The following is a 144,179-nucleotide window of genomic DNA, read 5'->3' as shown; positions in this document are numbered from 1 at the left end:
CAGAGGACTGATATGAAAGCATGTGGTAGTTCGAGTTTATAATTTTGTAACACATAATTAAGACTGCTCATTTTTGATTGTATAAATTGGAAAGATATTGTAGCTAAGAGAATAAAGCTCTGTGAATCACTACAATCTACATTAATTTAAAAACTCCTTTTCTGAAACAGTAATAAAAGAAGGATAAAAGTTTGGCTGTTATTAAATTTGGTGAGGGGAAAGAATTGAAAAGACTATTCCAAAGATAATTGTAACAATGATAAAACTTTAGCTATATCTATCCTGAAATATGAATTCCTTATTAACAAAAATATATTAGTAATTTTTCCTTATATCAAACCAAGTAGTTTTTTGTTATTTTGGTGATCGCACAATCAACCAGATGCATTTTTATCCACCTATCAAGATCTTCCCAAGGTTTTGGGATAGACAGATCTTGCTATTTAATAATAATAAATATATTATATTTATGGGCTTGGATTCAGAGTTTCAGACTGCTGGAAACGTAACAATTCAAGTAACCGAAACCTAAGGATTTTTATTTCTTAGTAATTAATTTTTAAGGTAGGATCTAAAAATACAAAAGTTTCTATGCAGGGTGGGGTATTTTTTGTAAAATCAGGGTGTTCAGGTTGGATAAATTCAATTTTAAAGAAGTCCTTTAGGTATTTTTCTAGGGCTTCAATCACAATTGTATTTTTGCTCGAGAACTTAGACCTCTAAAAGTACAGGAAAGATAAGAGAATAAATATCAGCGGAATATGGAATTTGAAGGATAAAATAGAGAAAGCATGTTTGGTAGCACCATCTATTCTATACAACTTTTGGAAATCAAATTTGGGGTTAGATATTTTTGTCAGTTTACATGGACATTGGAATTAAGTAGGGGTTGGTTTGGTACTGAAGAATACAGTGCTGTCAAAACATAACAGGAAGTCCTCGACTTACAACCACAATTGAGTTCAAAATTTATGTTGCTGAATGAGAAATTTGTTAAGTGAGTTTTGCCCCATTTTACTTTTCTGCCACAATTGTTAAGTGAATCATTGCCATTGTTAATAGCACTGTTGTTCAATGAATCTGGTTACCCCCTGGACTTTGCTTGTTAGAAGGTTGAAAAGGGGGATCACATGATCCTGGGACACAATAGCTGTCATAAATGTGAGTCAATTGTCAAGTATATGAATGTAAATTACATGACATGAGGATGTTGTAATAATAATAAGTCATAAGTCTAAAAAATGGTCATAAGTGACTTTTTTCATTGCCGTTATAATTCAAGTGTTCACTAAGTGTTCTACCCAAGATTCAGGGAACCGGTAGATGCGGCAGCGCAAAGCTCCATCTACCCACCCGGATGTTGCCATTTTTTTAACCCCATACGCAAAGCACATGCACAGAGGGTGAAAAAGTGGATGCCTTCAAAGCACACACTTCCTAACCGGTAGGGAAGGGCAATAGATTTCACCACTAGTTTGTATGGTTAAATTATTTAGCTCGTATAGTGCTTGCTCCCATTTTTACTAAACAGAGTGATACCATATGACCCGTACCTTTCTTTTTGTCTTCTATAGGAACAGGTATGCTTGAAGTTCAGATTTTGCTTATCCACAATGCATAATTGGTCAAGAGAAGCCAACCATGGTGGGATGGGGGAGGGTAAGGAGGAATGTAGCTTTCTGTTGCTTTTTCCAGTAAAAAGTATTCGTATTTTAGTATTTAGTTTAGTATTCTCTTCACCTTCCTTGCACCCTCTGTGCAAGGAAGCTTCCAGGATTTCTTTTGCAAATGAAATTTAGTTTCATTCATAAACATAAGCAATCTTAACAAAAGTTGAAGTTGCATGCCATTTCATATGAAAGGAAAAAGCATCTCCAAAAATGTTTGGCTTGGTATACTTCAGAACATAATTGGGTCAGTGAATGGGAGAACAAGACAGAACCAACTGTGCTGTCGTTCATGTGTCTGGAAAATAAAACTTGAAGAGGAGCAGCCAGAAATTTGAAAAAAAAAATGGAATTTTGAAAAACAATGTTGAGTTGGTCTTGTTTGGCTCATTAGCTATTTTAATTATTTGGCTTCAAAATGGAAATACAGTGATACCTCATCTTACAAACGCCTCATCCTACAAACTTTTCGAGATACAAACCCAGGGTTTAAGATTTTTTTGCCTCTTCTTACAAACTATTGTCACCTTACAAACCCACCGCCACCGCTGGGATGCCCCGCCTCCAGACTTCTGTTGCCAGCGAAGCACCCATTTTTGCGCTGCTAGGATTTCCCTGAGGCTCCCCTCCATGGGAAACACCATCTCCGGACTTCCGTGTTTTTGTGATGCTGCAGGGGAATCCCAGCAGGGGTATCCCAGCAGTGCAAAAACGGGCGCTTCGCTGGCAACAGAAGTCCAGAGGTGGGGTTTCCCAGCGAGGGGAGCCTCAGTGAAATCGTAGAATCGCAAAAACACAGAGGTCTGGAGGTGGGGTTTCGAGGACTTCGGTGTTTTTGCGATGCTGCGATTTCACTGATGCTCCCTTCGCTGGGAAACCCCACCTCTGGACTTCCGTTGCCAGCGAAGTGCTCATTTTTCCGATGCTGGGATTCCCCTGCTGGAATTCCCCTGCAGCATTGCAAAAACACAGAAGTCCGAGGTGGGGTTTCCCATGGAGGGGAGCCTCAGGGGAATCCCAGCAGCCCAAAAACGGGTGCTTCGGCTGGCAAAAGGGGTGAATTTTGGGCTTGCACGCATTAATCACTTTTCCATTGATTCCTATGGGAAACATTGTTTCGTCTTACAAACTTTTCACCTTAAGAACCTCATCCCGGAACCAATTAAGTTTGTAAGACAAGGTATCACTGTACTGTAGCATTGGAAATAAATCTCACCATATCCAAGATGTAAATCTAGAAGCAAAACATTTTAAGTATGTAGCATATTTAAGAAAACTTGCTTTATCTTTATCGTTCTTGTGACATCCTTTGCATTGTACATGGGAGGAAGTTGCAAAAAAAAACCCAACAACCCTGATCCAGTTCTGAATAAGAGGCAAGAGTGAGTAGGAGCAGGAAGTAGCTGAAGATAGGTTAAGTAAAACTATTCCTACAATGATCTGTTCAGTTTGGATGTTGCAATTGGGGGAGGATTCAATAGAACACTTATAAATATCTACAGGCAGCATCTGTGATAGAATCCCTATGGCCATTAATTAATAGTTTAAAAACAAGCAGATACTATCCCACATTGTTTACATAATAAAAGTTGAGGAATTGATAGCCTTATAACCGGAACAGAATGCCAAGGAATTACTCAGTTTGGTTTAGTACATCACAGTTGTTCTTGCATGTCAACATTTCTCTCCATATAGATATTAACTCAAACATGTAAGTAGTGACTTCCCCTAAAAAACTTTAACTGGCTCACCTAATCTTCACTATACTTGCTCTCTATGGTTTCAGGTGACTTCTATACGGCAAGAATATGAAACCAAATTGAAAGGTCTAATGCCAGCGTCTTTGCGACAAGAACTTGAAGACACAATTCTCTCACTAAAATCTCAGGTAAAGACTTTATGTTCCATTTGTCAGAATAGTACAGTAGCATGTAATTTAGGATTTGCTAGTTCAAAGAGCTGACAAAAATATCCATAGCATGTTGGTCTAAGAGCAATGGAGAGGGGCGGCATACAAATCTAAATAATAAATAAATAAATGGAGTTTGACAATTAATAGCTCATCATCTCTGCTTCTGTTTTTTTTTTCCTCCCTCAGCTAGTTCCAACCTTCATTCACAAGAGTTGTATTTTTTCTCTGCACCAATATAAAGCGATGTTTAGCCTTTTTGATCTCTTAAGTGATGAGTGTTCTAGCATTTGATATTTAAACATAAACATTTTTTTTTTAAAAAAAATATAGTTTTTGCATAATCTTCTTTTATTTTTCAAGCATGCATGATTTCTGTAAAAAGACATTGGTGCATTAGGGACAATAATTTACCACTGCTTACTATTGTCTGTGCACGCAGCAATGGTGGGATTCAGACCTGAGAAAGAGTGAGGTCCCAAACTGGGGTTTGTGAAGTTACATTTTTTAGTCTCTTGTTGAACAAGCAAACATTCCAATACCATGATTCTTCTTGAAGTCCTCTTCAAGCAAGAACGTTTAGGAGCCACTTGTTACTTAGAATAATTTTGCTACCCTGACATTCCTTTAATACCAAAGGTTTTTAGAACAAGATCAAGTGGATGAATGGGTATTTGTTAAACCAATTCACACTTTATAAGGTAATCATCAATAAAAGTTGTCTTTTGCAGTAGAGATATATTTAGTAAAATAATAGCATGACAAAAAACTATAAGAACCAGTCATCTGTAGCTTCCTGTAATTACTAAGACATTGATAGGAACCCAGCTAAAATCAAAGACTAGAAAACCTTCGATAATTACATTTTTCCAATTCATATAGTCGCAAAAAGGATTGTTGTTATTTCATTTTTCATCTGACAATGGCGCACATGGATTTGTCACTTGTAACACTATTTCTAAAGGATTTGCCATGGCAAATGAGTACCATGTTCCCTCTTGATAATGGCAAGTGTGTTATTGGTATTGTCAATACTACCACTGATTTTGGGAAGGAATTCCTGCAGGTACTCAGATTCATCCAGTGTTGCCATTACAAATAATAAAAGGGAAGAATGAATTATCTAGGAAACTGGTTAATAATATGTGTGATTTATGACTGGCATGCAAGCTTACCATTGTTAACAACTGTAAAATCACAAGCTTCCAGTGAAGTGAATTTGAGGTTGAAATTTGATTTCAGTCTTCAAAGCTTCTGCTAGCATACATAACATTTCAAAGGAGTAAAAGTAACTCCAGACTTTTAAAAACGGAGTACTCATATAGAAAGCATAGCTCGCAGCTGCCTGTGCAATGAACTACAATATCCAGCTACAGGCTGTTCTCTTAACAGCTTCTGAAGCACAGGTGTCTTCTTTGAAAATTGTTGAAATTCCTGTTTCAAAAACGTCAGCCAGAAAGAACAGTGGAATCTTGCACCTGTCAGGGCTGTGAATTGTTCTAGAGGAATGAGAGGGCTTGGTTAGGTAAAAACACCAACAGAGCAGCAGTAACAAGGAACAAATAGGAAACATTCACTTCTCAAACAAAGCTTTGCTTATATTTAAAATATGCTGGCTGCCTCCAGCTCCTCAATTTTGAGGCTTTTCACTGTGTTCTTTGTCTTCTATCCCAGCACTTTGCTAACGAACTTTTATAGCATGCTTCTAACTTTATTTTCCCAACAGAGTTTTGGACCACCTTTCAAAAGTAGAATCTTATGTCTGTGTTTCACAAAGGCATGTGCAATTGATTGATGTTGCTGCTTAAATTGCAGCAACTCAGTATTCTTATGCCAGTGTTCAGTTTTGAAATCTTCACATTTTTTATAAACAAAATTTAGGGATTGCATTCCCCCCCCCCCAAAAAAAATGTGGAATACCACATGAACATAGAATAGAACATGGATGGTATTCTCAGAAGATGAAAATGCACTTGATCCCAATTTAGGCTATTTGACATTGAGACATCAATCCCTAGATTATCAGGCCATAAACAGGGCTTAAGCAATATATCGGAGGAACCGCAAACACATATATTCATAAGTCTGCTATATATTAGAAGCTCTTCAGTCACAACAGCTGTGTTTTCTAGGTAAACTTTTTACGAAAAAGAGCATCAATTCTGCAAGATGAACTGAGCACATATCGCACCAGAAGGTAAGCTAGTATCTTCTACTCTGATCCTTAGCTTGCTTTTAGTAAGCACAGCTTCTTCAAAAAGTTGTGCATCTATGATTTTGCAGTTTAGTAGGTCTCAAACAGCTGGCGGGTACAAGTCTGATCTAGGCCTTGCTTTAGCACAGCTGAGACATTGGCTCAATTTATGGTTACAGGGCTATGAAGTGTCGCCATCTTTTGAGATAAAGCTCAATGATACAATTTATAATCTTCAAGATTGTATCTTTAAAGCTCAAGATCTTTACCCTCCTTGGCTTTTTTTAGATTGTTCTCCTGTTATGCAAAAATATGTACAAATGTTGCAATAATAGCCCAAAGGTGCTTTGTACTCTTTGAAAAGAATGACTCAAACAGTGGTTATGTCACTTCAAAGTGATGTCACTGCTTTCTTTTTGTTTTTGCAAATTAAGAAGAATCTTGACTTCTGCAACATTTCTGTAGGGTTATAAGATATGTAAATATCACTTAATTAAACTGATAGAAGGCAAGACTCTAATTTAAAGCTAGATAATGTCTACTGAGTAGGCCTTTCCAGAGACATTTGCCACACTTCAATTGTGTTGTAAGATCTGTGTATAAAACTCTGGTCCAGTTTAAACTTGAATATTTTATGCGCAAACCATTGTAGCTTATAGCCCTAGGATTTCCTGTTAGTCTCTCATCTAAGTACTACTGGTAAGAGTTTTGATCAGGATCAGTCGATGTTACATAAGTACTGCCATCTGCTCTGATGAAACTTCAGATCTTAACTCCATAATCTGCTTTCTGGTCTTCAGTTGTTTTCTTCCTGGTAACCATAGTTTCCCAATTGAAACCATAATTGAAAATTGTTCTGAATTAATCCAAGAAGTCTTTCATTTTAGTACTTAATATCTGTGTAGTGGGGAATTGTTTCCAAGAAGTGAGAAAGAATTTAAAAGATGTTAGGATAGTCTGTTGTGCAAAATAAATGGATAATTGATGAGAATATTTTATTCTTTAGGTAATTACTGAAGGTGACGGTGTGATTCAAGTGTCAAATGGATTTCTTTCAGCAGGTTTGAAGATTTGGATCTTTTGAATTAATCTGGGATATCAGTGATTGTTCTATAAAATTAGATTGTGTAATTAAGGAATAAAAGTACATCCCTTATTCATTACAGTATTTTAAGTTACTACACATTTAAATCATTTTATCATAAAAAAGATTCTATGTTTTTGATATATTTACTACATATACATTAATTTACCTATGAAAAACATAATTTTGTTTGCTTACATTGCTTTTGTCCCTTGTTTCATAATGCAATTTTTTTAAATACATGCTAAAATCAAGTCCTTATTATATTATATTGTCCAAAACATGTTAAAACCTATATGGTATTGCTTCATGTTCATATGTTACATTATTAAAATATTTTTGTACATTTTTGTTTCAATATTATTTCTGTTTTCAACATCTTATTTACCATAAAGGGTATCTGCCGCAAAGTATAAACGTTTACAAAATTCTTTTGTTGTGGCTTGTATGGCAGGATACACCTTTTAAGTTTGATGATTATGCACATTGTTTTGGCTGCTCAGTTTGAATATGTGTACTAAGAATATATATATTTTATTCTGGAATGGGTCACTTCTCAATAATGTGGTATAGCATGACAGCTAATGCTGTTTCACAGTGGACAATGAGTTCTTTCTCCTGATCTCCCTCTTTAGTATATAATTATATGGTTTGTTTCCTTATGCCATTCCCATTTAGTGGACTTTTGCTATTTCCAATGTCATGCATAGTCATTAATTACCTGGTGTGATTAGGAAATAGCAAGCCCCTCCAAAAAAGTTTAATATTTTCATTACAAGGGACTAGTTGCATGATTGCATATTTCCACGATGGCTTCTGAAACCATTGAGAGAAAAGGTCAAATTTACTCAATTTTAAAATCCAATGCTTAGATGAGTGATAAAAGAAAATATTATATTAAATAACAGCCTGTTTCTGAGTATATGATGTTGACTCTAAGGAGGAATTTATTTAGCCCTCTAACATATATAGATGTGATAATTAGGTAGACCTTTTTGTCTCTCACTACAGGAATAGCTCTGTGTACAAATATTAAATTATCGAATATTAAAATATTGATTGCCAGGTATTTTGGCAAGAAGATTTGAAGGATAGTTCTTCTGGGGAAAAAAGTAATTATAATATTTTAGTGCATTTGGCATTCTTATATGTTCAGAGTACTTCACACGCCTTGTCTAGTTGTCTTTCTTACGATCCTATAAAGTGAATGACATATTATTATCTCCTGTTTTGCAGAAGGGGGATAAAGAAAAACTTGCCTAAGGTCATGTCATTTGTTAATGGCAGAAGAGGGTTTCACATCAGGAACTCCCTGATTTATTAATTATAGTTATAGAATTATTAATATTCTTACTTATTAAGACTGTCTGTGGCATGTGCTAATTTCAGAAAGTACAGTGGAAGTTACTGAGTTTCTCTTGTTATTTCCAACTATTCCCACTGCAGAATCGAATGAGCATATAGATAGTCTTCCACTTACGACCACAACTGAGCCCAAAATTTCTGTTGTTGAGCAAGACAATTGTTAAGTAAGCTTTGCCCCCTTTTACGATCTTTCTTGCCATAGTTGTTAAGTGAATCCCTGCAGTTGTTAAGTTAGTAATATGATTGTTAAGTGAATCTGACTTCTTCATTGGCCTTGTGTGTTAGAAAGTTGCAAAAGATGATCACATGACCCCAGGATACTTTAACTACAGTTGCCAAACGTCTGAATTTTGATCACATGACCATGGGGCAGCTGTAACAATCATAAGCAGAAGTGGGCTGCTGCCGTTCCCACTGCAAAACTGATAGTTAAGATCCTGCGCAGTTTGGCAAACCGGCACATCCCACCACTGGCTGGCCCCGCTGCTGCCCATTTTTGAACCTATTTCGAGGGCTATTTTCAGGTTGGTTCTGGTGTTGTTTTCAAGGCGTTTTTTTGAAAAACAGCCTGAAAATATCCCCCCCAAAAAGGCCAAAAATCAACCTGAAAAATGGGAGGGAGGGGGGCCAGCCAATGGTGGGATTAGCCCCAACTAGCTGAATGCTACTTCTGCCTTTGAGGCAGGAGGCCAAGCTGATTGTGATGAATGAGGTTACCCACCCAGTCAAATGATCAACCTTCCCAGCCAGAGAACTGGTCGTTAAGTTATTCAAGTTCCGCCATTGGTGATACATGTGGAAAGCAGTCATAAGTCACTTTTCAGTGCCATTGTATCTTCAAACAGTCACTAAATGAACTGTTGTAAAATGAGGACTGCCTGTACCTATAATGTAGGATCAAGGATTCACATTTCATGCACTCCGACACATGAAGGAAAGCTCTACTAAGAACAAGACCCCATACTAAGAATTCTAAGCAGTTTGAGCAACTAATGTCTATTAAATTAAAGGCTGAAATGCAATTTAGGCATCCATGACTATAAATCAAGGATCCAATTTGCAGCCCTGGACAGCTAATAATGTGGCCCCACAATATCGTAAACTTTTAACATTCATTATTTAGTTTTATATTATAAAGCTATGTTATATATTTTTATATTTGGCCCAAGATAATTCCTCTTCACTCAGTGTGGCCCAAGCAAGCCAAAAATTTTGGTACCCATACAATATAAATGATAATGATCTATTCTGTACTGCTTTATAGAAAATGTGTTCCTTTGATTCACTATAGTATATCTTGCCTTTTAATATTTCTAACGTTGAATTAAGGGTGAACATGCCTCAATGCAGATGCAGGATGACATTTTATAGCATACCGTTTAGAGGGTAGTGAGGGCGAACCTATGACACCTGTGCCACAGGTGGCACGTGGTGCCATATCAGAGGGCACGTGAGACGGTGCCTTATGTCAGGTCCAGCATGTGTGTGTGTGTGCCAGCCAGCTGATTTTCGGCCTTGGGGAAGGCAGCTTCTCTGAAGCCCCAGAATGCGAAAAACTGCCCAATGGCAAATCAGACATTCAAAAAACTGGCTTCCGGTTTGCCTATTGTGCTGTTTTTTGTATTCCGGAGGCTACAGGGAAGCTTCTGGTTTGTCCGTTTAGCCAGTTTTTCACCATCCCAGGCTTCAGTGGGGCCTGTGCACATGCGCAGGAACATGGAGATTGTGCACAGGCATAGGGGCGCGGAGGTGTGTGTGTGCACATGCAGGGGGGAGGGAATGGGTATGGCACATGCACCGCCATCACTGGTTTAGAGTTTACCATTTAGAGATTTTTGAAGAATTATTTCTTCGGCCTCAGGAAGCTTGTGGGCTAAAGATATAAACTGAAGCTGCAGTGTAGCCATTTTGAAGACCAAGGTCATCAGATGCAGGAGATCATCAGTTTGGGTCTCCACAGCCCCATAAAAGACCTAAGTCCAGCACCCCTTGAAGTCCATTGACTTTTATCTAGCACCCATTTGTCTTGTAGTTCAGATTCCTGTGTGTTAGCATGAAATAAATTTGTAGAACTTGTAGAACTCTATCCTGACTTCTGAAATCAGCAGAGATTAAAAAAATCTAAGGATGAGCTGAGCAAACCAAACTTTCTACTCAATATTTAAATGAGAAGCTAGGGTAATTGTTCAGGGCTTAAGTAAAAAGAAAGGCAGGGACATTCCCAAGGCCATCAAATGTGCTAAAATGCCTCAAAACACCAGTCAAAACCACATAAACTGGTAGCCTGTGGATTAATACATTTAATTTGTGCCATCCTCAATCTGCCACAATCATGTATGCCTACCTCTGCTTCAAGGCACCACTTCTTAATTCATGCAAACATATGCACACTTTTCTAATTGGGTATCACAAATTTAATCCCATCATTGTCATACTCCTAATAATAGGTCAGATCCTTCATTACATTCTGGCTGTTGAAGTGTTTCAATAATAGATTATTTAGTTCTGAATAATTTTTATTTCCTGAAAAAGTAATTGCTACAGTGATATCATCTATACTTTTTGTGAGTTTCTGTATTATTTTCATGTTTGTGGTTTTGTGTTGTTGAGTTGTGTGCATGTGTATATATGTGTGTGTTGAAATACCCCACCTCTTTTTATATTGTATATTGATGGCTTAATTATAAGATGGGGGGTTATTTTTTTTGCCTCCAGCAAAAGTGATGGGCTGTTTTTATTAGTTGTCCAACTCTCTTAAAAAAACAACTTTATTAGTTCACGCTGTGTTCAGACTTGCCCTTGGTAAATAAGGTTCTAACACTGACAGAAAGAAAATACTTGTGATTGCTTTAATAACTAGGAAAGGTTACACTAAAAATATAGGGCACCCTTGATGCTAAGTAGTTCTAACACATCATACAGAAAGAGTATGGATTCTTTTTTTAAATACTGCTTTGCCTTTTGAAATCTCAATATGCCAAAGGCACCGGCATCAGATCTGGTTTTGAAAGGGGAGGGGAAAAGGCACTAAGAACACCAAGCAGTAGGTGAAAAGATTTTGGAACACAAGGTCATTTTAATTCATACTTTTCTCTTTTAAAAAGTCTCAGCTTTGATATTTTTGCTGAGAAAAAATAATTCCTGCTTAAATTGTGTCATTAAAGACAAGTTGCCTCTTTCAAAGCACATTATCAAAGAATGCTGAAATTGCAAGATACTGAAACAAAAATGTATCATTGGTTTTAACTACAGTAACCAAACACTTTCTTGAAATCCTTTGTGCTTGTGTTTTTTTCTATTGACTCTTTTTAACTACAGTATTTTAAAAACAAGCTGTGTCCTATTTACATCTCACAGCTCAAAAGCCATTTAAATTGCAAGGTTGTTTTATTTCCAGCATTGTTCATTTAATCTTGTAAGAGAGAGGGTCTTTTGACTCTATTTTTTGACTATTTTTAAAGCATAATCTTTACAGCAAAGATTTACAAACATGAGAAAAACAGGACTGGTTAATTTATCCAAGTGCTATTTCCAGCAGATCTCTTTAATGACCTTTGGCAATAATTACTTATGAAATTAAATTGGACATCCAACATCCACTTTTAGACATTTATCAATGTTTTATAATCTTTTCATTTTTTTTCTCTGAATGTGTAACCAAAAAAAAATCTCAGAATAGAAGCATAAGTTATTTAAAGTTGTATGTCTTCCATAGTGCTTTGATCTTGAATACTTTTTTATTTTGTCATGCCATCTTTCGTGATAACTATTCAGTTCTCTAAGCACATTACTTATTGTAAATATAGATACATTTTTTGCACATTTCCTTAAGTGTCCCATTCAGAATAGATGTTATAGAGGCTATGTACATTGATAGCAAAGTGGCATTTCTTTGTGTGTCTATGGAGATTCTCAATCATCCAATTCATTATTATTATTATTATTATTATTATTATTATTATTATTAATTAGATTTGTATGCTGCCCCTCTCCGAAGACTCATGGTTGTCTCAGATGTGCATTTTCCAAAAGGCAACTAGACTTTCTCAGTTTTTTCCTTTAAAAACATTTTGTGCCTCATCCAAGAATATTCTTCTGAAAAAGCTTCTTGGATGAGAAGCAAAAGGTTTTCAAATTGGAAAAAGCACTTTTGGGACATTCCTTTGTTTCTGTGATGACACTGTTCTGAACTGGATTAAAGTAATATGAAGTAATCCCTAATATTATAGTAAAAATGTCCAACCCATGCTTCTCTAGGACATTTCCACATTGAGGATGTGCAGGTGTATGAAACCTCTGATTAGAGGGGGTGGAATTTTGGGGGAAGAATAGAATGAAGGAAAAGAGGCCAATGTGGGCAAGCGCCCAAAGTTGCTTTTTAAAATATATAAACTTAATAAAAAATATGTATGCATATGTAGGTGCCTGAGTGTCTCCCATCATAATTCAGTCCTTTCATGTCCCACTTACTGATTTGTATCATATTACTTTGTAATAAAATGCTTTATAAAACTGTATTTGTGAGTGCTATCTTGTAATCTTGCTGGCAATGGAAAATGGAAAATCGAGAAATGATATAAAGTGAAAGAAGAGTTATGTACAAAATGTTTAAAGAATTGGGGGGGGGGGAATGGTTTCCCATCAGCAATATTGTCCTAAGTTACAAATTGCGGGTGTTCAAGTGATGAGGTTTGTATTTTTTTTAATTGGTTGATTTTCAACCAACTAATCTTGAAATTAAAACTTAAAGGAATAAATGATAAAGATTGTGAGTGAAAAGAAAACAAAATAGTATGCTTGTTGTGTCTATAAAACTAAGAGAAAGGGCAAGGTTATAATAGATCTGATAAGAACATGCACTGAAATAAGATATATGTTTAATTATGAATGAAAAAGCTAAAATGGCATTGAAAAAGTATGAATTAGAGTCTATCTATTGTGGATGCCTAAGGAAATGGATGTCTATAAACCTGTGATAGCTGGAAGTTTACACTCCAGTTAATGGTGATAATGGAAGAACCAAAGATTTTGGTGGAAAATTATGAATGAATGCAATCCAGGACAAAAGAACAAAACAATTGTACTCAGAAAGAAAAAAACGTGATTGTAGTTTACAGAAAAGTAACATTTAATTTCATATCATGCAGAAGTTGTGTCAGTTTGTGTTTGTTTAGAGATTCATTGACACATAAAAAATTAATCAGGGTGCCTAAATTATTGCAAAAGATGCAAAAATCACCATTTATAACAATATATTCCGACCCTCTTTATTATACAAAGAGAAAAGGGGGAATGTCAAGAAGCAAGGTGTTAAATGTAGTTGGAATTTAAGAAGTATGTTGTGGGAAAGCAAAAACATGTTAAGAACAAGTGGAGCTAAAATTCAGGCTGAATACCAAAATGGGTGACCAGTATGAAATAATAAGTTCAAGAATAAGTTGAGGTGGTTTGGTCATATAATGAGGTCACATAGTGAGAATAAATAAGGATCAAATCACACATTGTAACAGCCGCATGGCCACATGATCAAATTTTGGACTCTTGGCAACTGGCCTATATTTACAGTGTCCTGGGGATGTGATCTCCTTTTGTGATCTGAAAAGCAAAGTCAATGGAGAAGCCAGATTGACTTAACAACCGGGTAACTAATTTAGCAATTGCAGTGATTTACTTAACAAGTATGGCAATAGTAACTGTCTTGTTGAGCAGTGGAAATAAGATATAACTTTTATTGCCTTCTTTTTTCTGTGAACACATTGGCATACATTAAAAATGAAATTCTGATGTGCGCTCCGAAAAGAAAAGAAATATATACCCATACATAGACATGCACACACATAAACGTATGTTACACAGACACACAGAGAAAGACACACACAGAGAGAGGGAAACACACACACTCTAATCACAGTCCATTCTGAAATACATGGGGGAAAACAATCTTGAGAGTTAACAAGGTTAATATTATATGGTACAAAGTTGTTAATACTATATGGTAAAAAGAAAATTTGAGCTTGTGGTCATAAGTCAAGGACTACCTGTAAAGAATAAGTCAAGAAAAATGGGTGGGATGATGAGGTATTTAAAGAGAAGATTAGAATTTTAGAGAATAAATTTGATGAAGAATAGGAGGAGATTGAGAAATATGGTATTGATATAAATTAAATTTAACTATATTGTTTTTGTCCTCCCATGCCTTAATTTCTTAGTCTTACTATTTCATATTCCTTTTCTATGTTTTGCATAACATTGCTTACCATGTTATAGCGTGATTAGTACACATAAATTTACATTCAGCCTTCCCTCTCATAATAGTGTTCTTGATCAATATATAGCTGTCCCATGAGGGCAATTAAATCTTCTGGGATTCCCATTTTTCTACACACATTCCATAGGGTGACACTATCAACACACAATGGAAGGCTGTTCTATAATCAATAAAGGTGATATTGGTTCATTTTTGGTATTCATGGACTTTCTCAATTATCCAATGTTCATCAGCAGTAACGTGTTGTGTCCCTCGGCCTTTCTTAAAGCCATTTGAATATGTGGCATCATCATTTCCATACAGGACTCTAATATGCATTGAATGATCCTAAGTATTGTTTCACTGGCATATACACTAAGAATATTGTGTGATGGTTAGCGTGCTCTATTGAGTCTTCTTTTCAGTACTGGCACATGGATTGACTTCTTTCAATCTTTTAGCCAGTATACCATTCTTGTCTGTTGACTAGGCTTTATTAGAGCCTTTATTGATTTGTCTATTGCTTGTCATATTTCTATAGATATGCCACAAATTCCTGTAGCTTTTCGACTTGGTAATGACTAGAATGCCTATTTACCGTATTTTTCAGAGTATAAGACGCACTAGAATATAAGACGCACCTCAATTTGGGGGAAGGAAAATAGGGAAAAGAATCTGCTTACCAGATATTCATCTGGTTAGTGTCCTTAGCCAGCACATTATTTTATCCCCTAGCTAGGGCTTTAAAAAAACTTTATTCGGAGAGAGTAACAATGAAAGAGCTTGCAAGCCAGCAAGAGCTGGGAACATCATTAGCACCTGGAAAGAACCATTCAGAGCAAGGAGAGCAATGGAAAAAACCCTGCAAAGACTTAGGGCTTGGAAAACATTCTTCGCAGAGAATAACAATGAAAGAGTTTGCAAGGTAAGAGCTGAGAAGATCGTTAGCAGCTAATTAGGGTTGAAAAAATACTGCTACAACCAGAGTATAGGACGCACCAAAATTATCAGCCTCTTTTAGGTGCATCTTATACTCCAAAAAATACAGTAACTTCATTTTCTAGCACTAGAGTATCTTGCAAATAGGGAATATTTTCTAAAGTGCAGTATCTTGGATGTTGCTTTGATCTTCTTTGAGTCAGTCACTATGTGGTCCATTGGACCAATACTAATTTGATGATGGAACCTCTGTTCCAACTTTAGCTTTATTATTAACTTTTTCATGAACATCCTGGTTTTACTTTATATAATATTGAATTATTTGTTCAAGGTCTTCTCAACAACTTTCCCTGCAGCACAGTTTAAAAGGATTCTTTTTTCTTCATTCAGCTACATGTGTTTAACAGGAAAAAGTACAAATCTGATAATATGTCCCTTTATTGTCATTGCAAGATTTCTACACTTTTCATATTTTGTCAAAGTCTATCATCCTGTTTCTCCTAAGTAGCAGACCTCTGTTTTTATGCCACTACTTAGACTTTCTCTTAATTCATTTGCGTTGGGTTGGCCGTGCTTGCTTTAAAAATGATGGAGTCACCTATGTGTGAGTTGAACAGATAGGAACATTTGTTTTATAAATAATTAAATAGCTGGTGAGGATGTTTTGCTTTGCTTTGCTTTTCAACTATCTTTCAAACTCTTTTTCACCTTCTGCAAGAACATTTCTATTGTATTTCTCCCTTGCTTTCAGCCATCAAAGTGATAACATCATCATATCAAAGCTTGTTGATTTTTCTCCCATCAATTTTAATTCTAATTTCTATTTCTGTGAGTCTAGCATTTCTCACAATATATTCTATATATAAGGAACATAAGTAAACAACTTGGTATGTTCCTTTTGCAATTTGGCATTATCTATATTCTGCTCAAACTGTAGCTTGCTGGTCATTCTTCAATATATAGGCAGGCTGGGAGTTACTATACCCACCTGGATCTGCTTCCAGATAACTTATTCTCACAGGAAGCATCTTTCTGGTAGAAATTGGGAACTCCTATCTCTATAAAAGTTAAATTTGCATATCTCCTAGAGCAGTGTTTTTCAACCAGTGTGCCATGGCACACTACTGTGCCATGAGACATGGTCAGGTGTGCCATGGAGAAATTAAACATGGTTCCCCAAACTAGGGCCCGCGTGCCAGATACAGCCCGTGGAGGCCATTTATCCGGCCTGCCACCAGCCGCCTCCATCCGAACAGAAACATTCACCTAAAAATCTCTCCAGCTATCAACAACAGGAAGAGTGGAGGCACAGGGAACGCTCACTGACCAATCACCTTCTAGGATTCATCCTTTCATCCACACCTAGGAAGGCCCGCTCGGGCTGCCGTGCACTTGTCATTGAGTGGCCGCGGCAAGTAGTTGAAGCTGCTACTCCTCCCCATGGTCCCGATTTCTAATCCTGATCAGGACTGGAGGTAAAAGTTGCCACCACTAGATGAAGCCTCCGGCGTCAGCTGGTTAAGTCTATCCTGATGGTGTATATAATATGTACTGTGTTAGAGTGTCATTTTGTGTCATTTTGGTTGGTGGTGTGCCCCACGATTTTGTAAATGTAAAAACGTGCCATGGCTCAAAAAAGGTTGAAAATCACTGTCCTAGAGTTTCATATCATGCAAAAAGGTACAGGATCTATACAACTATCCATTTTACCGTATCTCTTACTGGATTTGATTTAGCCCAATGATTTGTAGTCATACTATGCATATTTAATTTGGCATAGCAGCAGTAACTTTGAACATTTTGTTTCTGATGGTGGAATTCTAACGCTAGTTTCTGATCTCACAGCTCCTAGTTGTGAGTATGAATTATGGTACATTGTTTACCATGTCTGCTAGAAATATTTCCCTCCCTCTAAGTGTAGAAAATAAATACGGTAAATCTTTATAAATATATATTGAGTTGATTCATGAAGTCAATCAATTAAAATATTTAGTGATGGAGATGGAGGTTTAATCACATTTCTCAAATGTCATCTTAATTAAACGAGGAACCATAACACACTCTCTCTCTTCTTAATGAACAGAAAATTCATACGGTGTTTGGATGATTATATTCATTGACATGCCAAAAAAAAATTCATACATGAAATTAGAAAATGAAATACAAAATACATCTCATAGGAAATAGTCCCATGCCCTTTCAGAATTTGTGGAAGAAGGGGAGATTTTGAGGATGTCATGATTCATTTATTTTATTTATTTATTTTATTTATTATTTAGATTTGTATGCCGCCCCTCTCCAAGGACTCATGCAATTCAAAAGACTGGATATATTCAAAATACATTCAAGACAAGCCTGCAACAACCTACATATTCTGAACAGACTTATTGTAGTTAATATTTATGCTTTATAATAATCAGGGATGGATCGTGATGCAACACTTGAAAAAGAAGTTCTACTTCTGTCTGTAATGATTGCCACCCTGGGTGTAGATGGTTTCCAGGAGATGCAGGCTGGCTTGCGTTCCCCCCTGAGGCTCATGCAAGGTGAGCATCCAGAGGTTAGCAGGTGAGGTGTTGAGGAGCTATTGATATGCAAAGACTGCTTGTTTATTCATGTTCCTGCTCCCAAAGAGTTCACACCTCTGAAGGGTGGATATTAAAATTAATTATTGTATGCCATCCTAGAGTAGCTTCGTGAGATGGGCAGCTATATAATTTTGATTAATAAATAAATAAAAGCCAACATCCTAGCTCCTTTTGCATTAGTGTTGTGCTTTATAAAGGAGTCAAGACCTTTCTCTTTAGGCAGGTTTTTCAGTTTTAATTTGTGGGTGACTTTTAATTGCTAACTCATATTGAACTTTCAAACTGCCTGGGTGGAAAAGAAAGGTGTCAATCAAATAAATTCTCAGTGCCAATTGCCGTCAGCCCAAGGTGTTCACTGTTCTGAGAGAAAACTCAGAACAGGGGATTAAGGGTTATTTGTTTTATGTGCTACTCCTTCTGAAGACCATTAGGAAACCAGATGCTGCTTACATCTTGATGAACATTACCTTCCTATCAGTCAGAACAGGTATGATTCTTGGCATCATTCAAGGAGCTAGTTATTTAAAAAATGCTTTTTGTTGCATAAGTGCCTACATTGTGAGGTGTTTTTTTTTCTGTAGACCAATCTCTTCTGAGACTTAGAATACATAAAAAGCATTTTTCTGCAGATACAGCAGAATGGAAATAGTATGGAAATCATTGCTTCTCTCTTTGCAAATATTCAGCTTAAAAATGCTTGTTCCAGGGATTTTTTTCTTCCCGATTGTTCATTTCGTTTACATTTCTGTCAGTCCTTAATATGATGGGTTTTTTTTAATCTGTTACATTTGCACTCTTTGGGTTGGATTTATTCTGTTGTTCCTCTTTTGTTAATGATGTTGTTTATTGATAGTATCCATCCAAGACCTTCTATAGACGGGACAAACAAAACAGAACATTTAAATATAAATAAAATCATTTGGATTTGAATGTGGTCTTTGTGTGGAATTGTGTGGAACCTTTGAATGTGGAATCAATGAGTTTGTCCTGCTTTATAAATGTACTAAGAAATGTTCTAACAAATATTGAGTTGGCAGAGGATAAGTAACATTAATTAAGATTTCATGTTCATCACTAGAATGCGTTATTTTTAATATAGTGATTTTATTAAAAGTAGAATTGCAACAGTAAAAACTAATACAAACTAAAAAAATTAAAAAATAAAATGCAGAAAAGAGCTAGAAAAATGTAAACAAATAAGAAAGAAAAACAAAATTATGTGTTTACCCAATGTCACTTATATTTAAAACTTCATTTATTAAGGATTGAAGGAAGCTCACCTAGTGCTTTCAGATTCATTGGTTTTCGTTGGTGGACGATTGTTGTGAATGATTGAATTGAATGAATGGGAATGAGTGCATATGGGGTTTTTATGATTTTATAAATAATTCTTTTGAACAATAATTAGATTTTTTTATACATAAAAAGTAGTTAACAAGCTTTTCTGAAAGTGATAGAACATTTATTTATTTTATTTTTATTTATTTGTTTTGTCCAATACACAATAATACACAATGAGGGTTATAGAGAATATAATCAGGTAGAATGTATTAAAGGGAGAATAGAGGAGAAAATAAAGGAGCAAAATATAACTATGAGAGAATAGCAGAAAATTCTTTCAAAGGCACAAGCTAGCATGGTTGGCTCAGGAATTCTGGGAGTTGAAGTCCACGTGTCATAGAAGAACCAACTTTGCCAACCCCTGGTCTAGAGTTTTGGGAGACAAGTGAAAAGCCATGTTGCTAAAACCACAATTTGTGCCTTTGAAAGAATCCTAGATTTGTGTGCTATCCACGGTTGACCTCACCAAGTTCCTAAGAGGTCAGTAAGGGGCGTACATAAGTGCACCAGAGTGCCTACCGTCCCCTGTCCTATAGTCTCTCCCATATCTCATATATCTTCTCTTCTATCCCTATATCTTTTTCTGCTTTTCTCTCATAGTTATATTTTACTCCTTTATTTTCTCCTCTATTCTGCCTTTAATACCCCTGGTCTAGACCTATGGGAGACTGCTGTCTTGTGGTCTTCTTGGGAAGAGCAGCTGTCTGGAGTACTTGTAGGTGATTTCAAGTCCTCTTAATCCAGAAAGGAATTATGAAGAGCCCGTTTACTTGCCAACAGGGTTTTCTCTATAACAGTGATGGCGAACCTATGGCACGGGTGCCACAGGTGGCACGTGGAGCCATATCTACTGGCATGGGAGCCATTGTCCTACCTCAGCTCCAACGTGCATGTATGTGCCAGCCAGCTGATTTTTGGCTCACACAGAGGCTCTGGGAGGGCATTTTTGGCTTCCAGAGAGCCTCCGGGGTGGAGGGCATTTTTACCTTCCTTCAGCTCCAGGGAAGCCTTTGGAGCCTGGGCAGGATGAAACATGAGCATACTGGGCCCACCACAAGTTGGGAAACAGGCTGTTTCTAGCCTCCAGAGGGCCTCCAGAGGAGGGAAGCTGTTTTCGCCCTCCCCAGGCATTGGATTATGGGTGTGGGCACTCACACATGTGCGATAGTGTACGTCCATCCTCTTTCAGCACCTGAGGGAAAAACAATTCACCATCACTGCTCTATAACATTCCCTCTTTCAATGTTTCCCCACAACCATCATCTTGTGTGATAGATTTGAGTAGGAAATGATTGGTTACCCAGTGACCTTCCTTGACTGATGGTATATTTGAACTTGAGTTCCCCAATATTAATTCAGTACCTTGAGGCAGTGTTTCCCAACCTTGGCAACTTGAAGATATCTGGACTTCAACTCCCAGAATTCCCCAGCCAGCAAATGCTGGCTGGGGAATTCTGGGAGTTGAAGTCCAGATATCTTCAAGTTGCCAAGGTTGGGAAACATTGCCTTAAGGTACTCATTATGTGTACTATTTTCTTGTGTGTTTTATTTTTGCATTTATTTGTGGTATACTTGAAAACAAATTGTCCTGTGCACTCTTGGTTTTGAAGAAGCCATTTAAAATAGAATGAGTTGAAGTTTAATCAAGATGAGATCTTTAGTCAAAGGGGCAGCATGGCGAAGCTTCAAGTTTATGAAGTTGCCTGGATAATCTCTCCAACAGTGCACAGGGATAATAATGCTTTGGGCTGAAGTACTTTCTAAGAACTTCCAATTATTTTTAATAGGGTGTCTTTTTAATGTGTTGTTTTAGCATTATCCTCAAATGAGAATTGTCCCAAATATCTGGTGAAGTCAGACAAGATGCACAAATGCTGAAATGATAATGCCCTTCAGAGATTTTAACATGCAACAACATTCTTGTTATTTTTGCTAAAGAAGATTAACATGACTACTCCTTTAGAAATTGTTCCAGTTAATGTGGAGGAGAAGTTACTTTGGGAAAAAAGCTTGTAATCCTATCGATCAGAATTCATGCTGCTTTGAAATAGGAGGGCACTCTCACCCACCACTCATCTCCACAAAAATTGTATTGTTTCATAAAAGGAGCTTGTAGATTGACTATTTGTCAGAATACAAAGACTAGATTATAAATTAATTAAACCTCTCAAATCTTTTAAAAATCATACTATTCAATTCAAACAGTTCTTTTAGCCTTTTCATAACTAAACCTCAACTGCAGTGTAAATACAAAAAATAAGGCTTTGACCAATTATTATTTTTGTTATTTTAAGAACCATTTACGGAACTTCACATAACAGTTTTTCCAGTAAATTAATGTACTAGTGCAGGATTGTCAAACTCACGGCCCGTGGGCCAGATGGGTCATATGCTGGCCACACCCATGCCAGATTAGTGAAGAGGGAAAGAGTCCCAATACATCACATGATGACCCAGGTTTAATACCCCTGTACTAGGGGATGGCACCTATGAAAACCAAAACAATAATCTACAGATGCTGCAGCTTCTGAATTTCAAATTGTTATGTGCCATGACGATCACCTTTGCTTTTATTTTGTTTGTTTGTTTGTTTGTTTGTTTGTTTGTTAGACTTCTATGCCGCCCTTCTCGAAGCAACTCAGGGCGGTGTAAAACATAATGAAAACAATATGTATAAAAAAATATAATTATTGTTAAAAAGAATTATTTATAAAATCATAAAAACCCCATATGCACTCATTCCTATTCATTCAATTCAATCATTCACAACATCGTCCAGAAACAATCTCATTTCTCATGGCTCCCATGCCCGCCAGCAGAGGTAGGACTTCAGAGCTTTACCAAAGACCAGGAGGAACAAAGCGGTATGTATCTCTGGAAGGAGTTCGTTCCAGAGGGCCAGGCCACCAAAGAGAAAGCTCTTTCCCTAGACCCCACCAGCCGACATTGTCTGGCTGACGGGACCTGGAGAAGTCCAACTCTGTGGGACCTAACGAGTTGCTGGGGTGCATGAGGCAGGAGACGGAGATGTGAAAATCCAACAGGTGGAAAATAGTGTCATTTAAAAAAAGAAATGGCCAGATGATACATTCTGTGAACTTGGTTGCCAAGCCTACGACTAGTTCCGCTTTCAGCCTCCTACTTCATGCCAATTGGACAGTCAACACCTGAAAGTCTCTTTGAAGCACCCTCCCACCCACATTCCATTTTTCATATTAATGTAAATTCTCAAAAGGTTCAATGTTGACATGTCATTAAGGTTGAACCTCATTAAATGCAGAGTAACTGGTAATGAAGTATCTTGGAACGCCATATTGACATAGAAACATAGAACACTGATGACAGAAAAAGACCTCATGGTCCATCTAGTCTGTCCATATACTATTTTTTGTATTTTATCTTAGGATGGATCTATGTTTATCCCAGGCATGTTTAAATTCAGTTACTGTGGATTTACCAACCATGTCTGCTGGAAGTTTGTTCCAAGGATCTACCACTCTCAGTAAAATAATATTTTCTCATGTTGCTTTTGAACTTTTCCCCAACTTGTTCTTGTGTTCACTTTCCTATTAAAAACACTTCCCTTCTGAACCTTATTTAACCCTTTGACATATATAAATGTTTCGATCATGTCCCCCCTTTTCCTTCTGTCCTCCAGACTATACAGATTGAGGATGACATTCATCACTGGACTTGCCCCACTCGACTAGAGTAGCTAAGAGTGATATAACAATGATTGGCTTCAACTAGTATTTGCCAGCACCTTCTCTTCTTTCCTTAAACCAGGTGTTTAAAGCAAAGCCAAAAGAAAGACAATGTCTTTTCTTTTCTGTTTATTGAAAAACACAAGGACAACATAACCTGTAAACCAGTCATCAATCTTTAGAATGCATTGCCAGATTACAAAATAAAGTAACATTAAAGCTCTCTTTTTAAAATGCCATTTGCTGTTTATTAATTCACACAGCAATAAGAGAAACATGAATGGGTTTTAGACTTAAGGATAATTTTCAGATTCAAAGAGGAACTCCAAACAAAAGAACAAAGTACTGATCCTTTCAAAATGGAGATAGAACATCAGAAAAAAAATAGTTTTGAGATTAATTGGGGAAAGTTTTGTCCAAAATAAAATGAAAGCAGTAAGTTTATGGATATTTATTGCAGAGGAGTCTACCTAGCTCCACTTCCTTCTTGTATTATGGGAGATGTTTCTTCTACCTTAGGGAGTGCTTGACATTCATTTCCTTCCCTCAGGGCAAACTACTACACCCTGGAAAGATTCAAGGAACAAAAACATCTCTTGGACTCTACCCTTGCTACCTGACCTTAGGGAGTGATACTCACCATACTAGAGAGAGAGAGAAGACCAAGTTCTTTGTGTACTACTGCCCCAACTGAAGTCTCCAAAACCTACACAGCTGGAGACTCCCATTACGACATATCTGATTTCAAGGCCATCCTGATTTCCTTAGCACTGTTGGAGTCAGACAAAGAGAAGTGAATCAAACAACACCTCACAACATCAAAGAGTTCCTTGTAATTAAAATTTTGCTTTCATCATTCCACCCTAAAATTCCTTGAGAAATCTATCCAACTAGGCTAGTGGTGCCTTCATTTCCACCAGTGAGTTTCCAGGACTAATTCAATTGTCTCACAATTATTATTTGTAAGACTTTCAACACAACTCTAAAGAACATGTTTTGCTACATGAGTTTCAATGCTGGCTGTAATTCTCTAGTGGGCCCTACTCAGTTGATCCTCTCTAAACAAAGGCAGGTGGAAACCCAAGTGTTAAAATGACACACTGCTTTGGAAATATTTTTGGAGAGGCTGGAGTTCTCCATTTCGTGGCAGGTAAAATGTTATTGCTTAATATTTTATCATGCTTTGTGAACTCATGCACCTACCCAATGTATTCATGATGTTCATAATACCAGCCATCCTGTCAAGTCCTGAGCATGTTTTGTTGTGTACTGGGGATTGTTGTAAAGGAATCATATATACCTATGGATCTTTTCCTTACTTAAGACCCCCCAGAATCTTGAAACTTACAGTGTTGCTTTCTTTTCTTTTTTAATATTTTTGTTGGGAATGCATAGCCCTCTCTACATAGATTAGACAACTGCCACTCAGTATAGTCTAAGACCCTTAGCAACATTAAGCCTGGAGGACTTCAACTCCCAGAATTCCACAGCCAGCAAACCTGGGAGTTGGAGTCTGCCAGGCTTAACATTGTCAAAGTTTGAAATCCCTGGTCTAAGAAGTTATATTGCCACATTGCAATGCTCATTGTCCAGGTTGAGCTGGCGGAGGAATTCTGGGAGTTGAAGTCCACAAATCTTAAAGTTGCCAAGCTTGGACACCCCTGCTCTAATGGCTTTTTTCCTTAGCAATGTGTCTCCCTGGATGTTCAGCTTTTTAACGGAGAGACGAAAAATCCATTGATGCAATTTATTCATGGAGAAATTTTAAAAAAACCATACAAATAAGCTGGTGACACAATCTAACTGATATTGATCTCCTAAGATCTAAGCAAAATTGGACCTGATTCATACTTGCATGGGAGACTACCAGGAAATCCCAGGATTGTAGGCCAGAAGAGAAATTTGGTCAGAAATCAGAAGGAAAACATTTCTTTTTTATGGCCCAGAAAATAATAATAATAATAATAATAATAATAATAATAATAATTATTATTATTATTATTATTATTATTATTATTATTATTATTATTATTAATTAGATTTGTATGCCGCCCCTCTCCGTAGACTCATGGACTGCCCTGCACAGTCTCTAGGTACCAAGCTTTCCAAGTCAGTCTTTATTGTTAAATTTTCCTTTATCTAAAAGCTCATTAAGAAACACAATAAACTGACCCCTCGCTTTCTGCTACTGTCATTAGGCTAGCTGACAGAACTTTATTTTTCAACAGTTTCTTTTAATAAAACTTTTTAATATGTTTGTGAGTGACATAGGGGAAGGTTTGGTAGGGAAGGTTTGCCTATTTGCTGATGACTCTAAAGTGTGCAATAGGGTTGATATTCCTGGAGGCGTCTGTAATATGGTAAATGATTTAGCTTTACTAGATAAATGGTCAAAGCAATGGAAACTGCAGTTTAATGTTTCCAAATGTAAAATAATGCACTTGGGGAAAAGGAATCCACAATCTGAGTATTGTATTGGCAGTTCTGTGTTAGCAAATACTTCAGAAGAAAAGGATTTAGGGGTAGTGATTCCTGACAGTCTCAAAATGGGCGAACAGTGCAGTCAGGCGGTAGGGAAAGCAAGTAGGATGCTTGGCTGCATAGCTAGAGGTATAACAAGCAGGAAGAGGGAGGTTATGATCCCGCTATATAGAATGCTGGTGAGACCACATTTGGAATACTGTGTTCAGTTCTAGAGACCTCGCCTACAAAAAGATATTGACAAAATTGAACGGGTCCAAAGATGGGCTACAAGAATGGTGGGAGGTCTTAAGCATAAAACATATCAGGAAAGACTTAATGAACTCAATCTGTATAGTCTGGAGGACAGAAGGAAAAGGGGGGATATGATCGAAACGTTTAAATATATTAAAGGGTTAAATAAGGTCCAGGAGGGAAGTGTTTTTAATAGGAAAGTGAACACAAGAACAAGGGGACACAATCTGAAGTTAGTTGGGGGGGAAATCAAAAGCAATATGAGAAAATATTATTTTACTGAAAGAGTAGTAGATCCTTGGAACAAACTTCCAGCAGACGTGGTAGATAAATCCACAGTAACTGAATTTAAACATGCCTGGGATAAACATATATCCATCCTAAGATAAAATACAGAAAATAGTATAAGGGCAGACTAGATGGACCATAAGGTCTTTTTCTGCCGTCAGACATCTATGTTTCTATGTTTCTAAAACTAAAGTGTAGAAAGCCATGAGATAATTTTAAAAAGATCCTAATATACAACCAGAACGTGCCCTTTGGCTTTTCTGCAATGGTCCTCTTTCTTGTACTCTACCTCCCTATCTTGATTAGCGCCTAACATGCTAAAGCTATTTATATCTCAGCAGGATTGCAGATTTCACAATCCACAGCCAATACTTCTGATCGGTTTTCTCCACCTCTTACCTTTCAGCCTGGCCTGGTTCACAGCTCCCAGAATTCTGACTGAGAAACCTAGAATTATCAAACCCATCTGAAAGGTAGCAGGTTGTGAAGCCAGGTTAGTCTCCTGATCCTTCTTGCTACTCTTACTCAAAAGCAGGGATGTTCAACTTTGACAATTCTTAAGACATGTTTGTTTGTTTATTTGTTTGTTTGACAGACTCAGGGCAGCACACAACAATAAAACCAAATACAAAATTTGAAACCCCAATATAACAAAAAACATTCATCCATCTATCATTCATACTGGCCAGAGCAGTGTGTTGTCACTCAACGGCTTCAGGCCTACCAGCATAGCCATGTTTGTAAAGTCTTTCGAAAGGCCAGGGTGGGGGTGGTGCGAATCTCTGGGGGGAGTTGATTCCAGAGGACCAGAGCTGCTACAGAGAAGGCCCTTCCCCGCAGTCCCACCAGTCGGCATTGCTTGGCTAACTGGGCCCGGAGAAGGACAACTCTGTGTGAGATAATCAGTCGCTGGGACATGTGAGGCAGAAGACAGTCCCATAAATAATCTGTGGACTTCAATTCTTGGAATTGTTGTGGAATTCTTAAATTTGAAGTCCACAGGTCTTAATGTTGCCCAAGTTAGACACTCTTACCCTAAAGCAGTGATGGCGAACCTTTTTTCCCTCAGCTGCCAAAAGTGTGTGTGCACGAATTCAATGCCTGGGGAGGGGGAAAATTGCCTCCCCTGCCCCGCGGAGGGCCTCTGAAGGCCAGAAACAGCCCATTTATCAACTTCTGGTGGGCCCAGTAGGCCCGTTTTTCACCCTTCCTAGTCTCCAAGAGGCTTCCCTGGAGCCCGGGGAGGGCAAAAAGGCCCTCCCCCACCCAGGGCCCCTCCAGAAGCCAAAAATGCCTTCCCAGAGCCTCCAGGAGAGCCGAAAATCAGCTGGCCAGTTCACACATGCATGCTGGAGCTGAGCTAGGGCAACGGCTTGCATGCCAGTAGATATGGCTCCAAGTGCCACCTCTGACACCCGTGCCATAGGTTTACCATCACTGCCCTAAAGGCTGGAAAGAAGAGTAGATTTGGACCCATCCTGGCAAGTAGAAAGGAGCACTTTCCTTTCTATCAGGGGCATTTAGTGATCTGCTTGCCAGTCTCTTGGTTCTCTGGTGATCTTCCAGATTCCCTCAAACATAATGTTTTTTTCAGGATACAGATAATTTATATATACTAGTAAGATGATAGGAGATGACTTATGAAGGGTTGGTTCCCTGCCCTCCTATATTTAATTCCAAAGGCTGCTGAACGCACGTTGGTGCTTCCAAGGCAGAATTTGGAAGCCTCATGCTTTTCCTTCAGATATGAGTAACTTCATTGGTCTCCATAGCCCTTGCCGCCTGGTGGGTGGGGAGAGGAGGGACTACTTTGTCCAGGGCCTTTTCAGTTTCCTCAGGCTGCATGAACCTGGGGTGTATCTTTGAAAGCATCCCACTGCCTCCCTCTTTCCCTCCCAAGTCTTTGTTAGCAAGCCGATTGGAGACTGGCCTGACTCAAGATCCAGGTGCCAACCAAGTTAAAGTCCCACCAGGAGGCAATTATTGCCTCTTAGTCTCTTCTTTTGTTCTCCTGGGGCCATGAATTCAGATTGAATTAAACACCCACTCGCCAATAGTTCCTGCTCATTTAAGGGCAGAAATCTCCACCCAGCAAGGAAAGCAGGAACAGTCCCTGCTTTCTCCGGAAACAGACTGGGAAGCTCTTCAAAATCCCCGCACCGAGTTCAGCCGTGCTGCATCAATTGTCCTAAGATGTTCCTCATGCTGTTGACGTTCTCCCTATTTACACCCAGGAATGGGAAAGGCTTGCAGGCACTCTCCCTGCCAAGGAACAGCGCTGGCATTTAAAAAAAAATAAATGTAATTGTTCACTCCCACAAGATATATGAGACTGGGAGGCGGGTAAGGAGGGAGAATTGAATCATCCTGGCGAATTAAAGTGGTCAAATTTCTTAATCATTTTTTAAAAAAAAGAATATAAAGGAAATTAATGTTTTATTTTCTAGGAAGGGAATCTGTGTGGTCTTGCACTACTCGATTCTCTGGCTCAAGCCCCAGACAACTGCAAACGTATTCATTGAGCTTGCTCCAGACAATGCTGGCAACGGGCCTCTGTCACAGTTTTCAGGGGCATTAGCAGCCATGCCGCTAAATTGATGTTTGGAAACTTGCAAGCTGGCTTGGAATTATTCAGAGGATGGGCACCCTGTTGCTCTTAAGCCGAGCGGATCTATAAGCCTCTGCAATGCAGGTGCAGTCTGCTAAGCCCACTTGGTTGCCCACAATTAAGAATCTGAGTCTGGGGATTGTCTGAAGCTGCTGGGCTGGGAAAACTACTCAGACAGCCTCGGTCTGGGCTGTCTCATACCCAGGAAGAACGGCAGCCCAGGAGGGAGGCAGCCGTTCATCAAGGGGCAACTTAGTCACGGCAGGCAGGGAACCAGCTACCTCCACCCACCCAATCGGAGGCTTTTTTTTCAAAAGTGTACAATCACTCAAGCATGTTTTGTTTTCATAGACATCATCATCAAGAAGTAACTTGATTTTTCTTTTAATTTTGTTTTTAAAAAATAATCTTTATTATTTACATTCGAAAAAATACACAAATACCAAAACACAAACAAGACAAAAACAAAAACAAAACACAACTTATACAGACATATATATATCATCATTCATTATTACAGTTATATATCAAGTCTTAAACACTCACCAATTTATACATTTGCCAACCTACCCGTTGACATTATTGCTACAGCTTTTTAAATTTTATTTTATCAACCGGCTAGTTTTACATTGCTATGTTATATCATTGTTACCTAAATCTTAATCTTTATTGATTTCAATCATATTGCCTAAATCATAAATTGCCAAAAGTTAATTGCTAGAGAACAATTTTATTTAGTATATCTAGTAAACGAAAGGAATAACAAGATTGCTTACTTTTTTTTTTCTTGTATACTTTCAAATTGTGAGAGATTTGACTGTATTATATTTAAGCTTTTAAATATATATATTTTTTTATTAACCCAATCATTCCACCTGCTCCAGGTTTGGTAGAATTCAGTATTGTCTCTTTCTTGTATTTCAAATGTCATCTTGTTCATCTGCAATTTCGTAAATTTTATTTTATTTTATTTACGAAGAAGTAACTCGTATTTACTGATATTAAAACACCACCCACTAGTAAATCAAGCAGCATTTTTACATCTCATCCTATCCAACATAGAAAGACTAGCTGATATCCAGTGCCATAATTACAGGCCCCATTAGTAAGGAAGCCCCGTAGCTGGTTCAGCCTTTGCCACCTATTTTTCACATTTGCTATAGGCAAAGGACAGATAGACATTCTAGACCTATGTCCCATCTCTAACTAACTATTGTACAATATGAGGAATATTGTCTTAAAGGCATTGCAAGTTCCTAATGACATACTAAAACCTTGTTTGATTTTAGTAGGTTTACTCTTATAGCAACAGTTGAATCCAGAATTAAATTTCACAGGGTGATAACAAGTAAGATTATAATTATATAACCACCCAAAGCCCTGTGTCTGTCTGTCTGTCTATCTGTCCGTCCGTCCGTCCACCCACCCACCCACCCACCCACCCACCCACCCACATATGTATCTGTCTGTCTGTCTGTCTGTCTGTCTGTCTGTCTGTCTGTCTGTCTATCTATCTATCTATCTATCTATCTATCTATCTATCTATCTATCTATCTATCTATCTATCTATCTATCTATCTTGCCTAGAAAGACATCCCATAGAGGATCCAATGGGTCTTAATTTTTATGACTTAATTTTATAAACTAATAATTGATTTGTCCATATCCATTTGTCCAATACATCTGTGTTTATAAAACTAATTATACAAGCATTCCATTTTTTAAAATTATTTACAACAACAACTTTGTCAGGATGTCTTACTATGAGAAAAATATGATTATTTTAAAAGGATTTCTTTTTAAAAAAATCCAATATCACAATTCACTTATAAACACTGTAGCATAGTCCCATTAGAAATATATGAACTGCACCTAAAAAGACTATCATAGAGCTAGAACATCAGATCATCACAATTGTAAAGAAAATGGAACAGTGCACTTGTACGAAAAGATCTTAAGGTTGAGTTTTATTAACTTGGGGGAAAGGGGAAATGCAGTTATATGGTAGAGCATATAAAAATATTTATAGTGTGATTAGGGGAGTGTTTTATTTCTCTGTCATAATATTAGAAGTAGGCCATGCAATGAATCTGAATTATGGGAGATTCGGGACAGATAAGAGAAACTAATTGTATATGCAAAGAATAATTGGAGCCATATAATATCATGATGGCCCTCAATGTAGACAAATTTAAGATGATAAGCAGCTGTATATTACATAGCGCTTATATATTGTTCCCTTTATCAGAATAATATATATACCCTCCACTTATCTATGGGGGGGGGATGTGTGAGAATGATGTGGCACTGAATGCTTGAGAGTTAATTTCTCATAGAGACAGCCGGTCATTGTGCAAGAAAACATTAGGCTTCAATCAAATTTTGCAGGCCTCTTCTTCTCTAGTTCCCTCTGAAAGTGTATTCAACTTTCAGCCTTCACATACAAGTTTGCATCTACAGCAAGAGAGTTGAAATACAGTGTTCCCTCGATTTTCGCAGGGGATGCGTTCCGAGGCCGCCAGCGAAAGTCAAATTTCCGCGAAGTAGAGACGCGGAAGTAAATACACCATTTGTGGCTATGGACAGTATCACAAGCCTTCCCTTAACACTTTAAACCCCTAAATTACCATTTCCCATTCCCTTAACAACTACTTACTCGCCATTATTACTGGTACGCACCATTGACTAGGACACTTAGTGATCCTGATATTTATAAACATAATTATTAACAATATGACATCATCGGGCAGAAAAAACTGTGGTATAGAAAAAACCCGCGAAGTATTTTTTAATTAACATTTTTTGAAAAACCGTGGTATAGGCTATTCTCGAAGTTCGGACCCGCGAAAATCGAGGGAACACTGTACTAACAACCTACTGCTAACCCATTGTACTTAGGATGGATCAGAAGTTGGTTCCTCCTCGTTCAGATCAGTTCGCTCCACCCACTGGTGATGTCATGATGATGTTATGGAACTGGTTTGGTCAATATTGGTCTGTGGGTGGTGTCAACGTTTGGGGGAGGAGGATTTTGTTTTTGGAATTTAAAAATAATAATAATTCTGAGCATGCAAAGAAGCTGAGTTTCTGGCAGTGTGCAGGTGTTGCCAACTTGCTTTTGGCTTTTTTTATTCTGGAGTTGTTGTTGTTTTGCATTTTTGGCACTGCGCTTGGACGCGCGTGCAAACCACTTGCACGCCAATGAGGGCATGAGAGGAAGCGAACCGGCCATGTGGCATGAGAGGAAGCGAACCGGCAGTGAGGGAGTTAGAACTCATCTCTCGGATGGCTCCCTAGCCTGGACATAGGCTTTGTCCAGAGCAGTTCAAACCCTGGTGGCATCTTCACCAAATTGCCAATGTTATACAAATAGCGACAAGATTATGAGACTTGATAATCAGAATCAGCCATACTGAACAAATGGATAGGTCGGATGTAGTTCATGTAGTGTGTTCTTCTACAAGATTATAATTAAGAGTGTTCGGAAACTTCAGCGGGCCCCAGGGGAAGAGCCTTCTATGTGGCAGCCCCGGCCCTCTGGAACCAACTCCCCCCGGAGATTAGAACTGCCCCCACCCTCCCTGTCTTTTATAAACTACTCAAGACTCACATATGCCGCCAGGCATGGAGGAGTTGAGACACCTTTCCCCCAGGCTTCTTTATACTCTGTTTTATGTTTGGTATGAATGTGCTGTTGGTTTTTTGTTTTGTTTTTAAATAATGATAGGATTTTATATGTTTTTTAATATTAGATTTGTTCCACTGCTATATTATTTTTATTACTGTTGTGAGCTGCCCCAAGTCTTCGGAGAGGGGTGGCATACAAATCTAATAAATAATAAATAATAATTATTATTATATAGCCACCCATTCTCTTTGAGAATATTTATGGACTTTAAATTCAAGGATAAATAAGCCAGCTACCCCAGGCTTAAGTAGGGTATCAAATGTACAACCCAGGGCTGCACATTCTCCTTAATGATGGCTGAACCTTCGGCTAGAGGGACTCTTTCTCCCTATCAATCAGCTTATTGACCAAATGTGATGGAGAGATTTCACTGAGAAAAATAATCCTTTTGTGCCTGCTGCTGAGCCCAGGAATGCCCAACTGCCCAGCTCAGCCACCCCCACCACTTAGTACTCCCTGCTCTTTCAAGGGAACTAGGAATTCCTTGCTACCTTGGAGCCTAGGGTCACAAGGACACTGCAGACAGGATTAGGGTGATTTTTTTTCCCTCCAGCACGCCAAGACTGGATGTTTGTCTGCATTTTTCTCTTGTCATCCCATCTCCGAGGAAGCTCCTTCCACTGCCATCTCCATCCCCCCAAACCTTCACTTTCTATGAAGGATGCAACCCACTGAGCTATTCACACCAATTAAATGAGAAAAGAGGGTTGATAAAGCATGTGCTGGAGGGGAGGGAGGGAGAAAGAGAGAGAGAGAGAGAGAGAAATAAAGAAGGAAAGAAAGAAAGAGGGAGGGAAGGGAAAGAAAGAAAAAAAGAAAGAAAGAGAGGGAAGAGAAAGAAAGAGAGAAAGAAAGAAAGAAGGGAAGGGAAAAGAAAAGAAAGAAGGGAAGGGAAGAGGAAAGAAAGAAAGAAGGAAGGAAAAGAAAGAAAGAAAGGGAAAGAAAAAAGAAAGAAAGAGGGAAGGGAAAGAAAGAAAGAAAAAGCGAGAGAGAGAAGGAAGGAAAGAAAGAAAGAAAGAGGGGAGGGAAAAGGAAAGAAAGAAAGAAAGAGGGAAGGGAAAAGAAAGAAAGAAAGAAAGAAGAAAGAAGAAAATTAGAGCAGAAGAGTTGATGTTTTGGCTGTTAAGCTGCTTTGGGGTTGTGAAAGGGGGAAAAGTAGGATTTTTTTCCTCTGCTGCCCATATGGATATAGGCACCCTTTTCTCTGATCCAAATAATTTCACAGCTGCAATCCCAGAGCTAATCCAATTTTCCCAAACAAGTATTTTACCTACTCCCCCCTCCCTTTCTCTGCCACCGCTGCCTTCAGATGCCTCTTGGGCTGCCTTTCCTCAACAATCCAGTGCATTTTTCCAATCTCAGTTACAAGAAGGTAGCATTTCCTCAGCTTCCAACCTTTGGTTTTGCTTTCCTGAACTACATGAATGGCCAAAGGCAGAGGATACCAGGAAGTGGCTTTGCCCAGATGAGTACTCGGAGTACTCAGATGAGTACCAGATGAGGAGAGGTAGAGACTCTCATAACTGACAGACAGGAACTTTGCCAATATAACTTGACCCTCAGTTGTAGTAACCAGCTGGAGTCCAAGCCTGGGAAATACACAATCAGTCAAGCAATGGGCACATTGAGAAAACGTTAATTTCATTGGAAAAAATGGAATCCAATGGAATTTTAAGCTTGTCTTTTTGGAGGCAGTAATTGAGGCAATTGAATAACTGTAAAATGAATAACTGTTAAAAGCAAACTAGCATTGGATGCCTGATTAAGACCAGATTCCTGGTGGGAAAGTAGAGGAACACTGACCTTCTGCTCTCTTTCCCCCCTTCCATAAGTCCTGATTTATACTGGGGGCAGATGTTGACAGGTGCAATATGGCCTTTGAGCTTAGGCCACATGTGGGACACTTGGTCCTACTTCCTGGTTTCAAGGGAACCTGCTCTTTCTACATTTCATCCATACTGTTTTTTATGAGATAATTGATTACTGAGTCCTTTGGGATTGGGCGGCATAGAAGTTGAATAATAATAATAATAATAATAATAACAATAACAACAACAACAATAATTTCACTTGGGGAAAAGGAATCCTCAATCTGAGTATTGTATTGGCAGTTCTGTGTTAGCAAATACTTCAGAAGAAAAGGATTTAGGGGTAGTGATTTCTGACAGTCTCAAAATGGGTGAACAGTGCAGTCAGGCGGTAGGGAAAGCAAGTAGGATGCTTGGCTGCATAGCTAGAGGTATAACAAGCAGGAAGAGGGAGATTATGATCCCGCTATATAGAGCGCTGGTGAGACCACATTTGGAATACTGTGTTCAGTTCTGGAGACCTCCTACAAAAAGATATTGACAAAATTGAACGGATGCAAAGACGGGCTACAAGAATGGTGGAAGGTCCTAAGCATAAAACGTATCAGGAAAGACTTAATGAACTCAATCTGTATAGTCTGGAGGACAGAAGGAAAAGGGGGGACATGATCGAAACATTTAAATATATTAAAGGGTTAAATAAGGTCCAGGAGGGAAGTGTTTTTAATAGGAAAGTGAACGCAAGAACAAGGGGACACAATCTGAAGTTAGTTGGGGGAAAGATCAAAAGCAACATGAGAAAATATTATTTTACTGAAAGAGTAGTAGATCCTTGGAACAAACTTCCAGCAGAAGTGGTAGATAAATCCACAGTAACTGAATTTAAACATGCCTGGGATAAACACATATCCATCCTAAGATAAAATACAGAAAATAGTATAAGGGCAGACTAGATGGACCAGGAGGTCTTTTTCTGCCGTCAGACTTCTATGTTTCTATGTTTCTATAATAATAGCAATAATAACTAATAACAACAACAACAACAAACAACAATAATATAATATAACACATAATATATTATATATTATATAACATAACATAACAACATAACAACATAACATAACATAACATAACATAACATAACATAACATAATACATTTACATTCAAGCAAGTGGGTCCTGTGATGGTAGAGAAGGAACTAATGCCCAACATACTTCCATCAAACAAGCATTCTTTGGCAAAAGTTTCTGTCCTGTTTCCAGACTACAAAAACATTTTTTGAAAAAAACCCCACCACTCTTGCTTATTAGGTGGCTAGTCTAGATTGTTTTATTGGGAACAAAACATAAGTAGTTGGCCCCTGCCTTTTTTCTGCCATCATTTGGCTTCTCCTTGGGGTTTCTGCTATCAAAGGAAGCCCAGGCAACTGATATAATATCACATCCCCCCACTTTATGTCTTATTTTTACTCTTCCTTTCCATGCAGCATTCCAAATAGCAAATGCTGGGTTTTGGAAGTAGATGAAACTGGAGGTTAGTAGTAGTGTTTTTAATTAAGCAAACAAATGTAAACATAGCAGGCGCACATTTATTTGTTTGTTTGTTTATAAAATTTATAGACTGTCCATTATACCACAAGGTAACTCTGGGCAGCTATCTTTTTGGCCTATCTTGGTGTGTCCTTCAAATACTAATGTCATATCGATGATCCGGGAGTATTACACTATAGCAATAGCACTTGGACTTATATATCGCTTCACAGTGCTTTACAGCCCCTTTAAGCGGTTTACAGAAAGTAAGCATATTGCCCCCAACAATTTGTCTACGGATAGGGATGGCATACAAATAAAAAATAAAATAAAATAAAATAATAAAATAAAATAAAATAAAATAAAATAAAATAAAATAAATAAAATAAAATAAAATAAAATAAAATAAAATAAAATAAATAAAATAAAACAAAACAAAACAAAACAAAATAAAATAAAATAATAAAAAATAAAATAAAATAAAATAAAATAAAATAAAATAAAATAAAATAAAATAAAATAATAAAAAAATAAAATAAAATAAATAAAATAAATAAAATAAATAAAATAAATAAAATAAATAAAATAAATAAAATAAATAAAATAAATAAAATAAATAAAATAAATAAAATAAATAAAATAAATAAAATAAATAAAATAAATAAAATAAATAAAATAAATAAAATAAATAAAATAAATAAAATAAATAAAATAAAATAAAACAAACAAATAAATAAATTTGGGCCCTTATATTACCCACCTCGAAAGGATGGAAGACTGAGTCAACCTTGCGCCTGGGGAGATTTGAACTGGTGAACTGCAGTCAGCAGATGCAGCTTGCAGTACTGTACTATAACCATTGCACCACCAAGGCTCATAACTGGTAGCAACTGTCTTATTGCTGATAAATGTTAACTTTGTAAATCACAGTAGGTAAAGGCAGCTTAATATCACTGTCACTACTGTCCACAACTGAGCCCTGATGATTGTGATTAAAGAGCTAATTTTGTTTTCTGTTTGGAACTGAATTCAGCATCCCGAGTGCAATATCAGCTTTGCTTTAAAAATTAAAATCAAACAAACAAGTTGCTAGACTTCAAGCTTGGGGCTGTGAAGCAATATTCAACCACATCCTGAAAGCATAGGAAGTGAAGAATTTCAGATAGGGTGATTTACCTAGTATTCCTCTCTAGGTAAAAACAAAAATGAAGCAAAGTGGGGGGGGTGTGTGTAAAACAGAAGCTTGCTTACAATATCTTCCTTCAAGAGAATGAGTAAAATTAAATTTTTATTATAAATGATAACAATTTATCAACAATTCAACAATTTATTGGGGTGAAAGGTGATAAGATCTCTGCAGTATGAGATCCAATCACAGTGATGGCATTTCAAGAATCATCTGGTAATTGCTGTAAAAGTTACTCTCCAGGTAAAGAAGGAAGATGCTATCCATTATGACACTTAAGATTCCACACCTTTATTTAATCATCATCTAATTTAAAGCAGGGAAAATTAGCGACACACTGTTTAATGTGGAAGCTATTCTATCTAGTACTGTTATGGTAGATAATGAAAGTGAAAATGGTCTTCTGATTATAACTTTGAGTGTAGTCTGTGCTTTTGGGGAATTTTTGGTAATAGACAGCTGCTATCATTTCAGTTTTATATTTTGGTTCTTTCTACTGTTTTAGGGATAGAGAACCTCTTCTAATATAGCTCTCAGCCATATTTTCCACTAGTTCATTGTGTGTGGCTGGACCATGTAATTAGTTTACACGTCAACATATTGGACCATGTAATTAGTTTACACGTCAACATATTGGACCATGTAATTAGTTTACATGTCAACATAGCCCTTCATGGCACCGGACCAGGATATCTGCGAGACCGCCTTCTGCCGCACGAATTCCAGCGGCTGGTTAGGTCCCACAGAGTTGGTCTTCTCCAAGTCCCATCGACTAAACAATGTCGTCTGGCGGGACCCAAGGGAAGAGCCTTCTCTGTGGCGGCTCCGACCCTTTGGAATCAGCTCCCTCCAGAGATTAGAACTGCCCCTACCCTCCTTGCCTTTCGTAAACTCCTTAAAACCCACCTCTGTCGTCAAGCGTGGGGGAACTGAGACCTCTCCCCCTGCCTATGTAGTTTTTGTGCATGATGTGACTGTATGTATGTTTTTTATACTGGGGTTCCTTGCTTTTAGATTTTTAAATGTACAATTGTTATTTTAGATTCTAATTATTAGATTTGTCATTATATATTGTTTTTATCACTGTTGTGAGCCGCCCCAAGTCTGCGGAGAGGGGAAGCATACAAATCAAATAAATAATAATAATAATAATAATTGTATAAACCAAGATTGACTCATTGGATAACCCAAGGTTCAGCTGACCTTTCTATGGCCCATAATGTATGTCCAGGCATATGCGGTTTTGAGTTGAACATGTGAAGGTCCCATCTTCTCTACTTCCTGACAACCCACATGTAGGCATCGACTAAGCAGACCCCTTCTCACAAGGGGAAAATTTTGTTGTGGGGAAAATAGGAGGAAGGACTAGGTATCTTTGCCACTTTGAGTTATTTAAAAAAGTTACAAAGGCAGAATTAAAATCTAATAAAAACAAATATAACCATATACATTTCCAGCCAGTTAATACAAAGGGCTAAGAATGATTGAATGACAGATGAATATAGGATCAATCCATCTTAGTATAGTGTTTTCTTTCTTACCTATAAACAAAGAATAGGAAATGAAGTATAAACTATACTATAGTATAGTTGTTGTTGTTTGTCTGGCTAAGCTGGGAAGGTGTTTTTTTAAAAAAAAGCCCAGCAGAAGGTCTGGACAAACCACAACTGCAATCCTACACACAGTCAAGTTTGACTTGAGAGCATCTGTATTTGATCTACTCTCAAAGAATAGATCATTCAGGTGGAACTGAGAGAAAACAGAGATTCTCCACTGGCTTTTGAAATGGGAGCTATTTGGTAGTGACCTTCACAGAGGTGTTAAAGGTGTACAGGGAGGGAGGAAAAGAAAGGAAAGAGGAGGAGAAAATGAGGTCCTAATATCACAGTGAGGTGCTAATCTCAGGCTCTTAAAGGAAAGGACAGATGTGGCTCCTGCTCTCTTATTAACATCATCCCAGATAATCCCTTTGGTCTTGAGCAAGTTTTCTTGCCCCTAAACCTAAACATATAGACTGGATTTTCCCTGAGAAGCTAAAATTATTCAGTGGGGATGAAAGCTGAGATTAGGAAAGACATGGAAGAGGAAAGAGGCAAAGTCCAAACTGGAGCTGAGAAGTAATAGCTAGCATGACTACCCACTCTTGGACTAACATCTGGGTACATAGGAAATTTAACTCTGGTGGTTGGATCTATTAGCAAAGTTTTTATTATTTTTCTCCACAATTCATCTATACATATACCTTAACTCTTAACAATGTACACATAGTTATACACTTCTATTTGATATATTTAAACCAATATCTTAATTCACACCCTCTTCTTGTTCTTCACCTGAGCTCCAGAAAAGGAGACAGTTGTCCAGTTGCAGAACCCATCAGCCTCAGATCTTCCTACTGAGTGTACCAATCCATTCCTGGAGTACCAGAATAAAAGTGAAAGAGTACAGCATTCTACCTCTGAGATGTTTTGGACTTCATCTCCCATAATCTCCAGATGTCCATGCTGACAAGGGCTTGCTTGCTTGATCTATTTATGCAATTGTTCTGCCATCTGAAATCTAGCAGACTCTGGGTTTGTTGGGAATCAAAGTCCAACATTTTCCCATGGCAATCAGTATTGAGGAAATATTGAAACCTGAATTTGAAATCCCCAAAGGTCTTCTACACCTTTGAGGTCTTTTCACACTTAACAGGACTGAATGTTGATTTCATCTCAGAGCTGCACTACAGTCTTGCCTTTATAGATACACAGAGATGGCAATTTGGCTTCCTAATGAATCCCCCTGAAACATCAAATTGAAAACGGCACATGGATGATTACATACCCTAAAAGTATATAACGGAAGGGCCTGACACCCAGGGTTCCAAAGGTGTTTGGTTGGGGTGAAGGATTGACAAAATAGACAGTTCTCTTAGTCTAACTCAAGGTGCATCAAACTCAATTGCGTCACATGACGTATTGTACTGTACCGCAACTTGCTTTTGAGGAGCCAGGATGGGCGTGGCTTGCCCATGACACACCTGGCCTGCAGACTGCCAGTTTGACACCCCTGTCTAACTTATTCCAACATTTTATCATAATGACCTTGCACCTGATCACTTGTTTAGAGAGAGGTGGCTTTGTTTTGTGAATATTGGATTAAGCTTTCCTGAGAAGAAAGCAAGAACTCCAAGGCTTTGTCAGGGAAATAATCAGTCATTCTAGGAGAAAAAAATGATCTTGTAGTGGCATTCTAACTCCATCAATACCAATGAACTTGGGAAGGGGGAAGACCTGGTTTGAGCTGGTCTTTCCCCTGTTCTTGGGAACCAGCTTAGACTTCTCCTGTGGCAGCCCGCCTTTGTGGCTCAGAGTTTGAAGAGAGATCTCCTGTGGCTTTTGCCCTCCACACCCAAAAGTCAGGTCTCTTAAGGAAGGTCCTTGAGAAGCAAGGTTTCATCGAGACTGCACAAGTCAGTTATGGTACCCTGAGTGTTCAAATTCAGTCCAGAGGACCATGCAGAAGCTTTGCTGAAAACCTTTTCAGTTTGTTTGTTTGTCTATTTATTTATTTATATTTGTATGCCGCCCAACTCCCTAGGGACTCAGGGCAGCTGAGTTTAACATATTTATTGAGTCATAAGATAAAATACAAAATGCAAAAGTAAATAGGAAAACAGTGAGGAGAAAGGGGAGGGGGGAAGAAAAGTGAGGAAGGATTAGGAAAAAGAAAAAGTAGTATTGACTTCCAACTCTCTCTATTGCAGTAAAACACGAGTGTCAATCTCACAATGCCACATTGCCATCACATGATGTCTCTTTCCCCCCCTTCGCTAAACCAGGGATGGGCATGGCCAGCGCATGACACATCTGGCCCATGTCACATGTTTGACAGCCCTGCAGTAAAATAAGTCATTAACATCAAATCACCACTTTCTGCTTTTTCATAATAATATAAACTAGCCACTTCTATATATCAGGCTAATTGGTAAAACCCAAAAGCAAATTTTCATTCTTTTCCACTTAAAACACAAAGTTCAGAAGTTGTCTCCATGTGGAAACAAAAGTACTTAATGTTCTTTTCTTTAATCAAAATAGTCAATTTTGCCATTTCAGCCAACTCCATCAGCTTCTGCTACTCTTCCTGGTCCATGGTAGGAATCAAAGTGTCCTCCCATTTGGGGGCCTACAATAGCCTTGCAGCTGTCAACATACATACTAACAAAGTTCCAATGTTTTCCTCCAAATCTTTTCCCATTAGGCCCAAAAGGAAAGTGCTGAAAACCTTTTCAATTGCATGTCCCTGCCATTTTAAAGAACCTACTTGCAAATAGAAAATGAAAGAAGAATCATTCTAAGTTAGGTTTTATTTTCCCACTGAAGAGAAAATATCTTTACAAGGCTGTATTGAGTTAGATTTCAGTAGTTTGAACAACTAACCTAGACCAGGGGTAGGCAAAGTTGGCTCTTCTATGAATTATGGACTTCAACTCCCAGAATTCCTGAGTCAATCATGCTAGTTTAGGAATTCTGGGAGTTGAAGTCCACATGTCATAGAAGAGCCAACTTTGCTTACTCCTGACCTAGGCCATTGTGGATGAACTGAATTCAACTCTGAAAATTTCCAGGCTACCCAGAATTTGATTTTAAGGCTACATAAACATTTTAAATAAATAAACAAATCATCCCAAACCAACATCCTAAACCAGCATGAATTTGAATTCAATCTGTGGGATTCTGGCTGGTGTGATTAGTCACAGTTCTGTGGCTTGCACCACACACTAATGAATTAAGGTTAATAACTAACAACGGCTGTGTTCCACAAAGACCTTAAATCAAAACCAAACAAGTCACCTTAGAGTAGGATTCACACTTAGTTCGAATGATTGAACTGACCTAGTTGTGACTTATCCAGCAAAGAATTGTTTTTTTAAAAAACCAACACCCCATTATTTTGTATCATGGTGAAACTAAATGCAGACCAGACAAACCACACTATAGGTTAAGATATTGTGTGCATTGAGCCATTATGGTCTGAAAACATGATATATGACATGTGCAAACCAGCCAATTATCATTTGTTTAGTAAACTATGATTACACAAACATAAGCTCTGTGAGGTATAAACCAAGTAAATGTCTAGTACCCTGTTATGTTTTCTAAAATAAATGTTAAGTAAAACTTAGCACTCTTTCAATTCATAGAGGCATAAATTGGCCTCCTCCTTTCTTTTCCTTCTCTTCTCTCCTCTCCTCACTGTGGATATGAATTAACTTGACATGTGAATACTACGTATGAGTGATGTGGGGATTTTTAATATTATTTCATTGATCATAGCAATAGCTTGCATTTTTCAACCAGGTTGTCCAGCTTGGATACATTCATGGAATACATGATTTTTTTTTTCAATCTGTCTTTCTGGAACAGTATCTAAGGGCCATCATCAGATATCTCGATTCAGGTCAGGATTGAACCCAACTGAGTTCATCCAACATAAGGTAGCTGGTTAGCAACTGAAGCCCATTTCAAAACTGGGATTGGGTCAGCATCCATTGCTATCTCTGAGGACAGCAAGCTAGGCTAGGGGTGGAGGACACACTATATGGGCCACAACTCTTTAATTCAACAACTTGGTTGCCGCTCCTCATTGCCCAGTAACTCAGCAAATCAGAGACAGATGTTTCATTCTGCCTGAAGGCAGGGCTGGCCTAAGGTCTTGAAAGATTACAAACAGTTCAAAGTATCACAGAGGAAATTGCATTAGGGAGACTAGATCTAAGCCACAACAATATGGAGACCCACTTGATGTCACTAGAAATCCAGAACATTTTTTTTGTCCATCTGGTGGCCCTGCCTGAACGATTTTGCAGAGTGTTGCAGTCCAGATGTGGTAGCCCTGCCTGAATAGTCTTCCCCATTCTCTCCTTTGATATTTCTTCATCCTCAGAAATGAATTGCTGAAGAGTAAAAGTAAGAGTAAAAGTGGAGAAAGGGGTAGTTTTTCTAGATTAATTAGCTTTGGGAATCAAGGCTGATGGTTTCAACCTTGCCCTTGGGGGGCAAAAAAAAAATCTCTGTACAAACCTGAAAGAGTTGCAATCTGTTGTTGCATCAGCTTCTTTTTCATAGATGAGAGAGGTGAATTTACCTCGCTTTCTCCTCTTAACAGTGTTATGGACCATGTCAGACATCAAAGCTCTGATTAAGGCAATTCTTTAATTGTATCTTTGTGCTTCATTACTTTTTTCATCTCCCTTTGATGAAGAACTGGTTCCTTTGTTGTCCTTCACCCAAATTATCAGCTTTGGCTTTTAATGCTGATTTGAAAATTCCTCCCCCCTCCTTTTATTTTAAAAAAATGAGATCATGTGCTGGGGAACAATTTATTTATATCCTTTTCCTTCCTTCCTTCCTTCCTTCCTTCCTTCCTTCCTTCCTTCCTTCCTTCCTTCCTTCCTTCCTTCCTTCCTTCCTTCCTTCCTTCCTCAAAGAAACCAGCCAGCTGGTGCTTAAATGGGAGTTCACACCTATTTTCTGTTGCTTTGCCTCTCCTATTCTTATGAAACCTCCATTGATTATTGCCCTTAAATTCCTCAGTCTGGTCATAGATAAAAGGATAACCACTTCAAAGGGAAGTGTTAAGAGTTTAACCCCCAGCTAAAAAAGAGTGGACAACAAGGTAATTGAAGGTAATAACTGATCAGAGGCCAGCTTTCAAAGACACATGTGAATCCAACATTCAGATGGCTCTAATTTTATTAACATTTGTAGCGGCTTCTTGATGCTTTTCAAACATGAAAGACTTCAAAGCGCCAGGAAGGTAAAACTCTGCAACAGACAGCCCGACACCCGGATGTGTGTTTCTGTTTGGTAACTGCTCAAAATCCCATTGCTGGTAGCATTTTATGGTAAAATAATCCCAGCAGATATTTTAAGAGATACTTGTGTGGGACTTCTTCCCTGGGCTGCAAAGTTTTTTCTGGGCCCATCATAGGTTAGTTTCTCAAAGTCAGCTGACCCCCAAACTGGCCAAACCTATTTTATCCAATATGTTACACAAACCCACCCTGTGGCCTTGGTTCGGTATGTTCTCTATATTCATTGAAAATTGGTTAACTTAATTCCATAAAGCATTGTTAAATTAAACAGAAAGAAATGCAGCCACAGAAAAAAATTGCAAATTGGGCTGGTTGGTTTTAGATCTGAATGGGACATTGAAAAAGAAAAAAAAATGAAAGGGAAAAAATGTATGTGGCAAATCATTTTTTCTGCTGCAAGAAACTATATGGGTCTTAAAAGTCGAATTTGACCTGAAGGCGTCCTTATCTTGACCTTAGTTGTGCACCGAGAATCTTCTCTCTAAAAAAACAAAAGGAGAATCTTTTCTCTAAGAAGAAGGACGAAGCATTCAGCCAATTCTCTCTGGAATCATATCAGGAGGCATGCCACAATCCTTAGATCCCCACTGGACATCCGGTACTCAAGACTCTTTCACTTCTATAGATGGTATTCACTTCCACTTCACTGGTTGATAGGATAGCACTCCTTGTTGTCACTCTCTCATCTGTAGAGGCTCCAAGCCCTGGAGCCTCAACAGACACAAAGGACAGCTTCCTTTTTTGTCCTAAGCCAAGTTTTATACCATTGTGGCTTATGGGAAAAATCACAGCTTAATTTGCACAACAAGCTAAACTGAAAATAGTGGTTTAGAAACCATAGCAGCAGGGTAATGTGTGCCAAGCCCAAAGCAAAGAGAAAGTCTTATGGCTCTAGATGTGCAGGTGAAAGGTAAAAGCCACCCATCTGTAGGTCCACTTATTTTTATTCTTTGTGCCAAAGGTTTCCACCTATGTGCCTGGTTCCATATTCATGCTAGATCACATTCATGGCACCTTTAACCACATAGCCAATGTGGGGATGAATTCAAGCAGTGGACTCGCTGTTGAGGTGATAAGCATTTGATGACATGATCATCGAGTAAAGGACAGAGACTACTAAACTAGGGTATCAGTCCACCTATGGCTTACAGCTGGCTTCTACCTCACTGCTTTACTGTTATAACCAAATCCACAAGACACTGAGAAATCACAGATATGGCCCCTGTACTGCCTCGAAGCAATGGCTATACTACAAATATTTGTGACTGGCAGATAAAACAACCTGCAGACAGCTAACTTTTAAGCAAAGCTGGATTGTGGACATCTGATTCTGGAAGACTCAAGCTAGCCTCCAGGTTTGATATTTGTCAGTCTCCCTACTCCAAAAATGTTTTTGAACATTTCTTTTAATGGAAAAAAAAACATGGGAGGTTGTTTTGCCCCAAAGCAGTGTCAGCTTCCCACATTTCCCCAAATGTCTGTGAGCCACACTTAGGCCATAGAAGTTTCCGTCTTCAAAGATAAAAAAACAAAACAAAATGAAGGACAATCCGAGGTTTGAAAGAGCGTCCACCTGCCCCCAAAGGAACGCAAGGATTTTCTGAGAGAGAGAAGAGAGAGAGAGAGAGAGAGAGAGAGAGAGAGAGAGAGAGAGAGAGAGAGAGAGAGAGAAGGATCTTTGTGCTTCCTTGCTTTACATTACAAAGGACATTCTAATCAATCAGCATTTGGTAACTTGTGGTTGTGTACCTTTACTTCAGCAGCCAAGTTGGGTGAGTGCAGGAAGGGGAGGAGGTCTAAAAAGCCAGGTGGGGAGTACAACTGTGTGTCCAAAGCCCCACCCTTCCATCACATAGTTGTGGTCACCACCTAGGCCAGGGGTAGGCAAAGTTGTGGCTCTTTTATGACTTGTGGACTTCAACTCCCAGAATTAATGAGCCAATCACGCTAGCTCAGGAATTCTGGGAGTTGAAGTACATGTCATAGAAGAGTCAACTTTGCCTACCACTGACTTAGATATTTTAGATCAGGAATGTTCAACCTTGGCAACTCTTAACACCTGTGGACTTCAATTTCCAAAATCCTGCTTGGAGTTGACTTTTGAGAGTTGAAATCCACAAGTCTTAAAGTTGCCAAGGTTGGGCACCCCTATTTTAGACTTTGCTGCAGTCACTCGTCAGCCAGGTGGTGGGGCCACCTATATAATCCCACTCCCCATATTCCAAATTGGAACCCCGCAGAAACGATGGAACAAGGAGCCCTCCTCTTGATTGCTGAAAACGGACAAGTCTGCTTTCACTTTTCGGACATCCTCCTGGGATTTCAGCAGAATCAGGAGCAGCCTTGCAAGTCCGCTTTCCTGCTGCGAAGCTCGTTTGCCTGGATTTTACGCTTGGTAATTCCAGCCATGGTTTGGTTTCTCTGAAATTTAAGACCCGGTCTGTGTTTATATCTCAGCCTTACATCCCGCATTCTTAGCCACAGGCTTTGAAGCAGAGGTGTTCAAAGCAAAACAACAGGCCTTCCTAACAATGAATCCTGTTCTGATTTGCTTATCTTATCGCTTGGTATTTATGAGAACAAATGCAGGGTATTTCACAACTTTATCAGAAATGTACATGCGCTCAAACATGACATTTCCTGGCATGACAAATCAACACCTCCATCTCTGGTCCAAAGGAACACCTTTAATTTCTGGTCCAAATGAACCGGCTTTGTCTGCAAGCCAGCAGCTGGAAGGTTGTCTTCTTCCATGTGTGATCACACACACACACATACACACACAATCAAAATGCCGGGGCCTAGTGTGGTGTGCAAATCCCCACCAGGATGTGTACAGTATGTGTCTGTGTGAGGCATGGGTATTTGTTTTTTTGCTTGGCTAGCTTTCCTTCTGCCTGCTATTAATTAAAGCCCCATTTGGATGGCAAATCTCTCCATTGTTATGCAAATGCCTCGCATGTCCCTCTCTCTAAAAAGCACTCACATAAATAGCCCAAGTTCTAGTTGTGGGAAGCGGAGGAGAAGTGGAATGGACTGACCTTTGCGGAAACAAGAGAGGTTTCTGCATTATTAGCCTGCAAACATTATGGATGGGGAGGGAGGAGATATTTGGAGAGCACGAAAGCTATTCTGTTTTCTGGACTACCTGCGTCCTTCACTTCCTGCTTTCTCCAGTCATAGATTTCGTGCTCCCGACCTGAATTCTCTGTGTTTTCTCGGAGGAAAAGCAACAGCTGGCCCTCCGAAGTTTCCTTAGCAAATATCCAGGGCAGAAATGAAGTTGCCCAATCTTGTCCGGCAGTTTTATATTGTCCAAATATTTCGTTTTGGGACGCCTCCAGCCCCATAATGCTGCTGTGTTCTTTATTGACTGGAATGTGCCTGTGGTCTGTCGAACTCCCATGTCATCTGCGTGCTTGGGTAATGAACAGACAATGGGACTTTATAAATCAGTGGAATTTCTGCTAATGTCTTAAACTGTGTTTAGAGTTATGAGCAATTACATTCACATTTTGGGGGTGTTTTTAATGAGGCTATTGTCAGCTACACAAAAGAGCTAGTTGGCAGTAAGATGACCTCAAGTCACAGCCTAGAATTAGACCCAAAGTTTTCCTTCCTTCCTTCCTTCCTTCCTTCCCTCCCTTCCCCCCTGCCTTCTTCTTCTTCCTCTTCCTCCTCTTCTTCCTCTTCCACTTCCTCCTCCTCCTCTTCTTCTTCTTCCTCTTCCTCCTCCTCCTCTCTCTCTCTTCTCTCTCCCTCTCCTTCTCCCTCTCTCTTGAAATTGCAAGGTCAAAACAGGGTTCCTATGTAAGTATATGGGAATTCTGGTGTTCTAAATTCTTCTCTGCTGGTCCTGTGTGTGATATGTAACATCCATATTGCCCCATAGCTGGCCCATCCAATCTGTAGTAAGAGCTATGGTCTGTATGGCAGTGACATAAGGACAGGGCCCTTGGTCTTCATTGTTATTGGATACCAAGACATCTGTTATGCATGGGCAGAATGAGGTGTCGTGCTGGATTCAGAGTGTTTTCTTTTTACTGTGTAAGGCAAATGCATGAGTAGCTCTCCTTAATGTTAGGGTTAGTGGCACCCTCATGCATGCACTCCTTTACCCCATCCACAGATCTCTTTTTAACCTTGTTTTGGGTAGCTTATCAAACTGCTTTGTACTTCTCCTTATTGTTATTAGCTGTTACATCTGAGCATCTTAAAGATACGTAAGGGATATAGAAGGACGATGGGGCTGATGTTCCCGTGGATGAGTATGGGGAAGATATTTGGGCTGATGTTGGTTCTCATGTAAAAGTGGGAAGATTCACAGTTCCTTTTTTTGGAGTCTCTTTTAAAAATACTACTGCTCTCTTCTAATCCCAATGTCAATCCCTGCAATCTATACAGGATACACTGAATCGTAAACATGGGTTGAAGAAAATATGATAAAATATAGATTAGCTAGTGGTTTGGTATCTCATGTAAACTCAGCACAAGAATTTACAGCAGTGAATAACTTGTAGAGCAACTTTTTCTCAGGCCTGTTTGGTGATCCAGTTGTGGTGTACGAAGGTCAGGGTTGGATTTACATCACCGAGAGAAGCTGCATTCAAACTTCCACCTTGCTGTGAAGATCATGGCGAACTTGACGATCCTATCAATTTGCTTTCAGTATAACAAACACCGAGCTTTGTTATTTTATTTTAAAGGATTATTATCTTGCTGTCCAGGCAAAAATCTTCTAGAGCAACTGACAAAGCTGAAAGATCTGAAATAAATCCAAGAAGCAAAATGCTAGCAGCAAGAAAATCATAAACCAGATTAAAAGTGTTGGTTTTGACCTATAAAGCCATTCATGGCATCGGACCAGAATATCTCAGGAACCGCCTTCTGCCGCACAAATCCCAGCGACCGATTAGGTCCCACAGAGTTGGCCTTCTCCAGGTCCCGTCGACTAAACAATGTTGTCTGGTGGGTCCCAGGGGAAGAGCCTTCTCTGTGGTAGCCCCGACCCTCTGGAACCAGCTCCCCCCTGAGATTAGAATTGCCCCCACCCTCCTTGCCTTTTATTATAAAAGTCTGTAGAGATTCTCAGTCATCCAGGTCATGTTTGTCCCAAAGGTGCTTTTTCAGGAGGCAACTGGATTTCCTTATTTTATCTTTGAAGATGTTTTGCTTCTCACTCAAGAAGCTTCTTCAGCTCTGACAGGATGGTGGAGAATGGAAGGAGTTATATTCCTTGCAGACAGCTAAAAGGATGCAAATGTCCAGCTTCTTGGATGAGAAGTGAAACGTCTTCAAAGGAAAAAATAAGGAAGTCCAGTTGCCTCCTGAAAATATTATGTTATTATAATTGTAATTCTAAAACTATACATACTGTTATCAAAAACAGCCCAACATACCCAGGATATTATCAGTACATGAAAGCATTATTGCTAAGATAAAATAACATTTCTAATTATAATGCAAATGGTTTAGGTTCGTGCAGGTCTAGTTAAAGTTTATATCTTGAAGCAAATGAGGAAGGGATGGATTGGATTGAATTGGATTGGATTGATTTGAAGTTTTGACTAGAATCTAGTAATGCAGTGAATCAAAGATACTATTCCATTGACATTTTGGAAGTAGGTTCCATGTAAAGCTACCATATAACGTATTCCATAAAAACAACTATATTGTTCTGATGAATTTTGCTGTGTTGTAAAACATTTGCTGTCTTTGTAAAACATTTCAGTGCGAAATTAGAAGCAGTACATTATTTTTCCCCAGTCTATGTAAGCCACCATCTGCTCCACTCTCCCCTCCCCTCACATTTTCTGGGAAAAGCAATCCAGAACACAAAGTGTTAATGCCTGCAAAGCCCTGAGTTTCCCCCCCTCTTTTTATTTCCTGTTAATCACATTATTGCTGCATTTAAAAAAGCAACAACAAAAACAACCTCCAAAAAATGAAACATGTTTCTTTCATTTATTTAATTTTAAGTTCTGAGTACACTAGCTGGAAACTATGCTTAATAGTTAAACTCAAAACATTTGTATTTCCTCTCTCTCTCTCATTCTCTCTCTCTCCCTCCCTCTCTCTCCTTCCCTCCCTCTCCCTCCCTTCTTCTCCCCTCCTCCCTCTCCCCCCCTTGATTTCCACCACCATCAGTTAGCTCATTTCATTCTTAGTCCAGGTTTTAAGACACATTATATTTTCATGTACACAAATGAGGAAAAGCTGGATTGCAAAGTCAAAAAGGATCAACTTGTTCCTTAGAAACATCTCGGCTATTCTGGTCCATCCATTTGACTCCCCCCCCCCCCATCATGCTCCTGTCCATGTACAAAGAAAGTTTTAATTCCAGGATTTCACTCTTTTTTTTATATATATCAAACTTTAAAATCCGCCTCGAGGCTGGATACCAAAACTTTTTTAGAAAAACAGGTCTCAACTCACTCCAGCCAGTTAAAGTCTTTGCCTTTAACGGGCTTCGAAATCTTTCTTGTTGCATCCACAGGACAAGTTTTTTTTCTTCTTTACTTCCTTTGAAAGTGTTATTCCTTTTTACTTGGGAGGATGTTGTTTCTCCCCTTCACTTGGTGATGGCCATTGAAGGGGGAAAAAGCTTATCAGAAAGGGAGATGAGAAACCAGTGGGTGTTACAGTGCTGGACAAATACCACAAGCAGTCACAAAAACCATCAGCCCACAATCCAACTGGGCGACTTGAAAAATGGAGGAAGCATCTCCTCCCATATCTACTGTCCTTGAATTGTAATTCTTAGCATCCATCCTGCTTGGTCTGGCTGAGCTGTAATTCATCGGCATTTGGAACTTCACAGATTTCCTGCCGTGGATGTACCTGGGGTTGGGGGCTTTTCTTCAGGTGCTTCCCCCATGTCAAAGGCAAGGGAGAAGAGGATCGTTCCCACCTTGGCCCTGTAGAGCCTCTCTTTAACAGGGAAGCTCCCCTGATTCCTACTGGAGTCCCCAGCAAAGACCAACTTCTTTTTCCGCTGCACTACTTTTTAAAAATACTTTTCGTGTTTATACACTGCTCAAAAAAATAAAGGAAACACTCAAATAACACATCCTAGATCTGAATGAATGAAATATTCTCATTGAATACTTTGTTCTGTACAAAGTTGAATGTGCTGACAACAAAATGAAATTGATTGTCACTCCCTGTTGCTTCCTAAGTGGATAGTTTGATTTCACAGAAGTTTGATTTAATTGGAGTTATATTCTGTTGATTAAGTGTTCCCTTTATTTCTTTGAGTAGTGTATTTTATTATTATGGCTTATTATTGGTGAACACTTTGGATTTAACAGGCTCAAACAAAGAAAACGTTGGCCTTGAGCAGAAAAACCCAAGAGCCTATTATGTCACAGCTTTTGCCTGATATATGCAGCTTGTCTTATATTGTTGCTGTTGTAATGGTTGTTGCACAGTTAACCATATGTTTAGACCAGATTTGGCATTTTTATCCACCTGTCATTCCCTTCCCAAGGATCTGGGATAGGTAGATGTTGTTGTTTGAAGGTGTCAAACGCATTGTCACAGGATGTTAGCTATTTCAAGTAAAGCTGCCTTTTGCAATTGACTGGTGATGGATTTTGTCAATGCCAATGGTGTACACGTGATGCTACAGATGTTTTGGGAGTGATCTAAGGAACCTCTTACTATTGCAGTCTACTATATCTTTGCATTCTTTTGCCAGCGTCATTCTACTTGTATTTGCATATCTTTGTATTTGTGATTTTCTCCAGTTCTTTCCCTTGTCTCCTGCTGTTTCTATGTAAGTCCATGAACACAGGATTTTTTGTCTTTCTTATCAACAATTGTGAAATCTGGGATGTTGTGTGACAGATACTTGTATGTTGGAATTCTACTGTCCCAGAGCATTTTCACTTCCTCCCTTTGGTTCCACCAATTTTTCCTTGTGGGCAAATGGTATTTCTTGCATATGTTCACACATGCCATTATTATGGTTGGTCACACAATCGGTCAGATGTTGAGACTGGATTTGGCATTTTCATCCACCTAGTGAGCCCTTCCCAAAGACCTGGGTTAAGCAGGTGTGGATGTTTCATGGCGTTAAAGGTATCATCACAAGCTTTTGTAATTGACTAATGTTATTATTATTCCAAATATATTAATCATATGTCATAACTAAGGTTGGTCAGTTTTCTTCATGTTTTTTCAGCCCTACCCAGAGGTTTGGGAATTGTAAAGATTGCATCTAATTAGAGATGAGCTGCCCAACTATGCTGTTGTTTGTTGTTGGGCTGATTTAAGTCTTTATTTGTCAGTGGCACCACTGTTGATGTTCTGCAATTTGTATTTGCAAATCTCAGTGTTTTGTAATTCCCCTCTCCCCAATTTCTTGTCTTCAACATTATTCTCTCTTAGAATGGCTTTATCAGTAAAGCGAATACAATTTTGTTCAACGTAATAGTTGGTATATTATTATTCAAGTATGCATCCATCTAAATTTGGAAAGCCTATAGGTTGTTGTTTTTTTGCTTTAGCATTTTTAGTAACTTTATCTGCAATTTCACATTTTAAAAAATCCTTACTGACTGCTAATATCTTTCTTTATTAAAAAGTTTTTTATTTATAATACATTTAAAAAACATAACATATACATAACAATATAACAATATAGCCGCCCCGAGTCTTCGGAGAGGGGCGGCATACAAATCTAAGTAATAAATAAATAAATAAAATAAACACAATACAAACGGATAACAAAAAGAAAAAAAGGTACATGACGGTGTATTCAATATATACATTGATTATTCCCCTTCCCCGCCATTAATTTTTCAATATCTGTTTAAGTTTGAATTGATTAGAAATTTTTCATCATACTTTCTAGCCTTTAATCTCTATCCAATCATTCATTCATTCATTCATTCATGTATTTATTTATTTATTTATTTATTTATTTATTTATTTATTTATTTATTTATTGATTGATTGATTGATTGATTGATTGATTTGGATTTGGATTTGGATTTGGATTTGGATTTGGATTTGGATTTGGATGCTGCCCCTCTCCAATGACTCAGGGCAGCAGGTTATTCCAGGTTTCAAAATAATCTCTATCCGATTTGTCCTTTAACTCTAGCTTCAGTTTGTCCATCTCTGCACATCTTAGAATTTTGAATAAGATTTCTTCTTCTGTAGGGGCATCTTTATTTTTCCATTTCTGGGCATATGCTATTCTTGCCGCAATTAAAATATGGAACATTAAATATATTTTATTTTTCTCATATTTGTCGATGGTTATTTCTAACAAAAATAATTCGATTTTCATCTCTTAGATCTCTTTTAGCCATTGTCTAATTTTTCCCAATAATCCTTTGTTTTGTAGCATTCCCACCACATATGATAATATGTTCCAATAGTCTTTTGGCATTTCTAACATGTTCCTGATACATTTTGATTCATTTTAGCCAATCTTACTGGGGAGATGTGCCACCTATAAAACAGTTTAGAACAGTTTTCTTTATAAGAGGTAGCCAGTGTTAATTTTCTGTTCCTATGCCATAAATCTTGCCAATTATCTAAAATAATGTTGAATCCGAAATCTCTACACCATTTTATCTTTGTCTCTTTGACTTTTCCTCCGATAATGCCTGTTCTAATAAATAGTGATATGTTTTTCTAATCATTTTTCTTCTGTTCCTGGAATTATTCTGCCCAGTTCTGTTGTTTCCATCTTTATACCTGGTTCCCTTTTATCCTTCATATCTTTTGTTTGCATTTGTAAATATGCCCAGCACTCTGACTTCCTACCTGCAAATACAGTATCTTTCTGATGTGATTATGTCCTTTTTGTAACCAATCTGCCTGATTTGGCTGCATCCAATTATCATGTGTATCAGATCATTGACTTTATCGTTATCACATCACAAATAGCATTTATTACTCAAATTGGTTTTTTTTTTCTATTCTGGCCTTTGTGGCATTAATGTGTAGTTCTTGTTCTACAGACTATTAATAGTCATCAGTTTTCTGGTTTGTCAATCAAGGTGATCAAAGTCCATCTGAGTCTGGTCAACTGCTCCTTTATCATATCAAATCATTAGTACTGCCTGTGAGTTGATGGCTTTGATTGTATTTCCAGCATTTAGGCTAGATGTTCAGATTTTCCTTAATGGCTCTCAGTGTTCTGTGTTTAGTTTTCTCTTTACTTGGTTGCGTAAAATAGCTGATGTTTCCCAAAATGTTTCCAATATTTGTAATCTTGCAAAAAGGCTATACCATTGATGGCGAACAATTTTTTTGTCAGGTGCCAAATGTGCATGCACTCACAATATCCCCCGTGTGCCCACACCCATAATTCAATGCCCCCCTGCACCCTACTTGCTGTGCATGTATACCCGATCCCCCCTGCCCTGTCTCTACATGCGCACACAACCTTCCCCCCACTCCCCAACTTCTGGTGGGCTCAGCAGGCCCATTGTTTGCCCTTCTCAGGCTCCAGAGGTCAAAAACACCTTCCCAGAGCCTCTGTAGGGCTGAAAATCAGCTGGCCGGCATGCACATACATGCTGGAGCTGAGCTAGGGCAATGGCCCATGTGCCAGTATGTATGGCGCCGCATGCCACTTGTGGTACACACGCCATAGGTTCACCATCACAGGGCTAGACCTTTGGTAGTTGTCTGATTTTTGTGTCGAATAGCTTTGTGTGAGTGATTTTTCTTTTCTTTATTTTATTGCACATTTAAAAAGTCTTAATTGCCCTTGAGCGTTCACTACTAAACATTTGAATAGCACTTAGCTGTTTGGTTTTTGATAGTTTGGTAAATAATTTCAGGTTATCCCTGTATAAAAAAGAAAATAGATATCGCCACCACTGCCATCACTACCTCCGTCATCTACCAGGGAACTAACATTTGTTCAAAAGATGAGTGATCCTGCTCAAATGTATCTTAGTATTTCAGAAAACATCCCTTGTAATTCAAGAGGTATTTCGTAGAACTTGATTTGACGTTTATGAAACTCTGCAAAATGTTTGAAATTGCTGGAGATCTACTTTTCTCCTACTTCCCAAAGAGAGATTTAAAAAGAAGATGGGCAGAACAGACCATCTGCCTTCCACCACAGAGACACCTATTCTGTCTTTTAACGCTCTCTTTCCCCTTCCTGGCTGTTGGAGAGAACCTTCTTTCTCCCCAAGCAACAAGTTTTAGAGAAGGGAACAAGTTCCAAACTGACCTTTTGCAGGAACTGAGAAAGTCTTCTTGACATTTGAGAGAGATGCGTTCTCACTGCCTTCTTCTGAAGATTGTTTTTGGCTTCTCAGATGTGACTACTTCTTTGGGGCTTCCTGTTTGGTTTTCCATCCAAATAAGGATGCTGCTTTGCTTTTGGGGGCTCAGGCAACATTAGTTGGAATGCTGCCGTCCGCCGTGGACTTTGCTGAAGGATGGCCTTGAAATTAAGCCAAGGGCCACATGCAAAGGTATGCTAAAATAGCAGGTCTCTACCTTGGCTGTAATGGTAGTATGCCGAGAACATTATGGGCTACCTGGTTATCTCCATATATTTATGTTGATGGTAGTGAATAAACTTGTTAAAGTATCTCACATAAGTAGAGTGAGCACAGACATGCCCGCCTCCTGCCTGCTTTGAAGAAAATGGGTCAAATTGTTCCACCAAGCCATGATGGATGGCTAATTTGTGGCTGCCTCTTGGTTGTGAGATTTTATTTTTTTAATCATTGACGTGAATACTTTTAGTCAAAATTCCTGGTTCCACAGGAACACTTTGTAGTTATTGTTTTTAACTGATTGTAGGGTTTTCAATCCCAACTATAACCTCTATCAACTCTGCAAAGAAATAACATAAAGAAAGGCGGAAGGTTTTACCCTCTTGCTAGCGTTCCTCAGCAGGCAAGATTCTTTTGAAAGAAGATAACACAGGCCAGTCATTATTTTTAGCTCCTTGTTTAAAAGAAGAAAAAAAAGAAACCAGGCCTTATTCCTCCCTGCCCAACCGTCCATCCTCCAATTTAGTGAGGACGGGCAAAACATTTTCTCCTCCTTTATCAAAGGATAGGAAGCATTCAATCAGGCTATGGAGCCATTAATATAATCTCTGAGGAAAACCAGCCAAGAAACATAACAGGAAGGGATATGGAAATTTGTGGAGCAAAAGAGCATGGCGAAAGGCTGGGGAGGAGGTGGGGCGGTGGAGACATTTCAAAAGATAAAAGAGAATAAAACACAACTCTTATCTAGTTCAACCCAGTAACATAAGTGCGTTGGCTTATAAGGCCAGCTTCAAATCCAATATTTTTTTTTTCTCTCTCCTCTTCAAACTGTGCTCTGTTTCACAATCTTTTCTCCTCACTCTCTAACCTAAAGTTCATGAAAGCTGGATATAGACACAGGATGAGCCCTTGCCCATTTTATTATTTGTTTGTTTGTTTGTCAAACTTGTACAAGATAATAGGTATGGTAAACATAAATAAAAGCAAAGTGGGTATAGGCTCATTTGGACAATAGGACAGTAGGACAGGAATAGTAGGAACGATGGCGCGTTTATGCATGCACCTTACAGACCTCTTAGGAATAGGGTGAGGTCAACTGTAGATAGTCTAAGGTTAAAATTTGGGGGGTTTGGGAAAGAAACCACAGATTCAGGCAGTGCATTCCATGCATTGACCACTTTGTTGCTAAAGTTGCATTTTCTGCTGTCGAGTTTCGAGTGGTTTACATTGAGTTTGAATCTATTTTGTGTGTGTGTGTTATTGCAGTTGAAGCTGAAGTATTCGTTGACTGGTAGGACATTGTGGTAGATGATTTTATGAACTACATGTAGATCAGATAGAAGGTGACGTAGGTCTAGATTATTTTTATAATATAAAAATGATAGTAATATAATTTAATGACTCTTTGCATTTCGAGCAAAAAGATATGGTAGTGGTCTTCAGCGATATTACAGTCATAGAATAATGTTTGCCATTCAAGAGATGAGAGTTCAGCATCTATAATATCATAGTTGGCTTTTTAAAAACTGTAATAGGTTATACTTTTATTGTGGTTGTTTTTATAAGGACATATATTGAGACAAAAGTCAATCATGCTATGGTCACTACTGGGAAAGAGCTCTATTGTTTGTAGTCCATAAATTGAGTGTAAACTGTCGCAGAAAATGAGATCAAGACAATTTCTAGTATTGGTTGTTACTAGCTGTTCGAGCCCTTCACCATTTCTGAGGGTGTAAACCCCATGGAACTGACAGGTATTTGTTTCCAAATAAACAATGGCTCAGCGGTTAAAGACTCTGACCTTGTCAGAGCTGACAGCACAGGTTTAAGACCTGAGCTCTGCCCAATGGGGTAAGCTCCTGCCAATCTAGCAGTTCAAAGGTATGCAAATGCAAATAGATGAATAGGTACCACTTCAATGGGAAGGTAACAGTGTTCTATGCACTTTGGCCTATAGCCATGCTGGCCACATGACCATGGAAAATATCCATGGACAATGCCGGCTCCCTGACTCACAGCATCTTTCATCTTTTGCTTGCTGTAGTCATTCAGTTAATGGCTCATTTTTCCTCCAAGAGATGAAGACTGAGATTGAGGAACAGTAGCCTAAAATTATCCCATGTCTCCTGGCCTGTTAGCTCTGACCTTTGACCACTAGCAAAACAAAATAAAAAAAGTTTCCACTACAGCTGGTGCTGCGCACAGGAGGGAATAAATGCTTTTCCGTTCCTAAATGACAGCAAGAGGGGGAAAGAAATATGTCCCAGTGGGTATCTCGGACCTTGGGAATGGGAAGGTAAAACACCTAAATGGCAGAAACACTCAGCAAAGCAAGTGACAATAGGATTTGGGCATCCAGATGTCAGGCAAGAACATTTTATTTATTTATTTATTTATTTATTTATTTATTTATTTATTTATTTATTTAATTTTATTTTGTCCAATACACAATGAGGGTTTTAGTGGGTATATATCTATATACACATAGTAAAATACATGATGAAGGTTATAGAGGAGATACTCATAGTAAAATATATCTAAGAAATAATAGAAAAGAAGATATAGTAATAGAACATATCAATGAAAGAACAGAAGAAGAGATATAGGAATAGAAGAAAGGTACAGGAGATATAGGAGAGCAATAGGACAGGGGACGGAAGGCACTCTAGTGCACTTGTACTCGCCCCTTACTGACCTCTTAGGAATCTGGATAGGTCAACCATAGATAATCTAAGGGTAAAGTGTTGGGGGTTTGGGGATGACACTATGGAGTCCGGTAATGAGTTCCACTCTTAGACAACTCGGTTACTGAAGTCATATTTTTTACAGTCAAGTTTGGAGCGGTTAATATTAACTTTAAATCTGTTGTGTGCTCTTGTGTTGTTGTGGTTGAAGCTGAAGTAGTCGCCGACAGGCAGGACGTTGCAGGACATTTATGCAAACAAATTAGCAGGTCTGGTTTGGATGCTTGAAATCCCTCCCACCATCTCCAGAAAGTAATGCCAAGAGAGAAAGACTGGCCTAGTCCAGCCTGCCCCCTTTCCATTCCCCGGATGCTGGTCTTTTTGGCTTCAGCTCCAGAGAAGCTAGCCAGACACATCAGCCTTCAGGATCCTAATCAGCAGATCCTGGAGCCCTGTTCTTGCTTCTCCCCAGCATCAATCCTTTCAAGGCAGACCTTTCACTTAGCCAGGGAATGTTGAAACACCCACCTTTCGTGCATTTGACCAACCTGGCATGGTGCCTGCAAGGTCCTTGTGCCAACAAAGACAAAACCAGTCAACATTTCCTGGCTAATTTGGAAGCTCCACCTTGAGAGAACTGATGCTGGGCCTTGAAGAGGCTGGGGATAAGCAAGAGAACGGCTCCATGGCTCTATGCTGGAGACTTACTTACTTACTTACTTACTTACTTACTTACTTACTTACTTACTTACTTACTTACCTACCTACCTACCTACCTACCTACCTACCTACCTACTTAGTCAGTCAAGTACGTATTGATAGTATACAAAGATGCACGCCCCTTATTGACCTCTTAGGAATTGGGTGAGGTCAACAGTGGATAGTCTAAGGGTAAAGCTTTGGGAGTTAGGTGATGATACTACAGAGTCCGGTAGTGAGTTCCATGCATCAACTACTTGCTTACTAAAGTCATATTTCCTGCAGTCGAGTTCGGAGCAATTTACTTTAAGTATGTATCTGTTGTATGCTCATGTGTTGTTGTGGTTGAAGCTGAAGTAGTCATTGACAGGAAGGAGTGTGAGATTACCGAAGTAGGATTAGGTTAACAACTCTTGAAGCCTTTTTTGGCGATGTTGTTGCAATGGGTTTTGGCATGAAGGTCATTTGATATGAGTATTCCAAGGTCTTTTAAGGAGTGAGGGTTGTCTGTAAGGTCTTGTTTATTCAACTTGTATTTGGTGTTCTGATTTTTTTGGACAATATGTAGGACAGAGCACTTGTTGGTTGAGATTTGGAGTTGCGAGATGTTTGACCACTCAGACACAAAGTCGAAGTGTTTCTGGAGAGTAGCTGTGTAATCTGTGGTATTGAAAAGTTTTACATCTTCGGCGAAGAGAACGCAGTTACTTGTAATATGATCGCAAAGGTCATTTATATAGAGTTCGTACAATTGGACATGGATGGTAGGCATGCTGATGCTCTTATGCACGCCCCTTACTGACCTCTTAGGAATCAGGTGAGGTCAACAGTGGATAGTCTAAGGGTAAAGTTTTGGGGTTTTGATAATGAAACCACAGAGTCAGGTAGTGAGTTCCAGCATTAACCACTCTGCTATCAAAGTCTTATTTTCACTTTGAGTTTGCATCTGTTGTGTGCTCATGTATTGTTGTGGTTGAAGCTGAAGTAGTCCTTGAGAAGTAGGACATTGTAGCAGATAATTTTATGAGCTATGCTTAGTTCATACTGAAGGCGATGTAATTCTGAGCTTTCTGAGCCCAGGATTTCAAGTCTGGTTGCATAAGATATTCTGTTGCGAGTAGAGGAGTGGAGAGCTCTTCTCGTAAAGAATCTCTAGACATTTTTTAATGTATTTATGTCTGATATGCGGTGTGGGTTCCAGACAGATGAGCTGTATTCAAGGACTGGTCTGGCGAATGTTTTGTATGCTCTGGTTAGTAGTGTGATCTTGTTTTATACTAGATCAGTGCCCCCCATCCTTTTGGGCACACGGGGCTGGTTCCGTGGAGAGAGATTTTTCCGTGGATCAGGAGGGAGTGTGTTTTAGTGTGCTGCCTGCATCTCCTGGATAGGGTTTCACTTATTTGCGTGGCCCGGTTTCTGGCATGCCACCGCCTGGTGCTGGTGCACAGTCCAGGAGCTGGGGACCCCTAAACTAGATATTTGAGTGTATTTTTAAAAAAACCAACACTGTAATTCATTTTTTAAAAATATTGTGACTTTGTAAATTGTCTGCTTTTTCTGGCGATTGAGAGACACGACGGTCTAGGTTTAATTAACACTTTACATTCTTTAATTTTTTTATAATTATTAATTATAATTAATATAAATTATAATTAATATTTTATATAAATTATATATACTTTATATATAAATATATATATATATATTATATATATATATATATATAAATATATACCGTATATAAATAATAAATAAATATAAATAATAATTAAGCCACTAAAACTGACTGCTAGATCTGCAGGTCAGCAGTTCAAATGTCAGCCTTCCATCCTTCCGAGGTGGGTAAAATGGGGACCTGGATTGTGGGGGCAATATGCTGGCTCTGTTAAAAAGTGCTATTGCTAACATGTTATAAGCCGCTCTGACTCTAAGGAGAAGGGCGGCATTAAAAAAAAATCGAACAAATAAATAAATAAATGTCTTTCCTAATTCCAGCAATTTTGGTTCAATACAGCCCCTCGCTATAGCCCATGGGTTACATTACTCACCCTCATCTTCATCTAGTTCTATGGTAAAATTTGGAAAGTGCAGCATTGTCCATTCTATATATTCACTGGTGTTTTCTCCTGAAAATAAAGTTTTGTGAGAAAAAAACATTACAATTGAAAAATGATTTTTGGGGAGGATGCTGGAAAAAGTTATTATATATACACCTAGGCCTAAGGCCAGTTCCTCAAAGTGAACACTGTTAATCACAAGGGTCTATGGGACTGTTGTTATTGTTGTTGTTGTTATTGTTATTATTATTATTATTAGTAGTAGTAGTAGTAGTAGTAGTAGTAGTAGTAGTACTATTAGTTAAAGAATTACTTATTAAATTATTGTCACATAATAAATGTTTGGCAGTCAATGAACAATCTGAATTAAGGGGTCGAAGAACTGAAGAGTAATTTTTTTCCTTGTGATTTGCTGTAATTTTTTGCCGCAGATGCCAAGAAAATTAAACAGTATATCATCCTTCCCCTGCCATTTGTCCTCTGTTCCAATGGTCTGTATGCTTCTTTGCCTGTTCAGATATCTAATTGCCTTATGTGGGCTGTTTCCAAGGCAATATTGGATTGCTCTAAATAAGGATCATACTTCCAGAAAGTTTCTTCTTTTTATTTCTTAGCCTTAGTAATTACTGTACTATAATGTTATCAGGAGAGGATGAATTCCTTTTCTGCCTCCTTCCCCTTCCCTTGTCCTCTTCCTCTTTGAAAACAAAAGAACTATCTAAGCCAGGAGTCCTCAAACCTGGCAATTTTAAGACTTGTGGACTTCAATTCCCAGAATTCTCCAAATTCCTGGCTGGAGAATTTCTGGCTGGAGAATTCTGGGAATCGGAGAATTCTGGGAATTGAAGTCTACAAGTCTTAAAATTGCCAAGTTTGAAGACTTCTGTTGTAAGCTTTGCAGGCCCGTGCGATTGGATAGGATATTGCTGGCTGACCTGCAAGGAGCCTGTTGGTATCAATATTAATAGCCAGATCTGCTGAAATTAGCAGTTGAAGCGTTTTGGGGCAGCAGCCACCAATGTTTTGGGCATCAGGGACCAGTTCCGTGGAGAGAGGTATTTCTGCGGCTTCGAAGGGGCGGCGTGGTTCTGCCTGCTGCCTATTTCCAGCAGATGGGGCTTTGCTTGTTTGCATGGACCGGTTGTTGGTATGCTGGGGATCTCCGTTTTGGGAAATGCAGAATAAACATGATCAAATATTTAACAATGAAGTTTAATTGTTTGTTTACAGACTGGTTTTCGTTTCAACTGTACAGATAGTCCTCAACTTATGACCACGATTTAACCTCCTCTCTCATTTCCGTTGCTAAGTGGGACTATTAAGTGAATTGTGTGTTATTTTACAACCTTTCTTATTACCGTTGCAAAGATAATCTCTGCAGTGGTTAGTTGCATGATTATTACTTAAGTGAATCTGGCTTCCCCACCACCATGGATTTTGCTGGTCAAAAAATGATCCCATGATTCTAAAACACTGCAACGGTCATAAATATGAACCATTTTCCAAGTGTTTGAACTTTGACCGCATGGTTATGGGGATGCTGCGACGGTCAGAAGTGTGCAAAACGGTCACGAGACACTTTTTTTTCCAGCGAGGTTGTAACTTCACAGTCACTAAATAAACTGTTGTAAGTTAAGGAGTGCCTGTTCTGAAAAGCATGCTCTTGATTGAAGGAGGGAATATAAGTGAGTAACTCTCCGTAGCTCAAGCTGCAGGTGAACTCACCCATGAACTCAGATGTATAAACTGTTGCAGCCTTCGTAAAGGAGCTTGTTTAATCTGCGAATAAGTCCCATAAATTCAGCAGCCACAACAAGTTATCTGGATGGAAATTTCATAGTCCTCTCCAAGGAAAGGAAGGGAGTGGTTCTCAAGGGGTGGGGGAGACTGTGGTTGGGGGAGGGAGATGGGTAAGATCAGGGGTGGGTTCCTTTTAGCTTTTCCTACCAGGGCACATCGCGATGTTTTGTGTGTGTGTCCCTTTGCACGATTTCATGGCCACGCATGCTCAGAGGGAATAATTTTACTTCCACACATGCTCAGAGAATCGAAAAATCACCGAAAATTACAAAAAAGAATAAATAAGGTGGCGCGCATGGAACAGCACAAGGAGCACTGGAGCCATCGTGCCAAAATTGCGTCATTGGTATGCCACTGCCGGAGCGCCAATACTGGACCACACTGGTAGGAACAAGATGAGTGGAGACCAGCAGTGGGTTGCTCCCAGTTTGGATCGGTTCTTAGGACCCTTTAGTGCTGGTAGCAGGAGGCTCGACTCATCCGCCCAGGATGCCCTAAAGCAGGCGTCCCCAAACTAGGCAACTTTAAGACTTGTGGACTTCAACTCCCAGAATACTCCAGCCAGCTATGCTGGCTGGAGAATTCTGGGAGTTGAAGTCCATAAGTCTTAAAGTTATCAAGTTTGGAGACCTCTGCCCTAAAGCACTGCATGCACGAATCGGTGGTAAAACAATTTGCAACCCATCAATACTGGTGGAGACCCAAGATATTATAATCTGTGGAGACTGGGGTTGAGTCCTGGCCCTCCAACGTCTGGGAAGAAGGCACTAAGTCGGGGAAGCTTGCTAGGACCACACCTGTCCAAAAGTCCATTATTTTCATCATCTTTCTTTTGGCTTCCTTCCTTTTTTTTTTTTTTTTTTTGAGATCAGAAGCTGCTGACCTGCCTGGAAGCTATAATTCGTTTTGCTTTTTTTTTTTTGTTGGCTGGGGAAAAAGACTTGTCATGTGTTTTTTGACTTACTATACAATCCACTTATACAGAGGAACAGTGCTGAGAGCAGCTTAATGCACCTATGAAGTAATTTACAATTAAAAAAAGGGTAACTTCAAAGGTATTAACCAACATGTGGGCTCAGAGCCACTCACATGCTCTCTCTATACAGGCCCTTTCTTTCATTTTGATCAAACCTGTTCCATCACTTCAGCTGGAGTAGTTGCGAGCCTTTGATCTTGTTATCATCATGACCACTGGTGAGAACGCTACACCATCGCCTCACATGTGTCGGTGATGTCAGTGGCAATGCCTGAATAGCAGGTTTTGGGATTTGAGGTGAAATCTTGACTTCTGCCGCCAAAAAAAAAAAATTAAAAAAAGTTTCCACTGCCAAGGGGGACTTTCAGACAGCTTGTTTTCTCTTTAAGACAAAGGATGAGCTGGCATAAGTGTTTCGAGGATGGCATGCGTTGATTTGTGGCAAAATGATTCCTTTCTTCTTCTTATTCGCCTTTGTTCAAAGTGGCAATGCTGCTGCCGTTGTGTTAGTTGACTGCTGAAGATGTTAGCTGCCAAATGCGAGTTTCCTAATATCCCAGATCAAGGCTGCGTTAAATGGGTATCTTCTCCCTGCCTTCCCCTTTTCCTACTGAATCTTTCCTAACTAGGGTGATCTTGAAGGGCTGTCAGCTGCTGAACTTCATGGAGACATAGAAAAAGTGGGATCAAAAGAGTTTTACCGGAGCCTTGTCTCACCCCTGGGACGTGTTCCTAAGGATTCACCCTTGAGATCTGCACCGGTTTTAATGAGAGGGGCGACTGCGAAACCCTCTGGAGTTCTAAAGGGTGAAAACAGATGCAATGTTTTAGATAGCAAGGCCACTTTGGAAGTGTCCAGACTGCAGTCCATCCAAAGACACTTCTTTCTCATCAGGCAAGGATCTGACAGAAGGTGCGGGTGCTGCAACTTCAAAGCAGAAAGCAGTTGCATATGTTGCTTCTTTCCTGCCTGTCCTCTTTCATCCTCCTTACTACTAGAGAGTCCCTCTTATTAATCTGCAAAGGATTTAAAAAGAAGATAGGTGTGCGCCGGAGTGTCCATATGGTGCCCCGAAATTAAAAAAGGTAGACCACCCATGTCGCACATCAATCTTAACCACGGGAGGAAAACTCCAACTCTCACCGGTTGCCTGGCTGACTCGGTTCTTGGCAAAAAGAGAGGAGTGATTTCTATCTGCACTGAAGACAAATCATTTTTAAATGGCTACTCCTCCAAGTCAAGGGGGAAGGCAAGCGTGGGAGGGTAGCCTTGAAGGACGGGGCTGAATGTTTCCCAAGGTTAGGGATTTTGATCTTCAATAGCATCTCTTTTGGGGAGGGATTGGCGAGGAAAGGAGAGACCTTGAAATTGCCTCCAATTTGTCTTCAACCTCAAAGGAGATCCTAACCCTGAAACCAAAGTGTTACAGCTAGAGTATGGAAAGAGAAAATGAGAAAGATTTCACATTCAATTTCCAGATGTCGGTAGAGGATGTTGGTAGCCAAACAGGAACGCAGTGTTGGATTCTGCTTGGTAAAATCTATGGAACAACTGACTGAGGAACAGTTTTGCTCAAGTATCCAGGAAGAGTTCTAAACAATTGGTCCTGAAGAATTAGACAAGATCCTTGAACCTGTGAATGTGGCCACTTGTATATTAGACTACCATGTCCTTCCTGGCTGGTTAAGGCTTCCTGGGAGGTGATATGTGATTGGATCCAAACTGTAGATGCTTGAGTTTGCAGAAGGAAGCAGTCTACCTGCTTAGGAACCTTCCTGTCCCTTTCTCAAAAAACTATTGTTTTCATCCAATAACACTGGGCAATTTTCACCCAGTTTGCAAACCTTCTGCTCCTAGGGAAGTTTGTTGAGAGAATATATATTATTTAATTATTTATTTATATTTGTATGCCGCCCACTCCAATAGGAATCAGGGCGGCTGACAATAATTACTAAAAACAGTAAAAATGCAACAATAATAAAATAGCAATATTATAAAAATGCGCACTTTAAAAACCATACATGCACACAGTCATTCTTAATTCCAGGCCTGCTGGAAAAGCCTAGTCTTAACAGCTTTCCAGAAGACTGATAGGGTGGAGACAATACGGAACTCTGGGGGAAGTTGGTTCCAAAGGGTCGGAGCCGCCACAGAGAAGGCTCTCTTCCAAGGTCCCACCAGCTGACATTGTTTGGCGGACGGGACCTGGAGAAAGCCAACTCTATGGGCCTTTATTACTGGCTGTAGCGAGGTATGAGGCAGGAGGCAGTCCCGTAAGTAGTCTGACCCTGAGCCATTTAGGGGCTCTAAAGGTGCTAACCAACACCCTGAATTGTTTCTGGAGACTAACTATATAGCCCTATGAAGCTAGAAAAGCTCATCTGGATCCTTTTTAGTCTGGTTTCAGGTTATAGCATCAAAACAGCAAGTAAAATATTATTTTACTGAAAAAGTAGTAGATCCTTGGAACAAACTTCCAGCAGACGTGGTTGGTAAATCCACAGTAACTGAATTTAAACATGCCTGGGATAAACATATATCCATTGTAAGATAAAATACAGGAAATAGTATAAGGGCAGACTAGATGGACCATGAGGTCTTTTTCTGCCGCCAGTCTTCTATGTTTCTATGCTTGTGGATACTCTCTGGAAGGTTTGGGATGGGGTGGTCCATGATCCATCCTGGCCCTCCTGGATATCTTGGTGGCCTTGGATACCACTGACTGTGTCATCTTTTGAGTTAGCTAAGTGGGTGGCACTGGGAGGCGCAGTTCTGAGGTGGTTCTCCACCTTCCTCTGAGGCCAGTGTCAGTCAGCAGACAGTATTGATGGAGGGGAAGAGTCCTGTTTCTGCCACGTGGAGTACCTTGGGGCTTAATTCTTTCCTTAATCCCATTACATTTTTTACACGAAGCGGCTGAACATGTCCATCTGTCAGCATTGTGCAAATGATGTTGCAGAAATGCTTAGCCAGTGCCTGGAGTCTATGAGGGTCTGGATGGAGATCCACAGGTTGCAACTCAGTCTCAATGACACTGAGCATCCTTATGTTTGGGCTCACCCTAGTCCTAGAGCTGTTCCAACAGTAAAACTGGATGGGGTTGCACTCCCCCAAAGAAAGTGATGGCACAGTCTGGGGGCTCTCCCGGGCTCACAACTGCTGCTCAGGGAGTAAGTGGCAGTTGTTACTAGGACGGCCTTTGCACAAGTCCAGTTGGGCATCAGTTGCACCTTTTTCTAACTCAGGTTCTGCTCACAGTTACTCATGCCTTATTTGCTCCCTGCCTGGATTACTGCAATGAGCTCCACCTGGGTCTGTCCCTGAAAAGCATTTGAAACTTTCCAGTTGGTTCATAAGGCAGCCGCATGTGCAGTGTTGGATGGATGGATCAAAGTTCATCCATGTAGTAACCCTGGCTTTCAACCTGCTTCTAGGTCCAATTCAGGAGGGTGGTTATCTCTTTCTTTCTTTCTTTCTGTATTTTTCATTCATTCATCTATCTATCTATCTATCTATCTATCTATCTCCATCTTCTATCTATCTATCTTCTATCTATCTATCTATCTATCTATCTATCTATCTATCTATCAATCATCTATCTATCTCTATCTATCTATCCATCTATCTATCTTCTATCTATCTATCTTCTATCTATCTATCTATCTTCTATCTATCTATCTATCTATCTATCTATCTATCTATCTATCTATCTATCTATCTATCTATCATATCTCTCTCTCTCTCTCTCTCTCTCTATCTGTAGCATTTATATGCCGCCCAATTCCAAATGGACTCTGGGCAGCTTACAGTAATAAAAATAATATAAAATATACCTACAATCATAAACAAAAGTAAAACCACAATAAAAATACATTAATACCCCTACAAACCATACATACTCTCGATTGCTTATTTGAACCCTATGATTCTGGACAAATGTAGTTTTTTCTTTCATGTGCACTGAGAGCATATGCACCAAATTCCTTGTGTGTCCACTCACACATGGCCAATAAAGAATTATGTTCTGTTCTATTCTTTGAAGGTCAACACCAACTAAAAGATTGGCAGCTGTAATTTCACATTGTTGCATACATGAAATAACCCAATTTCCTTTATAATAATGTCTCAATTCAGACCCAGGCCGTCTAGGGATATTTAAGAATATTCCAATGCAGACTTAATAACCATGAGTCCAAATGATGGAGCTGCCTTCAACTGCTGTTAATCTAAACGTGCCCTTTATTCAGGGCACCCCGCATAAATAAAAAAGGGAATATTCGGATATCCCCAATCGGGCTTCCTGGTTGAAACCGAACTTCGAATCAACCGTCAACTCGGGATCAAAGCCAAGCCAAAGTCTCCAAAAACCGCCCCCTCCTGCCCTTCTCCGGTCACCATGGCTGGCTGCTTCTCTCCGACCGGCCGGCCGGCCAAGGAAAAAGTTCATTAAGAAAAAGCGAGCGGGCCGGACGCCCCTCCCACCGCGGCCCCTGCCAATGGATCGATCGCAGACGTGTGTTCTCTTTCCAACCCACCCACACGCCGAACCATCCAATCGGAGAAGCCAAGAGGGGAGTAAATGCTGGCGGAAAAGCCAATGGGAAAGGCCGCAGTGACGCCCACCACCGAGGTTGGGAGGGAGCGTCAAAACAGCCTGAGGGGTCTTCTAGGTTAGGCTGTGGTGGCTGCAGGCCGGCCGGGGATTCGGCCTGTTGAGGGAATGGGGGAATGGGGAGGTCTCCTTCTGCCATTCATTCCCCGATACGGGGGAGGGGGGCTCTAGCTGCGCCCCCAAAGGCACTCAGTCGAGTTCAGGCGTGCTTTGCACCCTTTTCCCTTCCCAGCCTGGGATGGGATGGAATAGAAAATATGTGGAATAGAATATAAATTATGTCGAATAGAATAGAAAGTATGTAGAACAGAATTGAAAAACTGGAATAGAATAGAAAAAAATAGAATGAAGTAGAATAGAATAGAATAGAAAATATGTAGAATAGAATAGAAATTAGGTAGAATAGAAAGCAAATAGAATAGAATAGAAACTACGTATAATAAAAATTATGTAGAATAGAATAGAAATTACATAGAACAGAAAAAAATTGAATGGAGTGGAATAGAACAGAAAATATGTAGAATATAATAGAAAAACTGGAATAGAAAATATATAGAATACAATAGAAAAAATGGAATAGAAAATATGGAACACAATTCTTTATTGGCCAAGGAATTTGTCTTTGGTGTATATGCTCTCAGTGTACATAAAAGATACATTTGTCAAGAATCATGAGGTGCAACACAACGATTGTCATGGGGTGCAAATAAGCAATCAGCAAACGATCAATATTGATGCAAACCGTAAGGATACAAGCAACAAGTCCCAGTCATACAGTGGAAGTGGGCTTGGTTGGGAAAGAAAGATGAGCTCTCAGCATCCATGCTCCCCTTGAATAGGAGGCCGTCCTTTCTCCAAATCCTGGCCCATCAACCCTCCTGGGTAGGTCGGAGATGTTTCCTTGGATCCCGGAAAGAGCAGCCCTCCCCACCCCCAGTTCCCAGGCGCAGAGTGGCGAGCCTTCCCCTCTGAGCTCCCACGTGGGGCCGATCCTTCTGCCTGACGTCAGTGGGCAGACGGGTCTTCAAAGGGACTTTTACGCACCTTTTGATGCTTTGTAATTACAGGGTCCTCTTCCCCCCCCCCCTCTCGCTGGTGACTTCTGGTTCCCTCTTGGCCTTCGGGAATTATTATTATTATTATTATTTTGGCCAGGCCCGGGGCTTTGATAAGGGGAGGGGAATTGACAGCCCACGGCTTTGGCTAGGCTTTTCTAAAATAGGCGTTTGTTTCCTTGCAATTTTCCCCGGGCTCCGTGAATAGCTCGCGAAGAAGATCAGGTCGCAGGTGAACTCAATGCGTGTGTGTGTTGTTGCAAAAGTTCGTCTGGAAGGCTAATTATAGGTTGTAGGGAGGCCTTGGATTTCAAAGAGGCTTAATATAAATTGCTTTCATGGGAAAAGGTGGCTGAAGCTGGTATTTTGGAAAGGGTGGTGTGGGGCTACATGGAGGGGTGGGGTTTTGGGGGGGAGGGGGGTGCGGGAGGAGTTGTTATTCCTCCTTAGTCCTGGAGCAGCACAACACTCCCTGACAGACTGATTTCCTATGGTACTGCAGGTACTTCTGAACTACAGCTCCCATCCTCCCTTACTTTTTATCCTGGTGACTGGGGCTGATAGACAGGAGAGAACCAACATTAGTGAGGCAGCCTCAAAGTCCCCAACCCTGCCCTAAATGACATCATTTTGGGAAAAGAACAGAGGGATTGACAACCTGGTTTTTCAATTCATTTGATACAGGAACCAAAAGGAAGAATATAATTTAGCTGTAACAAAGGCTAAAAATATACTGCTCAAAAAAAAATAAAGGGTACACTTAAACAACACAATATAACTCCAAGTAAATCAAACTTCCGTGAAATCAAACTGTCCACTTAGGATGTAATACTGATTGACAATCAATTCCACATGCTGTTGTGCACATTCATCTTTGTACATAAGTATTCAATGAGAATATTTCATTCATTCAGATCTAGGATGTGTTCTTTGAGTGTTCCCTTTATTTGTTTGAGCAGTGTATGTATTTTCATGAAGGCTGTGCATTTTATGATGGAAAGTTTTACCTAAAACTGGTTCCCTCACCCTTCTTATCCACAACTATGCATAAACCCCATATGCACCAAAGACAAATTTCTTGTGTGTCACAAGGAATCACATTTGGCCAATAAAGAATTCTCTTCTCTCTTCTCTTCATTATCTGTCTGTCTGTCTTAAAAATAGGATCTAAACCCCAAATACATTAAAACAATAATCCACATTCATCCCATGTACCATCCCATGTATCATTGGCCGGAGCCAGGCATAACTCAACAGCCCCAAGCCTGCCGGCAAAGGTGAGTTTTTAAAGCCTTGCGCAAGGCCAAAGGGTGATATAAATCCCCGGAGAGAGTTGATTCCAGAGGGCTGGGGCCACCACAGAGAAGGCTCTTCCCCTAGGCCCCGCCCGGCGCCATTGTTTAGTTGATAGGACCTGGAGAAGCCCAATTCTGTGGGACCTAACTGGCCACTGGGATACATGAGGCAGAAGGGGGTCACGTAAGTAATCTGGTCCTAAGCCATGTAGGCCTTTATAGGTCATAACCAACACTTTGAATTGAGTTTGGAGACCAATCAGCAGCCAATGCAGCTCGCGGAGTGATAACGATACATGGGCATATCTTGGGAGGTCCATGACAGCTCACATGGCTGCATTTTGTACTACCTGCAGTTTACCTTCTTCAAAGGTAGCCCCATGTACAGAGCATTGCAATAATCTAACCCGATGGGGGCATGAATAACTGTGAGAAGAGACTCCCTGTCCAAATAGGGCTGCAATCCTATTCTATTCTATTCTATTCTATTCTATTCTATGCACTGAGTCTAAGCAGACAACTCCACTTTTTCATACTGGGGGTGATATTTTAAGACCCATACCTAAATCTTAGATGGCTGGCCCTTGCACTCAAATATATCCCTACAGCTTCCAGAAGTTCCATACACATTTTTTCCTCCAGTGAAGCCTGAGTGAGCCAAGTCTATTTTGCCTCCCAGCCTTGGCAATGTTACCACCTTATCCAATCCCTCAGGGGATTTGGGAAGACATTAGCAGTGCTTAAGGGAATCTTTTATACCTCTCAAGTGTTAATAGGGAGGCTAATGTACACATGCATAAGTACACACTCCTTGGACTGAAGTTATGCTATACATATACAATACACACACACACACACACATACACACACATACATACATACATACACACATACATACATACATACACACATACATACACACACAGATTAAAGGGACATTTTAAGGAAATGGTCCATTGACTCTATTCTGAAAGTAAGAGATTTTTCACTGGGCCTAATTTTAGGCCACAATTCAGTTTGTCTAAGCTTGGTTTAGAAATAAGGACAAAATGGCATTAATCATACTTGCAGAGATTGGCTTTATGCATCATAACAAGCCAAGATTTCTCTAATGTGTAATCTACACTTTGGAGGGGGCATTGAATAAAACACTTTTGGGGTTCTACACTAGTCTCAGTTATAAATCACAGTTTAAAACCCTTTAAACAGACTGGCTGAATTTGTTGGATAAATCATAGTTGGCTGGGGTGCCATAATTTAAATAAATCAAGATTTATAAGTAAATCACAGTGGCAAGTTTCCCCACATGCTAAAGCAAGACCAAGCAAGCCATATTATAAACTAATGTGTGTAATGAATCAATGTGTCTGAAGTAGTGGGAAGTATAGAGATAGTGACCACAACTATAGGACTGAAGACTCTCCCCCCTTTTAATCTGTATTCTGTGGGACTTTTTGCAATGTTTGACAAACACATCTACTGATCCTCTGTTCTGAATAAACTAATAGATTTGGGTATTTTCCTCCCTTCTATTCAGTTGCATCTGATTCTACAAGATACTCAGTTATCTAATTAAAGTTTGCATTCCATTTATTTTTCCTTCAAGCTGTTTGTTGAGTTATCAGGAAATTAGATCTGGATTTGAGTTTGAGAAAACAATTTCTGTAAAGTAAATAGTAGGGTGAAAAAGTTGGAGAAAGCATAAAGAGGATCAGGCAAGGAACTCATAAAGACGCATGCAATTTCAATTTTGATCAACAACACTTGAACAAAAAAATATATTCTGCTGCTCTTTTAGTGCCCTAAAAGAGTCATCTTTGCACCCATGGTATAATTCCATTTGCACTTGTGAGAGTAAACACAAGCTAAAGCTGAATTCTTGTTAATATGCACATTAAAAGAAAAAAGGGAAAAGAAAACGTAGTGTCATCTGTATTTGTCCAGCTTTTAGGACAATGAACAAGATCTCTGTGCTGGGTGATAAAAATTAATTATAATGTGATTAAAGACAGTTTTCCTTACTTCCAAATCTTATTTATGCTGATTATTGATTATTAAGTGCAGTTAAATAGTGAAATTGCATGAATTTTCACATAGATTTAAACATTTCTCTCTGTGTGTAAATTCCTTAAGGTATGAATTGTGAGACAAATAGATTGGAATCATGATTTGGTGCACGCTGTGGCACTAGCACTTCTGCATGAAGTTCAAAAGTTTTGGATTTCTGTTTTGCTGGGACAGCCCATAAAATAGTTAAAAAACCCCTAAAAGATCTAGACTAGTTTGTAAGGAGATGGATTGGCCTGAAACGTGCACACCAGATCCAGTCCCTAATTAGAACCTTTTGTCTCAAGCCCTTTCTAAAGCATTCCGTGTCTGTTTAATATTTAACACATGGGGAGGGGGTTTAAGCAGGGTTTTGTTGGTGTGCCAGTTCTATTACAATCAGAGATTGTTTAGTTGGGATGTGGGATAAAAAAAGAAATAAAAGGGAAAAAACTTATTTTCTTTCCTTTTTTAATTTTTTTTATTACACATGCTAAAAAAAACCCAACTACAAATAACATCCATCCATCCATTCAAGTTTGTTTGTTTGTTTGTTTGTTTATTGTTTTGTCAAGTATATATTGGTAGTATACAGAGATATAACAATGTTTATATACATGGTACTAGTAAGAGAGAAACATTAGGACAGGGGACAGAAAGCACACTGGTGCACTTATGCACGTCCCTAAATACAATCACCTAAACATACATAAATCATAATATATAAGAATTATTTGCTGAAAGACTTATTTTCTTTCCTGTTTTTGAATTTATTACCCGTGCTAAAAAGACCCAACTACAAATAATATTTATTTATTTATTTATTTATTTATTTATTTATTTATTTATTTATTTATTTATTTATTTATTTATTTATTTATTTATTTATTGTTTTGTCAAGTATGTATTGGTAGTATACAAAGATACAACAATGTTTATATACATGGTACTAGTAAGAGAGAAGCATTAGGACAGGGGACAGAAGGCACGCTGGTGCACTTATGCACACCCCTAAATACAATCACCTAAACATACATAAATCATAATCTATAAGAATTATTTGCTGAAAGACTTATTTTCTTTCCTTTTTGAATTTTTTAATTACATGTGCTAAAAAACCCCAAGTACAAATAATATTTATTTATTTATTTATTTATTTATTTATTTATTTATTTATTTATTTATTTATTTATTTATTTATTTATTTATTTACTGTTTTGTCAAGTATGTATTGGTGGTATACAGAGATATAACAATGTTTATATACATGGTACTAGTAAGAGAGAAGCATTAGGACAGGGGACAGAAGGCACGCTGGTGCACTTATGCACGCCCCTAAATACAATCACCTAAACATACATAAATCATAATCTATAAGAATTATTTACTGAAAGACTCATTTTCTTTCTAAGATGAACCCAAGAAGAGGAGGAGAAGGAAAAGAAGGAGGAGGAGGAGGAGGAGGCAGCTGTGGTGTTTAGTTGTGGTGCAGAATAAAAATAAATAAATAAAAGGAAACAGGTTACTTTCTAAGATGAAGGCAGGAGGAGGAGGAGGGGCTGTGGAGGGGCTACACTGCAAAAAAAAAAAAGGTGGCAGACTCCCTCTTTGAGAGTTGACCATCCCCACCCACCCACCCTCCTCTGCAAAAGAGCAATGCAAGCCATCGCTGGGCATTGTGCGGCGAAAGAAAAGGAAGAGAGTTCAAACAGCAATTGATCTTTATCTCATGGGGGAAGGCGGGAGGAGGAGAGTTTGGAAAGAAAAGGGTGTTGAGTCGATTGGGCCATAAAAGGGTTAAAGGCAGGGAGAGCGGAGCCTGGCAGAAGCCGGGAGGAGGGGGGGGGGGGAATGCCGCCTGTCCCTTTAAGGTTCCTGCAGCACGGAGAGAATTGCAGGCATAAAGACGATTGGGGCGGCAGGATCACTTACTTCTGACGTTCCAAAGCCTGGGGGAGTTGGCTAGAGATGGTTTCCCTTTGATAAGGTCCTGGCAAGTTAAGTAACAACTGGAGAGGCCAGAATCCCCATCACCACCACCACCACCATCATCGGAGGCTCAAAGCTTCGGCACGAACGTCCCCACCAAAACCCTCCATCTCCACAGGGGGGGGGGGACCCCAAACTCCTTATTAGCTGTTTAAGTTCGGGTTTTAAACGCTTAGAATCTCTAAGCTGGGCGTCTTTGCCCATCCTGCTATCTGAAGGACCTTAAAAAAAAATCGGATTGTTGTTGTTTGTCCCCCCCCTCTCTTTCAGATAATAAATAATAATAATAATAATAATAAGAGCTGGGCTGGGCTGGGCTGGGGGGGGGGGAAGGTATGTGTTGCCCGCAAAAAGACGCTTATCTCCCTTCCAGGACCGTCCTCTCGGTTGTTCACTTTGATGTTGCACAGTTAAACCCACAGCTCAGGGTTTGTTGAAATAGCCCGGAGGACATTTGGTGCAAGGAATGACTGCTTGAAAACGGGACCTGGGTTGAAAGAAAGGGAGGGGGGGTTAAGAGGGGGGGGGGGCTTACAGGAGAAACGGGGGAGGGGTCAGGTCTTTTGGAGTCTCACCCCCCCCTCCCTCCCTCTTTGGGGTTAAAACATTGATTCACACACACACACACACCGCTCTTTGGGGTTAATACTCCCCCATACACACAACTCTCGCTCTCTTTCCGTTGATATATTTTGGGGGATGTCCTAGCCCCCCCCCCCCCCCGAGCCCTCCCCGCCCCCTCTTTTTTTAAACTCTCCGATGCTGGTGTGAGCAGCTTGCGAGGAGGTGGGTGGGTGGTAGGGGAGGAATCGGCGCAGCGTTGCGGATTACTTTCCTCCCCCCCCCCCAGGAGAAGGGCTGGGGGGGAGGATTTTGAAGAGGGGGGGCTGCTGTTTTGGAAGGAAGCGCCCGGGCGCCCGATTTGAACGGAGGAGGGGGGGGGGGAAGCGGGGAGAAAGCGCCCCCGCCACCAACTACGGGATCAATGGTAAGTTGCGAAAGAATGTGTGTAATTCCTTCGCCCCCTCCCCCTCTCCTCTTCCCGTCCCGGGTTGCTTTGATGTTTTCTTGGCTGGAGCTTTGAAGTTGTTGGGAGAAGCTGTTGGCGCGGTCGTTATGAGTAAGCAAGACCTAGAGAAGGGGGGGGGGGAGAGCTGGGTTTGTACGAGCCACAAGCAGCCACTGAACTGTGTGTGTGTGAGAGAGAAAGAGGGAGGGAGGGAGAAAGAGAAGGAGGGAGAAAGAGAAGGAGGGAGGAAGAGGGGGGTGAGAGAAGGAGGGAGGGAGAAAGAGAGGGAGGGAGAAAGAGGGAGGGAGAGAGGAAGGGGAGAGGGAGGGAGAGGGAGAGGGAGAGGGAGGGAGAGAGAGGAAGGGGGAGAGGGAGGGAGAGAAGGAGAGAGGGAGGGAGAAAGAGAAGGGGGAAAGAGGACGGGGGGAGAGGGAGAGAGAGAGAGAGGAAGGGGAGAGAGAGAGAGAGGAAGGGAGGGAGGGAGAGAGAAGGAGGGAGGGAGAAAGAGAGGGAGGGAGAGAGGGAGAGGGAAGAAGGGAGAGAGAAAGAGAGAGAAGAGAGAGAGAGGAAGGGAGAGAGGGAGAGAGAGGGAGTTGAAGGGGGAAAGCATCTGCCGGGGAAGGGGCCGGGTCTTTTCCACGGACCTCTCCCCCCTCCCTTCCTCCCAAACATCCCGGTGAAGTAGGGAGGAGTTTTGCCTTTTGTTTTCCAGCCCTGTGTCGTGCCTTGGGAGAGGCGGTAGGAGACCCAGGGATGGCTTCGGGTGGTAGGTAGGGAGGCAGGCGCAGGGTGCCTCGGCTTGCCAGTCCCTCCTCCCGCACCTCTTGCGCGCACAGCCCTCCCACTTCTGTCAGCACCCTCGGTGAACTCCAAAGAGGCGCAGCGCGTGCTGACTTTGGGGTCAGTTTGTTGCGCGGGGGCTTGGAGAAGGCGGCCGGGGGAAGGTTTCCCCTCTTCTCTCCTTCCTTTCTCTCTCCCTCTTTCTTTTCCCCCCTTCTCTCTCTCCCCCCCTCCCTCCCCCAGTTCCTGAGATATCTCAGCAGATCTGCTTACATTCTCTCTCCCCCCCCCCCTTCCCATCAGTCGCCATTTCTGGATATTTTTCCTCTCTTTTCCTTTCATGTTTCCCTCCCTCTGCGGGATGCTCCTCTGGGGGTACGGGCTGCCCTGTCGCCGTCTCCTCCTCCTCCTCTTCCTCCTCCTCCAAATCTATCTAATCGGCCTTTTCCACAACCGCCTCCGTGCCCACCGCCCCTTTGATGGAGTGCTTGTCTAAAGTGGAGGGAAAGCTTGAGGAGGATTCAATCCAGCCCGGGTTGGAATGTCTGCTCGTGTTCAGGTATCTTTCAGGACATCTTCCTCCTCCTCCCTCCTCCCCCTTCCCTCCCTCCTCCTCCCTTTGAAGCCGCTTTTGAACTTTCTTAAAGCAAAGTTGAGGCGAGCAGGAAACCATACAGGGAACTTTTTATGTGTGTGCGCGCTCTGGGCGATGGGGTGGAAGAGCCTGGCGTTGGGCTGCTCCTTTACCGGAGTGGAGTTTGCAACAGCTCTTCGCGTGGTTGACGGAGTAGCAGCCTTTTTTTAAAAAAAAAACTTTTCTGCCCCCCCTCCCTTTTCCCGCATTTGGATGGTGGAGTTTATGGTTAAAGAACTTTGGATGCCCCTTCTTGGCTCTGCTGCCCGAGAAGTAGAGAGCGCAGCCTTCTCGCCTTATTCAGAGTTGAATTGTGTTTGGCTGTTGTTGTTTTACGCTTTGTCGCATGAAAGGGGACCAATGCATGAGAAAAGAAAAAAAGGTAGGGATAGCAACGGGAGGGCGCGGGGGTCGGAGGGTGGGAGCGAATTACATGTCAACGGGCATACTTGAACCGAGCCGCGGCTCTTGTTTTTTCTCCAAAGGCGATGCGCAACTGGTAAAAAAAGAAAGTCTTCGCTTTCGTCGCTCTAAATCTGTCTTTGTCTTTCCGAGCCTCTTTTTCAACCCTCTTTTCTCTCCCTCCCCTCTCGGGGTCCGGTTCAGAGGAGCATCCAGCATTGTGCTTGCTTAGGAGGGGTCCTGGTGATCCTAATCTAAACGTTTCAGGAGTTGAAAGGTGGGGAGGGAGGAGAGAGAGAGAGAGAGAAGAGAGAGTGAAATGGAAACCAGATGCTGAGGAAAGGCACGTTTTTGTTCTTTCGCCCTGAGTTATCTAGCAGAGAGAGAGAGAGAATGAGAGAGAGAGAGAGAGAATGAGAGACTGAGAGAGAGAGAGAGGGAGAATGAGAGAGAGAGAGAATAAGAGAGAGAGAGAGAGAATGAGAGAGAGAATAAGAGAGAGAGAATGAAAGAGAGAATGAGAGCGAGAGAGAATGAAAGAGAGAATGAGAGAGAGAGAGAATAAGAGAGAGAATGAGAGAGAGAGAGAATGAAAGAGAGAATGAGAGAGAGGGGAGGAGAGAGAGAGAGAGAAGGGAGGGAAGCAAAAGCTGAAGGAATGTCCCCCCCCTTTTTTGCTGCAAAATGGGTTGAACTGCATGGGGATCCAAAGATGATCCCCGGGACTCCTCAGATGTTATCATAAGTAGGAAGGAGGGAGGGAGGGCAGTGGAACCCTTCCGCGGGTGTTTTTCTTTGTGCACGTTGAGCGTCTATAGAGGCAGTGCAACAAGGGGGTAGGCTGAAGGGAGGGGGGCAGTTCTTTTCTTGTTTTTGTTCCAATCCCCTCAAACCCCCCCCCCCCATCTCTCTGCCTAGGAGAGTTAAAAAGTGTGCCCGGAGTTCAGTCTCTCTCTCTCTTTGAAAAAAAAAGAAGCGTATTTGATACTTTTGATTAGTGCTGCAGATAGCTGTGGTTGCCTCTTTATTTTAATGTGAGGAGTTGAAAAGCCTGTTTACTTTTGGCTTGATGTTGCTTGGATCTGGTTTTGATTAGATCAATACTTCTTCTCCCCCCCTCCTTTCTCTCCCCCCCTTCTTTAAGAGAGAAGACTCTGAGGATCCCCTGCTGACTTGAGAAAGAAAAGAAGAGAGAGAGAGAGAGAGGCACACAGATTGCTGAGGAACTTAAAAAGGAAAGGAGAAAGGGGGGAAAGAGAGAGAGAGAGAGAGCTCTCCCAGAAGGAACTCCCTGGAACCATGAGCAGCGCGGCATTGCTGACTCACCTCCCAGACCCCAGCAGCAGCTTCAGGGAAGATGCCCCACGCCCCCCTGTGCCAGGGGAAGAAGGAGAGACACCATGCCATCTGGCTGCCAGCTTCTTTGCCCTAAAAAACCAAAGCTTCAAGGCCATGTCTGTTTCTCTTCCACGCCCAGGAGGAATGAAGATGGTCTAGGGGAGCCCGAAGGCAGTGCCTCCCCGGATTCTCCTCTAGCCCGATGGACCAAATCCTTGCATTCATTACTGGGAGACCAAGATGGTGCTTATCTCTTTCGGACCTTCCTGGAGAGGGAGAAATGCGTGGATACCTTAGACTTTTGGTTTGCCTGCAATGGCTTCAGGCAGATGGACCTTAAGGATGCCAAAACTTTGAGAGTCGCCAAAGCTATCTACAAAAGGTACATTGAGAATAATAGCATTGTCTCCAAGCAACTGAAGCCGGCCACCAAGACCTACATACGGGATAGTATCAAGAAGCAGCAGATCGATTCGGTCATGTTTGATCAGGCACAGACTGAGATCCAGACTGTGATGGAGGAAAATGCTTACCAGATGTTTTTGACTTCTGATATATACCTCGAATATGTAAGGAGTGGGGGAGAAAACTCTGCTTACATGAACAGCAATGGGCTGGGCAGCTTGAAAGTGGATTGTGGCTATCTCCCTACCTTGAATGAAGAAGAGGAATGGAGCTGTGCTGACCTGAAAAACAAACTTTTGCCCTCCATACTTGGACTGTCCAGTAAAACCTTGAGGGCTACAGCCAGTGTCCGAGCTACAGAAACTGTGGAAAATGGGTTCAGGTAAGAGCAATTTATTTATGGGAGGGTGTTAAATGCTTACAGTGTGTTGCAAAAGGAGTGTGTAATAAATGAATGTTGTGTTCCTGGTTTTTAAGTCAAATTTGGCAAAGAGATTCTCTTATTATTATTATTTTTTGAAGCTTCTCAGTTTTGGCATTTATTTCTCGCTGGAGGGGGAGGGCTGCCTTTTCTCCTAATACTACTAAAAAAAAGGAGTACATTGTGGTTCTTAAGACCCACCAGTTCTAAACCTCTTTTAGACATCAAAAAGGAACTTCAAAGGGCTCTTGTTCTTTTGAGACATGCATTAATTGTTACCACTTTAAACCACATTAAGAGGAACTGGGAAGAGCACCATCTAGGCATGTGAATGAGTAATGAAATACTAGTTTGCCAACTTCATCCCTAGCTGGTGTTGAAATATGTGGATTACATGTAGAAAATGGAGAGCAATTATGTGATGATGGAACTAGAAAATCCATATTATTATTGAGATAACCTGTAAAACTGAACCAGGTTGACTTCAAGAAGATGATGACTCCACACAGGTCCTTCCACGAGGAATATCAGGTAGTAGCTTGATAAATGGACATTAGCTGGATAAATAGGATTTCTTAAGCCAAACAAAAGAAGCTTAGGTAAAGGGATGGCTCCAGGTACAGGATATTAGCAAGGGCCAGAGTCAGAGATGAACTGGGCAGCTCCAGGGTCAAAGGAAGCTGCTTTGGTACCAACTTAAAGTGTTGGTCCTTTGAGTTTGCTACTTGTCTATTCCGACTAATTGCAGCTCTTCTTGCAGAATTCAGATGGAGTTTCCCAACTTGGAAAGGGAGAAATCAGGGTTTCAACCTACGATGGTGGTGGTGGTTTTGTTTTTGTTTTTCATGTGTGAAGGATTGTGCTTGTATTGTGGAGCTTTCCCTACATGAATGGCACACAGTCTTTATTTGAAGGTGGCTTCTCAACCCCCACCCACCCCTTCCAACATTGTCTTTGGTAACCTCAAGAGAATGATGGGCGCTTTTCTTTGGTTGCATTGGCTGCTGAAAGTGGGGCAAGAATAGTTGTCCATCACTCCAAGGGGCAACATCATCATATTCTCTTTCCGTCATGCAGAGCAGCCTCCCCTTCTGTGATCTTATTCTCCTTATCCTCCCTCCCCACGTTTGCCTTCATAAATCAGAATTGGTTGCATATGAAAAGGTAAAGCAGAAGGAACTTCTCTCTGTCTCTCTGTCTCTCTCTCTCTCTGTCTCTCTGTCTCTCTTTCTGTCTCTCTCTCTCTGTCTCTCTGTCTCTCTTTCTGTCTCTCTCTCTCTCTCTCATGCACACACACATTCCCTCTTTCCCTCCCTCTCTCTCTCCCTATATTCTGTCTTGCTTTGGGAGTTTCTAAATCTGGTAAGTATTTGACATCTGGTTTACAGGAATTTTGTGAGTGTTTCTGTGATTCATGGACATCAAAGGACTTCAGGCATCTCCTCTTTTTTCAGCTTGTACCGACCATGGCCTGCCTCTAAGAGGAGGGATCTTGAACTGCATCCCTTGTGCTGTGTGTATTTTTATTTTTTTGTTTTGCTTGACTTTTAGCAAAGGGGCTATTTGGTCTTTCCTAGGGGTAGGACTGGCAAGGCAGCTGATTCCAATCCAGCTTTCACTCACAGCAGTATAAATCTGGAGCAGCTCCAGATGTATTAAGGAGCGGCTTACAGTTGTTGGCTGTGTGTATGACAACCATGCATGACATATTTGTTTCATCTGTTTGAGGGGAATGTGTGCTCTATTCTTCTGTCTGAAGAATAGAGGAATGAATGTTTCAATGGAATGAAACTGCAAGGGAGTAGATTTAGATCAGATATCAGGAAAAACTTCCTAACAGTAAGGGTGATAAACCAGTGGAACCGTTTGCCACAGGAGGTGGTGAGCTCGCTTTCACTGGAGGTCTTCAAATAGAGAGTGGACAGTCATCTTTCTGGGATGGTTTAGTGAATCCTGCATTGAGCAAGGGTTTGGACCTGATGACCCTGGAGGTCCCTTCCAACTCTATGATTCTAAGACTCAATAAGTTTTTCTTTGCAGTACTGTAGCTCCTATTTGTTTTGACAGTGAACTTGAGCATGGAGATAATGATCATTCAGATATATTTATTTTTCTTAGCTTAAGATAAAGACTATAAAGAGCATTTTCTGCCACTGGAATTCCAGAAATAGTTTATTTTAATATTCTATTATTTAGTGATTCTGGAAGAGGATTCCAACCCCACCCCACCCCCAATGGTTGATCCAACTTTATTTATACATGTAGTCTCACATGTTATCATGAATATGTTGAGGGTATTTTATAGGGAGCGTCTTTACAGCTTTTACATTAAGCAAACAGCTTGATAATTTTCAAAGAGGCATGGCATAAGGTTTGGGGTCTGTCTTCTCTGCATAACTCAGTAGAGAGCAGGATTTGAACTTGAGTTCTAGCATTGTCACTACCCCAGGCTTAGTGTGTGATCTTGGGCACACCAGCCCATTCATTCTCAGACTAATTTTTTCTGCTATGAAATTGAAATAGGACTTACCTATCACTGTGTACCTATGCCTCTCATATATGTTGAGCACTTTTGTTGGAAGTGTCAAATCCGGTAGTAGTTCTAGACTGGGCTTTTATAGTCACATATTGCCCTAGGAAGCAAGCTCGGACTTCTTTCCTCTAGAGGTCATCAAATGCTATTGCTCTTCTGTTTTAACCAATGCTATAAATCCTGGTTTTGGTCCCCACTTGGTAAAAGAAATGCTGTTATACATAATCTATCTTCTGCTAATGCATCAGTTTAACAGATAGTTATGGAGATTTGGTGTATACCTTTTCCCCCCCTTGCAACTAGCCTACAACCGTAATGCATAACTAGCACACAACACTCAACTGATGTGTGTGTTAAACATATCTATAATATGCTCAATGACTTTTAAGGCAAGAAAGCTTTTTCAAGGACTATTCACACATGCAAGATGGTGCTCTCTGGCATGTGGGCTTGCGACAGACAGTTACTTTGAGATTTGTTTCTTTAAGCCCCATACAATGGAACTAAAAATAATCGTCAATGTTGTATTCTAAATGCATAAAATGCCAGTTTATGGGCCCAGATCTGCCTTCCTACAGCATAGACAAGTTCCTAGTGAAGCTAGCTTTACTGCTGAATAAGCTGGATCTGACAGATAGGTCTTCATTGATCAAAAGAGCTGCTGGTTGGCACTTACTGTATGATAAATAATTATTAACTGAAGCTAAATTATACCCACAGTTAAATGACACCACAACAAGGCCTTCTTCTCATCATTTTTTGGGAGAAGAGGAGGAAAGTTATATACAGTACCAATTTCCTATAAAGTTATAAATACTACACTGCTGGCATTAAATAGTCATACATGTCTCTACCTAAAAGGACACAGCCTGATTTATCAGTTTCTTGACAAAACATGCTGTAAGTTTGGGTTTTCAAGGTTATCACACGGAAACTCATGTGTCCTCAATTAGACATCATTTTGCTGTCTGCCTTCCCATTCTGTGCATCACTTTGAATTGAAAATTGGCTACACTTTCTCAGCACCCTCAGCTGAAAATGAAGGTTTGGAGGTTTGTATAAAGCAGGAAGGTAAAATTGAAAAAAAAAATGGAGTTCACATCCATTTGTAGCTTAGAACATGGAAAGTCACCTTAAGAAATAGTTTCCAAGTTGCCTGTCTCTCTCTTTTATGCACTCTATCTAGAAAGAGGGCATAAAAGAGCAACAAAGGTGATAAGGGGACTGGAGACTAAAACATATATGGTTGCAGGAATTGGGTATGTCTAGTCTAATGAAAAGAAGGACTAGGGGTCAATGTTCTAATATTTGAGGGGCTGCCATAAAAATGAGAGAATCAACCTATTCTCCAAAGTACTAGAAGGCAAGGCAAGAAATAATGGATGAGAACTGATCAAGCAGAGAAGCAACCTAGAACTAAGGAGGAATTTCCTACTAGAACAATTGGACAATAGTTCTAACAATTTTGTTATGATGTTAATGTCCTCCTTGATGATGAAGAGAAGCTACTACCTGCTCCTTGAAACTATTTCCCATTTTTCAGCCTTAACGTGATGGAGCTTTGATGGCCTTGAAGAAAGATAGGAAGGAGATCCCTATACAGAGGAGTTACAAGATAGCTTGATGAGATTTGGTTGCAGTTAAGGTGTTAGTGTGTTAGGTGTAAGGTATTACTTAATACGTTGCACCCTTATTTTTCAAAGTAACTATGAGACCATCTTTAATTGGTTGGTTGGTTGGTTGGTTGGTTGGTTGGTTGGTTGGTTGGTTGGTTGGTTTATTTGATTTGATTTGATTTGATTTGATTTGTTTTGATTTGATTTGAATGCCGCCCCTCTCTGAAGATTCGGGGCGGCTAACAACAGTATAAAAAGACAATGTAAACAAATCAAATATTAAAAATAATCTAAAAACCCCCAATTTAAAGAACCACTCATACATACAAGCATACCATGTATAAATTCTATAAGCCTAGGGGGAAGGAAATTTCAATTCCCCCATGCCTGACGACAGAGGTGGGTTTTAAGGAGCTTGCGAAAGGCAAGGAGGGTGGGGGCAACTCTGATATCTGGGGGGAGCTGGTTCCAGAGGGCCGGGGCCACCACAGAGAAGGCTCTTCTCCTGGGTCCCACCAAATGACATTGCTTAGTCGACGGGACCCGGAGAAGGCCAACTCTCTGGGACCTAACCAGTCACTGGGATTCGTGCGGCAGAAGGCGGTCCCGGAGATATTCTGGTCCGATGCCATGAAGGGCTTTATAGGTCATAACCAACACTTTGAAATGTGACCGGAAACTGATTGGCAACCAATGCAGACTGCGGAGTGTTGGTGTAACATGGGCATACCTTGGGAAGCCCATGATTGCTCTCGCAGCTGCATTCTGCACGATCTGAAGTTTCCGAACACCATGTAGAGAGCATTACAGGTTTACTCATTGTATGTTAGGTTTGTAAGGGAAAATCTTAGATTTCCCGTATCCCCTATTTTAATGTTATAATTCTGTGTGAAGACATCTCCATCCACTTTGTTGAGATGCTGAGAAAAAAATGTTGTAGGGTAAGCATCCCAGGGATTTATGAAACCTCTTCTGATGGTGCTTACCATTCCTGTTGAACTTCAAAGCCATAGTTTTGAAGCTCTCTCTTGTCGAAAATGATGAACTCTCCAAAGTGACTGCTTACACTACTGAAGAGGCTCTTCTTAACCCTCCCATAGGGGACGGGTTGTAAACATAACTTCCAGTGGCTGCTGCGCTGGCATGTTTCACATTGCATGTGTGCTTGAAAAGAAAAGGCCGATAGGATCCCCTGAAAGAGCCCGGCTGGCTCTGTACAGATGGTGAGCATCTTGAAACCAGATACTTTATAACAACAAGCTCTGATGGGCCTGGGCTGTGTTAAGAACAAGACATGAAACAGTTCCAAGGAGAGCAGTAAAAGGTAAAAAGGCTTCAATTGCCCCCTTTGCCTAAAAAATAATAATAGTAAAAAAAAAGAAAATAGCACCATTAACGGTTTACTGAAAGTTGAAATTTCAGAAGCAGAGATGCCTTATCAGGAGAATTGGCTTTGGTTTTGGGGGTAGAATTGCTATTTCTTCCCATCCTCCCAGTAAAAAAAAAAATCCTGTTAAGAAACAAAAAATAAAAACAAAATCTTGACTTTTCTCCATTTGTTACACAGTTCCTTCCTTCCTTCCTCCTCCCTCTCTCCTCCCTCTTTCCTTCCTCCCACCCTCCCTCCCTCCTCCCTTCCTTCCTTCCCACCCTTCCCTTCCTCACACCCTCCCTCCTTTCTCCTCCCTTCCTCCCTCCCTCCCTCCTCCCTCCCTTCCCCCTCCCCCTCCCTTCCTTCCTTCCTTCCTTCCTCCTTTCTTCTTCCTTCCTTCTCTCTCTTCCTTCCTTCCCTCCCTCCCTCCTCCTCCTCCCTCCATCCTTCCTTCCTCCTCCCTCCCTCCCTTCCTCCTCCCTCCCTCCCTCCCCTCCCCCTCCCTTCCTCCCTTCCTTCCCACCCTTCCCTTCCTCACACCCTCCCTCCTTCCTTCCTGCCTCCATCCCTCCATCCCTCCTTCATCCCTCACACCCTCCATCCTTCCTGCCTCCATCCCTCCATCCCTCCTCCCTCCCTCCCTCCCTTTCTCCTCCCTTCCTTCTCACCCTTCTCTTCCTTCCCTTCATCTTTTAGGTATCTTGAGCTTCCCATTAAAACAAGAATTCTTGGTGCATGTTGAGAATGAATGCAGTCCCAGATGTTAGAAATGGCTCCTCCTCTGCCAGTGCTGTCTCCTTGCAAAGGTCAGCTTGAGATAGAGAAAGTTCAACCCTAATCTTGCCCGATACCCCTTGAAGAGGTGGGCTGCCCCTTTGTTCCTCCCCACTCACTTCTTTACAAAGGTGGTTGGGCCCTGGTGAAATGGAGGGATGCAACAGACGGGAGAGAAGAGACATGCAGCTTTTGTGACAAAAGTGAGCAGAAGGCTCTCTAAGAAGTCGGTGAAAGTGGACAATTGGGACGCCTGGAAACATAGTAAATGGACTAGAACAGTGTTTCCCAAGCTTGGCAACTTGAAGATATCTGGACTTCAACTCCCAGAATGCTCCAGCCAGCATTCGCTGGCTGGGGCATTCTGGGAGTTGAAATCCAGATATCTTCAAGTTGCCAAGCTTGGGAAACACTGGACTAGAATATTAGAGGGTGAAATGATGTTTACCATTAAAGATTCCAGGCTGTTTACTTAAATCAAGTTCTGCCACTCTCTGCAAGTGACTTGCGGGGATATAATTTTTTTTTTTTAAAAAGGACACCCTTCTTACGCCCTGGCCTCGCAGAAGTGTATTTCTTCTCCACCAAGCCTGCCTTCCGAGCTGCTTGAGATTAGAACTCTTGATTAGAACATGAGATTTCAGAAGATGGAACAACGTTTGTTTCAAGGAGCATTCTCTCTCCGGTGTCAAAAGAAAAAAAGAGTTACCAAGTTGAGTTTCTTCTGGATGAGGGATATGGTCTGGTCCCTCTGAGATCTGTGCTGTGGAATGTTCTGGAAGTGGGTGTACGTTTGACAGCCGGGATGGGGTGGGCAGGGGGTGCCCCTTTCATTCATTTTTCAGTATTTTATGGAACAGGCATCTGGAACCAGGGGCGAGTGCTTCAAATAAGGAACATCTGGTAAACTTCAGCTTGGATTCCAGGCTTTTAAGAACTGAGGCAGTAAAGGTGTTGCTGTCAGTGAGGGAGTTCTTCTGAGACCTTCGAAGTCTCTTCTGTAAATTTTCGAACGCGGGATGTTGCCATCTTGCTCTCCGCTTTAAAGTCTTCGGTGTGACGGCGGGTGTTCAGCCAATGCTGGTTACCCTGTGTGTAAACATCTCCCCTCCAATGACGGGGTACCAAATTTTTTACTACCACACTGTGGCTGTGGCTTATACATTTTGTTTCAACATCTTTCAGTGCAAATTGGGTGTTCTGGGGTGGAGCTCCATTTTCGCTGCCCAACTGCATCTCCCCCCCAATCCGGGCAGTAGCCCACCCCTGATTATCTACTATAGAAAGTGTATGTACACACACGCACGCACAGCTCTTCTAAAATTATACACATTCAACTTCATTTACTGTGATAGGAAAAACATATGGGACCGACTTCTGCCGCACAAATCCCAGAGACCCATTAGGTCCCACAGAGTTGGCCTTCTCCGGGTCCCGTCAACTAAACAATGTCATCTGGCGGGACCTAGGGGAAGAGCCTTCTCTGTGGTGGCCCTGACTCTCTGGAATCAACTCCCCCCCTGAGATTCAAACTGCCCCCACCCTCCTTGCCTTCCGCAAGATGTTGAAGACCCATTTATGTCACCAGGCATGGGGGGACTAATCCCCCTCTTCTGACTTGTGGTGTGATTGTGTGGCATTGATTGTTTTTAGTAATAATGGGTTTTAACTTGTTCTTTTTAATATTAGATTTGTACTACATATTGTATTGTTATTATTGTTGTGAGCCGCCCTGAGTCTTCAGAGAGGGACGATATATAAATAATAATAATAATAATAATAATAATAATAATAATAATAATAATAATTATTATTATTATTATTATTATTATTATTATTATACCCAGAGCCCAGAAGGGGAAAAAAGAAAAAAAATCAAAAATTTGCTACCGGTACTGTGTACCGGACTGTACCCGTAGGAGCCCACCACTGCTCCCCTCCCACCCCTTGTAGTCTTGTTTTATTTATCTTTATAGTTTTTCATAGGATTGCCAAGTTGTTTTCATGACTTTTATCTATTTCTGTGGGGTTTGGTTTTTTTTGTATCTCAGCCAGAATCATTTTGGGTGAGATGACTGGTCCTATGAATTTGACAGATAAATAAATTAGTCAAACTACCAATGTGACAATATGGGCAATTCTTGATTTACAACCATTTGCTTTTGTGGCTGTTCAAAGTTACAACAACACTGAAAAACCTATTACTCTTTTTCACATTGGCGACCATCGCGTCTCCCACTGGTCATGTGATCAAAATTCAGACGAGTGGCTCATATTTATAACAGGTTGCAGTTGTCCTGGGATCATGTGATCACCTTTGGCAAACACCTGACAAGCAAAGGTCAATGAGGTAGTCCTCAATTTACAACAGCTATTGAGCCCAAAATTTATGTTGTTAAGTGAGTTTTGGCCCATTTTCCAGAGTTGTTAACTAAACCACTACAGTTGTTAATAACACAGTTGTGTTAAGTAATCTAGCTTTCCCTGTTGACTTTGCTCATCAGGTCAAAAGATCTGATCCCATGACCCCAAGACACTGCAATTGTCATAAATAGGAAGCAGTTGCCAAAAGTCCAAATTCAGATCACATGACCATGGGGACACTGCAAGGAAGGTGTGATAAATGTCTATGGGTAATTGTAACTTTAAAGAGACCCTGAGTCAGTGGTGGGCTGTAAATAATTTTGCCATGTGCCGTTGTGGGCGAGCTGTGCTACCAGTTCTAAGTTCTAAGAACCAGTCTGAACTGGGAGCAACACACCACTGCCTTAAATGAATTATAAGTCAAGGTCCAGGACTACCTGTATAAAACATTTCCATTTTGGTCACCAAATAACAATAACACTTATACATACTGTTACACACTGCTTTACAGAGTCAGCATATTAACCCTCCACTCCCCACCCTTGACCATCTGGGTTCTCATTTTACCCACCTTGGAAGGATGGAAGGCTGAGTCAATCTTGAGCCTGGTGAGATTTGAATTGCCAAATTGCAGGCAGCTGGCAGTCAGCAGAAGTAGCCTGCAGTACTGCACTCTAACCACTGTGCCAACGTGGTTCAAAATATACTCAACTACTTTTCCACTAAAACATTGAATGTTCATATTCTTACTTCTTCTTCATGAAAATGGGAGCAGAAATGGTTGACATGGGGCAAATGAGCATCACCATTAAAGAGATGAATGGACTTTTCTAAGGTTTTATCAAAGTCCTAGTTAAGCAGGCTTAGCATTCATGAATGCAGCCTCTGCCTGCTTAAATAGGCAGAGGCTGCCTCTGTTCACAAGAAGAACTTATTTGAGGGTAGATAGAGATGGGGTTATGCTTAATAAAAAGTGTTTACAGCTAGAGTGACTTTTATTGATGGCCCTCTTTTCCACTGTACTTAGACTTGGGGTCTCCAACCTTGGCACCTTTAAGACTTGTGGACTTCAACTCTTGCAATTCCCCAGCCAAACATGGCTGGCTGAGGAATTCTGGGTGTTGAAGTCCACAGGTCTTAAAGTTGCCAAGTTTGGAAAGCCGTAATGTAGATCTGTATGATACTTGAAATAGCAAGACCTAGAGGGAGAGCAAGGGTATACATTGGTAAAACATAGTTTCTAAGACCAGGGAGACAAAGGGTTAACCAAGCTCAGTAATATGACTAACTTACCTCTGAGGTTTTATTGTGAGGATAAGTTAAGAGTAGAGACTCTTAACCAGTTGGATGACTCTTTTTCAAGCAGTTCAATAGTTGGTGCCTTGAAGTCATGGATAAGCAACCTGGTGCCCTTCAGCGGTCTAGGACTGAAGCTCCCACAATCCCATAATTAGTGGCTGGAGTTAAGGAGAGAAGAAGTCCAAAAACATGGTGAGAGCTCCAGATTCTCTATCCCTAATTTAAAATATCCTGTGAAGTCATTGAGACAGGCAACCTATGAAATTATGTGGGAAAGCTTAGAGCAGTGGGATGAAACCTTAAACTGTGGTCCATCTTAAACACTTCTCATTTTCAAGAATTCCATGGAATCTGTGGGGGTTCCCCCTCCCCCGCCCCCCTTCAAGTGTTGGAAATGTTAGATCTGTAGTTTGGCTTGAGTAACTGCTACCTTACTTTTTGGTCTCCTAAAGTTTGCATTTCCGGCGTTCAAAGACTTAACAGGGCTCTCTGTTTCTTCTCATTTCTAGGTCCTTCAAGAGGAACGATCCAGTTAACCCTTATCATGTGAATTCTGGCTATGTCTTTGCTCCTGCTACTAGTGCAAATGACAGCGAAATTTCTAGTGACGCTCTGACTGATGATTCTATGTCAATGACTGACAGCAGTGTGTAAGTACTCCCATCATTGGAATTGAAGTGAAGTTTGTAACGTTAAATTTTTCTGGGCTGTCTTTCCTACTTAACTGAGCTCATGAGTGGAACAGAACGGTATATGCTGCAGGAGTAAGATTTGGTCTCCGCCATATTCATTGCTTGATAGGGATTATTATTCCAAAGTCTCAGATAAATGGCCTTGCTCTCCTGGAAAACCTACACAGTTTGTTTCTGCCCCAAAGAGCAGGTCCATCAGTTGTCCCTTACAGTATTTTCTGTCTTGTTTCAGGTGTTTTTAGGACCTTGTGTGCTATCATTAAATAATGACCGTGTTAAAAAAATAAATTGCTTCCTTTAGGAAGTGCTCCGAGGTTATTGCTGTGCTTCGAAGTACAATTGATTTGAAAGGCAAGTGACCTGTTGTGCCAATATTAGAACTAGAATTAGAGAAGGCTTGGGCTATTTTCTTTTGAATTCCCTCTAGAAGAGGAATGGTGTCCTATGCAAAAAATTTGACTGAGAAAGAAAGAGAGAGAGAGAGAGAGGAAAGGAAGGAGGGAAGGAGAGAGAGAAAGAAAGAAGGAAAGAAAGAAAAGGGAAAGAAGGGAAAGACAAAAAGAAAAGAAATAGAGAATAAAGAAGAGATGGCAAGAAAAAGAAAGAAAGAAAGAAAGAGAAAGAGAGAGATAAAGAAAGAAAGAGAGAGAGAGAGGAAAGGAGGGAGGGAAGGAGAGAGAGAGAGAAAGAAGGAAAGAAAGAAAAGGGAAAGAAGGGAAAGACAAAATGAAAAGAAATAGAGAATAAAGAAGAGACGGCAAGAGAAAGAAAGAAAGAGAAAGAGAAAGAGAGAGATAAAAAGAGAGAAAGAAAGAAAGAAAGAAAGAAAGAAAGAAAGAAAGACAGACTCTTGCTCAGCCTTTATATAATCTCTGGTGGTTAAACTGCATTACCAGTTCTTTTCTGTCTGCCCTTCTCTTTTCTCAAATTGTAATCTCTATCCTGTTTCTGAATGAAGGCAGTGTTTTATTATTGAAATATTCCAGGATACTAGAAGGACATGGTTCATTTTGCTGTTGAAAGAAGTTTTTAAAACGCTGATTGGTTTTGCTGTAATTAAGGGTTTCTCTACTCCCTTTTGTGAGTCAGCTGATGCCCCGGGACTAAATCTAGAAGCCCCCCCTGAGATGGGCTGCAGAGGAAACATCCCTTGGGTGGCACTTGTTAGACACTCAAAACAGTTTTAGTGTTGTCCATGCTTCTTCATGGAAGCCAACCATTTCATGGTAGTCCTTGACCTCTGACCCCATATGAATCCAAAATTTCTGTTGCCAAGTGAAACATTCATTAAGGAATTTTTGCCATGGTTGTTAAGTAAATCATTGCAATTGTTAAGTCAGTAACACGGCTGTTAAGTGCAGCTGGCTTCCCCGTCGACCTTGCTTGGCAGAAGGCAAATCATGAGACCCAGAGACATGTCAATCATCATAAATATGAATCAGGTGCCAAACATCTGAATATTGATTACATGACCATGGGGATCCAACAATGGTTGTTGTGTGAGAAATGGTCCCTTTTTTCCAGTGCTGTAGTAACTTTGAATGGGGTCACTAAATGAACTGTTGTACGTTGAGGACTACCTGTGTATAGGGACTTTCGTTGGCTTATATGGTACAGATTGGCTCCATTTTTTGTTGTCAAATCTGTTATATCGTGGGACATTTTCCCAATTCAATCTACTTGGGTGCATTAGTGCTTCCATTATAGATATCCAAAATGGTATTTTCGAATAATGTTTCTATTTTATTTTTACCCATACTAAATGTAAGGAGTTCCTGATACAGTGTCTCTGGAAATACCTCTGTATTTTATTTCCCCCAATACCATATAAGTGTGTGCCATCCTATCTGTAAATCATGTCCCTCCAAAGTCAAAAGTCTTGTATTTCTTAACAAAATCCAGAGCAAACATCCCTTGGGTGGCACTTGTAGGCACTCAAGACAATTTTGTTGTTGTTCATCCATGTCAATACTGCTGCATAACAATATAAATTCCATTTCGGAAGTCCAAATCCACCTATAATTCTCCCTTAAACCATCTGTGAGAACTGCCTCTCCCATTCTGTAACGGGGCTGCAGGGTTGGCCTTGCCTAATCTTAAAGAGGATGGCCAAAACTGGCTTGCCAGGATGGGGTGGGGCCCATCCTTGTGCCTCCATAGAGTTAGTCATTTCTGGACTAGCAGTGGCTCCATACAGCTGGGATCCTTACACCCTCTCTTCAGAGCCAAGCCAATTGTCAGGCCTTCTGTGGATGAGAGGCCTGAGTGAGAAATAAAAGTGCAAAGAGGTTGGTGGTGGATGAAAGGCTTAACTGAATCCCTTTCAGCCCATTGTTCATCTAGGGGAGCTTAGGAGAGGATAAGAGGTTAGCAGGCAGCTTTGAAATTGACTTGAGCAAGTGAATAAGAGCTCCCCCTTAAAGCAGGGCATAAAAGAAGCTGGCCTGTTTGCTCCTGCCAAAACAAGAGCTCCTTCAGGTCATCAGGAGCCAGGGACTCTTACTTGATTTATACCGCTGGGGGAGGCCTTGAACAGACAAAACATGGATTTCAGTCAGGATCTGGGATAGTTACCTAGCATGAAGAAATAACTTTTCTTCACCTTCTCCGGCTGCCAACTCCAGCCCAGGTTTTCTACGTTTGACTTTGTTTCCCTTGCCCTGAGTGTACAAAGGAGAAACTTGAGCAAAAGCTTGAAGCTGGGAAAGGTATATTTTCTGTCCAGGGTGGGGGAATGGATTGGAAAAGAGGGGGTGAGGGTGGGAAATCCATTGCTTCTGTGGTAGATTGACTTTCTTTGATGCTGCGACAAACGACATCTATGCCTTTTCCTATGGGTTTTGTTGACTTCCCAATTGTGCATTTAGGTTGCCTCTTGGGTGGGAGGCAAATGGAGGGGGAGAATGTAAAGATATATAAAGCAGGGGTGAGATCCAGCAGGTTCTGACAGGTTCTGGAGAACCGGTAGTGGAAATTTTGAGTAGTTCGGAGAACCAGCAAACATCACCTCTGGCTGACCCGAGAATGGGGAAGGAATGGGGATTTTGTAGTATCCTTCCCCCCAGAGGTGGGCTTCAGCAGGTTCTGACCAGTTCTGGAGAACCAATAGGCAGAAATTTTGAGTAGTTTGGAGAACCGGTAAATACCACCTCTGGCTGGCCCCAGAATGGGGAGGGAATGGGGATTTTGCAGTATCCTTCCCCGAGGAATGTAGAGGGAATGAGGATTTTGCAGTATCCTTCCCCCAGGAATGTAGAGGGAATGGGGATTTTGCAGTATCCTTCCCCCAGGAATGTAGAGGGAATGGGGATTTTGTAGTATCCTTCCCCCAGGAATGTAGAAGGAATGGGGATTTTGCAGTATCCTTCCCCCAGGAATGTAGAGGGAATGGGGATTTTGCAGTAACCTTCCCCGAGGAATGTAGAGGGAATGGGGATTTTGCAGTATCCTTCCCCCCAGGAATGTAGAGGGAATGGGGATTTTGCAGTATCCTTCCCCCAGGAATGTAGAGGGAATGGGGATTTTGCAGTATCCTTCCCCCAGGAATGTAGAGGGAATGGGGATTTTGCAGTATCCTTCCCCCAGGAATGTGAAGGGAATGGGGATTTTGCAATATCCTTCCCCCAGGAATGTAGAGAACTGTAGAACCGTAGTTTAGAGAACTGGTAAATACCACTTCTGACTGACCTTGCCCCCATCTATTCTATGCCGCCCTGATCAGGAGGAAATGGGGATTTTGCCATAACCTTCTCCAGGAGTTGGGAGGGAATGGAGATCTTGCAGATTCTTTCCCCTGCCGGGCCAACCAAGCCATGCCCACCAAGCCACACTCACAGAACCAGTAGGGGGAAAAATATGGATTTCACCACTGATATGAAGCCAGGATGAGCTGGGCAGGAAGCTTTGGTGGCCTTCCTAGAATGGAAGACACACAGCACCTTGTGTTTGAATTTGAGTTAATCTCAAAAGCATCCTGGCGACGTTTTTGGTTGCTCACATGTTCTTTTGGTGCCGACCACAAAGCACCTCCAATTTCCATGCCTTGATTGGAAGGAAGGAAATAAAGAGAAGAAAAGAGAGCTGAAAGGGAGCATCTTATTATTTGGTTATATCTTATTTATGGATTTACTTTGGACCCAGGGGAATACTGCTGAGTGAACTTCAAATATTACCTTATCTTACAAACCAGGCTTTTGATGTTGGCAAGATCAGAGGCTGTGCTCCACAGCCATTGCCAAATGAAGATGGGAGTGAATGCATATGCGCCAAAGCCTGAGATTTCAAAAGAAGCAGTAAAACTACATTCAAGTTAGGTCAGGCACATCTAAGTCAAAAGGCTAAGATAATTGGCTCAGCTTAAATGGCAGCTGACTGGAAGGGAGACTTCAAAACTAGTGTTTCCCCAGAAACAGATTGGCTTAGTCCCAGAATGGTTAGCTAAAATGTTTATAATTAAACTGTGCTCCTCACTGCCTAAAATTGTGCAGTTCTTTATTCTAGGCTTGGATTTAAACACACACACACACACAGAGGCAGGCAGGGGCAAGAAGGAGAAAGCTAGTGGACTGACATGGCTGTTACCTTGTCGTCTTCCAAAAAAAACACTGTCCCAACTTTTGAGGCCATTGAGCTTCTGTATGTAAAATGCTTTAAAATATTCCAGCATTGAGAAGAAACATTTGGTGTCCCCTCCCCTCAGATCTCACCTTATCATCAAGCGGGCGAGCATGGCATCTATAGGAGGATTCTTCTAGCTGAGGGTTATAACAGCCTTACAAAAGATTTTGAGGCAGATTTGAAATCAACCTCATGATATTTACCAAACAGTCTTCTTATTTAAAGGCTTGCTTTTTCTGTCTTCCTTGCCTTCATGGCTACCTTATAAAGTCTTCCTTGCTCTTATTTTTCAGATGGGAAACTTGTTGGGGATGTTAAAAGTCCACCACCAAAGGCTGTTTGGTGTATGTGCGGCTGAAAGAAAGCTTGAAACCAAAATAAATATCCCCGGGGCAAAATGAGTCCTCCAGAGACTCTCTCCTCTGTGCCTTAATTGGCTTCATTGGCTACCCTAATTTTAAATTTGAGAAGCAGCTGTCTGTCTCGTTCGCAGGAGTGCATTATCAATTCTTGCCTTGTTCCAGTGCTCTTTTATTTTAAATATTCAAGCACCAAAAATGCTCAAATCCTCATTAGGATACCCAGTTCTGTTTCTCAGGCTATTAAGGAAGGGCCCCTCCTAACATGACACTGATTGAGCCTTTTATTTAAGTTCAATTAACAACTTGTTCCAAGATAGAGGCTGTGCTTAAGTGAACCAATTCAGAAGATTTCTCCAAATTGCTGTGTTGGGAGAGTCTTCCCAAACACTGGGGAGAATTGAGAGGGGCTACCTGGATGGACAATGAGATTGAATTAGGACAAAGTGATCCGGAGGGGCCCAATAGACTTATATCACTAAGGTTTCATTAGGGAGAAGGCCACTCTTTTAAGCACCAAGAAGTTTCCAAACGAAATACTGTATAACGAAACCAAGTTTTGTTTTGTTTTCAAACCCAAGTGTTATCGATAAGGATTTAGCTTAGTTAAAATATATATAACAAAAGACAGAGCAATCTATCATTACAAGATGAATCATTAAAACCAATAACAGGTGAAAAATCTTATATTGAATATTCAGAGACCCTGTATCTTTCGTGGTCAGCATTTTCTTTCTAAACTGGAAGAGGCTTTTTATATTTTCAGTCAGGTTTTTTCCCCCAGACCCTGTGGTGTGAAAGCATAAAGATGGCCACGTACGCAAGTAACTCACATACATCTTTATGTTCTGCACACTCTTGATTCCCTGATGTGTTTCCATTATGGCATCACTTAATACTTATGATTTTTCTCCCTCTCACACACACACAGTCCCTAAATGTTGTCATTTGTGTTATTTTAACTTAGGTTTTTTACTCTGCTCTATGCAGTTGAGATGTGTCTGTCTCGTTTTAGGCTGAGAGGCATCTGCCTTGTTAAGAGCCAGGGCGGCACAGTGGTTAGAGTGCAGCACTGCAGGCTACTTCAGCTAACTGCTAGCTGTAGTTCAGCAGTTCAAATCTCATCACTAGCTCAAGGTTTACTCAACCTTCCAGCCTTCCGAGGTGGGTAAAATGAGGACCCAGCTTGTTGGGGGCAATATGCTGATTCTTTAAACCACTTAGAGAAAGCTGTAAAAGCACTATGAAGTGGTATATAAGCCTAAAGGCTATTACTATTTTTACGTATGTTGTAACTGTTGGTCCATAGGATACTTTTGACAAGCGGCATGGGGGGATTCTTAACTGAGGTCCTAATTTCTAAGTTGTATGATTTGTAATTGTAAAATTTCATATCTTAGATTTGGTTTTAAAAATAGTTTCTTCTCTCTCCCAGTCAATATTTTGCCAGACTTAATAGGTTCGAGAGATTTGAACTGTCTTCTCTTTCTCTGGTTGAAGAGACATTTGAGGTGCAAAACTAATGCAGTGAAATTGTTGCTTTGAAAGAGGCAAATGTGTGTGTTCTTCCAGAGGATGTCTGGAGTGGCATCTGGCCTGCCATAAATGGTTGATGACTTTTTAATGTCTTGATGTCTTGGAGCTTGAAGATTAAGAGGTTTGTGATGTTTGACAGTTGTGCAATAGCTTGTGTGGCGGCACAAATACAAATATGGGAAAGGCTTTCCTTGGCTTGATGGTGCTTCCTTTTACTCCAATGTAAATTCATTTGTGATGGGCTGCTTAATCTAAGCCAGGGGTAGGCAAAGTTGGCTCTTCTATGACATGTGGACTTCAACTCCCAGAATTCCTGAGCTAGCATGATTGGTTCAGGAATTCTGGGAGTTGAAGACCACAAGTCATAGAAGAGCCAACAGTTGCCTTCACCTGATCTAATCCAAAATTCCATTGATGTCTGGCTCTTAATTCTGGTTTATTTGGAGATCAACTCTATGATAATGCAGTCTTAGAAATGCTTTCATGGAGATAATATAATGATAATAATAAAAATACAATAACAATGAGCTCACAATAGATACAAACATAATGTAAACCACTCCAAACGTCATTGTAAAATTTTCAACTTCAGCAACAGAGTGGTCAATGCCTGGAATATATTACCCGACTATAGTTTCTTCCTTAAACCCCCAAATCTTTAATCTTAGACTGTCTACTGTTGACCTCACTCCATTCCTAAGAGATCTGTAAAGGGCGTGCATAAGCACACCAATATGTCTACTATCCCTGTCCTAATGTTCTCATGTATTTGTAAAATATCATGTACTCATAATCATGCTTGTATTTCTTATATATTCACAATCATGTTTATACTATGCTTATAGTTTGTAATCAAATACATGCTTGACTAAATAAATAAATACAATAATATAAATAAAATAAGCCCGACGTATTCACAATGTATGCAAATGGACATTCCCACATTTTCTTAGTGGGAATTCTTGATTTCCTTGAGTTTGTTCCAAGAATTGTTACCATATTAAGCATGCTCTTTTTTTTAAAGTAGAGTATAGTGGTAAATGTGTTGCCCCAGGAGTAGGGAGAGCACAGTTTCAGTCCACTTTCTGCCACAAGAATTTCTCTGGAGAGGTGGATTTAGTGGCTCATGCTCAGCCCAACGGGCCTTGCAAGGTTGTGTTCAGGAGCAGCACCATCCTGAGCTCCTCAAAGAAAAATGAGGTCTGAATCAGACCAATGAATGTCACAGAAGAATGTGTAACTTTTCAGGTTCTTAAGGACTTCCCATCGAATAAAAAGTTACCAAAAATAGGGATCAAGAGAGAAATAATTAGGTCCCCGACTTAGGGCAGGTATTTTAGCCATGCATTCAATTGTTCAAAGCAATTCTTGAAAACAAGGATTTCATTTAGTCCTTAGATTTATATCTATCTGTTCTTTAGAAGCTTTTAACATTTAGCTTTAGCATTTGGACTTATATACCGCTTCACAGTGCTTTAGAGCCTTCTCTAAGCAGTTTACAGAGAGTCAGCATATTGCCCCCAACAATCTGGGTCCTCATTTTACCAACCTTGGAAGGATGGAAGGCTGAGTCAACCTTGAGCCTGGTGAGATTCGATCTGCCAAACTGCTGGCAGCCAGTGATCAGCAGAAGTAGCTTGCAGTACTACACCCTAACCACTGCGCCACCAAGGCTCATAAGTGGTTTAGAGGTATTCCTCAACTTATGACCATTAGTTGAATGACTTATGACCAGTTCTCAGATTTATGATAATAGCAGCATCCACCAAGGCCACAGGGTAAAAATTGACGTATGTTTTAAGATATCCTGGGGTCATTTGAATACCATTTGTGTCTTTCCCAACCAGCAAACTCAACAGGGGGGAGAAGAGCTGGATTTACTTAAGGACCACATGATTCACTTAATAACTGCAGTGATTCGTTTAACAAGAAAAGTCATAAACTCACCTAATACCAACTGCACTGAATTTGGTGCATGTTAGGAATTATGGAAATTAAATCTTAAGACACTCAAGGAGACCAGAGAGCTCCTAGCCTACCCCAAGGATGTCACGGGGCTGACTGATGGCATTTTGGAAAAGGAGCCCACTCCTCCTCCACCCAATTTCCCAGCACAGAAGCAGCCAACTAGATTGGTAATTGACCTTTATGTTAATGTTGCCTTTCCCCATGCAAAGAAAATTGGATGGTGGGGTGTTTTTTTCCCTCCTGTCCTTTGCCACTTAAGGGTAGTCTAGCCTGGGGAAGGGGGCTGGCTTCTCCACCAGAGAGGACATAAGACATCCCTGTTGTAATATCACAACAGAAAGAGGCTGTATTCCAGCATTAAGTCTGGGCGGTTGGAGGAATGTGATGCTGTGGTTGGTGTCAGGTTACTTCTCTGCAGCCAACTTGGGTAGAAGCATCTGAGCTCTTGAAACATAAATGGGATAATCTCCCACAGAGAAGCATGGGAGATGGGGCATTCAGACCTTGTGCCAAACTCCAGTTTCAGGACAAAATCTGGGCCTGTGCTAACAACTGTATATTATCATGCCATACCTGAGTCCTCCCACCCACACACTTCCTTTTCTCTCCTGCACAGAGTTTTTGGGTTTATTAACTGGCATTGCCTATTGCCGGTGGATAAATCATATTGCACATCACAGTTAACAAACCACAATACGTTTGTCTAAGCCAAAGCAAACCATAAATGGCTTTTGAGTAATGGCCTGGTTCACAGACCTATGCTAAAACAGAATATGGGATGATGTTGGATTAGCAATTAGAGATTATAGTTCACAGATGGCGATTTAGTATGTTGTACCAATACACCTGCCATTTGTTTGTTTGTTTATTTATTAAACATATTTCTGCAGCACCAGAATTTTTTTATTTTTTAAAAGTTGATGGCTTGCATGGAATAAATAATACGGCAAAATATTTATTTGTTTTTATTTTATTTTATTAGATTTGTATGCCGCCCCTCTCCGCAGACTCGGGGCAGATCACAACAATAATAATAACAACATAAAATGTAACAAATCTAATATTAAAAGAAAGTATTTAAAAAAACCCATCATTTAAAAAACATACAACACAAGCATACCATACATAAAGTCTATAAGCCTGGGGGAAAATATATCAATGGTACCATCTAAAAATCAGAAATAAACAGGGAAGATTATTATTATTATTATTATTATTATTATTATTATTATTATTATTATTATTAAATTAGATTTGTATGCTGCCCTGCTCCAAAGACTCGGTGCGGCTCACAACAGTGATAAAACAATATACAATAACAAATCTAATATTAAAAGTCTAAATAACAATTTAACATTAAAAGCCTAAAAACTCCATTATTTAAAAAGCATACACATACGCATAATAGGCGCTTGAAGTTTTATATTTATGTTAGCAAAGTGGAATTATAGGACAGGGTCAGATCCTGTGTTGTACTCATACTGTACTCACAGTATGAGCTCTGCCATTATGATTAGTTTTCAATGCCGTGCAAGCCCAGAACAAACACAAAAGTAATCCATGGGCATGTATTTTCAAATAGTACATTGTTTCTGAAGTGCTTGGAAACTACAGTATATGACATGGTAGAACACGAATAACTTAATGATTACAAATCGAAGCAAATATATACAGCTTGGGATTGAACTCTGGAATCTTTGGTGCTCTCTGAGCATGGTAGCTTACTTGCAGATATTTCATTACCCAGTGAGTAATATTTTCCCCAAAGATGTTATTTAGCCAGGTAATAGAGGGTGGTGAAAATATTTACTGACTCCTTGCATCCTAGGCATAAATTGTTTCAACTCCTACCCTCAAAACGTCACTATAGAGCACTGCACAGCAAGACAACTAGACACAAGAACGTTTTTTCCCCTAATGTCATCACTCTGCTAAACAAATAATTCCCTCAACACTGTCAAAATATTTATTAAGTCTGTTCTACTATTACTATTAGTCTTCTCATAGTTTCTATCACTCATCTCCTCCCACTTAGGATTACATGACTGAAACTTGTTGCTTGGATCCTTACGATTTATATTAATGTTGTTTCCTGATTGTCTATTTGTACCCTATGGCAATCATTAAATGTTGTTCCTCATGATTATTGACAAATGTATCTTTTTCTTTTATATACACTTAGAGCACGTGCACCAATGATAAATTCCTTGTGTGTCCAATCACACTTGGCCAATAAAGAATTCTATTCTATCGATTCTAATGAAACATCTACAAAAATTACAATTTATTTGTAAAGGCATGGAAAGTTTTATGAATTTGAACAATGTAGAGAACCCACTCAGTTCACTATCAATATGTGCATCCACTATTCTCAGCATTCTCTTTCATTTATATTGAGAGTCTTAGCAAATTAAGTCTCTTTTGTCTATCACATAGGAAGAGAAATGGGGATAATAAGCAAAAACCTAAACAAATGATGGAATGGATTAGCACAATGAGTGAATTCTGCAAATTGTAGTTTGCTACTATGACTGAATCTACAAGTTGCCAAACTAAAGGCTAGGTCGAGAGAGAAGTGGTTCAAAAGCATGATTAGCCACACCAAGTAGGAAATTGTCCTCTGCTGGGGGTCTTCAAACAGAGGTTGGCTGGTCACTTTTCAGGGATACTGCTGGGGATCCTGTGCTGGGTCTAGGGTTGGACCAGATCATCTCTTAAGGTCGCTTTAAACTATGTGATTTGCATGTTGTACATTTAGAAGCTCTAGTTGTGTTCTTCAGAGGATTTAATGCCTTCTATCTGAGATGATCTTTGAACTGTGCCACCTACCTTCGCTTTTACCTATTTCTTGGAGGCAAATGGAACTGCAAATGTGTTAAAAATATTGCCCTGTCCGCAACCAACTGTACTCAATTCATCACACTAGGAGTAGAGACATTCTGAGGAAGAGAGATTCACAAGTTTGAGAAAAGATCTTGCCTTTCTATATCTTCTGTGCTACCCCAACTAAGTTGACAGTTTGGACAATATTTGCATGAGATCCTGTGATTTCCTGTTGGTGATGATAGGGTAGTTTTCTTTAGAATCATTGGTATATAACAATTAAATCACCCCAGTCACATTTCTTTGTAGGAACTTATATGAAGATTGCAGGCTCATTCAAGGTATTTTCATATAATGATTTTACTCTGGGGGTTTTCAGTTTTCTCTTTAGATAAAAGAACAAACATGTTATTTTTATCCCAGATAAAAAGTAGAGAGTTGTGAAGTCATTAACATAGGCCACAAATCCCTACATGAACTTTTATTGGGAAGCAGGAGAATGAGTTTGATTGGGGACTGTTTTTTCTTTCAGCCTGATCACCTAACAAACTCCCCATTTTCTCATAACCTGGCACATTATTAGTTCATACCTCTCAGAATGGTAAATGCAGTTCATTTTCCCTTTAAGCTGAGAGATAGGTACATTCAGAGGTTACCCAATTTCCTGTCCTAGCTGGTAGATTTACTCATGAATCTTTGAGGAGCAGATGTTTTGCATAGGCAAAAACATCATGGATCTCTTTTGAAGAAGGAGCAGGATTTGAATATATGCAAGTTCGGATGATGCATCATTATTAAGATAGGAATTGCTTCAGAATGAAGTTCTGGGATTCAGTGGTTCCTCAGGTGTGGCCTGGGAACCGCTTGAGATCCATAAGGGAAGCATAGGTGGTCCCTGGTGCAGCAGAAAATATTTTTTAGAAATGGATCAGATTTTGGTCACTGATCTTGCTCAAAATCTGACAAGGTCACAGAATAAACCTTTAGTAGTAATTTTAAAGTTGGGCTCCTAGGGAGCCAGATAACAAGAGACTCACGGAAAAATCTGAGAATTTTTGACTCTAGTTTAAAATATTCTCAACCGGGATCCCAAGCCTCTTTGCTTTCCAGTCTTTTTGAGATTTACATCACTTAGAAAACTCACCAGGATGAGATATGTAGTCTCAACCCAAGGCAAGGATGCCATTGAATGGTTGCCCAAATCAGTGTAAGTCTTGGGGTGGTGCATGGTTTAAAAAAGTTGCCGATGGCTCAACTTAGCTTAGAGAATTTATGGTCTTAACTTGGCTTAGAAAATTTATGGTCTTTCCCACCTCAAAATTCTGTAGATCTGGGCTCAGAAAATATTTTCCCAAGCCATTTTTTTCCACATCTGACTTGTTTAACCAACAGGCCCTTGCAACAATTTGTTTCCAAACATTTTCAAAATGGGTGACTATTGCAGTGCAGACATGCATATTTATACTGAAACAAATGCAATTGAATTTAATTGGATTTGCCTTTAAAAACCATCTGTTTATATTATCTGAGTTAAGGAATAAAAGGGTAGGAGGTTTCATAATAAGGATTTTAGCCTATTTCCATTTTTCACATTGAAATAATCAACAATGTTGACAATAGCATACTGAATAACAGCATAATTTTTGACCTCTATGACTGGGGGCTTAAAAATATGAATGGTGCCTTCAACCAAACACCCACACACCCTCACACCCAAACACACATGTGTGTGTGTATGTGTAATTACTTCTTTCTTCTTTCAAGGATTTTTAAAGTTGCATAAAATATTGATTTATCCTACCTTTTGTTCATTATGCTTTCATGCTATGTATATAATATAGACTAGAGCCAAAGTGATGGAATGGTTAGAACAGGTAGCCCTCAATGTACCACTGACCATTCAAAGTTAGAACAGCACTGAAAAAGTGACTTATGATCACTGATGATCATTGCAACATCCCTGTGGTCACATGGTCAAAATTCGGATGCTTGGCAACGGGCATGTATTTATGACAGTTGCAGTCTCCCAGGGTCACACGATCCCCTTTTGCAAATTTCTGTCAGGCAAAGTAAATGGGTGGGAAGCCAAATTCACTCAACAACCACATTACTAACTTAAGCGTTGCATTGATTCACTTAACAACTATGGCAAAAAGGCCATAACATGGGGCAAAAGTCACTTGAAAACTGTCTTGCTTAGCAATGGAAATGTTGGGGCTCAATTGTGGCTGTGAGTTGAGTATGTTGGACTAAGACAAGAGAAACCCAAATTCAAGTCCGTGGTCAACCATGGAAGCTGGTGGGTGATCTTGAACTGGTCATTGCCTCTCAACTCAATCACAACCTAATAGGGTGATTATTAAAGAGAAAAAATGCAGGATGGATAACTGTGTCTATTGCCCTAGGACAGTGGCTCTCAACCTGGGGGTCAGAACCCCTTTGGGGGGGTCGAAAAACCATTTCACAGGAGTTGCCTAAGACCCCAAAAAAAGACAAATTTCCCATGGTGTTAGGAACTAAAGCTTCTATTCTGGGGTCTTGGAACATATTTTTACAAACCAACCAATCAGGCGTTTACAGTGGGAGTTTCCCTCTGACCTTCCTGCCAATCAGCTTAAAGCTCTGTTGGGAAAATTGGCGCTGGACTTATGGTTGGGGGTCCCCACAACATGGGGAAGAGCCTTCTCTGTGGCCGCCCTGACCCTCTGGAACCAGCTCCCCCCAGAGATTAGAACTGCCCCCACCCTCCTTGCCTTTCGTAAACTTCTTAAGACCCATCTCTGCTGTCAGGCATGGGGGGACTGAGACATCTCCCCTGGGCCTATACAGTTTATACATGGTATGTTTGTGTGTATGTTTGCTTTTAATAATGGGGTTCTTAGTGTTTTTTAAATTATTAGATTTGATTTTTATTTTGTCTTTGTTATTGCTGTGAGCCGCCCCGAGTCTACGGAGAGGGGCAGCATACAGATCTAATAAATAATAATAATAATAATAATAATAATAATAATAATAATAATAATAATGAGGAACTGTATTAAAGGGTTGCGGCTTTAGAAAGGTTGAGAACCACTGCCCCAGGACAAGGGTGCCAAACTTATGTCATCACAGCGGCATCACTTGTAACATATTGGGACTCACCCACCCCCACTAATACTGGAAGTGGCCAGCGTGTGACGCATCCAATCCATAGGCTGGGAGTTTGACAGCACTGCTCTAGGAGGTTCAAAATAAAGTTTATTTATATCTTACAAATAAATAGTTGATGTGTACATAAAGTTTATATTTGTCTCTCTCTCTGTGTATGTGCGTGTTTGCACACTCATATATCTGCTTCTCAATCCATCAGTGCACATGCGTTCAAGCACTAAGCGTGAAAGCTACTTCATAAGTTTAGGGAGCTGTTTATTTTCCCCCTTCTCTCTGAAAATAATGAAAGTGAAGAGGTGAGTGGAGAGTAACTTGACTATTCTAAAAGCATTCCATGTCTTCGTTTGAAGGATTCCTATTTTTAGAGCCCTGGATGCCTTTCTAAAAGGCTATAGATTACACTGGCTTTTCCTACAGGGACAATTTATGTTAAAGTACTTGGCATTTCAGACTGCACCACTGGAAAGACCTGTAATATTGCATGTAGGAAGGGACAGAAGTGCCATCAATCAATCCCTGCTGCTGCTCAAACCCCCCCCCCCCCTATTTTAACGTGCCATTTAGCATGATGCCAGGATGAAAGCAAAAAAACAGGGATTTTCACCTTGGATTGTGACTTTTAAAGGAACCACTTGCATTTAAAGCGGAAGCGAAAAGAATAATAAAGAAGGGGGAGAAAGCCCTTAGCAACCAGGTTCCAGGGTCTAACAAACAGATGTGTTCTTCTTTTACCTGTTTCCACCCTGCCATCCCCAGTAGAAAAACATTTACAGCTCAGTTGAATTTAAATAAGGAAGATGGGGGGAAAAACAGAGGTTGGCTTGGAAGTCTGAAGGCTTGGCTTCTGTGTGTGTGTGTGTGTGTGTATATATATATATATTTGTTTTCGTAGATTTTCACGGGTATATGTATGTAGATTGTTCTGAGTTCGGGTTTTGCCCTGTGTAATATTTTGCATGACTATGCGACGTTTCGGTGAAATCACATTCACCATCATCAGGCTGAAGTTTTAAGCGTCGTGTTGCTGTAAATATGGATATTTATGGAAATATGGAAATATCCATATTTACAGCAACACGAAGCTTAAAACTTCAGCCTGATGATGGTGAATGTGATTTCACCGAAACGTCGCATACACATGCAAAATATTACACAGGGCAAAACCACACACACACACCATTAAGCATTTATGTAATTGAGGGCTGTTAGCCTGCCATTAAAAGAAAACCTCCAAAGCTCTGGCTCTTGATGCAGTTTGAATACTTACAAGCTCTAAACCTAATATTATATTTGGTTTCTTTTCTCATGTCCAGTGATGGGATCCCTCCTTACAGGATGGGGAGCAAGAAGCAGCTCCAGAGGGAAATGCATCGTAGCGTCAAGGCCAACGGGCAAGTTTCTCTACCTCACTTTCCGGTAAGTACTACTGGAGTTGACCGTAGCATTTTTAAAAAGCACGTGTTTGTTTGGTTTGTTTGTTTGTTTAGTTGCGAGAAAGATCAAAAGCAACATGAGAAAATATTATTTTGCTGAAAGAGTAGTAGATGCTTGGAACAAACTTCCAGCAGACGTGGTTGGTCAATCCACAGTAACTGAATTTAAACATGCCTGGGATAAACATATATCCATCCTAAGATAAGATACAGGAAATAGTATAAGGGAAGACTAGATGGACCATGAGGTCTTTTTCTGCCGTCAATCTTCTATGTTTCTATGGTCCGTAGATGAATGAATTCAAAGGCCGCCTAAGATGTTGAGTGATAGTTTTCAATGCATGTAGTCCTCGATTTACAACCATTTGTTGAACGCTCATTCGAAAGTTACCCCGGCAATTTAAAAAAGCGTCTTTAAGATCCTCCCACTTATGACTATCATGGTTGTGTGATCAAAATCTGGGCGCTTGGAAACTGCCGTGTATTTACCATAGTTTGTAGTGTCCCAGTGATTCCTTCCCAAGCAGCTTCCAACAAGCAAAATCAATGGAGAATTCACTTAATGTTTACAGTGGGCAGCTAAGCAACTGTGGTGACAAAGGCCATGAAAACAGGCACGGCTCACTTAACGGCCACAACATTTGGCAGTGGAAACTCTGGTCCCGATTGCGGTTGTAAAACAAGGACTACCTGAGATACCATTTTTATCTGTTTATACTGGGCTTTATGAGCTTGTCTTTGAACCGGAGTCCTGCAGAATGGCGGCAGAGCTACGAATATTGTAAAATAAAGAACGACAGAGATTGTGATTCCCTGCAGTAAAGATGGCTGGAAAGATAATTTCCTAAAATGATAGAAATGGTACTCATTTCCTCTCTCCATCTGTTTTACTAAAATTGCTTAGATATATCGGATTTGTTTTATCTACCACAGAGAAATTCATTTTGCTTGGGAGCAGGGTCGGGTGCCAGTTACATTTCGCTACTGGTGCGCATCTGCACACATGTGCATGTCCCACTGCGCAATTTCACTTCTGAGCATGCTCAGGACGAGCATGCACTTCTGAGCGTGCTCAGTTGTGCTTCGGATTAAGAATAACAGGAAAGTGGGCAGTGGGCTTCTTTCAATGTGGAGAAGCCATCCAAACCCGGAAAAAAAATCTCAGAAAATTACATCATCACTGGGCTCCTATCGGTGCGCAGCACTGGACCACACCAGTAGGAAACCACCATTGCTGTGGAGGATGTTGGCCCAAGTGCTACTCAAAGCATACCTGTTCTAGGAATCTACTTTGTGCTAGGCCAGCCTTTTGGGCACCAAGCTCTGCTATGGTGGAGATTGACAATCCCTTCCCGCGCCCTTTCTGCGGACTGTTTATTTTCTCTGCTGTTTGAGAAGGTGGGATAAAGAGAAATAGGATCGTGCCCAGAGGGAAAGAATAGATATACAGGTAGTCCTTGGCTTATTGACCACAATTGAGCCTAAAATTTCCTCTGCTAAGCTAGACAAGTGAGTTTTGCCCTATTTTACGACCTTTCTTGCCACAGTTGTTAAGTGACAGCACTGCGGTTGTTACATTAGCAACACGGTGGTTACATGAATCTAGCTCCCCCATTACGTCAGAAAGTCACAAAGGTGATCCTATGATCCTGGGACACTGCAACCATCATGAATAAATGCCAGTTGCCCAAGGGTCCGAATTTTTATCATGTGACCACAGGGATGCCCACCGTAGTCATGTGAAAAACAGTCATGTCACTTTTTTCCAGTGCCGTTGTGACTTCGAACAGTCACTAAATGAATGGTTGTAAGTCAAGGAAAACTTGTGTAAGTGGACTTGCATAGAATACAACATACGAATTCTTTAAAAAAAGAAGAGAGAGTTGTACTGTACACTTTCCATAGAGATTCCCATCGGTTTGGAAATTCTTCCTGGTATTTGGACCTGAACATTTTCCTTTCCACTTTCCCCCTCCTCTCATTTTTTTTAGTGCTATGGAGGACAACTTCAGGGGAGGTTTAGAATCTGCCCTAAAGATGAGATCAATGAAAACATGACTTGGAATCTTGACCCAGCTTGGGAGTTTCTGGAAGTGTCTGGCTAGCAGCTATTAGTGGGGAAACGTTGAGCTGAAATGATTGTTGGCTGAATCTGCCAGATGTCTTGGATGATAAGTTTCAAGATTCCTAGCCAAAGGCTGGCCTGGAGGATTCCTTTCCCGAAGGCTCTGGATCGGACAGGAGACTGCCTTGCATGTGTGTCATTCGCGGATAGAGGATTGGTAGAACTGGGCTTGTTTTACCCTGCTTGTTTGTTGCTGCAGAACTGTTCTAAAACGCCCGTTTCCTCCCTCTGTTTAACCATGCAATGGATCGGCTTGAGGGTGGTTAGAGAAAGAGGAGGAAATCTCACTGTGAACTTCCACAGCTGCTTTGTTTTATTTTAGGGCTTTTTTTAAAAAATGCTTTTCATTTGCTGTTCTGTTCGGGATGTCAAAGAATGAGAAACGCACCAGGAGGAATTGCGTTCTCATTGAAGTCACTGGGCCTTCTGCTATTTGTTTAAGCAGAGCCAAGATTTCTCCCCCCTTTTAGCAACTGTTAAGGCAGGAAATAGTTTTCCCAGGTCCTTCAAAGGAAAAAGGATATTTGTACCAAAATGTCTCCCCTCGCCTCCCATTCCTCCCCCATCCTTGGTCTTCTTGCTTGTTGGCTTCCTTGCAAGCAGTTAATCTAACAGTATTTGTTTGGAAATTTGAGTTCTTTTTTCATCTAAAGTACAGAAGATTTCAGGGTGATGTGCTGTGTATTTCTTGGAGTGTAGCTTTCTTGAGCATAGTATCTTAATACGTTGGCCTAGAGCGCCATCATCGATCAGGTCCAGCCTAGTAGGGCGAATTGACTGCAGCTCCCATCATCCCCAGTTAATGTGGTGAAACAGATGTGGGATAGGAGAGCCTACGTGCTTGGAGGATGCGGATTTGTGGGTGTCAATTGGAAGTGAATATTTTTCAGCTACTAAAGGTTGTTAACTAGGCAAGTACAAGCCAGAGGCTTTTAAGAAGAAACTGGACAGTCATTTCTCTGAAGTGATATAGGGTCTTTTACTAGAGAGAAGGAACCTCCACGGTCCCTTCCAACTCTGATGAAGTTCTGTGTTCTAAACTTATTTTCTGATTGATGTGAGCAAATTCAACTTCTTGTTCTCTTAAGGCAGTGGTTCTCAACCTTTCTAATGCTGCGACCCCTTAATATAGTTGCTCATGCTGTGGTGACCCCCAACCATAAGTCTAGTGCCAATTCTCCCAACAGAGCTTTAAGCTGATTGGCAGGAAGGTCAGAGGGACAGCCCTACTGTAAATGCCTGATTGGTCAGATTGTAAAAATATGTTCCAAGGTGCCAAAATAGAAGCTTTAGTTCCTAACACCATGGGAAATTTGTCTTTTCCTGTGTTCTTAGGCGATCCCTGTAAAACGCTTGTTTGACCCCTAAGGGGGTCCCGACCCCCAGGTTGAGAACCACTGTCTTAAGGGATGAGAAATCCCAGATGAAATACTGTATGTCTCTGAGATGGATGGGGATTGACCTAGGGCACAGATGTCAAACTTGCCGTGGCACATTACTGTCACGTGACATTTTGTGATGTCTCTTCCTTTTGTGGAGCTGGGGTGGGCGTGGCCTGCATGTGACAAATCCGGCCTACGGGCCACCATTTTGACACCCCTGGAGACTCTAGTGTCTTTGATGTTCTCTGAGCTTGGTTGTTTACTTGCAGATGTTTCATTAGATAACATCATCAATGCTTCGTCTATGGCACTAGCACTGATGCTATTATCTAGTTGGGCAATGAAACATCGTCAAGAAAACAACCAAGTTCAGAGAGCTCCATGGCCTCCCTTTCAACCCTGAACTACAAATATTTCCCTTTATTGGTGTCTAGGGTTTGCATGCCCCCATGTATTTATTTATTGGTATGTTTGTTTATAGTATTTTCTTCTGCCATTAAAAAAAAAACCCAAACTTCTCTATAGCTTCTGCTTGTAAATTAGATTATTTTGTCCTGGGGCGTGCAAATCGACTTTCTCTGCAAGGCAGTGCTTTGATCAGGGAGCTGAATAGAGCCAGCTTGTGTAAGAGTGACAATTTCCTGCAGAGTCGCCTTTTTCTCCCCTCACATCATTTCTGAAACTAAGTGGTTACCAGAGAGAGAGAGAGAGAGAGAGGCCCAGCCTCACCTCATGGGCAGCCTGTGAAAGCCTTAGTAGTTCAGCTGCCCCCCCTCCCAGTAAAAAAAAACCACTCAAAACCCCCCACCCCAAACCAAAAAAAAAAGTATTATGTGTATTTTTCTGTATCCAGAACTGGAGGGCGAAGAAGGCAAGAAACCGGAGTGCTTGTGGGGGAGATGAGAGGAGAATAGAGATGGGGCGGGAGGGGAGAAAGCCCCCCCTCCCTTCCTGGCTTCTTTTCGGCAGAGATCTTTGCTTGCCTTTTCATATTCCAGCCTTGATTTGGAGGTGCTGCGTTTTCCCTTGATAGATCTGCTGGAGGCAGCCAGGCTCAGCAGTGTAGCGCCGTTTGCCCGTAGCAGCTTCCTTCATTTTCTGTACAAAGAGATGGAGGGCAGGGAGGGGGGAGAGAAGAACAGAGGGAGAGAGAGGGAGAAAGATCCAGGACACTGTTGAGACAACACTACCTCAAAGGTGCCCAGTGTGTAGCCAGGAAATAAATTACCAGCCCTTCTCTGATCTGCCACCATTTGACTCCTTTTCTTCCCTCCCTCCCTCCTTCCCCCCTCTCGCTCCCTTCCCTTTTTCTCCCCCGTCTTATTTTTATTTTAATTTCCAACTCCTTTCTGTTTATACTCCACTTTTATTCCTTGAGTTAAAGTCTCTCTCTCCCTCCCTCCCTCCCTCCTTTCCCCTCCCGCCTCTGAGTTTTCCATTTGATGTTTGACAACAGTCTTTGAAGATTTTCTACTTCAGAGTAGCTACTGATGGGCTGGTTGTACTACAGAGAGAACAAGCAGGGTTCCTCGGAGTGCGACCAACTGCTCCTGCCGAAGGCAAACGCTATTGGGGAAGATGTCACTCCATGAGGCCACAGCACTTGCTCATAAAAATCCAAAGCAGACCATGCCTAGTTGCGGTTGTCTTTTCATCCAAACATGGAGACACAACAAGCTGAACGGAGCCAGCCAGCCTGCTCCTCAGACTGAGCTGCTGCTGTCGCCCACGCTGCCAGCTAAACTTGGCTTATTGTCTCTGTCCCCTGCTCTGTGTAGAGAACCCACCGGCTCCCCAAGGAAATGACCCCCGTGGAACCCGCCACCTTCGCGGCTGAGCTCATCTCTCGGTTGGAAAAGCTCAAGCGAGAACAAGAGACCATGGATTGCTTGGAAGAGAGGCTGCAGCAAATCACAGAGGTAGGGACCTGACAACCCGCGTTTCCCCCCCCGCTCCCTTTGCATGGGTTCCTGCTTAGTGGCTCCCCGCTTTGCTGAAGGGGAGGGTGGGCGAGAGGATGGGCAGGAAGGAGAGAGAGAGAGAGAGAGAAAATGAATGAATGAATGAATGAATGAATGAATGAATGAATGAATGAATCTTGGCTCAGGTCATCCTTCTGTGAAGAAGGAGGGCCAGGTGTGGAAAGGCACTGCAGTCGCACAAGCTAATGAAACCAGAGCAACACTGCTGTGCGTGTTCGCTGCCAGATGAGGTCTCTTGGGGCTATGCGCGCAGATGCATCCAATTCTGTCAGCATCTCTGTAACTAGGCACTGGCCCCAGATATCTGTTAGGGGGATGGGAGGCGTAATGTTTGAAGAGCTTTACGAGGACCCCTTGTTGAGTTCTGCTGATTGAGTCCTTGTCCTTCACGTTTTGTCCTGAAGGATGATGAAAAGGAGATCTCTGACACGCCTGTCGCTGCTCAGGGCAACCGAGAGCTTGGAGCCGTGCAGCATCAGCAGCACCCTCTCACGCTGCTTCCCACCGGCAGCTACGAAGATGATCCTCAGGCCATTCTGGATGACCACCTGTCCCGTGTGCTTAAGACTCCCGGGTGTCAGTCTCCCGGCATGGGGCGGCATAGTCCTAGGGCTCGTTCCCCTGACCGACTCCCAGGGGGAAAGTTCTTGCTAGCCACCCCGGGCAAGAACGCTGTGCCTGCGGCTTGTGCTCTTCTCAGCAAAGGATTTGTCACCAAGCAGACCACCAAGCATGTTCACCATCATTACATCCACCATCACACCATCCCCAAAACGAAAGAGCAGATAGAAGCCGAGGCAGCCCAGCGGGTCCAATGCTTGTGCGCCGGGGGAACTGATTATTACTGCTATCCAAAATGTCGAGGACACTCAAAAGGGGCGGACCTTCCTGTCACTCAGCTGGAGCCATTCGGGTGAGTTTCCTCTTGGGGAAAAGTTCTAATGGCTTGGGGTGGCTGGGATTGGTCCTATTTGTCTAAAAACTATAAAGGGGCTGCTGGGAGTTGCTGCCACGAGGGGAGAGTGGAGATGGGACCAGGGAGGAGAAACCCTTCCAACTGGGGCATGAGGTTTTAGCGGAACTCTACCTGTGTAATGACTAGCCACCAGAAACTAAGTGTTGTTGTTCTTCTCTCTCTGATGGAAGCCTCAGCAGAACTGGGACCCTTCCCAAAAGGAACTGTAAGCTCCAGGATGGCCTCGTCCTGCCAGGTGGAGAAGGGGTTGGCCCCCCTGCCCCGCCAGGCATACCGCTACCCAGTGGGGAAGCCGATCGCTCCCAGAACGTCTGGCAGTGGATGTTGGAGAGTGAAAGACAATCTAAGCACAAGCCCCATAGGTAAATATCAACTGTCTGCACACTCTTGCTCCTGGTAAATATTTATCTATTACACAGCTGTCTATTTTTACAATCACTAAAAACAAATGAAGCTCTTTTGCTCCTCTGGTTTAATATGAAAGCTGTTCCACGAAACCAGGAAAACCACAAAAATGTCATGTTTTTGGCAAAAAAGAAATCCCTTTTCATGTTATGACAGAGTTTTATTTTCTCTCTCTCTCTTTTTTCCCCCTTCCTTCTCATTGAGAGTGCATAGAACAGAAGCTGCAATGAAAGGTGCCCCGTGTTTCAGCTTTTATAACCTTGCCCCTTTGGTCCCTTGCCTTTCTTCCAGCACGCAAAGCACGAAGAAGACCTACAATTCTGACTCCACCAGAGGCACATCTGGGGAACGTCCGGCCCGTCACCACCAGTGGGGTAACGGCAGCCACCCAAGGGCTGTGCAACCTGCCCACCCCTTTGTCCAGGATCCCGCCATGCCTCCCCTGACTCCACCCAACACCCTGGCCCAGCTGGAGGAAGCTTGCCGCAGGCTAGCTGAGGTGTCCAAGCCACAGAAACAACGGTAACCTTCCACAAATTGGGGTCAGTGAGGGGCTGCACTTACCTCCGTTTACCAGGATGCCTCCAGGCGGGTGGCGGGGATGGGCCGGGGAAGCGAAATCTTGCGCGAGGATGTGTGCGACCATGAGATTTCAGCAATTTTCGCAGACTTTTTGCTTCCACGGTTGCGCATGTCCTCATGCGCAGGAAGCAACTCTTGCACCAGGCACGCATGCCTGACTGCCAGTCAACTGGAGCTGTGCACGCAGCTCCACTTCCGCTACCGGAATGGCGTTCCCCCCCCCCGTGGGGAGAGCAGCTCCCCCCATTGGAGTGTCAAAACAGAAGCCCCCCCCCCCCCCGGGCTGGGCTGCAGGGTTGATGTCTGCTAAAAGCAATACAGTCCCCGTTGAAGACAAGAGTAGGTGGAATTTTCAGGAATAGTCCTGTAAAAACCATAGATTGCCTAACAAAAGCATCTGCGAACAGAATCTTTTCAAATTCTCTATTGTGTTGCAAAATGTAGAGTCAGATTAAATGTGTAACGTGATGAGCTAGAACAATGGCAAATAGGAGGTCAGATTCATAAAGCCCCTTTTTTCCTCAGGAGAGATTTAAATTTGTTTATGGTTGTTTGTGTATTGGCTACTGGGCTTTTAAGCCACTCAGTTCAAACTGACTCTGAGTAACATACAATTTTCCCCAAATCTGTAGCTTGGTTAAAATAGACAGGTAGGCTAATAAAAACTGGATTGAAAGATAATGATCCATATTTGACCCCAACAGCCTAAAGCTTTTTCATTTTTATTTTTGAGATATTTTTGAAAGATGAAACAAAAGAGCTGATACTGGCTTGATTTTATGAGTTAGTTTTTGGCTTGTTCAAGCTGTTGCATGGACTTATTTATTTATGAAATTCAATTTTTTTTGCCCACATCACTATCAAGTGATTCTTAGGTTTTTGGAACAGTCAGGATGCACCCTACCAATTGCAATCTCTCTAGTCAAAGTAATGTGAATCTTCCAATTTAACCTGGCTTGTTCGGTTTCCTTAATGAATGCTTCTGAAATAGAAACCAGTTAAATGGTGGGATTAAAGCTTTAGCTTTTCTTTGGATGATGCTAAGATAGTGTAGGCAAGGGTGGGCAATTAATTTTGCCATGGGGCCGCATGAGAAATTGGGATGGTTTTAGAGGGCCGGACTAAAACGCTGACCACTCTAAAGACCCAGACCCACTCTACAGACCCCTAATTGTTTGCTTTACGGCAACATGGTGCACCGCAGTCACTGTGCTGGAGTGTTTGTGTGTTTTCTGTGCTCAGCCGCTCTTGGTAGGAGGTTGGGGTCCGCTCCACTGCGAGGATGAAAGAGCTCACCGCATCTGCTGGGATTCCTCCGGTTCCGGCTTTCCTCACGATTCATCAGGAAAGCAGGGACCGGAGGAGTCCCGGCAGACGCAGTGACCACTTTCATCCTCACACTGGAGCGGACCCCAACCTCCACGGACCGGTCACAGATAGTGGGCAGGCCGGATGTGGCCTGCGGGCCACCCCTTACCCAGGTCTGTTTTAGTATATGTAAAATTTCCTTGCTCGTTTCAGCACATCAGTCTTGAGTGCATAAATGGGATTTGGAGACGGTATTAATGGTTTTCCTGTATCTCTCTTCCCCTTCCTCTCCCATTTCCCAATCCTTCAGATGTTCAACTTCAAATCAGCTTAGAGATCGAAACCACTTGGCTTCAGTACCAGGAGGGAACGGCCCTTGCTGCACGACAAACACAGCATCAGAAGAGTGAGTGCAACAGTAGACAGCTGCTGGTTCCCTATTTTCCCCCCTTCCCAAATCCAATTTTATTGCTTTGGAAGTGGAATATTTACAAGGGAGTTTGGATTCTCTCTCTCTTTTTTTAAAGGCCTATAGCGAAAACCAAACATTTTCAAATCTTGGTTCTCTAACTCTCTTGTTCTTTTTGTTTGCATTCCAGTTAAATGGACAAAGATTGGTGGATTAGTCTAATTACAGGATAGTTCTTCTTTGACAAGGAATCTGCCAGAGTCTAAATAATTAAAGTTTTCTTTCTTAGATGCTGCATCTTAAGCAATGAGTAATGTTTGAAGTCCAAGCTTAGCCACATGACTATCCCTTTTCATTTTTAATTGGCTGACCTTAAGCCAGCTGTCTGTGCTAGTGCTTTTTTGTGTGCTTCCTGAAACCACTCTACAAAGACTTGGAACAAATTAGGAAGAGAAAATTATGGCAGAGTAGCCTTTGGTGACCTTTAGATGTGCAAAGTCTGGCTTGTCTCAGAGACAGCCTTGTCTTCATGCTACTGAAGAGTCTTATTTCTGCAACAGGTTCTGTTTTCTTGAGGTTCCCAAGGTGGAACCAGAACTTGGTTTTCTCTTCCCTTTGACAGTGGTGTCAAAGTATGAACACAGATGTGGCATGTCTCTGTTTTTCCTCCCGCCCAGGTTCGAAATACAAAAACAGGGGCAGCTTTTGATGTGCTGTTCCACACAAATTAGGGCTTTCTAAATTGAGTTCGGTGTAAAGGAATGCATATATCGAATATAGCTATAGGCCACTTCCTTGGCATTGTAGGTGGATTGGAAGATCTGAAAGGTGTTAGGCTATGGGTAGAACGTTATGGAGAGAATTTTTCTATCCATCACTAGGGGTTGAGGATGGTTTGATGACACATACGTATGTGAAAGTTAGAGCACTTTCAAAGTTTGGGCTATGGACCTTAGACTTCCTCTGCCATGTGAAATAAACATTGCAAATTATTGTGGAGGTTCAGATGTAGATGCTACAGAGTTATCCAAACATTAAGCAGTTGGGCCATCCATTAAACAAAGAACTGCTTTTGTGTTCCATCCTGGAACTTTAGACAATATTGGTCCCTTCATTTCTTCTCTTTACTACTATCTTTGTACACACACACAACACATACACATCCTGTGCAGAATAGGGGATAAGCAAATAAATGGGGTAAATCTGGAGGCATCTCTGCTTAGTTCCAAGCACTTTGGTGAATGGTAAGAAATGACCAGAATGAAGTATTTGAAACAATCTGAAGATGAACCAATCACATTTGTAATTAGGTAGTTTGTGCACCATGAACACCCAAAAGCTCTGTAGAACAGTTGGACTATATGAAGTTTCCCAAGGTTGGGGTATGTTCTACACCCAGGGAAGTGAGATGTTTTAGGCCACAGGAAAGCACATTGCTGAGCCCCCACCTCACATGGAATAGGGACCGCTGGCATGCCAAGCCCTTGCTACAGGAATGCACAGGAGGGATATCCCCGTAGGTCCCTTGGAATCGAAGGCAAATCAGCATCCGGTACGGCATCTGCAGCATTGAGGTTATCATGACTGTATTGATGGTTAGCAGATAGGCTATTGGACTTTGGGATGACTGTAGCATCCAAGCCTGTGATATCTTCATAGGAAGACCCATATAGAATGTTCTTAGTCAAGAATGTCCCAATCCAGATAAGTCTGTACTTGACACACTAACAAGAGGTAGGCAAAAGCTTTCTTAGCCATACCTTAAACCTGATGAACTCGGAACTTGGATAAGGCCAGACTTATCTCAGACATTGAGCAATACTGACTTGAAGAGGTTTAATTTAAGGTTGTTTTGACTCACAACTTCTAAGCCCTGGGGCAGGACTTCTGCAAGATTTCTGGCTCAGCCTGGGATGGAGATGCTGTACATAATGGCAATATTTCACCATTATCTCACTAATGGTTTCATATAAATACTGAATAATTTGGCCATAGTAGCAAAGGAAGAAGAAGCACTGCAAAAATGTGTTTCCCATCCCCAACTCTTGCATAGTGTCCAAATGTATACAATGGACTATTGTATTGAAGCGCAATGAGAAGAATAATAGTTCTAGCACAGATTAAGCCTCTTCATTTTGGACTTGAAAAAGATAATTCACTTTTGCAAAAGAGGCATGGTTTATTTGTAATCTATAGTTTGAAATCATGGTTGGTTGTAGAGATTGTGGCTGTGACTAAATATGTGCAGAAAAAAAACCACCCTTGGTTTCTTTATAGGTTTCTGGCTTATCATTGGATTGTTTTGGGGTTCTACCCATTTACTTAGTCAGTTCACAAGACCGGCTAAAAAAAGGAAGCAGACAATTCAGAGAGTGGTCACATAAGCCATGAGTATTTTGCTTTTCTGCAAGACTTATTCTGGTTTGTTTCAGCTTATTCAAGCCATAGTTTAAGGAAGTCTTGGTGTAGAATCATGTAACAATTCCCCCAATGTTTTCGTAAAATTAATATGGAATGCAAAAGTTGTACATGACATGACAGCAGAATTATTGATAAAGTAGAATTTGAAGTCTATGGTCAGTAACTTGCTATATAAGGGCAGTTAGAAATTATGTAAAGCCCAGTAGTTTTATGGCTGCTTGACCAGTCCCAGTAAATCTTCATGGATATCTATTGAGGATTTTTAATAACAAATTAACACAAGAAAAAAAAATCTGAAACTTTCTTGACAGCCAAGACATTTTATACATAATATGAGGGTATTTTTTTAAAAAATAACTCCAAAATCTCAGTGGAACACTTCCTTTAGCAATGTTTTATTCTCTGAATCCACATGTAAAAGTTTCTGTGACTGAGAACCGTTGAACCAGTTGGTTTCAGATATTGTACAAATTTATTATTAGCTCTCTATTTAGTTACTTCGACTCCAGTCACTGTGGTTTATAAATGCCTCTTCCATGGCCTAGCCTGGAATGGCAACACAGATATGTATAAATTAATCCAAAAACTACAGAAAACAAGTTATGGCTTGGGATTTGCCATTGTCTTTTAAAGAACCAAGTACAACCTTTTTGGTATCAAGGACCGGTTGGTCTTGAGGTAGTTCTTAAGCAGACAGTGAATGGTCCTACCAATTCTATCAGTTTTCAGGATTCTTTTACTGAATGTTGGTTGGCTCTTTCTTCAGAACCCTTGTTCCTTTCTCTTTTTGACATCTCTTATTTAACATCCCCATCATCCCAGCACCCTTAATGCTAAGGACTGAACTGTCACTTGAAAAGTATTTTTAGTCCTAAGGATTGTTTACAGATTCAGGAGTGCAATTTGTCCTTCACTTCTCTAATTAACTGTAGCAACATGAAATTGGGGATCCAAGGATAGGCAAACCAACTAGAGTATCCAACCAGTTGAACTGAACAAATGGCTGAAGCAATGCGGGTGTCATTGTATTATTGTACATCACTTGATCATCTGCTTTAGTGATCAGCCCACATAGGGTTCCCTTCATTAGTTCCCTGGTGTAGCTGAAAGGTTTTTTTGGAAAAATTGCTAGAGGGTCTGAACAATCTGCCCAAATACATCCAATAATTCAGGATTGGGATAATCCTACAGCTGCAGAGTCGTGTCCCCTTCATCTGGACATGAAAACAATGTAGAATGGCCTTGTTGAATAGAAACATAGAAGATTGACGGCAGAAAAAGTCCTCATAGTCCATTTAGTCTGCCCTTATACTATTTCCTGTATTTTATCTTAGGATGGGAATAGTCAAGGGTTGCAGATATCATTGCCCTGTTAAGCAAATCCCTTTCCAAAATATTTAGACACCAAATATGTACAAGACTGTATATCTCCCACTGAAAACTTTGCACAATACAGTACATGCCTTGGTCTTTGTTTTTAACCCTTTTCCCGCAATCAGAATTCCCATTTTTTAAATGACCCAGCAGCAATGTTTGTCGACATAGTGGGCCATGAGTTTGCAATCACCATCCAAATTGTGGAGCTAGTTAATAACAACAAGGGTGGTTGAAGTCCACACCGTCAGACAGCAGATAGAGGGAAGGCTACCTGACTATTTAATACACAAAAAAGTCTCCAGCTTTGCTTTCTTCAATTTTTCAATTACTTGATGTGGTTAGTTGACTCTCTACGCCTTTGTGTAATTGTGCCTCTGAGTGTGACATAAATGTTTTGTAAATGTTGTGAAGCCATACTTATTTTCTCTCCCTCCCTCCTTTATGTTTCAGTCACAAAGAACCAAAGAAACTCCCTGTTGTTCACTCCTCCCAGCCTAGTGAGTTGGTTGTCACTTATTTTTTCTGTGGAGAAGAAATTCCCTACAGGAGGCTGTTAAAGGCCCCGAGCCTGACACTTGGGCACTTTAAAGAGCAGCTGAGCAAAAAGGGAAATTATAGGTAAGCATCTTTGTGGTTTCTTTCTTCTTTTTCTTGTGTTTGCACAGACTGACTGCCAAAATAACCACGATGTATTTGTAAGCAGCCTCCCACAAGGAAAGGTTTATTGTTCTCTTTTGAAGGTTGGCTGCAACTCCTCACTAGATGAAGTTTTTCTGACTTCTTTATGTTTACCCACCCAGCAATAGTACTCAGCAGGTGGGTCGGTTGCTCCAGCAACCGAACTGAGATCTCATCCGGTGAGTAGATGTGAGATTGTCGGCTGGCTTGCCTTTTGCAAGTAGACAGACTTGCATAATAGGTATCTCTTCAAAGACCTTATTTCCTTTCTGCGATGATATACTGCTGCTTTAGAAGTTTCCTTTCTTTCATCAGTTTGGTTATACTTTACCTGATTGTTCTGATTTCGCCTTTTGGGCCCTAAAAAAAATATTAAAAGGAACTGGATAATCATCTACTATGGAGATACTAATGGAAGTAAAATTGCTGAGACCTACATCTGATAGCTACAGTACAAATGAGTACATATATTCCTGCATCTTGTTTATAAGAGGAAGGGTCTCTAAAATGTGTTTTTTTCTCCTTTGGTATTGGTTGATTTAGCTTTACATATTAAACAATCAAGGGTTACCAAAGCCCCAATTGGTCGTGCAAAATATTGTAACCTAATCTGTGAAAGTCAATGGCTAACTGACTTTGACTATTGCGCTTACTGAAGTATTTGCTCAAATGCCATCTGTTAGGAAAGAGTTGGGGCTTCTTTTGAGGAAAGATATTCCAATGCGTGCTGCAAAATTAGAGTGTATTATCCAGTAAAGTCCTGAGGGCAGATTTACCCAGCAGATAACATCAGCGGGACCTTTTGATCTCCATACCTGTCTCCTTTCTAACCCATCTATCAGTCTTCTTCCTTATTTTGGGTTGACTTTTAAAGTCCTCCTAAAGGGCTTATGACCTATCTTAGGACTTCCTATGTAATTATTCAGAGAATCAACTTGTCCCATCTCCCTGTTACTGAGGTCATACATATTAAGCAGGAGTTATTACCTCTGGCTATGGCAGAGAACATCTCGAGGAATGCTTTATTGCTCCATTGGAACAGGTGCGGCTTCCTTTCACAATATGACCCACTAACCCAGTGGTTTCCAAAGTGGGGGCCACGTCCTACAGAGGGGCAATTTGACTTTTAATGGGCCCATTTTGAACCTTTTGTTTAAACCAAGTTAATGCCTGTTAGGCTTCCTCTGCATGAGTAGGAGTTAATTTTTTGAAAAGTAAGAATTATATGTCACAAGGCATCAGGATTTAAAAGATGCTTAGGGGGAGCATGCCCCCCCCCAAAAAGGTTGGGAACCATTTGGGGTGGATTCTGACTTACCTCGCTGCCAGTTCGCTTCCTCACGTGCCATACAGGCGCACACATGTGCAGTGCTAAAAACCCAACTTCTGCACATGTGCAGAAGTGAAAAACAAGATGGCGGCTCCTATGGCACCACCGAGAGCCAATTTGGGAGGGTGTCCAGCCGGCCATTGATGCTGATTGAGCGAGCAGGGGGAAATTCCCGCTACAGATTCTATAGAAGTGGTCAGAACCGGCAGGAACCCACCTCTGGAACCACTGCTCTAACTCAAAAGTGAACAACATGGGGGCCGCAGCAACTATCTTCCATTATTGCCCTGAAAGAACAATCTGCAATCTTCCAGGTGTTTTTTTTTACATCATTCCAGTCAAAGCTTCTAAGTTTTATGAAAAAGAAGCAGTTAGGAAGCATTGGAATAAAAGTTTGAATTTACTTCGTCTCTAATTGATTGAGCTCATCAATTACCCCAAGATTACTGCTAGACTCATGCTGACATTGAAAACAAAACTTCCAAGTAGTCACAGGTATTTTGGGAAGATCTACACCTTAAAATGTTTTTTATTTAAAATAAAATATATATAAATAAGAAGATTTATTTATTTTCTAAAGGCAGGGCCTGGATAGGCATCAAAGTCCTCTACTGGAGGAGACTTTAGTCTCTCTGTCTCTGTAGGGGAGAGGATGGGGATTTGCAAAAAGAACCTCTATATTTTTGGAACTTGCTCTCCAAAGAGACTTGCTTGTCCTTGACTGTTTTGGCACCAGTTTTTAACCTGCCTGCATTTTTGGATGGGTTAGCTGACATTTACAGAGATTTCCTCTGTTGCTTGGTTATTATTTTATGACTACCTGCTGTTTTAAAGGATGCACCTTAAGGTACTTCTGAATAGCTGCCTAGCCCTGACCAAAACTAGACTGTAAATGCTTGAAATACTTAAGGCCCATCTTTACAGATCAAAGGCTATCTGTGTTAACCAGAATTGTACGTTGACTGATAGGAACTCCTTATGGTTTGTGCTTTGTAGGAAGCAACACCAGTATGGAAACTCTGCCAGGGAGTTTCCCATTCCATTCCTGATCCTAGCCTCAAATGAAGGGTTCCCTGATTTAATTAACTAGAACCAAACTATGTGGATGGTATTGAATGAATGGAGGTTAAAGGCACTGAGAAGGACTTGTGTGGTTAAAACTCTTATTGTCTAACCTCCCACTGGAATAATATGGAGTCTCAGAATCTTATTTTAGATCGGTGATGACAGCTTACTCCAGAGCCTTAGATGGAATTTTGAGAGACATAATGTATCTCTGTAATCTATAATGTCTGTAATCTTTGTTGAGGCTAAAACTGGATATATAGATTTTACATATATTGTTCTGAATTGTGTATTCTCACTGAAACTGCCTCATAAGCTAAATGTGTACCTTAATCCATCTTCAGCCTGTTGGCAGTACAGATAGGTTTCGACTGATGATCACAAGAGCTGGGTGGTGCAGTGGTTAGAGCAGGGGTAGGCAACATTGGTTCTTCTATGACTTGTGGTCTTCAACTCCCAGAATTCCTGCGCCAATCATGCTAGCTCAGGAATTCTGGGAGTTGAAGTCCACATGTCATAGAAGAGCCAGTGTTGCCTACCCCTGGGTTAGAGTGCAGCACTGCAGGCTATTTCAGCTAACTTCTAGCTGTAGTTCAGCAGTTCAAATCTCACTACCAGCTCAAGGTTGACTCAGCCTTCCATCCTTCCGAGGTGGGTAAAATGGGGACCCAGATTGTTGGGAGCAAAATGCCGATTCTGTAAATTACTTAGAGAGGGCTTTAAAAGCACTAGGAAGCGGTATATAAGTCTAAACACTATTGCTAAATGCTATAATTGTGCCCAAAATTTCCATTGCTAAGCAAGACAGCTGTTAAGTGAGTTTTGCTCCATTTACCAACCTTTCTTGCCACAATTGTTAAGCGAATCATTGTAATTGTTTAAGTTAGTAACACAGTTGTTAAGTGAATCTGGCTTTCCCATTGATTTTGCTTGCCAGAAGTCTGCAAAGGGGGGGGGGAATCACATGGCCCGTGAACATTGCAACCATCATAAATATGAGCCAGTTGCCAAGCATCCAAATGTTGATTGCGTGACCATGGGGATGTTGCAACAGTCGTATGTGTGGAAAAAAAGATCATAAGTCACTTTTCCCTCCCACTACTGTTATAACTTCAAACGGTCACTAAATGAAAGGTTGTAAGTTGAGGACTGTCTTAATAAGAGGGAGATGGGCTGGTCTGATAGATAGAGATTTGCTTACTTTTGTGATAAGCACCCTGCTAGGAATTGAACATCCTCCCACGATGGAAATTCGGGACCTTCTAGATATAATTAGACTAACTCCCATTTTTCTTAAAATTGGCCATTGGGGCTGAGTCCCATTTAAATCTCACATGGAAAGCCATGGTTCCAAATCCTATGGCATACATATTGTGACAGGTTTTCACATGGTTTATCTTCAGTATAGCGTAAGATAAAAGCTCAGGGGTAACCACTTTCATACAGTTATAATGTTTATTTAGCAGCCCCCCCAAACTTGTAGCCTAACTTTCAATAGGATACACCACAGTTACAGTTCTACAGGAGGTCATCTGTAAGGACACTAGGCTTGACCATTAAAAAAAAATCCCATTCCATTGAAGTAATGGAATTCCCACATGTTCATCATGTCCGTGTGGGCCAAGATTTTGGGGCCTGTGGCTACTGAACATTTATCGCCTCCATCTTTGCAAAGATGGAAGTGATGAATGTACAGTAGCCACAGGCTCAAAAATCTTGGTCCACTGGATGGGACTTTTTTTTAAAAAAAAAAATATTTTCCTCACAGAGAAATTTGTTCTTAGCAAGTTCTGAAGTTAACAGCCCTATGCATGGTGCTGCGTATAGTGGTAGACTGGGAAGTCCTTGTTTTTAGACAGCACCGGTGTGTATGTGTGTATAGAAATGTCGTGAAAAGTGATCCACCTAAACTCAAAAACTCTCTGAGCATTGCAACTTGAACCTTGGCATGAGGTAATTATTGGCTGGACTTTCAAACAATTCTCTTAGTGAGCAACGTCACAATGTCACTGAAGAAAGTTGACGAGAGAGTTTTTTCACACTTAACGACCGTTGCAGCATCCCTGGGATCACGTGATCAAAATTTGGGTATTTGGCAACCCAGCCATGTATTTACGATGCTTGCCGTGTCCCGAGAGGTCACGTGATTGCCTTTTGTGACCTTCTGACAAGCAAAATCAATGGGGGAGCCAGATTCGCTTCACAACTGCGGCGCTAACTGAACAACTGTGGTTGATTCACTGGCGAATTGTGGCCAGAAAGGTGATAACATGGGGCAAAACGTCACTTGTCTTGCTCAATAACGGAAATTTTATGCTTTATTACCGTCCTATGTCGAGGACTACCCCTTTGCGTTAACAGGACCATGATGAAGTTTTTTAATTTTGTTACATCTGTGAATAAAAGAAACATAGGCCCAAATCTGGTGTGTATGTGTATGTGTTTTTATCTTGCACAGACACAAGGTGAAACTAATTATCTAAATGTGTTGTACCCCCAGGGAATCATTTTGATCTAAAGCTTTGATTCCCCCCTCCTCCTCCTCCTTGTGGCTGGACTTGGAGTGAAACTGCAGGTGACCTTCAGGGAAGAGGGCCATACTGCCCGGAATAGCAGTGATTGCTTAGGGAAGGACTAGCCACTCACTCTTGGTCACATCTGGCATTGATTTTGTTCTAAGGCCCTCTTAATAAGCATGCCTTTGAAGCCTGTGCCTTTCATTTTAAGACACAAAGACATGCTGCATCCATGGCTGACACTCCACATTCTTGATTGAATGAGTCAGTTTGCAGCCTAGGTGCCTCCGGGTTTTGTTTTTGTTTTTGGTTGGGTACTTTCAGTCAGCACAGAGGATTTAGGGCACCCAAGCGGCTTAAAGAGAAAGCGTAGAGTTCAGGTTTGTCCCTTACTTGGACGCGTTTGTACACACACACACACACACACACACTGAACAGGGTAGAGTATCACAGCAAGAGGAAAGTAAACACAAGAACAAGGGGACACAATCTGAAGTTAGTTGGGGGAAAGATCAAAAGCAACATGAGAAAATATTATTTTACTGAAAGAGAAGTAGATGCTTGGAACAAACTTCCAGCAGACGTGGTTGGTCAATCCACAGTAACTGAATTTAAACATGCCTGGGATAAACATATATCCATCCTAAGATAAAATACAGGAAATAGTATAAAGGGTAGACTAGATGAAACATGAGGTCTTTTTCTGCCATCAATCTTCTATGTTTCTAAGAGCAAAGAGAGGAAGCCCAACTTTATAGCCTGAAAGGTTTATTTATTTATTAGAGTTGGGAGGGACCTTGTAGGTCATCTAGTCCAACCCCCCACTTAAGAAGGAGTCCCTATACCACTTCGGACAAATGGCAGTCCAATCTCCCCTTGAAAGTCTCAAGTGTTGGAGCTCTCACAACCTCCACAGGCAAGCTGTTCCACTGGCTGGTCATTTTCACCACCAGAAAGTTCCTCCTTATTTCCAGGTTGCCAGATACGGGAGAAAGAAGGGATGGGTAGGAGTTAGGACAAGGCGGGGAAAGAAGCAGAAGTTACTTCAAAAGCGGCCTTTTCGGTGGGAAGTCCACCTCAGAGTGTTTTGAGAGATTGCGAGGGACAGAGAGATATTTTTGAGGGAAAGATACTCAGTCTGGGTTCCCTCCCTTCCTTTTGCGCTCTCCCTCCTTTTTTGCCCTTCTCTGTGAGAAATTAACTTGCAGTTATGGAAAACATCACACTGTGTCTTGTTTCCCCCCCCCCCTTCTGCTCCCCCAAGAAAATAAAATGTGGTGTTCAAACAAAGAATTTTGTCAACGCTGCCAGGGCCCGAGATCAAGGGGGAAGTTATTGCTACAGCTGTTTATCCTCTTGGAAGGGAGGAGATAAAACTGAGCAAAAAGTCCTTTTTGTGCCTCATTCAAAGGCTTTCCTCCCGCCCCCCCCCGCCCCCCTGCCCCCCCTTGCCTGCTGGCTTGCGGGATTTCTAGAAGGAAGTTTCATTGTACTTGAGTTTGGGGTCAGGAAAGGGGGCTCTGCAGAGGGACAGTCCTGGCTTAACTGAAATGAATGGATTTGGTTACATTCCTGGGATCATCTGGAAGTAGCGGAAAGGGAGGAAGAGGGACTGAACAGTTTCCTCATTGAGTCAAAGAGATCTTGTGCTACAGAGAGTCCTCAGAATTATGACGATGCGGTTTTTGTGACTGTTCAAAGTTACAACAGCAATGGAAAAAGCGGATTTATGAACGCGAGGTGCTTTTCTTTTTTTTTCAAGACGCAATGGGACTTTCTGGTTTTTCTTTGAAGACGTTTCACATCTCATCCAAGAAGCTTCTCCGGCTCTGAAGAAGAGCTGAATTCAAAGCTGAAGAAGCGAAATGTCTTCAGACAAAACACACACATCAGAAAGTCCAGTTGCCTTTTGGAAAAAGCACTTTTTGGACAACTATGTCCTGGATGATTGAGAATCTCCATTAGACATTTATGTATTCAACCTCTATGCCGTCCAATCCCGAAGTTTAGGGATTTATGAACTTTTTTCACACTTTCTATCATGGCAACATCTGTGTCATGTGATCAAAATTTGGGTACTTGGCAACTGGCGTTTGCAATATCTCAGGGGTCATGTGATCACCTTGTGTGGCCTTCTGACAGGTAATGTCCATGGGGAAGGCAGATTCGCTCAACAACTGTGTTAACAGCAGCGATTCACTTAACAACCATGATAAGAAAGGTTGTAAAATGAGGCACAACTCACTTCACAACCTCCTTGCTTAGCGACCAAAATTTTGGACACAGTTGTGATCATAAATCAAGGACTGCCTGTATCTTCGTAATCCAAATCTGATAAAAAGAACCACAAGTTGGTACAGTCGTTGGTTTTCCCTCTCAGTCCAAAATTTCCTGAGTTCCATTCCAAAGGAAGGGGCCTTCTTGACAAAAAAGATATTCAACATGTCCTCCCCATCCTTTAGGACAGGGGTCTCCAACCTTGATAACGTTAAGATTTGTGGACTTCAACTCCCAGAGTTGAATTCCGGGAGTTGAATTTTGGGAGTTGAATTTTGGGAGTTGAATTCTGGGAGTTGAATTCTGGAAGTTGAATTCTGGGAGTTGAATTCTGGGAGTTGAAGTCCACAAGTCTTAAAGTTACCAAGGTTGGAGACCTCTGCTTTAGTATGGGACTTTAAAAAAAATCAAATCATAAAAACTTTCCAATCCGTGGTGATGTCAATCGGCCGACCGGTTGATCCATCTACCCATTCTTGGAGGAGATTCTTTGGATTCGGCAACCTTTTGCTTCCTTCCTTTGGTGTCTACTTGGGGAGAGAGCTCCCTTGCTGATAAGGGGAAGGATGACAGCTCAGGGAAGACAGACAGCCCAGCCTGGGAGCACCGAGGGCCATGTGTCTGTCTGTGTACGGAGTAGTAGACAAGCAGGCTCCCCAAATGCTAACTCTCTGAATGGAAGGCCTTCATTTGGTGCATATGCAATTAAGCAGCCTGAGAAGGAGGCAGTAAGTTGGACGGGAGGATAAAAGGAACCTTTAATCAAGAAGCTGAACGGTCTAATTCAGGATAATAGAGGGGTCCTTACTGTTTGACACAAGAGGGGAAGGGGTGCTCTTTTTTGTCTGGGTGAGCCCTGGCTTCATGATCTATGCTCCCGAGCCAAAGAAAAGGAGAGGGGGACACCGCTGCGTGACCTTTCAGTGTCAAATATTGCCCCCGCCAAGCCGAGATTCGCTCATTATGTAAGAGCTGCTAAGAGATATCGGGAGCGTGACTATGCAGTAACCTCTCTATGGCTTTGAAAGTGGGGGATTCTGCATTGCTCTCTTGTTTCAGAAAGCGGCAGAAGGCTTGAACGCTTTCCCAAGAGCAACGAAAAGGAAAGGAAAAGTATTTGCACTCTAATGAAAGATTCTAAACGGCAGGAGTGATGCTCTAAGGAACAGATTAATAATTGGTTTTGTTTTAGATTTTTGTTTCCTTAAATCAAATGCTTGGCGAAGAAAAACTGTGCTCTCCTGCCAATACCTATGAATGACTTCAAAGGTTCTCCTCTCCCTTCACTTTGTTTTTTAATTTACTGACCCATTCAGAGTACTTCCCCCCCTCTCACTTTCTCCCTCTCTTGTCCAAGAGCCTTTTCTTAGCTGCTATTCAATTGGCTGACCATGCACTTGTCCATCCAGGATATTTCTTGGAGTCCAGCAGCTGGTTTGCTGCTGTAGTGAATTATTCTTGTATAGGGCTGCCCATTAAACAGAGGCAGACAAATGAAATTGGTCATACTTGATTGACAGATGATAAATGGCAAGTCTGCCATTGATATTAATCAGAAAATTGAAATCATTTCCGGATGGAAGGGCTGATTGATTCTTTGAGAATCAGGGTCCTATTGCAGTCACCTTGGAATTAAAAAGAATGAAACATAGCTCTTCTATGTTAACTTTCCCTATAAGCAGGGAAAGAGATAATCCGAATATTGCTAGACTACAACTCCCAACAACCCTTTCTCTTGATTGTATGGGCTGCTGGCCTTTGTTGTTTCAGCAACATCTGGAAAAATTCTGCCTTCTTTCTACTGTAGGGCAGGGCTGTCAAACTCACAACCCATGGGCTGGATGTGTCAAATGCTGGCCATGGCCATTTTAGCGAAGGGGGGGGGGGAGTTTCAATATGTCACATGACGACGACGTGACAACATGAGTTTGACATACTATGTAGTGCTTCAAATATGTGCCTTTCTTTTTATATTTCAATATAGATGTATCCTAAATTAGCCTTCTCTTACCTCCTGAGATATGAAATTTAAATCCCAGATTGGAGATGACTGAAAAGTCTAGAGATTTGAGGCCCATAGATTTGGATGGTGCCAAAATAAGAGAAGACTGTATTGGGTCATTTGTTCCAGACTTTGAGTCTGAGAAGGGACAATAAACACGATGGTGTTGTTTTGGACGATCATGGTACTTTAAAGCCTGCAAAATGATAACTCTGCTTCATGCTTTGTCAGCAACTTCTGGGAGGGCTCGAGTAACTTGGTTGCGAGCGCACTGACAATTATGTGATCCAGCACTCTGCTATCATCTTTGTCAATGTCTCCAACAGATTGGGGAGGGGAGGGGGTTGTTTGACCATGTTCACAAGCTTTATTCTGATTTGCATATTGTACCACCCATCCAAGATAATTTTACTAGGCACAGGACAAACTGGACCATAAATCAGTGCAGGGATCATTTTAGTGGTTGAAATTTGGATAATGTGAACTGCTATTTATTATGTCCATGGACGTTTGCAATGGTTTTGCATTACAATTGGCATGAGACTCGTTGAGTACTCAAGAGAGACCTCCGGGTCACTAAAACCCAGGAGCGGGCCATTAATTTTCCAAAAGGACTACTTGAGCAACTAGGATTTTTGTGTAGAGCCAAACAAATAGGGCTGTGTGGGTGCATAGGCACAAACACACACACTTAGGTAATTTTTTTAAAAAAAATACCAATCACCTTCGAAATAAAACCAATATGGTTGTATTGCATTCATGGCATACACTTACTTAATTTCTTATTTGATTTTTTAATTTCTTTTTAACTTCATGTGGCTGAACAGGGAGCAAGGGCCAGATCCGGTCTGAGGGTTATAAAACGCCCAGGCCTGCTGTAATGTATGCTTTTAAATATTTGCCTTTGTAGTAAACTATATGCATAGTTAAAGTGGTAAATAAGACATTACCATTAGAACTAATATTTATTTTAATTTTTTCGGTACAGTGTTCCCTCGATTTTCGCGGGTTTGAACTTCGCGAAAAGTCTATACCACGGTTTTTCCAAAATATTAAATAAAAAATACTTCATGGGTTTTTTCCCTATACCACAGTTTTTCCCACCCGATGACGTCATATGTCATCGCCAAACTTTCGTCTGCCTTTAATAAATATTTTTTAAAATAAACTTTAATAAATAAACACAGTGAGTAATAATCTAAATGGTTGCTAAGGGAATGGGAAATTGTAATTTAGGGGTTTAAAGTGTTAAGGGAAGGCTTGTGATACTGTTCATAGCCAAAAATAGTGTATATACTTCCGCATCTCTACTTCGTGGAAATTCGACTTTCGCGGGTGGTCTCGGAACGGATCCCCCGCAAAAATCGAGGGAACACTGTATACCAAAAGCAATCACAAGTAATTACTAGGATACTGTATCATCACCTCTATTGGTTCAAATTCCTTTGAATGTAGAAGACAAAAAAGTAATAATTGATGATGGGTAACAGCTATTTATTTATCAATTCATTTATTTGATTCAATTTGGACACTGCATGGCTCAGCTGACCTTGGGCAGCTCAAAAATCCAATACAAGCCAAACCAAGCCAAGATCCAGTCACTTAGACAAAAACAAATCTAACAATGGATTATATTCATATGCTATTAAGTATCACGTGCTTGGAGGAATTTGTTCAATTGCTTTGATTTAACTGCCTAGTCTAATCACAAATGCACAGGGCACCAAATTAGATCCTGGTTGGTTTTGTTTTTGTTTCTTGATTTGCTCTAGCTGGAAATATATGAGTTTGGAAGTTGGGAAGGAAACTTTGGAATCCAGATATGAAATGTTGGGTGGTTTTGCTGCAATGAAAAATATTTTGATTCCAAAATACACTCTACTTATTTTTGCATATGTTGATTTCAGGTATTACTTCAAAAAAGCAAGCGATGAGTTCGACTGTGGGGCAGTCTTCGAAGAAATCTGGAATGATGATGCCACTCTGCCAATGTACGAAGGCAGAATTCTTGGAAAAGTTGAGAGGATTGATTGACTGGTTCTGATTGACTGGTTCTGAGTGGCGTATAGTCTATGTGAGCCTATTTAAGAAGATATAAGCTACGGATGCTGGCCTTTGGATGTAAAACCACCAAGCAAAAGATTTTTGAAGGAAGGTTTGAACCCATGAAGAAGCAACACACTGAGGTCTGTGAAGACTTTGCCAAATCAGCCTTAGCAAAAAAAAAAATAAGAAAAATAAGACGTGTCTATTGAGCTAGATGCCAAGATGTTAACAACTCTGAACTATTTATTAAAAATATGGTCGCTCCAGGTGATTTGAAGATGATGTTCTCAGAGACTTTGCATATAGAAAATATATGGCTTCCTAACGATCCTGTACTTAATGATTTAGAAACTCTGTATAGCTTACCTTATAATAATCCTTATTGATATTTATTGAACATTCTAGGGGTTCCCCCCCCCCTTTAAATCCATTTTATGGATATGCTGCTTTAAAAAGACGGAGAAAAGAGGGGATGTGATGTAAAGAAAAAGGGGTGTTTTATATTTTATTTTTTACATCGTTTCCACAGTCTAAATAAATGTGTCCTTTACTGAAATGAGCATCTTGTTTCTGCCACTTTAGAAGACCCAACTGGAATTGTACGCTCTTCAGAGGTTTTATTTCTTTGGGAAGGGGATGAGAAGGGAAAAGGTAAGTCCGTTCTACAGAATAGGATATTTTGATCAACGATGCTCGAGTTTTTGTGCCGGGAAAACATTCCCAATTGCCTAAAACAGTCTCTAGGACAGTGGTTCTCAACCTGTGATCCACAGATCCCTGGAGGGCTATGAAGTCTTCAAAGGAGACTCTGTGAAGGCTTGAAGAAATGTTATGATTTAAAACTTGAGTTTTAAAGTCTTGGTAGTCCATAGAGAAGGGGGTCCTTCATGGTGAACAGATTAAGAACCACTGCTGTTGGAGATCAGGAGCACTTCGTAGATCTTCACACTCTTTCCCTCGCCGTCTTTTCCTCATTCCTATTTTGGATTTAATCATGCAGCAGAGTAACCATTCCCTCTTCTGAGACTACCAAAATGTCTAGAATCCCAGAATCCAACATAGTGAAAGAGCTGGGAGTTTAGATACTCTAGAAATTCAAGAGTCCCAATGTAATTGGTGACCCACCTGATTGGACAATTTGAATTCTAATACAGTTTGAAGCTCACCATGGTTCTAATGGGAGGTGCTATGGGAAAGGCGTTACTGCTTTTGGGATGAGTCCCAAAAAAGGAAAAGGGGAAAACTGGATTTTGAAGGGTGGCAGTAAAATAAATGTAAAGATTTTGTGCAGGCAAGGGGACAGGCTGCCCAGTACATCTGATTGCCTAATTACAAACTCTAGGCCAGTGTTTCCCAACCTTGGCAACTTGAAGATATTTGGACTTCAACTCCTAGAATTCCTCAGCCAGCATTTGCTGACTGGGGGATTCTGGGAGTTGAAGTCCAAATATCTCCAAGTTGCCAAGGTTGGGAAACACTGCTCTAGGCTAGAGAAATTGTACACACTCCATGCTAAGGGTGTTCTGATGGGGTAACTATAACAACAATAATTACAAACTGTAGTTAATAATAATGTTGGGGCCCTGTCAGTTATCCTTGGTATCAATAGGCACTGGCATAGCTTTCTCTTTCTTTGATATTGTTTCTGATGTCTGTTTCAGAAAAGTAAGAACTTCCAGATCAGAATCATGGAAGGAGACAACAGTATATGAAATTACTGCTCTAGCTAGCAGTAAGATACGTAGTCACCAAATTTATAAAAACAACAACAAAAGCTACTCTTTCAGGGCACTTTCAGCATTACAGCTATAATTAAAAGGCCAGACTCTGCAATGGGATGCCCCATCTTAACTGTAACCACCACTCAAGGGCATGGGAACTCTGAATTGGTGATCTTGTAGCAACTCTGAACAACTTGAAGTTCCTGCAGGGTTAAAGTATAATTTTGGATGCACCATCATTATGACGGCAGTGGTCCCCCAGAAGTATTGCAAAATCAGTACATCGGTGGGTGCTAGCCTTCCAGCTGTTATCCTCTTGGATATCTCAGCCTCTTTTCAGTTGCTTCCTGGACCATGAATGGTGGATGAGCTAGCTGGCTTCCGAGGCTATGTCCGGAAGAGCTGTTTCAACTCAACCTGCCCGCAGTATGTATGTGTTGTGTAAGTGTGTCTTGGATGTTGGCTGAAATATGCAGAACAGTTCTCCTCTGTCTTGATTGTATGCACTGGAACAAAGAAATGCCGTCTCCTAACTTAGAAATACATTTAACTTCAACTTTGTGTGCTTGTGTGTGTGTGTGTTTAATATGTGCATTTTCTGACAATGTTACATTTTGTTTGTACAATATGATGTATATAATGTAAAAAGTGGGATAGGGAAAATATTGTTAATAGAGGCCCTCTAGTTTGTGTGTTTTTTAAAGGAAAAAACACACACTTCAATCAGTACAGTACCTGTGCCTGCATGGTATTAATATGCCGTGTTTTGCCCTGTGTTCAGGGTCCATATTCTCCCTTTGTTGTTTAAGGGGTTTATGTATAGTATATTTTATGCCTTTTTACTACAACTCTTGTACTTTATGACTTTTGCCATGATGTTTGTTCTACTTAAACTGTAAATTATGCATTATAAAGAGTTTCATTTAAAGAAAAAAATACTTGGTACAATAATTATTGTAATTAAGAGATGTAGCCTTTATTAAAATTTTTATATTTTTCAAATTAATAAAACCTACTTGTTCTGGTTTCTACTCTGTGTGTGAGGGGGTGGGTGCCTGGGCGGTACTGTTAGACTCACTTCAGATTCTAAAGAGATTTTTCTAGAAACTCCAATGTCAACAAAAATGAAATTTTGTGAAGGTATAAACTGCAAATGAATGTATTAACTTTATGGACAGCTGGAAGCAGTTATCAGGGTGAAAATAAATGTACAAGTGCCTTAATGTGACTGAAATCATGGAGAAACAGATCATTTTGCCGGCTCATACATTTAAGCTTGAAACCCAAGATGTTTAAAAATAGAGATTTATTTAAATATCTTAAAGTAAGTCTTTAAGATATTTAAATCGACCTATTCTTAAACATCTTGGAATAGTTAAGTATTCCCAGGAAACATTAGGTCTAAAGCTTCATGCAAGCTATATATTCTAGATCTGAAGAGAATGAGCAGGCATATTGATAGGATTTGCTATTTTCTTTAGCGATAATAGTTTTTTTTTAACACCAATTGATTAGCTAATTCTGCACAAATTGGCTCTGATTCTGGAAGCAGGACTTTGGATAAATATTAGGGTCAGACTGTAAATGGCTACGGGCAGATCTAGGAAGAGCTATAGGAAGCTTCAGTAAATATGTGTTAAGCAGAACAAAAAGTTTGGCCCAGCTGGTCAGGATACTCTGCCGTGTGTCCCCATTCTGACTTTAAAACACACACATACACACACACACACACACCACTTTAGCTCTATAAATTTGGGGTCCTTGAAGAACTGTAAATAGAATGCTGGTGGGGAACTGATGTGGCCTATGAGACTATATGTCATTTCCCCATTCAGGATAAATGGAATCTGTGAAACACTGCAGGGCTGGTGTCTCACTTGATAAATGAAACTTGCTTTCTTCCTAAGTTGAGAATGGAATTCTGCTACTGTCCCCCCCAGCATGCAAGGCAGGGGAGAGGATGTCCCGGGCTGCCTACACCAGTCGTATACTTGAACGTTGGGCCTGAAGCAGGAGTGAGAAGCTAACCTCCCAGCCATTAGTCGCCCTTTCAACCAAAACCCTGTATTCAGTTCCCTTGCTGTTAATTTTGTGGCTCGTCTGGGCCCATCATCTGGCGTTCCAACATGACTTTGGCCATGTATTTGCCATCTGTCACTTAAGGCTGCTATCCCTGGGTGGCCAGCCTTGACAGTGCCAATCTAGACCATTTGTTTGACTAAGATGTGTGTCGCTTTGTGTGAGTCTCAAGGCAGCCTTGGGCACTTCCTCCCTCATCTATCTCCCCATTGCATTTATTATTTTCCACACGAGACGCCACTTCAGTCCGATCTTGAAGGGGGGAAAAAAACACCACACTGAGCACCTAAGATGGAGGCCCATGTTGTAAGTTAAAAATAAAGCTGCAAATGGTTCCACGCATTTTAAATAGATTGCTGTCTTTATTAAACCGCCGTCTCAACTTAGTGGGGTCACCTTAATTGATGAGCCGGACATAACAGATGGATACACACAGACTTAAACCACATGGGTGAAGAAAGTGATTCCCCCACCTCTCCCTCTATTCCACCATCAAAGGTTAGGAACTTAGTCTTGCACAGTAGTATTTTCTTCTTCTTCTGCTATTAAAATGAAATCACACTGAGTTTAATTCTTCTTGGGAAGATGAATGCATCGGAGTCAGTTTGAAGTCATTCGCTGGCATATAAGCTTTTGCATCTTTATATATCAGTGTTCCCAAATTCTTGCCTCCCCCCCCCTTTTTTGTCTTTCCTTTTTCTTTTCCTTTCCTCTCCTTTCTTCCCCCCAGGGGTCTGTAGAAACAAAAAATAAAATGTCTTCAAATACATAGCAGGCTGTTTAGTGGAGATAAAAGGGAGTTTGAATAGTCCTTTAAAAATGAATGGGAAGTGAACACTCTTATGTTTGGAGTATAAGTAGGATGTGATGAGCATTCAACATCACCTTAATCTGTCAGTTCTGGGTATATTGTGTTCACTCTGCTGTCTAAGAAGCGTGGGACCTCATCCTGCACTCTGGAGGTAGCAATACAATGGGACTGAACTAAAATGGTTTCATGCACTTTTCAACTATTGACATATGTGGAATGGATGGGGAATTGCCAGGCTAGTTTGTGAAGCTCCTGGCTTAACTAGAGTGGCTTCCTCCCCCCCCCCCCCCCATGGTTTTTAAAATGATAAAGGATAAAACCTTGTTTTTGTTCCACTGGGGAGGAAAAAAGAAAGCAAAATATTAACTTGTAAATGATCCTCAATCTGTCAAAGACCTTGGAGTACTCATATCCAATGACTTAAGTGCTAGAGCCCACGGTAACAACATTGCCAAAAAGGCACTAAGAGTTGTTAATCTAATCTTACATAGCTTCTTCCCTGGCAATATTACACTGCTAATCAGAGTTTACAAAACATTTGTTAGATCAATTCTGGAATGCAGCTCACCTGTCTTTGATCCACATTGCATATCAGATGTTAATACAATTGAGAGAATCCAGAAATATTTCACAAGAAGAGTCCTTCACTCCTCAACTCGGAACAAAATACCTTATTCCACCTGACTTAAAATACTGGGATTAGACAATTTACATCTGCATCGCCTCCGATCTGATATAAAGGTAGTTCATAAAATCATATATCAAAATGCCTTTCCTGTTAATGACTACTTCACCTTCAACCACAGCAATACACAAGCACATAATAGATTCAAACTCAATGTAAACTACTCCAAACTCAACTTCAGAAAATGCAACTTCAGCAACAGAGCAATCAATGCCTGGAATGGAATACCAGACTCTGTGGTTTCTTCCCCAAACCCCCAAAACTTTAACCTTAGATTGTCTACAGTCGACCTCCCTGTTTCTAAGAGGTCTCTGTAAGGGGCATGCATAAGCACACCATTGTGCCTACCGTCCCTGTCCTATTGTACTGTTATTGTTACTTTTTACTTATGGTTATGTTTATACAAAGCCTATACATGATTGACAAATAATAAACAAACAAACAAACAAACAAACAAATAAATAAATAAATAAATAAAGCGAATATTAAGGGAGATCTCAGTATTGGGTATTGAGCAGAGGTGGGTTTCACCAGGTTCTGACCAGTTCTGAAGAATTGGTAGTGGAAATTTTGAGTACAGTGGTACCTCTACTTAAGAACGCCTCTACTTAAGAACTTTTCTAGATAAGAACTGGGTGTTCAAGATTTTTTTGCCTCTACTTAAGAACCATTTTCTACTTAAGAACCCCAGCCTGGAAAAATGTCCCAGGAAATTTAAGAGCAGCACGAAGGCCCGGCCAGTTTCCTACCAGTCCCTCTTTAATCCTGGCCATCTCTGGCTTTTCTGGGCTGCATAGAAAAACTCTGGCTGTGATTATTGCTCATAATGTACAGGGTAAGTTGAGAGTGGGGCTGGGGATGTTAATGGGCATTTACAAGGGACACAAAGACATTAGGGAACTTTAGCATTTCAGTTACCTCTATTTTTTGCCTTTCAAGATACCACTGACCTATATTAACAATTTTTCTTCAAGATTTATCTGCTGCAGCAGCAATTCTCAGTGAAGTCTTGGTGCAAACTCAAAATGGAGCAGAATAACAGAGTTCAACAGAACCGTGGAGGTCTTCTACTTCAACCCCTGCTCAAGCAGGAAACCCTATACTAGGGGTCTCCAACCTTTGTTACTTTAAGACTTGTGAACTTCAACTCCCAGAGTTCCTCAGCCAGCAAAGCAAAGCTGGCTGTGGAATTCTTTGCTTTGCTGGCTGAGGAACTCTGGGAGTTGAAGTCCACAAGTCTTAAAGTGATGAAGGCTAGAGACCCCTGCCCTATACCATTTCAGACAAACGGTTGTCTGGTCCAGTGGTGAGCTCCTACGGGTATGGTCAGGTACATAGTACCAGTAGCAAAATTTTGATTTCTTTTCTTTTTCCCTTCTAGGCTCTGGGTATGTTTCTCCTATCACAGTAAATGAGGTTGAATGTGTATAATTTTAAAAGAGCTGTGCATGTGTGTGTGTGTGTGTACATACACTTTATATAGTAGATAATCAGGGGTGGGATACTGCCCGGAAAGGGGGAAATGCAGTGGGGTAGCGAAAATGGAGCTCCACCCCAGCACCCAATTTGCCCTGAAAGATGTTGAAATAAACCTGATACCTGAATATTTATGCTTGAGAACCAGAGTTTTCACCCTGGGGTTTGTTTGATTATTTTCTTGGGCACCCCAGTTAAGAGTGGGTGCTAATGACAAGGAAAGGCAGGGCCCACAGACCCTACATTGTTTTCTCCTGATGAAAGGTGAGTCTGTGGAGTAAACTTAAGCTAATGTAAAAGGAGATTTAAGGCCATTCCTAGGGCCCCTACTTTTATCCCCTCAGGCCTTTAGGATCGCCCTTGGATAACCCCATGAGTCTCCTCACCAAGACTGTCTTGGAACTGTTCCTTACAGCTGGCCAACCCCAAAATCAGCACTCTGGCCAGTGCCTTTCCTCCCTGCTTGTCTTCTTGCCCCCTTTATTGCCAACTCTCTTGACTTCCAGTCATTGAGCTTGCCATATGTACCTTCAGCTTCCATGCAGGTGGAAGGGTCTGATTCCTGCTAACCTTTGCTGTTGTAGCAGGAATCTCCAACATACCCTATTTAAAAGGATAAGACCACTTAGGCCCTCTAACATTACTGAATTTGCAGGGATAGTTCAGTCACTTGGGTGCTTAGTGCCACTTAACAGATTTTAACAGATTAACAGAGTTGGGAGGGACCTTGCAGGTCATCTTGTCCAACCCCCTGCCCAAGCAGGAGACCCTACATCTGCCTCTACCTAGGATTAACTCACAGCCTCATGATTGTGAGGCAAGAGCTCCACCTCTAGGCCACAGCAGCTGGCTTTGTCACAGGCTGAAGTGCTTCGGTGTCTGATCGAATGGGTGACTTTGAGCCAATCATTCTCTTTCTCTCCCCTTACAGGACTGTTGTTGTGGGGAAAATAGGAGAAGGAAGGAGCGTTAGATATGTTTGTCACTTTGAGTCATTTATAAAAATAATAAAGGCATCATAAAAATAAAATAAATAAATACCGGTAAGATATGTTGAGTTCTCATACTGAAGAGGCATGAGGCAGGCTAGTGGCTAACAGGTCTTTATTGCAAGTAAAGTGAATCTAGCAAAAGGCCATCCTGGAAAGCTCTCTTTAAATAGAGGGCTGAACCAATCAGAGCTCTTTATTTTCCTGCTTTGGAAAACGGACCTTGGTGGAAACAACTTGCATAAGTTCAAATACTTAATACATAACTGTTGTGGTTAACTCTGGCCCTGCTCCTGCCCCAAGGACTGTGGATGTGGGGGAGACATCCACATGCTGCAGGCCTGTTTTGCCCCCCCAGTGGAATCTGCTGATGAAGGCCCCTGTGACCAAGAAGACATGAGTGACCGGGAGGAGGAGAGTGTGGCAGACAGCTCAGAAGGAGATCAGTTATCTAGTTCCTCCTTGGATTCAGAACAAGAGTTAATGATACAGCCACGATGCATAGGCAACAACAATGAGAGATTATTATCAAAGAAAATGAGGCCACCTGTAGTTGGGTGGGGCTGTGGTAATTAGTGAGGCTGCTATAAATAGCAGCCTGTGGGTTTGGCCATTGTGGAGGCTTATCTGATCGTTGTGTTTCGTGACTGCTTTACTGACTTTGACTTTTTGTGTGCAGATTTTTCCCCACATTGAAACTAAACCAGGGCAAAGTGTGTTCTACTTTGTGAAAGAAGAAGGATTGTGAATTGCCTCACAGCTGCAAGCTAAGTATCACAGAACTGATAAGGGACTTGTACAAATTACCAGTTTGTTTGGAGATGAGTGCTCTTTGCTAAAACAAAAGAGGGCTTAGTTTAAGTGAATTTTCATTATAAAGAACATTGTTTTGAATTTTCAAACGTGTGTGTGTGTCTGAAATTTGTACCTGTGAATTTTTGGAAGGATTCTACCAGAGAGCCCGACAGAACACATAACAAAATAGGTTTCGGACAGAAAACAAGCTTCTGTTGGAACGGCTGTCCAATCAAGATTCTTTTAAGAAGCTTTGGGAGACAGAGCGGTCATTTTGAAGTTGCCCCAAACAAGCTGTGCCAACTGGTCTCCTGCTCCAAGTGTTTTTTCCGAAAGCTTCCTTAAGCAGAACTCCATTAGGCATGATATTCTCTGTGTCTTTTTGTAGACAGAGATGTGTGTGTGTTTGTGTGTCTTTTATAAAAACACTCTGACGCTGAAAAACAATCCACAAAAGACAAGGGTATAAAAGTCCAGTCATTAAAACCAGGAAACCAATAAATAATTTTCTCCTAAGAGTTGCAACTGGTGAAGCACAAGCTTTCTCTCCATATAAAACATGACACTGGCCCCTTTGCTCCCAAATAACTAAATGAACCTTCCAACGCCAGCCAATGCTATCTCCAGGGCAGCTGCAGCTACTCCGTAAGCATTTATTTAGGAGAGCAATGGGGCACCAATGGTCTTCTTCATGCCAGCTCTCAGCCTCTTTTATGCATGGTCCATCTCAAGCAGTTTCTTCTCAATGCAGCCCTCGCTGTGCCAAGCACTTGGGGAAGGGAGGGAAGGTTTCTTGGTGACCGCTTCCTATCCTTGTGTATCCCTTTTATGGGTGGCCTGACCAAACTGAACTGGAGTGTGCAAACATGCACTTCCTCCTATTTTTCTCCCACAACAACCCTGATGTTTGTTTGTTTGTTTGTTTGTTTGTTTGTTTGTTTGTTTGATTGATTTTTATGCCACCCTTCTCAGGGCAGCTTACAACATGTTATCAATAGCACTTTTTAACAGAGCCAGCATATTGCCCCCAGAATCCGGGTCCTCATTTTATCCATCTTGAGCCGATGATGAGATTTGAACCACTGACCTACAGTCAGCTTCAGTGGCCTGCAGTACAGCACTCTACCTGCTGCGCCACCTTAGCTCCTGCATGTTACAATGTGAGTTGGGTTGAAACCAGTGATGGGCTACCAAAATTTTTACTACCACACTGTGGGCGTGGCTTATGCATTTTGTTTCAACATCTTTCAGTGCAAATTGGGTGCTCTGGGGTGGAGCTCCAAATTTTGCTACTGGAACTGCGTTCCTGACCATTCTCGTAGGCTGTCCCAGGCAGCTTTCATGCCCAAGGCAAGACTAGAAATAAGTCTTCTTGTGATTGGGCTCAACGTCATCCAGCCAACTTTCATGCCTAAGGTGGGACTTCACGGTCTCCTGGTTTCTAGCCTAATACCCTAACCACCAGACTAGATTGGCTCTTGGTCTACTATAGAATAGAGGACAATGGACAGGATACAAAAGCAGCACTCAAATTCATCAGCAGATGCCTGTTTTAGCATCCAACAGTCTCTTCATTCTACCTGATACTCACCCCATGAATCATTTTACTGAAACAGCACTCTGTTGTCCTCCAAAGAAAATTACTGATTTCTGGAGTCCTCTATATTTTCAAAAACACCACTTTCCTCCTTATAAGCTCCAAAGCAGTGAAGGGCTACCAAAACTTTTACTACCACACTGTGGGCGTAGCTGATTCATTTTCTTTCAATAACTTTCGGTGCAAATTGAGTGCTCTGGAGTGGAGCTCCATTTTCGCCACCTCATTGCTTTCCCCCCCATCCAGGCAGTAGCCCACCCCTCCTCGAAAGACACCTTCTAAAGCAGGGGTGTCAAACTCAAGGCCTGCTGGCCGGATCTGTCCCATGGGGTGCTTAGATCTGGCCTCTGGGGTGCTTAGATTTGGTCCACAAGGCCGGCCTGGAAACAACAGGGCACTGGCCTTTGGTGCCCCTGCCAGCAAAAATGTAGCCCCAGGTGGTGGGGGGGTTGATTGGTTCACATGCTCTGTTTTTGCTGGCAGAGGGCTGCAGGAGGCCAACCCAGATGAAAATGGGGTGTGGGGGGCTGCTGACAGAGGGCTATCAAAACAAACTATAAACAAAACAAAAGGAGAAATGTTTAGCATTTCAGCATGCAAGGAGAGACAGGAAAGGAGAAAGGGAAAGAGGAATGACAAAAAAAAAGAACGGAAGATGAGAAGATAGCAAGGAAGGAAAAATAAGGAAAGGGAAAGGAAGGAAGGAAGGAAAAAGAAGAAAAGGAAGCAAGGAAGGAAGGAAAGAAGATTATAATGAGAGTGACTGAGGGTTTCAGGGAAGTCCTGCCTTAGCCCTTGGCCACCACAGGTGCTCCCAATTTGACATCGAGCTGGCCATGCCCATTATGGCGATGTCCCCTGGCCCTCAGAGGCAGGGGTGGGTTCATATCTCGGTGTTTTGTGTGCATCCCCTCATGGGATTTCACTTCTGTGCATGCTCAGTAGCAGGAATCAGCCCCAAACACAGCTGAGGAACTGATCAGCTGTGCTTCAGGTGAAGAAATAAAGGTCAGTATTAACCCAGGAGTGGACAGGAGGGCTCTTTTTCGAGCAGCGGAAGAGGAGAAGCAATCCAAACACAGAAAAATGCACCTAACATTCTTCCCAAAAGATGGCGGCACCCATGGGCCAGCACTGACCAAACTGAATCCATGACGCCATCATTGCATCACCAGTGAGTCGCTAATGATTCAGGCGATTTGGTCTGAACCAGGAAGAACCCATCCCTGCTCCAAGGTCAAACACAACCCTGATACAGCCCACAATAAAATCAAGTTTAACCCCACTGTTCTAGAATGAAAATGGAAAGTGGTTTCTATCCTGTGCTTCATCAGTAAGTGAGCTTCCCAGCCTAGAAAAAGTACAGCCAGCATCTTTATTGGTTGCAAGAGGTGTCTGGGGTCCATTCGCTGAGTTGCAGTTTGAGAACTGGCTGCTTTGCAATTGACCACGCCTCCCAAGTCAGCCATTTTGTGAGGCGCCACACAAATTTTTTTTCTTGCAATTCCAAATATATTCATTGGTTCTCAAAAGATTGCCTTCCAATGGAAAAGGATGAAATGAAACGAGGATAATTTATGAATAGAAATTAGGCCATTAAAAAGTGCGGGTGTTTCAGATCATTATAACAGTTTCCCCATTTTTGGGATCCTCCAGCTTCATTGGGCTCCAACTCCCACTACTGCAGCCCTGTGTTGACTGTGAGTAGTGCACATAGTGGGTCCAACAGGTCAGATTAAGAAGTCTGCAGTTTGCTGTTCGAAGGGCAGGTTTTTTATGAACAGAAGTTGAGACGGGCAAGGCAATTTCACACAGGCACAAACACGCCCAGTTGTGCTGCAGAGGCAGCATGAACTGAGGTTTGTTAATTAAGAATTCTTGTGGTGGGGATGGGGGGGGCAATAAAGTAAGCTTTTGCTGGGAGCAGAAGAGGGAAGATTTGGGCTCTCCTGGTGTCTGTGTGACAGATTACTGCAAAGAAGTCAAAGTGATTTGTCTCTTACATTAGGAGCAATTCAAGCTTTTGTGTTAAAAGTCTTTGTAGATTTGTAACATCTTGAATAAAAAGAAATGCCCTCACAACTGTCCAACATGGAACATTTAATTGCTAGGCAAAAGAGGGGTTTTTTCCCTTTTTCTTCTTCTCCTTCTTCTTCCTTAAGCCTCCGTTTAATTATTTGATTGCATAGTAACTGAAGAGGGTTATAGCCAGAAGGCACTTCAAAGCAACACCTTGATGTTCTAAGGGGGCCTTACTGGTTTCTGGAGGTAGAACATTTTTTTTTAAAAAAAATATAAACTCTTTCCTATGATCTTCCCAGTAAATCTGCCATCACCAGCACCGCATGAAGAAGAAAGAGGGAGAAAAAGGAAAAAAGAGAAAAAGAGAAAGAAAGAAAAAGGATGGAAGGAAAGAGAGAAAGAAAGGACAGAGAGAAAGAGAGGGAGGGTAGGTGGGAAGAACAGAGCAAGGGAGGATGGGTGGACAGAAGGAAAAGAAAAAGTAGAAAGAAAGAAAGAAAGAAAGAAGGAAGGAAGGAAGGAAGGAAGGAAAGAAAGAAAGAAAGAAAGAAGGGGGAGGGAGAAAGAATGAGAAAAGGAAGGAAGGAAGGAGAAAGAATGAAAAAAGAAAAAAGAGAGAAAAAGAAGGAAAGAAAGAAAGAAAGAAAGAAAAAAGGAAGGAAGGAAGGAAGGAAGGGAGGGTTGGAAGTAATATTCTTCTAGGTTCAGTTCCAAGTGGGGAAAAAGATACTGGATTCATGGAGGTTGCTTGGAAAGAAGGTTTAATGGTGGACATAGCATAAGCTCCTGAACAGATAAGGTAGATTACATGCTTCCAGATGTTGGGTCCAGAGAAAAAAGGGCAGTTGCTAAGAATCTCTTGAGTTTTTAGAACATCTGTTGGGCCCCACCTCAGAGTTTCATGTCCCCTGTATAAGAAATGCACTCTGATTGGTTTTCAGATTTCCATGGTGTCATGCAGAAGCAACTTTGTAGGCTGTGTTTTTGAGTTCAGGTTTGGTTGACCCTTTACTGGGTGATGGTGGAATGAAAGGGCTTTGGGTAATCCCTAATATGGCTGTTGTTTGTTATATAGAATAGATTGGTCCAGCTATTAACAAAGGTGAGCTAGGTCATTCCTTGATGGCGCATAGACAAAGGTAGAAGCTACTAAGAGTGAGTCTTTTTCCTTGCCTAAA

The 144,179-nt window shown here is 41.0% G+C and overlaps 2 protein-coding genes across 9 annotated transcripts in view; both read left to right on the top strand.

The window, feature by feature from the left end:
• The window catches only part of CEP112 (centrosomal protein 112), a 346,088-nt gene extending 338,888 nt beyond the window's left edge, over positions 1–7,200 (top strand). For 7 of the 8 annotated variants that reach the window (XM_070740313.1, XM_070740316.1, XM_070740309.1 and 4 more), the window contains 3 exons: positions 3,454–3,555; positions 5,709–5,773; positions 6,777–7,200. In XM_070740313.1, coding sequence (XP_070596414.1) covers positions 3,454–3,555; positions 5,709–5,773; positions 6,777–6,780 — 171 coding nt within the window. In that variant the 3' untranslated portion in view covers positions 6,781–7,200. Of the gene's footprint in view, positions 1–3,453; positions 3,556–5,708; positions 5,778–6,776 lie in introns of those variants that run through there. The other variant, XM_070740311.1, reaches the window with a different exon arrangement.
• A 71,203-nt stretch (positions 7,201–78,403) lies between these two features.
• Positions 78,404–131,018, top strand: AXIN2 (axin 2). Its single transcript, XM_070740300.1, is given in 11 exon segments — positions 78,404–78,706; positions 78,709–79,370; positions 89,877–90,017; positions 105,826–105,928; positions 111,231–111,371; positions 111,839–112,347; positions 112,581–112,772; positions 113,107–113,337; positions 115,016–115,111; positions 119,363–119,530; positions 130,688–131,018. Coding segments are annotated over 11 exon segments (2,532 nt in total). The 5' UTR covers positions 78,404–78,544; the 3' UTR covers positions 130,815–131,018.
• The last annotated feature ends 13,161 nt before the right edge of the window (positions 131,019–144,179 follow it).

Source organism: Erythrolamprus reginae, chromosome 2, assembly GCF_031021105.1.
Source record: "Erythrolamprus reginae isolate rEryReg1 chromosome 2, rEryReg1.hap1, whole genome shotgun sequence".
Lineage (NCBI taxonomy): Eukaryota > Metazoa > Chordata > Lepidosauria > Squamata > Dipsadidae > Erythrolamprus > Erythrolamprus reginae.
The sequence above is the reverse complement of the archived record's forward strand: the minus strand, read 5'-3'. Positions and strand labels throughout refer to the sequence as shown.